This window comes from Pseudoliparis swirei, chromosome 18, assembly GCF_029220125.1.
Source record: "Pseudoliparis swirei isolate HS2019 ecotype Mariana Trench chromosome 18, NWPU_hadal_v1, whole genome shotgun sequence".
In the NCBI taxonomy this organism is placed as follows: domain Eukaryota; kingdom Metazoa; phylum Chordata; class Actinopteri; order Perciformes; family Liparidae; genus Pseudoliparis; species Pseudoliparis swirei.
In genome coordinates, this window is record NC_079405.1 from 16,185,144 (window position 1) to 16,328,661 (window position 143,518).

Here is a 143,518-nt window from a genome sequence, read left to right on the forward strand (position 1 = left end):
TGTGGACTCCCAGGTATTTATACCCGCTCACCCTCTCCACAGTAGTCCGTTAATCCCCAGTGGTGAGTACGTCCTCTGTTGTTGTACCCTCCTAAAGTCCACAATCAGCTCCTTAGTTTTGGTGACATTCATGATGAGGCTGTTGTCCTGGCACCAGAGTGACAGATCAGCAACTTCCTCCAGGTAGGCCTTCTCGTCGTTGTCGGAGATCAGGCCCACCACCACTGTGTCATCCGCAAACTTGATGATGGTGTTGGAGCTGAACCTGGCCACACAGTCATGTGTGTACAGGGAGTACAGTAGGGGGCTGAGGACGCAACCCTGGGGGGATCCTGTGTTCAGGGTGAGGGATTTGGAGGTGTGTCTGCCCACCCTGACCACCTGTGGCCTGGCGGTCAGGAAGTCCAGGATCCAAGCACACAGGGGGGTGTTCAGTCCCAGCTCAATCAGCTTGCCGGCCAGTCTGGAGGGGACTATGGTGTTGAAAGCTGAACTATAATCAATGAACAGCAGTCTCACATAGCCCCCCTTCTGGGTCTCTCTCTGATCTGAGGATGTTTATGTAACCTTGTGCATGCGACCGAGGACACAATGTTCTCCTGTCTATTGGATCAAATTTAAATCCGCCAGTTAAAACCCTCAACCTTAACCCCCGACCTCTTGTACAGCAGATATACTGTATGCATGTTGTGATAGAGTATCAGTAGTCTGTGGGTCGCCAAGAGATCAGAGCAGCTGTTTGCCACAACAACGACCATCTGATTCACAGCAGTGGATGCTGCTCCGACGTCAGAGCTTATAGTCCTGGTCAACAGTGACTAACCAGTGAACGCAAACAATCACCATATCAGAAGAAGAATCAGTCATTCAAGGATTAATAAGAGGAGAGAGATGTCTAGAGGCGGAGAACTCTCAACATGACAGACCAGTGCCGTACAGTGGAAGCAGACAGACAGGAGAAGCGGGATGAGAAAGCTGAGTAGAGTGACTCAATGTGCTCCGTCTCAATGTGATCTCGTGACTCTATACTCGCACTCTTGTTCCACTGTCACCCCATCCCTTACAAGAAACGAATGGACACTCCAGGGAGGTGGCAGAGAACATAATGTTGTCCAGTCACTTTAATGGTCTTTCCAAAGCCGCTGACATCCCCTGTCCCAGTAATCTACCAGCATGTTATTCTGAATTGTGATGTTAACTATCCATGTGTGTGTAAACCAAACACAAACAAAACAGTTCAAACTAGAATGGGCACTCGGTAGAGCGCATACCTTTGCATATCACAACATTGGGCATTGAATTATGAACATTTTGGCATTAGTTGCATGCCAATTGAATATAAATTGACCGTGCTTTGGTAAAAAGAAGATTTTGACCTATCCATGACCTTGACCTTTGACCCGATTGATCCCAAAATCTAATCAAATGGTCCCCGGATAATAACCAATCATCCCAGCAAATTACATGTGATTCAAGAAGATGTTGACCTTTTCATGACCTTGACCTTTGACCCGATCAATCCCAAAATCTAATCAAATGGTCCCCGGATAATAACCAATCATCCCAACAAATTTCATGCGATTCTGTTTAATACTTTTTGAGTTATGCGAATAACACGCATACAAATAAATACACAGCGATCAAAACATAACCTTCCGCATTTTCAATGCGAAGGTAATTAGAGGTGAAAGTGGGCCTTTTTATCTCGCTGATGGGAACAGAGGTAAAGAAGTCAAAGTCTACGCCAGCTGCCAAGTAACGTTTTTATATGTCCATGTGCACACTGGCAACTCAAAACACCTCTAAAGTGCCCTGATCAACACAGTGTATCTTGTTTAATGATTTGGTATTTTTTTTAAACACAACAAACAACAATTGGCTGTTTTTACATGGGGTTATGTAAGTGTCCTCTGGTTGCTAGCAGAGCCAGGCTAGCTGTTTCCCAATGCTTACAGTCATTGTTGTTTGCTGGAGCCTCGTATTTACAGCTAGGACATGAGAGTATTACATTTAATTCAATTTATTTTATATAGTCCAATATCAGAAATTACGAATTTACCTCAGTGGGCTTTACAATCTGTACACATACGACATCTCTGTCCCAGGACCTCACGTCGGTTCAGGAAAGACTCCCAAGAAATAGTATCTATCATTCATCTCAGAAAGTGTGAATTAATCCAGTTATAAATTATGTTTACATTCTTCTGATAAACGAAAGGATTAACTACGCCTTTGCACACAAAACAGCAATTTGCAAATATTATGAATGCACATGTTTAAAGGGTATACTTGTATTCGTTTTAACACTCTAGTGTTTTTGATATTAGTTTCTTTGCCCTAGTCTTGCTTGGTTTTGTTTGTGTATTGCTGCTGTGACATGATATATATATATATATATATATATATATATAGTACCTACAACTACCACCACCACAAACATCTACAGTGGTCAAATATATGCTTATTTATGCAGCAAAATCCAAAAATAGAATAGATTATAGTAAGACTGACACTGACAGCATGATGAGTACTTTTACTTTTGATAATGTAGTTACTGCTGATAAAACTACTTTTTACTTAAGTTTTTGAATACAGGACTTTTACTTGTAGTAGAGTGATTTTATATTGTGGTTTTGCTACTTAAGTAAATGATCTGAATACTCTACTACTGGGCATCAGTGAGTTTCTGGAGCGTTTGCAGATACTAGTACACTGCTCTCAGCACACATGTCCTGCAGTGTAAGAATAGAATGAAGAGTCGGCCTATCGACAGACAAAGCCTGAGCTGCAGCTTCATTTGGGTGGAGGAGCTTCTCTCTTTTCCCTGGTGCCCAAAACACAATGGGAAATCTGAGCTCTTGCTCTACTGTGTGTGCCATCATCCTCTTCAAACTATGTGAGAAATGCTTTGGCAACTTTTTACGACATCCTGTTGACTGATACTCTGTTTACTGCATTTCCCAAAGAAAGAAAGAAAGATAAAATGAGAGGAAGGTACTCCAAGCAAATCTTCAAATCATAACCCCATTTCAGCTAAAGACTAGGGCTCAGAGATGCACTGAGACATCTGTTGGTCATCATGTCATCCTGCTGTCTGCTGCTTCGTCGGCTTGGGCATTTATTTTCATTGTTTCCACCCCTTCATTCCCTTAACAGTCTGGTAGGAGAGAAACTCTGTCTCTGTCCTCACCAACCTGCATTTCCTGAATTCGACCAGAGATCCTCTTCAGGCCACTGCTGCTCTCTGGTGGAGACAAGCAGGTGTTCATGCAGGGAACAACAGTGGTATAGTAAATATAAACTAGAATGGGCACTCGGTAGAGCGCATACCTTCGCATATCACAAGATTGGGCATTGAATTATGAACATTTTGGCATTAGTTGCATGCCAATTGGATAAAAATTGACCGTGCTATAGTAAAAAGAAGATGTTGACCTTTTCATGACCTTGACCTTTGACCCGATCGATCCCAAAATCTAATCAAATGGTCTCCGGATAATAACCAATCATCCCACCAAATTTCATGCGATTCGGTTTAATACTTTTTTAGTTATGCGAGTAACACGCATACAAATAAATAAATACACGGCGATCAAAACATAACCTTCCGCATTTTCAATGCGAAGGTAATAAGTCGTCAGATCCTCCACATACTGTCAGCAAATGTAGGAATAATGTGTAAAAATTATAATACAGTTCCTACATTCAAATTAAAGAAGACTACCAAAAGTATTATTATTGTTAACATGTATTACTATTATTATTCATTATTATTATTAACCAATTAAACTGACTAAGCTACGTGTTCTATAGTCTTCTAAATAAAGAGTAACACGTTTGCAGTCGAGAGGCTGGTTCTTTAAATCGTTGTTCTTCGTGTCTGTAATGGTGACGTGTCTCTTGGATTTCTTCTTCTCCTCCTCCTCCTCCTCCTCCTCCTCCTCCTCCTCCTCCTCCTCTCCTCCTTGTCCTCTTCCTCTTCCTCCTCCCCCCGGTGGCTCAGTCAGTAGTGAGATTCAGTCAGATTTATACAGTAAGGGAGCACGTCGCAGGACAGTTGGGACATCATGGGCAGTGAGTATGACTTTGACACACGACTTGTACCAGACTGATATCTACAGTTTGTGTATTAACACCGTAAATATAGTTCCAACTGTTTAGTTCAACTTAGCTCAGCTAGCTCACGGAGTTAGCGCTGGTAGAAGCTAGCTAGTTTAGCTGTTGTACTATTAAAAGACTTTTTCGAAGGGGAATCGTTGGTGGATTGAGAAAAACAATCGGGTAGTATTTTTGTAAACTGGATTTCCTGCTTTGATTTAGATTTTACAACCGTAACGGTGGCTTTCGTTGGAATCAACATCTCCCAAGCTAACGAGCTAGCCACTCATTCAAAGACATTGACAGTCTAGTGATGACGACGCATAACACAACCGGTGTTTTCTTCAGCCTGCTGGCCCTAAATCATCTGCCCAACGCTAAGAGGAAACGCGCAGCGCTGTTTTTCATGTCCTGGAACATGGCTAGAAACACAGTAATACAAAATCCCTTATTGGACATACATCTGTGTGGTTTACGTTTAGTGGGAGCAAATTCAAGTCTGTGTTGCGTCCGCCCACTTCACTGCCACGTCCCACTGATGACCAGCTACTATCACAGCTCACAATAATGCTCGTGTCTTCTTGTTTCCAGTCAAATTCTTGGAGGTGATAAAGCCATTCTGTGCCGTGCTGCCAGAGATCCAAAAACCCGAAAGAAAGGTATGTTTTATACTTGATCATAGCACCTTGTGCGATTTGCAATAACATCGAGTATTGGTTATAATATTCTCATAATGTCATTGTCTAACAGATCCAGTTCAAGGAGAAGGTATTATGGACTGCCATCACTCTCTTCATCTTCCTGGTTTGTTGCCAGGTAAGTGTGACAATTACCTTACTGTCTTAGTTGTTTCTCAGCGAATAAAACCACACGTGTAAATCCACATGATACTATTTGTAACATTTGGCAAAAATGTTGTACTTTACAAAAGTCCATTTTAATCACTTTATTTTGGAAAATGTGGTCTTCAGACATTTAACATAATCTTGATTGACCTTCATCAAAGGTCTGAGGTCAAAACATCTTCTGAATAGAATAGAGTACACCTGTGTGCACACTTATTTATATATATATATATATATATTATTTTTTGTTCCTAATAACTATTCTGTATAAAAAAAACAAAGACCTTTGACAACTGCCCATCACAACAAATCATATATTTGCGACAAAAGAATGCCTGGTGCTTTTAAATTTACACTTTTTAAAGGTGCTAAATGCAAAATTGAGAGCATAGTCTCTCATAGGCTCTAAACATGGCAACGGCTGAGCCAGTTGCTCGCCGCTAGTAATGCTATCAGTGCTAACAGTGCAAACAACGGCAACAGTGCTGACAGAACTAACGGCGTTTACTTGAGGAGGGAGGGCGCTACGCTATGCTGCCGCAATATTGCCGTCTGTTGAGACAGCATTATCAGTTGTGACTGCAGTAAGTGATTAGTGCAGAGCGGCGGCAATGAGCTAGTCAGTCGGGCACTTTAACATACACTCAAAGGCAAGCGTGGCCGGTCTGGCCATGTTCGCAAAGCACAGAGAAAGTTCACGGAAGCAATTAAACTCATGGATAATTGAACATAATCGAATTCTCTCAACTGTTTTCCTGCAGATCCCCCTCTTTGGCATTATGTCATCAGACTCTGCAGATCCATTCTACTGGATGAGAGTGATACTGGCCTCAAACAGAGGTATTTGTCCTGCTCGTAACTGAGTAATACATAAAATGTGTCTGCTCTTCGCTGGTATATATATATATATATCCTAACTTGAATCTTAACCTCCAGGTACCCTGATGGAGCTGGGTATCTCGCCTATTGTCACCTCAGGCCTGATCATGCAGCTGCTTGCTGGAGCTAAGATCATTGAGGTTGGCGACACACCAAAGGACAGAGCCCTCTTCAATGGAGCTCAGAAATGTAAGTAAACCCTCATCACTTGTGATCTGTAAACATATAGTTTGCATATATAAGTGTGTCAATAAATTGTCTTACCACTCTTAATGTTTTTCAGTATTTGGAATGATCATCACCATTGGCCAGGCCATCGTATACGTTATGACTGGCATGTATGGAGATCCCTCTGAGATGGGTGCAGGAATCTGTCTGATCATCATCATTCAGGTGCGAATGGGAGTTTTCTTAAATTTGTCATAACCATTGTGTACTTGAGATATACTCTATCGTCAAAACTGTCTTTCATTATACTCTTAAACTGAAGATGGTATGATCAAATGTATAATATAATGGAACAAACTAATGTAGATTGTGGTTACATTTTTCTTTTCTAGGGTCTTTAAATAGCAAGTTTGGAAATATTATTCTTTACATATTGTTTATTTATTATCATAAACAAATCCCCAACAATGATGTTGACACTTAAACTAGTCAGTGTCAAGCATATCATTCTCCTTCAACTAAAAGTCATTAAAATCTTACTGAAGTGCAAGACATGCATCAAGGTTATCTTCCAGAAACATATCATTATGTCAAGAAATAGTTCACATACTTTTAGAACAGGTTTGTTTACAAACATTAATGTGAGTTTACTTACAAACACTTTTATTTGGTTCAGTTAAGGACACAAAGGTATAAGTTACATAGTCAGAATAAACAGCTTAGACTCTCCATATAAATGTGAATTAATTGCAACGTAAACCATTTCATGTGACTGCTGTGGTCTTTTTCTAGCTGACTGTATCTGTGTCTGTTCTTTCTCAGCTTTTTGTGGCTGGGCTGATTGTGCTGCTGCTAGACGAGTTGCTCCAGAAGGGTTATGGTCTTGGTTCCGGGATCTCGCTTTTCATCGCTACCAACATCTGTGAGACGATCGTCTGGAAGGCCTTCAGCCCCACGACTGTGAACACTGGAAGAGGTAAGAACCACAAGGTGCTCAGTGAATATGGGATTGTAATTGATGCATGTAAATCCTCTGCACTCTCCAGGATTGTGTCTCATACTGTACTTGTGACTTTATGTTTTTAGGTACAGAGTTTGAGGGAGCAGTCATTGCGCTTTTCCATCTGCTGGCCACTCGTACGGACAAAGTGCGCGCATTGAGAGAAGCTTTCTACAGACAGAACCTGCCCAACCTCCTGAACCTCATTGCCACAGTGTTCGTCTTCGGTGTAGTGATATACTTTCAGGTGAGTTTCTGGTCTTTCTAAACATTTACCTTTTCTTAAAGATCAGAAAAGGAATTCCTAATGGACAAGGTGATGACGTTTGAAAATGAACAATTCATGATTTGATCACACTGTCACCTCCTAACAGGGATTCAGAGTTGATCTGCCCATCAAGTCGGCCCGCTACCGTGGCCAATACAACACCTACCCCATCAAGCTCTTCTACACCTCCAACATCCCCATCATCCTGCAGTCTGCCCTGGTCTCAAACTTGTATGTCATCTCCCAGATGCTTTCCACACGTTTCAGTGGCAACTTCGTGGTTAATCTGCTTGGTACTTGGTCTGTAAGTATACACTTGTTCAACCATTTCTCTTCAATTTGTTGAGCTAGAAGGAGTCTTAAGTCTGTCTTAGAAATGACTGACATTGTAAACTGCAAACTTTTTTTTATTTTCATAATTGAAACAATTTACCAAAGTTGCCAGTGCAAATGTTATTTCAGTCCCCAGCAGGAGGATTCTCTCCGTCTTTGACAATCGCTCTACCGGAATATTAGTACAAATTGTCATTGTGCCGATTAAGAGACAATGTGACGTCACACATGTTGTTTATTTTTTATCGTTGAGGAATTTGCATGCCTTGATTAGATTGTACTTGAGTATTTTTTCATTTGTTGTTAACCCAAGGAGCTTGAAACATTTTTTTAAACTTGTTTTTTCTCTCTCGTGTCTGTAGGATTCAACGTCAAGCGGTCCAGCTCGGGCCTACCCTGTAGGCGGACTCTGTTACTACTTCTCTCCCCCTGAATCATTTGGCTCTGTTCTTGACGACCCGGTCCATGCAGGCATCTACATTGTCTTCATGCTTGGATCATGTGCCTTTTTCTCCAAGACCTGGATTGACGTCTCAGGCTCCTCTGCGAAAGATGTACGTTATCGCCACTTTCCGGCAGGTGGTGTTATAAGTTTATTTCATCGGACTGTGTTTTAAAGTTCTGTTTTTTACTTTCCTCCAGGTGGCAAAACAGCTGAAGGAGCAGCAGATGGTGATGAGAGGACACAGAGAAACCTCAATGGTCCATGAACTGAACAGGTAAAATCCCAAACCTCGTCTTTTACAGATCTCTCTTGCTTTGCATTTCTATACTTAATCAGCAGCACAGACTATACATTTAGAATGAACAAAGTCTTCATCATGAATTTAAATGATCTAATGTTTTTTTCACCAACAAGAAAATAACTCATATTTGAATCGCAGCTTATTGGCATCATATTTCACCATAACTTGTATTTCCTCGTGTGATAACTTCAACAGTGTGACACGCAATAATTTGATCCTCATCATAAAGTGTTTGTCAAACAAAACATGCAACACCTCTAATCTAACTCTTCGCTTCTTTACAGTCATGGTTAATGTCTTTGAATATTTAACATTCTTGTCACTTAGCATTTCTGCTGAAACACTCCGAATATAAATTCTGTGTATTAATATCAATCTCCCTGTTTTGTGTTCTAGGTACATCCCTACTGCTGCGGCCTTCGGTGGACTGTGTATCGGTGGGTTATCAGTAATGGCTGACTTTCTTGGAGCCATTGGCTCGGGCACCGGTATCCTGCTGGCGGTCACCATCATCTATCAGTACTTTGAGATCTTTGTGAAAGAACAAAGTGAAGTCGGCAGCATGGGGGCCCTGCTCTTCTAGAAAAGCCAATATCCTCCCACCCTTTACCAACTTTTATTAGGATCACCAACTTTGCTTTCATTTTACATCTATGAGAAGCTCCTGCAACTCCAGCTCTCCGCTTTCAAGATGACTGAGGAATCTTAAGGAATGTCTGCTTAAATTGGACTGTATGAAGTAGTGGGGCTACACAGCTTGTTGCTCTCACCTTAAATCTTCCAAAGCAACACAAAGACCGACATTTCAGTTGTACATCATCAGATTTTCTAACTGACTCAAGATTATAGTTTCCCAAAATTAGTTTAACGGCTTCCTTTTTTGTATGAGATGAAGTCCTGCGGGAGTTCGGTCCTTTTTTCAGACCGACAATAGAGCGCTTCAGTATGCAGGCATACTCAACACGGATGTCGAGGTCGACTGCCTGCTGTTTGCAGAAGTGCTCTCAATGTTCTGCTTGGTGTTATCTTAGTTTATACTTTTACGTTCAGCTTTATTTTATGTTTCCAACGACCTGCCAATTATTTGAAGGTGTGGAACAGAAACGTAACTGTTAAACGCTGAGTCGAGTACTGTCTTTCTCCTGATTTGTGACCCTGTGTTCTAGCTGTTATCTGAACAGAATCCTTTAAGAGGAGCATGTGGCGCTCACACTGGAGTCCACCTGTTGCTGTGTTAATATATGGCATTCCCAGGGAGCAGCAGTATTAACTCGCATGTCACATTCATTTTTGTCTCCCACTTTCTAAGATTTGTTTTTTGTTTTTTTTAATTGTCTGCTCTCAGCATACTTGCATTAATTGCTCTTTTCATACCTGGAAAAAAACATGATTTTCTGTACATAGGCCATGCATTGAATAACTCTGAATTTGTCTCGTGTAAAATACAATCTTTTGAATATGTAAAAAATAAATGCATTTCAGAACAAACTTAGAGAAAAAAACATTCTCAATAAAACCTTTTTTGTAGGAAAAGGCTTAATATGTTGCCTCTTGTACTGTCTGACGTGTCCCAGGTGAATTTTGATACATTGTACTTTCAGAGGTACAGAAAGTTAAGGTAAAAAGGCAGTGGCGGGCCAGCAAGGCCTTCTCTGCTGGCCTAAACATCATCAGAATATAATTATTTTTAAAATGTATTTTCCCACAAATATGTATAAAATTATTCCCCAGAATAAGAGTTATACTCTTCATTTCATAGCTTTCCTCTTGGTTGCACTGCTTCCAGCCCCAGGTTGAGATTTGGAGGGCTGGTCTTTATGTTAGATCTTTTTTCCAATCATATTCAGCCATCATGTGTTGCCAGGGGGCTAAAATCTGCCCTCAGGCCTTCAGAATCAACATTGCTCGCGCTGGTAGCTTAAAGTGAATGGGAATGCAAATGTTGTGTCAACCAATCAGCCCTAGAGTTGTCTATTGTAGGCCTGCTAGCTGGCTCCAGTGTTACACAGGAGCCAGCTAGCAGGCGTAGTGCGTGCACGTCTTTTGATTGGATTACCAATATTGAGAGGCCGGTCCTATCGGCAGGTAAATGCAGAACCTCAGAACTAGGAAACTGAATTTGATGAAGAAATTAATTTGCGTACTACTAAGCTGTTTTTTCAACCCAGGAGAAGAAGATATCGATTTTGTCGAGGATATAACGCCATTCTCAAGACGAACTTTAAGACCGACGTAGACGCTTACAAAGGCGGGAAAGAGGTAGATAGGTAGATAGGTTCTCTGATACAGACACGTGCACAGACATTTTAGGGGGCAGATGCTCAAACCAAAAAAAAGGGCACCCATTGGCAAAATGATTTTTCTATTGATCACTGTAACTTGAAGTGAGCAAGTAATTGGTTGTTACGAAACACCTGAAACACATTGTGTCGTGAGAGCTGAAGACATGAGCGCCGCGGAGCATGTCGAGGCGAAATTCTCACAAGAACTCAAATAAATGCCCCGACAGATACTGTATCTAAACACATTTGGGGGGAATTGATGACAGAGAGAGTAAGTGTTATTCTTAAATACTGATTAATGAAGAAAAAATGTGTCTACGTCCCTGGGAAATAAATCTTGAGCCGGAGATGTGCCAGTTGTCGATTTACAATATCCTATTTCTGATGTTCAGTTGTGTCTATTCCCCAAGACATGTGGTATAATAGGTTGCCCGAACTCAAAGAAGAAGAACAACTCATGTTGTCATTTAATTTCTGGATATATTTTACTTGTGTGATACTGGGTATTGACTCTGTGCAGGTGTGTCTACATACAGATGTTCCAGATGTATGTGTGTGTGTGTGTGTGTGTGTGTGTGTGTGTGTGTGTGTGTACGTCTGGGTCGGCGAAATGAGGTGACCTCTTTGTATGTATTGTTTATGTATTTAATGTCCTGTACTCTAGTGTATACAGTGGGAGGGGTGGGGGAGTGGGTTTGTTATCTGATATTTCAACAAAAGGATGATAAACAATGGAAATATCAGTTAATGTTTACTGTGTTATGTACCTGTTAATATTTCCAAATAAAAGAATACATTATTTGTTTAAAGAAGAAGAACAAATGGACTGAAGACTTTACGAAAAAGGTAATGCAAAGTAATCATTTGACCTCTCTAACAGTTTCAAGAAGTTGAGAGGGGAAACGTATAGCTGTCAAATAAATGTTAATAAGTATAAATAAATAAAAGTTTAGTCGGAAGACCATACATGTTAGGACTCCGCGGGGAGAGACACAAAAGGAGAACCCGCTATGCAGAAACACTGGGACGGAGACTTTGGGTGGAGTGTAACCAAAAGAGCTGGATTTATTAAGTCCACAAAAACAGGCAGGAGAAAAAACAAAACTCTGAGCTGAGTAGGAAAAACCCGGGAGCAGCAGCTGAGATGGAGGTTGGCTTGGACGTGGCAGGCAGGAGGGAGTGGATGTGGATCTCACGGAGAGTATACGTAGAACTGGCGAAGTCTGATGGTCGAACCGGGGTCTTAAGCAGCTGTAGGTGAGTGGTGTAATCAGTGATGATGAGAAACAGGAGCGGAGGTGAGTTGATGGAAAAACGGAATGTAGGTCAACCACGCCCATCCAGGAAGACAGACAGATAGACAAACAAACAGAAAAAAGGAGGAGGAGATACTGCAATCCTCACAGTACCCCCCCCTCAATGGGAGCCACCTGGCGACCACCAGGCTTGTTCGGATGGGCCCTGTGAAAGGCCCTGACCATGATTGGGTCCATGATACGGGAACGAGGGACCCAACATCGCTCCTCGATGCCATAACCCTCCCAGTCCACCAGGTACTGGAAACCCCTGCCCCGACAGCTGACGTGCACAAGGCGGTGCACCGTGATAGACAGGGTGATTGTCGAGAATCCGGGCGGGAGGAGGGGTAGAGCCGAGGCTCAAGTCACTGGTGTGAACCGGCTTAATCTGGGACACGTGGAAAGTGGGGTGAATTCTCAGAGTTCTAGGAAGCTTCAACCGGACTGCGGAAGGGTTAATGATCCTAACGATGGGAAAAGGACCAATGAAGCGTGGGGAAAGCTTCCGGGACTCTGAGATGAGAGGAATGTTGCGGAGGACAACCAGACTGACTGGCCTGGGGCGTAGGAGGAGCGGCCTTCTGTGACGGTTGGCAGACCGCTGGTTCCGTACAGAAGTCTGGAGGAGGGCAGATCGTGTATCTCTCCAGATCTTCTGACAGCGACGCACATGCTGCTGGACTGAGGGGACAGCTAATTCTCGCTCCTCTTGGGAACAGGGTGGCTGGTAACCCAAAGAAGCCTCAAAGGGGGAGAGACCAGTAGCGGAGCAAGTGAGAGCGTTGTGGGAGTACTCTACCCAGGTGAGATGAGAGCTCCAAGTTGAGGGGTTCTTGTCGGTGATGCAGCGGAGAGCTGACTCCATGTCCTGATTGGCTCTCTCTGTTTGGCCGTTTGATTGGGGGTGATATCCCGAAGTCAGACTGACTGAGGCTCCCAGGGCCTGACAAAACTCCTTCCAGACTCGAGAGGTGAACTGGGGACCACGGTCAGAGACAATGTCAGAAGGGATACCATGCAACCGGAAAACATGATCCGTGAGGAGTTGGGAGGTCTCCAGAGCTGACGGGAGTTTAGGGAGAGCTATGAAGTGAGCCGACTTGGAAAACCGGTCAACCACCGTGAGGATAGTGGTGTTGCCCTGGGAGGGGGGCAGGCCGGTAACAAAATCCAGGGCGATGTGAGACCAAGGACGACTAGGGATTGGAAGGGGCTGGAGCAACCCTGCAGGTAACTGGTGGGAGGACTTACTCCTGGAACACGTGGGACAGGCAGAAACGAACTCCAGAGTGTCCCTGCTGATCGTGGGCCACCAGAAATGTCTTTTCAGGAGAGAAAGAGTACGGTTTCCTCCAGGGTGAATTGAGAACCGGGAATTATGGACCCACTGCAGAACCTTGGAGCGGGCAGCATCAGGAACAAACCGACGGTTCGGAGGACCATTACCCGGGTCTGGTTGTTCTCTCAATGCCTCCAGGATGGTGTTATTAATCTCCCAAGAGAGGGCGCCTACAACACAACTCTTGGGAAGGATTGGAGCCTCTGGAGGCTCGGGAGAGTCAGGGGAGTACAGCCTGGACAGCGCATCGGGCTTGACGTTCTTGGACCCAGGACGGAAAGTGAGGCAAAAGTCGAAACGACAGAAAAACAGAGCCCACCTGGCTTGTCGGGAGTTCAGTCGCTTCGCAGACTGGATGTATGAGAGGTTTTTGTGGTCCGTCCAGGAAGGGCTGCTTGCTGCCTTCGAGCCAGTGTCTCCACTCCTCTAGTGCCAACTTAACGGCAAGAAGCTCCCTGTTACCAACGTCATAGTTGCGCTCCGCTGGAGAGAGGCGACGTGAAAAAAAAGCAACGGGATGAAGGATGTTATCAGGACCAGCCGTCTGAGACAAAACTGCTCCTACTCCCGTATCAGACGCGTCCACCTCCACAACAAACTGTCTCTCTGTGTCTGGCTGAATGAGGATGGGAGCTGAGGTGAACAGGGACTTGAGTTTGATGAAAGCTCTGTTAGCCTCCGGAGTCCAACAGAACGAGATGTTAATTGAGTTGAGTTTGGAAAGAGGTGCAGCAACCTTACTGAAGTTCCGGATGAAGCGACGGTAAAAATTGGCAAAACCCAAAACCTCTGAAGCTCCCTCCTTGTCGTTGGAACCGGCCACTCCACCACGGCGCTGATCTTCCCAGGGTCTGCCTCCACCCTTCCCTGGCTGATGATATAGCCCAGAAAGGTGATCCGGTCTTGGTGGAACTCACATTTCTCCGCCTTGACGTAGAGCTTGTTCTCCAGCAGTCTCTGTAGGACCATACGGACATGGTTCTCGTGTTCCTCCTGACTCCTGGAGAAAATCAGGATGTCGTCTAGGTAGATGAAAACAAAGCGGTTTAAAAAGTCACGTAAGACATCATTTATCATAGCCTGGAAAACGGCTGGGGCGTTAGAGACCAAAAGGCATGACCAGATACTCAAAATGACCTAATGGAGTGTTAAACGCTGTCTTCCATTCATCCCCCTGTCGGATGCGGACCAGATGGTAGGCGTTTCGAAGGTCTAATTTGGAGAACAGGGTCGCCTCCTGGAGAGGTTCAAAAGCCGAGGTGAGGAGAGGTAAAGGATATTTGTTTTTTACCGTGATATTATTTAACCCCCGAAAGTCTATGCAGGGTCGTAGTGACTTGTCCTTCTTGACTACAAAGAAGAACCCGGCACCGACAGGAGAGGAGGAGGGACGAATAATACCAGCAGCCACAGAGTCCGTGATATAACGCTCCATAACCTCCCTCTCAGGACGGGACAGATTGTAGAGGCGGCTGGAGGGTAGAGGAGCTCCAGGAAGCAGATCTATTGGGCAGTCGTAAGGTCGGTGGGGAGGAAGAGAGAGAGCCCTCTCCTTGCTGAAGACCCAACTCAGGTCGTGGTAGATCGCAGGGACACCAGTCAAATCTACAGATGCATCAGAGCAGACAACAGGAACTGGAGAAACTGATGGAGATGGTATAGCAGAACACAGGCAGTTAGCGAGACAGAAATCATCCCACTCAATTATCGGGGCAGGGGACTGTTAGGACTCCGCGGGGAGAGACACAAAAGGAGAACCCGCTATGCAGAAACACTGGGACGGAGACTTTGGGTGGAGTGTAACCAAAAGAGCTGGATTTATTAAGTCCACAAAAACAGGCAGGAGAAAAAACAAAACTCTGAGCTGAGTAGGAAAAACCCGGGAGCAGCAGCTGAGATGGAGGTTGGCTTGGACGTGGCAGGCAGGAGGGAGTGGATGTGGATCTCACGGAGAGTATACGTAGAACTGGCGAAGTCTGATGGTCGAACCGGGGTCTTAAGCAGCTGTAGGTGAGTGGTGTAATCAGTGATGATGAGAAACAGGAGCGGAGGTGAGTTGATGGAAAAACGGAATGTAGGTCAACCACGCCCATCCAGGAAGACAGACAGATAGACAAACAAACAGAAAAAAGGAGGAGGAGATACTGCAATCCTCACAATACACCTGCAAGCCCGCGTCATCTATTTCTCATCCATCTGCCAAGTACAATCTGGTGCAGTGCATCAAATGGTGACATTTGTTTTAACTACATGGTCCTTCTGAAATAATAAGATTATAATATATAATATAATATATTTCATCTAGCATACAGTTTGGCTTTACATCTCATACAGCTACTGAATAGCAACAGATAACTGAGAAATAATAATATTATAATAATAATACTACTACTAATAATACAAATTAAAATAATAATAATAATAACTCGTATGAATCAAATATATATTTAAAAAATATGGGGGAAATAAATAATGCCTCTGTATTGCTCAATCGCACGCACGCACGTCAGTCAATGCCATGGAAACCGGACCGAGGGTATTTAAGGCCGCGGACGTTCTGATTCGGCCCTTTGCACTTTGGACTTTGACGCGAGCGGACCTCACCTGTGAACCCTCCTGTGAACCCAGACCTGTGAAGGAAACTCTGAGACTTTTGCACTGCTTAAGACTTTTTGTTGGAAACCAAACGTGTTGGCGAACAGAACTACACGAGATCCGGACTACGAGAGACCTGAGACCCCGAGGAAGGCCCTCCGACGACCGAGAGCCGAGGACGAGCCCCTGCTGAAGCGACCGGGCTGTGATTTGGACTATAAGGTAAGACCATTTCTACATTTAATTTAGCATTTTTATTATTAACGTATCCCCTTAAATCCATAAAAGTGTTCTCAGTTTATAAATCAGTGAAACCTTTTGAGTTTTAACGTTTAGAATGTTGACAGGAAATGTTGGGAAAACATATTTTGTGAAAAGTGACACTCAGTCGATGATTCGTCGTGTAAAATGAGATTTGAGCTGCAGAATGTCTTGAAAATGTCAGGAGATGTGCGGAATGTGTTGACAATTAGTGCAACTTCTCGAAACCCCTTTTATTTTTGTTTTAAGGCCTCAAAACGTCGAAATTTAACTTTGAAATTACAGAAAAAAGATGGCGCCTGAACCATTTTTATAGAATTCTCAAATATACTCTGTAAAATGCATAAACTCGGCACCATGGTAACCATCGGGAACGCGCGGGCCGCCTGACCTGAGCTGCGCGTGACCCTGAGCTGCTCTGTTGTGACCGTTGAAACGGGCCTTATTGTACACACGTCTGCTCCTTTTACTTTATCATATTAAAGTGATTTATTTAACATTAAAATGCACTGTGCTCGTTGTCGCGGTGCTTTGCTTGTTAAGTAGAGTTAACTGATGGGAGTGCACGAGCGCGCGCTGCCTCCAGCATCTCGTCCTCGCGCTCTGAGATGCACCTCGTGAAGTGGAGAATAATGAGTGATATCTGTAGCCGTATACCATAAAGTTCGCATGGACCTGTTTTTGGGGCCCTTAACTCAGAGCTATCGGTCCAAAACGTTCGAACTTGAACCCTCCGGTTGACCGGAGCTGTGAGGCGAACTCCTCGAGCTGTTGACCGCGAGCTGAAAGCTATCCTTGAATCTCGTTCTAGTTACTGACTTCCTCTTCCGCGGACCTCCGAGAAGCCGGAGAATGGAGGACCACCCGTACGCGCTGCGGGGAGGTAAGTTTTATATTTATATTTAGCATTGTTGTTATTGATTCTTACCTTAAAACCATTTAAAACGTTCTCAGTTGAGAAATCAGTGAGACCTTTTGAGTTTATAGTTGAACAGTTCACAATGTCAAGGGGCCTGTTTGAAAAATACAGATGTGGTGGAGGTTTCTCCGTGTAAAATGATTATTTGAGGACCGGAATGTCTTAAAAGTCGCTGGATATCTGTGGTATGTGTTAACTATTAGTGTAGAAGATTTAAAACAGTGTTATTTTATTTAGAGGCTATCAAATATGACAGATTTTACCTTGACATTTCTGAAAAAAGATATTCTTAATACTGAAATAGAATCATGCGACATAATAATTATTTCATTTATCACATGGAATACTGTGCGTTCATGTTAACTGTGTACAGTATTTAGATTATCTCCTGATTTTAATAAATACATGTACAGCAACATCTAAATATGTCTTTTTATTCCAAACTACTGGGTCAGCAAACACTGTTATGATGTTCATATTGGGTTATAAATCAACTTTAATGGTTGAGACTTATGCACTACAATGTTATAGTTTTTATATTTACTTATTGTGTTGATTCTTAATAATTAATGTCTAATATATTGTTAGTTTACGCCAGTGCTCATTTTTCATCTTCATAACGGATAAACGATTAGACGATTATATTTTTGTTTTGTGTTTTGCCAAACAGCTTAAATGACCACAAAGATATTTTATCGTACAAAAAATCCGACATGGCAAAACGTGTCATGTCAGTTGGCAACCATCGGTAACAAATACCAACATATATCTTCACTCTAAATAATCCAACTAAAGCAATGCATCATTTATATTTACAAGATTTTCATTGACAAAAATAGAAAATAGGAGAGGAAGTAACAGAACCCGGCAGTATATGAAATGATGCTTTTATACCAAACTCCTAACTGGATGGAGAACATTGAAACAAAACCAAAGAACAGACAACATGGAGGAGGACGTCTCCACAGCCGCTGGACCTCAGCAGCATGAATGGACGTCCTCTGGAGTCTGAGGACAGGAGACATGAGCCGGCACCTCGTCCACCAGCTCCTGAAGAGTCTGGAAGCTCCTCGCCTCCCAGCAGCCGGACACAGGGCTCGGCCTTCTGGACTCGCTGAACGTGGCATGTCGGTTCCAACCTGTAGAGTGAATCAAACGGAGACTTTAATCGTAACGTTCATCTTTGGGCTGACGGGCTTTCTGGAAGAACAGCTCCCGTCTCACATCTAAAAAACTGAAAAAATAAACCGGAGCATGACGACCACAATATTGTGTATTTGACATGAATACAGAAAGGGCACTTTTCTCATCCAGGGCAAAGGGGCACGTGCTTGAGCACCATGAGGGCTCTACCTGTGCACGTGCCTATGTATATATATATATATTTATAAATATACATATATATATATATATATATATATATATATATATACAGGCATGTGCACAGACATTTTGGGGGGCAGGTGCTCAAACCCCCCCAAAAGGGCACCCATCGGCAAAATGATTTTTCTATTGATCACTGTAACTTGAAGTTAAGTAATTGGTTGCTAGGAAACACCTGAAACACATCGTGTCGTGAGAAGACATGAGAGCTGAACAAAATGACATATTACAATTTGTTTTTATTTACAAAACATTAGGAGCGAAAAAATGCCATATAATAAACGACTTACTAACCTCGACCGCTCGGATGAAAAGAGTAAATGCAAGAAAAAACAACACTTGTAATAACTACTTCCTAACCCAGAGTGAGGTCATGCCGGGAAATATCAGACTGAGGCATTATAACGTTTTCACGGAAGTCTGATATTTCCTGGCATGACCTCATTCTCAATTAGTAAGTATAGTTATTACAAGTGTTGTTTCTTCATGCGTTTACTGCGCTCTAAGTGGAGGAGGGAGGGCCCCGACAGACATCCATACACATTTGGGGGAACTTGATGACAGAGAGTAACTTTATTTCTTAAATACTGATAATGAAGAAAAAAATGTGGCTCCAGCAGAAAGGGCACTTTTCTCATCCAGGGCAAAAGGGCTGGTGCTTGAGCACCACTAGGGATCTATCTGTGCACGTGCCTGAATGATATATACACATGTACATACATAAATACATGGTGAACTAATCTTACATTAGGTTGTTCAGCTATAGTAAGACGGCATTGAAGGCCTAGGTAGAAAATGCACGGCCCGCCACTGGAAAAAGGTTGTTTGTGAGAAATTCCATGAATCATGTAATGTACTTTGCGTGTCACGTGATGAACCTCTGGGGGCAGCAATGCGCCACAGAGCGTCCGCGCTACCGGAAATGAAGAAGAAGAAGAAGAAGAAGAAGACGACCGGTTATAAAACAAGCTAGCTTGAGCCTTTGCCATCTTCATGTGTTGCGTGTCAGAAAAGAGTGAACATCTATCTTTGAAGCGGTCGCTGCTGTCATTTTGAAAGGGTATTTATTACCGTCGCAGCGTGAAGAAAATGAGCTCCGTCCGAAACGAAGGTAACCACAATGAGCTAGCCGGATACCCCCGAATGAATGAGAACATGATTTCGGTCTTTTACCCTCTTAAAAGTATAACAACAAGCCTCTTGTTCTAATGACAACCAGGACTGTTAAACTCTACCTAGCCCATCACGAGTGAACAGGACTGTTAGCTTTATTACAATGACGCCTTGAGTCCTTTCCTTACACATCGTCCTTCCATCACTATAACCTAGCTGTGACGTCAGTGTGTTCATCTTCAACACATCTAGACTGTCATGGTGTCGCTTCATATCTGGTGCAGTGGAAAGAAATTCAGTACATTTGCTCAAGTACTCCATTTAAAGTACGATGTTAAAGTCCATGCTGCTTTGTACTCTTTATACTGCTTCTACTTTTTACATCTTCACATGCATTTGACAACTTCAGATAATACTTGTGGTTGTGGGTGAATTTATTACGTTAGCTAGCTACATATAATCTGCATACAAAATAGATTGAAACATGTTTTTGGCTGGTGACCCCTCACAGACCCCCATGTCATGTTTAGGGCGCCCGAAACCAAAGTAACTATCATTATGATCATTATAGTGATGTAAGGATGCCTGATACTTCTTTCACCACTGAACTGGTCATATTCACCAGACAATCACACACACAACATGTTCATGTATATCAAGTCTTGTTTTGTGCCATGATATATATATGATAAATAATATGTGTGATACATTGTTTAGTCCTTAATATGTGAGAATAATAGAGTAAAAGCCCATTACAGTTTTCCAGAACCAACAAGGTGAGTCAAATGGCAAAAAAAAACAAATATTTAACATTTAGAAATGAGTTGAAAACGAGAAAAAAGCAGCAAATCCTCACATTTAAAAATGGGTGATCAGTGCATTTCTTTCTGATTAGTAGATTATTTGACTCATAAATTAACAGATTTCAGCATAGGTTCTTGAAGTTGCACCAGCAGATCACCGTTTGAATGAACATCTAAAGCCCGGATGATTTATCCGCCAGGCTCGAGTGAGGAACGTGCGGTACACTGTTCACATAGTGATTGCAACATGTAAACCTCTTTTTACTTTGTTAATCTTAGAATCTAAAGTTGAGGCCATAGCTCTCAGTTAACACGCCTCTTGGATATGGTGCTGCAGTTCTTATCATTTATTTGAGTTGTCCTTCAACATTTTTCACAACAGGTAAAGACCGAATTATCTTTGTCACCAAAGAGGATCATGCAACACCCAGCAGTGCGGAGCTCGTAGAGGAAGACCCTAATGACCCATATGAGGAAGGAGGTAAGGAACAGTAACTACCAATAGGACCCTGTCGTCAGACTTATTTGTAGCCTGGGTTAAGTTTGGAAAAAGACAAAATTACAACCTGTGTATTCATTTGTAACCTCAACTTTTTTATCTTAGGTCTGATTCTTCCCAGTGGGGAGATAAACTGGAACTGCCCGTGTCTGGGCGGGATGGCCAGTGGACCCTGTGGGACGGAATTTAAGGATGCCTTCTCCTGTTTCCATGACAGTAAGGAGGAGGTGAAGGGCTCTGAATGCCTGGAGCAGTTCAGGGCTATGCAGGAGTGTATGCAGCGCTACCCAGAGTTCTATCCACAAGAAGATGAGAAGGTGCAAGAACAATCATCAGAAACGAAGCCGACCTCACAAGACTCTTCATCTGCAGAAACGTCAGGTGCCAAATCAACATCTGCCACCAAGCAAGACTGATACGACACAGCGCAGCACAGAGGGCTCAGTGGAAAGTTAATGATGCGCCTGGTGGCAACGGGAGCCAAGAGGCTTTAAAGGTGCTGACTACCAAATTCAGAGCCTAGATATGATTGAGGGTTGTCTCACACAGCTCTCAACATGACAATGGCTGAGCCGGCGACGAGCCGCTAACGCTGAGGGCCAGTAACTTAATGCTCTGCTCAGGTGGACATTGCTATATATTTACGTTACAAACAGTTGTTTGCTGCTAAAATAATGCTCTAAATTTGGAATTTAGCACCTTTTTTAAAGGCCAACTGAAATCAAAGTTAGTCATCGCTTTATGCGGTCAAAAAATGACATGTTTTACACGTTTACTGTCAATTAGTTTTTTGATTGAGAAATAGTAGAAATGCTCTGTTTGCTTTGTGTCTGGAGAGGTATGTCTGACTGACAGCTGCAGAGTGCAGGCTCAGTGGGTCAGCATGGGAGGCAAAGTCCACTCGGGACCCTCTGATGACGGGGTCACATCAGACGCAACGCCAAATCCGGCCAGGGGCATAAACCTGATCAGACCAAGCCCAGCTTCAAACTTGACTTTGATGTTAGACATTTTTTGTCTTTTATTCACACTTTCCATAAGTACATTTCTGCAGCCAAACTTTGGAGGTTTAAAAAAAGAAAGAAAAGAGGGTGGTTCAGCCTGGGTTACTAAATTTACACAAAAATTTAATAGATTATTTTACAATTACCTTTAATCTCACAAGGCAAGAAGAGCCTGTAGGAAATTAAAATTGGGCAGTAAACAATTTTAAATAAATCCCCACAATTGTTGTGATATGTCGCCGGAGAGCTCTTTCTTGTTTGTATTTAAGAAGAAGAATATACACTTTTATTAATCCCCAAGGGGAAATTAGTTCTTTGCATTTAACCCATCCTTAGTTATTAAGGAGCAGTGGGCTGCGGTGAAGCGCCCGGGAAGCAACTGGGGGTTCAGTGCCTTGCTCAAGGACACTTCGACTTGCAACTAATGGGGAGAGCGGGGATCGAACCCACAACCCTGCGGTTGCAGGACGGCCCTCTTACCCCACTGAGCTAAAGCCACACCATTTAATCCGGATGATGTCAGTTAAATCCCTGAGGCTTCCATGAGTCCTTAAAGCCTTAGTTGGACATTGGGATTGGGCCTTCGATCAACACATCTGTAAAGTTTCTTGACTGAATCGTGTGTGGTTTCAACACTATCCCACAAAATCTGTCCAAAGAAAGAAATAATCAATACCGGCGTTGTGCGTGGTAGCAAACCTGTACTGTAATGTCAAGCCATGTGCTGACAGTGTGTTGCTCGCATTAAGTTAACACCAGCATCTGAACTGACCAAAGGAGATATATATATGATACACACACAGATTTTGGTTTGTGATTTTTACTCGAGGGGGAACTGAGTAGCCAACATGTGATTTTACAGAGTAGATGTGATTCAGCAGACAAAATACATGACAGGGCTCCAGACTGCGACCAAATGGTCGCATTTTGCGCCTAAAATTAGACACAGTCCGAGTAAGTTTTTCATCAACTCGCGCATGCGCGACCAGTAAATTAGCAGATTTCTGTTTTTTGTTATTAAATATTTGTGTTGCTTACAAACTTGTTCTACACTTCAGCCCACTACAGTTAGCGATAATGCCTGAATGACTGGTTTGCTAACCGACATTAACTCCAGAAGAAGAAGAAAGGAGACGAAAACCGAAGAAGAAGGCTGGCCTGTGTGTGAGCGCGGGGGGGGCTAATGTGTGAAAAGAGGCGCACCGCAACGGAGACACAACGAGGGCGAGGGCCGCAGAGTGAGAGGTCCACGAGGGGATCCTCACCACCGAGCGGCGTCCCCGTCCCCCGAGTTGAATCTCTGGGTCAACTCAGCCACATGTCTGAGCCCCTATAGACTGATGCTCACGGTAAACACATTGGATCGGGAGCGCGCGAGGATGTTGATAAAGTTAGCGGAAGGATTTAAGTGACAACATCCGGTTTTGCAAAGTTAGCGGAAAGAACCACGTGAAACAACATCCGTTTATCAAAATAAGATGTCGACAAATCATACACGAACATATAAAAGTAAACAATGAACTGATGTATCTTTATAGATCATTTCTGAGATTTAGCTTAAATTATGCTAACATTAAAACATTTTTACTGGACCAAGGAAGAGTTTATAAAAATTAGTCAGTCTTTTGTATGTTAAGAAAAGTCCTGTAAATAGATTTCCCCAAGAGTTCCAGGAAATGAATAATGCAGATGTGTTCCATACATATCTGAAATCCCCTACAATAGCAATCAAACAATTTTAATGTATCAATTAGGACATTTTTCAAAGTAAAAGTCCTAAATGTTTAAAGAAATCTGTAATTTCTTTAATGTTTGAGTTGCTTTATATATGTATTTCCTCAGTCCTAGGCAATAATGCTACACAATAAATAGAATGCTTCAATCGACTCGGTGATCGGTATTATCGGTGATCGGCAGATACTGATTTCAGTGATCAGTGATCGGCACCAAAAACCTGATCGGTGCATCTCTAATCATAACATCATCAAACCCTAGATGGTATTGAAAAGAGAACGTGCTGCATACCCTGTTATAATGGTAGGGGAAACACTGGAGTTGATAAGCGTGTCTTCTTGTCTGATCAATACACAACTGTGAGGTGCGTGAATGGACAGAGCGGCCAGCTGCTGATCACTCACTCAATAGCTCGACCTGCACGAATAGACGGTGCGCGCGCAGCGCGCCAAATTTTTTTTTGGGGAGCACCGAAGACCCATTTTGACCCAGGAAAAACCCTGTGTGCGCCCCTAAATTTTCTGCTTGCGCCCCTAAAATTTTAAGTTAGGGGCCACTGTGCTCCTAGTAAAAAAAGTTAGTCTGGAGCCCTGCATGACATTCAATTTCAGGTGAACATTAAATCTATTTTATCCATTTATTTATCTACTACTTTTGTAAAACTGATACAATGAAAACAATATATAGAGTTTTTGAATTCAAGTGGGAAAAACGAGATTAAAGAATGTAATTCAATCAAGAGCCTTGAAGACTATGCTTATTATACACTATACACCGTTTATTTCCATTATCTCAAGTCGAGATGATTTTACGTGCCCATGTTGTGGTTAGCTCTTACTCTGAATTCGTAGGATAACAGTAAAAGATGTTTTTGGCTCTTTTCCTTTCTATTTCCGCATATGTGTGCTATTTTCTTGCGATGTGCACTTTTCATGTGTATTTTGTGTTATACAAAATGTATATTTATATTAGACTTTGGCTTAATGTTTATATTGATAAACTCACATTTCCTAATAGATAGCATTGCTAAATTCACAGAGGTGTGAAGTGTGTACTGAAGACCACCGTACATACAGTCTAATGTTCGACAGGACTGCGTTTGTTCTGCTAATCTATAACCAGACTTAAATCTTTTCCCTTAGCTGAACTCAACTGAAATATGTGTGTCCGACACAGGACTGACTAAAGAGACTTAAAGTGAATTTTGTTTCAAGTTTTTTTAAGAATAATTATAAAAAAGGTACCTAACTTTGCAATAATTAACTTTTTCTAAACTTGCCATCATCCAAGCCTACTCTACTCTATCTGGTCATAAAGACCAAATATCTTAACTCATGCAGCGATAACAGACGGTAACTTCATGTTAACCATAAACCAGATACACAAGAAACTCTTTGCTTTAATAGAGTTATTTCCTTTAAGTTATAGTTTCAATGTATTCATTTAGAATAAAGAAAATACTCCAAAGCATCTCCATTAGGTAAATATAATTAACCCCTCTTTTACTGAGTTCGTACTTTTCAAACTCAGGCAAAAAATACTGACAGTTTCAATTTCTTAAACACATTTCTCTTTGTCTTTATAATTATATTATTATGCTAAAACTGAACCTCATCCAAAGTATATTAGTTCACTGTAAATGTGCATTTTTACTTGAGACTTGATCAGTTACAGATGGGTGTATCCTCAGGAAATAACATAATTCTATATCACAGTAGTTGACCTGTCCAAAGGTTCTGAAATGCACTCGAGCGTCAGGGGTCAGAGGCCGGTGACGGTGTTTGTCCGCTGCAGCATGCGCCACTTCAAACTCCCTCAGGGATCAATAACTACAAAACACAGCCTTTTTATCCGTGCTGCACCATTGGTGGATTGCGAAGGGCAAAGACGACCGAAGAGCCAATGAGACACCGCCCTCAAATCTTCTCCTCAAAGTCCACTTTGTCTCCATAGTGGACGGTCCGCAGTGAACGCCGCCTTCAACCTCCAGCGGGAACTCTGTGTTCAGGTTTTTGCTCAAGTCTGTGGCAGAAAGTCTTCGCCAGGATGTGTTCTCTAAAGGAGATGTGCAGCGGTTTACCGCTGGACCCCTTGCCTCTGAATCGGGGAAGAGACCCCAATGTGCCACACGCACCGATGCGGACCCCAAACCTCACAGCAGAGGAAGAACGGGTGAGTCAATAACTTTGGTTTATTTAATAAGGGACGGTGCACATTAATCGAAACATTTCTGTAAATGTGCCAGTTAGCCACGAGGCTATTTTTCATCTGGAGTGTAATATACAAACAAAGTTTGTGAAGAGGACATTTTTTCGGCACCTTTTGTCACTCAATAATTAGTATTTTAACCATGAGTACATTTTATGACATGTATACCCCTTACATTATTAGTTGCAGCTTATTTAAGCTGCAACTAATTTGATCAATAATGGCTGCATTCCATTGTATGCACACCAAAATGAAACTGAGGCAAAATACTTTCTGTGATTAAAACTCTAAAGTATAGATATCATATGTCTAATGGTCTGTTCAACACTGTTGATGGACCAGCTTGGCTGCAGTTAACCCTTGTGTTGCCTTAGGGTCATTTGAGAATCAATACAATGGGTCATTTTGACCCGATTCAATGTTTCACCCTCCTGTTACCTTTATATTTACTAACATATTTTACCCTTTGGGTTCAATTTGACGCCAGCAATTAAAACCTCCAGAAAATTATTAGAATTAATATTGTTTTCCAAGTTTAAGTGTGAGGCACTTTATGTTTGTTTGTTGACCACCGAAAGAACACCGACATTAAACATTGAATGGGGTCAAATTAATCCTAAGGCGGGGGGAGGGTGTAATATTGATTCGGGTCAAAATGACCCTAAGGCAACACAAGGGTTAAAGCTGTCAAACAAACATCACCAGGGAAACGCAGACGAGCCTCAAACATCATGAAGCAACGTGCAGCGAGCTCACGGAGTGTACGACTCACTGTCAGTGGATTGATTATGAATATATCTGTGGGAGCACCTTTTATTTGTGTATGCCTTGCTCTGTACTGACTTATTGCATCACTATTGTTGCCTTCCAAACCGACCCCAAAAAATTGATTATTCTCTAAGGTCCTCTACTGATTGCCCAAACTCAGAGCAGAGGCTTCCGTCAATAATTAAAAGAGTCCTTGATCTTCATCGTGTAACGGAGCCGCTGCTCCTCCATCTGACTGTGCTGGTGCGTTGTTCTGCCGTGTGTGCACTGTGTGTTCACTGTGTGTGCACTGTGTGTGCACTGTGTGTGCACTGTGTGTGCACTGTGTGTGCACTGTGTGTGCACTGTGTGTGCACTGTGTGTTCACTGTGTGTTCACTGTGTGTTCACTGTGTGTTCACTGTGTGTTCACTGTGTGTTCACTGTGTGTTCACTGTGTTCACTGATCTCCTGTAAATGCCTCTTCCCTCTAGCTGGCGCTGAGAAATGCTCTGCGTTATTTCCCTCCATCCCACCACGCAACACTTGCACCCGAATTTGCTCAAGAGCTGCGGCAGTACGGACACATCTACATGTACCGCTTCTGCCCCGCGTTCCACTTGAGGTGGGGCAACCTGACCGGGACCTAATATTCAAGTGCCACGTGAATCTGATGTGTATTTTCTGGTATTCCTTTTCTGTATTGCACCCCTTTGATATAAATATATTGAGAATAATCCTTGAAATTTGGTTAAGACAACATGATATGCTTAGGAAGAATATTTTACACGTGACCAGTAAACTTTATGATCGGGGATGACGGTAACTATAAATGAAAGATGGGTTTAGTAATTTGTTGAATGAAAATGACAAACGACTAAACTGAAATGTCTTTTCACTGTTTATATATCCGTCAGTCGGGTTTCAATAGGAATCCTGCTGCGTCAGCTTTTCTCCAAACCTTTGGCATTCACACACTGGTTTGCTGCTACAGACTTACTGGTCTGGAGTGACCAGGTGGGACATGTGAGCTAGCTTTAGATTGCTCTATAACCAGCCCAGGTGACTGACCTCTGTTCACCTTGTGACTTTAGATAAACGTTTCAATGGATGTCCCTCAAAACAAGAAGGTCAAAAAGTCAATTTGTCTTCCCGAGTGTAAAACGTGAAGCATCCGTTCAGACAAAGTTCGTCTTGCTTGTCGATGGTACCGTCTACTTTTGTTCCTCAACAACAATGACGTGAGTTTCTCTCCGTCTCCTCAGAGCTTACCCGATAGGTCAGTACCCATGCCGCACGCGTCAAGCTGCCTCCATCATGCTCATGATCATGAACAATCTGGACCCAGCAGTTGCTCAGGTGAGCCTCGAACACGGCTCGTATTAACTTAGGAACAAAGTGAGGAAAGTCTTTTGTTGAATTCAATTTCTCGATAACAGCTTCATCTTTCTGTTTCCTTCAGTTCCCCCAGGAGCTTGTCACCTACGGAGGGAATGGACAGGTGTTCAGCAACTGGGCCCAGGTGAGCCTCGAGTTGGCTTGTGTTCAGAAACAACGAAAAGAGCCTCAATGGATACACATGAACCACTTGTGTGTGTCTGGATGCAGTTTTGCCTGGTGATGCATTACCTGAGTGAGATGACCGAGGAACAAACTCTGGTCATGTACAGCGGTCATCCCATGGGCCTGTTCCCCAGCCTGCCTTCATCACCTCGCGCCATCATCACCAACGGCATGGTACACAAACATCGGATTCAACTTCCAGCTCACGGCCATCTCTCTGTACTGATGCACTCTCTTGGTTGTGTACCCCCCAGGTTATTCCGAATTACTCATCGAGAAATCAGTATGAAAAAATGTTTGCTCTTGGTGTATCGATGTAAGTTTTAAAGCTGCTTTTCAGGGAGAACATTATGCTGAATGAAGCCTCATGTGGTGCCAGGTGTCCCAATGTCATCTTTATTCTTTGGTTTCTTGTTTTTAGGTACGGTCAAATGACAGCAGGCAGCTACAGCTACATTGGACCTCAGGGGATTGTTCATGGCACTCTGGTTTGTGCAGTTATTAAGAAAGGATGAGCACATAACACGAGAATGTAAGATTAGTGTCTCCAGATGTAATAAGAAAAAATGATTCACACAAAATGATGCTTGTTTTTAATTATTCTGGAAAACAGGATAGTTTTATCTCTTTAGAGTTAACAATAACATGATTTAAATGAAACTATCTGAAGAGGCAAAACAAAGGTCAAAAAGGTTATGAAGCGCTGCTTGAACCCATATGTTATATTTTGTATTTCTTCCTTTCTGTGTAGCTGACTCTGCTGAATGCCGGCCGGAGGTACTTGGGCTCTGACGACTTGAGGGGGCGTGTCTTTGTAACCTCCGGCCTGGGGGGCATGAGTGGCGCTCAGGCTAAAGCTGCCGTCATTGCCGGTTGTATTGGCGTGATTGCAGAGGTCAGTTGGTGTCCAGTCGATTCCCATGAACACTGCTGGCAGAGCGAGAATGAAGGAAGTCCTTTGTGTCAATGTGTCTGTGAATTTGATTTCTTTGTAGGTGGACGAGGCTCCTCTCAGAAAGCGATATGAGCAGGGCTGGGTGATGGAGGTCACCAGTAGCTTGGAACACTGCATTAAACGCATCAGGTAACAAAGAGAGAAAGTCATTATGCAAATTATCTTTATTTGAAAATTAAGTAGTAACTATGTCTACCAAATTAATGTTGTGGAGTAAAAGTTCAATATTTCCCCTAAAATGTAGAAGTGTAGGTACACAGTTACATGCTATCTAAGTACTCCGGTACAATACAAGAACCTACAGTACTTAAATAAACCTCCCTGTCAGACTATTGTTATGTAGACACCGTGTTAGCGTTTCTGTGCTGCACAGAAAAGACGGTAAGATGTATATCATAATGTGTATTTTGGTTTTTCAGAGAGGCCAAGAGCTCCAAGACCCCTCTCAGTGTTGGTTACCATGGCAACATTGTAGACTTGTGGTGAGTGAGAGGTGAACACGGCCCAGGTCTGCAGCAGCAGTGAAAGAAACGCCGCTTGTTACACACTCTTGACATCGTTGACCACACTGTCTGACCAGGGAGAGGCTGCTTCTGGAGTATGAAAGGACGGGGGACCTGCTGGTGGATCTGGGTTCAGACCAGACCTCCCTTCACAACCCGTATAACGGAGGCTACTACCCAGTCCAGCTCAGCTTCTGCCAGGCGAATCAGCTCATGTCGACTGACTCTAGTCGTTTCCTAACCATGGTCCAAGAAAGGTAATCTAAATCACACAGATGGATTTTCATATGGTAAACTTTCTGCAATATTTGGGTCTATTGAGTTATACTAATGTTTTGTACATGTGATCATAGCCTCTGCAGACAAATTAAGGCCATCAATAAGCTTTCTGATGCTGGTATGTTTTTTTGGGACTATGGCAATGCCTTCCTCCTGGAGGCCAAGAGAGCTGGTTAGTAATGTAACACTTACACAAACTCCCTCAGGACTTATCATGACGATCATTCAGTACATGGCAGACCTAGAGGCAGACTTTTGTTTCTTGTTTTGTTATAGGAGCAGATGTAGAAAAGGCTGGTGGAGGGGCATCAGAGTTTCGTTACCCTTCTTATGTCCAGCACATCATGGGGTGAGATAGTTATTCAATCTAGCATTGAACATGTAATAGACCTGGAGAAAATGTGCAAGTCTCGAGTCTAGTCAAGTCTGTGGATTGTGATTAGACCTTTTCTTCTTGCTACTAGTTTATAATGACTCTCCTTCCACTTTGGCGGCAGGGATATTTTCTCTCTGGGCTTTGGCCCATTTCGCTGGGTGTGCACATCTGGCAACCCCGAAGATCTTGCTACAACGGATGATATCGCTGCTACTATCCTGGAGGAAATCAGTGCCAACGTGACCGATCACATCAGGCAGCAGTACAACGATAACATCCGCTGGATCCGAGAGGCTGGAAAACACAAGATGGTGAGTAACACTCTGGGCAACCAATGCCATCATTCATTGAAAATGTGATGAACAGATATGCATCTGCAATGACAGGATTCCCTCTGTGTATCGTCTTTGTTTAGGTTGTGGGATCTCAAGCCAGAATCCTCTACTCTGACCAGAAAGGAAGAGTCTGCATTGCTTTGGCTTTCAACCAGGCTATTGCTGATGGGCGAGTTTCAGTAAGGATAAACTATCTGCTCAATAAATCATTTCATGTTTACTGCCGTCTGCATAATATAACGTTTTCTCTGGATTCTCAACAATGACTAATGTCCTTTCTGTTGTTCAGGCTCCTGTGGTTATTAGCAGAGACCACCATGATGTCAGTGGCACAGACAGCCCCTTCAGAGAAACCTCCAACGTGTATGACGGATCGGCCTTCTGTGCAGGTGTGTGTTGTTGGAAACCAACGGCTCAGTTACACAGGGCAAAAACACTGTAACGTGTATTTCTACGAGTCAGTTTTATGCTTTGTTCTGTGGCCAATGGAACATGATTTGAAAGTGGACGCACTGCCAACATTGTGACAAATGATCAAACGTGAGAGAGCACCACTACCGTCCACACAGATTGTTCCTAGTTGCCACTAATGTGAAAATGCACTTCCTGTCTCTCTTCATTTATATAAACCAGTAACACTGCAAGAATCGTTTAACCCTTGTGTTGCCTTAGGGTCATTTTGACCCGAATCAATATTACACCCTCCCCCCGCCTTAGGATTAATTTGACCCCATTCAATGTTTAATGTCGGTGTTCTTTCGGTAGTCAACAAACAAACATAAAGTGCCTCACACTTAAACTTGGAAAACAATATTAATTCTAATAATTTTCTGGAGGTTTTAATTGCTGGCGTCAAATTGAACCCAAAGGGTAAAATATGTTAGTAAATATAAAGGTAACAGGAGGGTGAAACATTGAATCGGGTCAAAATGACCCAAAGGCGGGGGGAGGGTGTAATATTGATTCGGGTCAAAATGACCCTAAGGCAACACAAGGGTTAAGGAAGTCAGAGGTCACAATGTCTCCCCCTTACAGACATGGCAGTCCAGAACTTTGTTGGTGATGCATTCAGGGGCGCCACATGGGTATCCCTGCACAACGGTGGTGGTGTTGGCTGGTAAGTCTGGCTGGTCATCCAGTAAGCAGTAATGTGTGAACAAGTATTTTAATCATCAATACTTACATGTCGACAAGTCAGTGTGTTTATCACTTTATCTCTCGTCTCGCCTTAAGGGGCGAGGTAATGAATGGAGGTTTCGGGTTGCTACTGGACGGCTCGGAGGAGGCATCAAAGCGCGCCAGACTGATGCTCAACTGGGACGTCTCCAATGGGGTGGGAGTGCTGAGAGGACAGCAGCATGACAGAGTCCAGCCTCACTTATTGTCCATGTGCTCTAACGGCTCCCCAATCTGTTCCTACGTGCTGCAGGTGGCTCGTCGCTGCTGGTCTGGAAACTCAAAGGCTTATGAGACCATCCAGCACACCATGGAGGAGAATGGGCAGTTGCGTGTCACCATGCCCTTTTCTGTGCAGGATGAGTGCGTGCTGGACCGTGCCCTGCAGGGCTAGACAACCTTTTAGAGCAGGTTAGCAACAGCCAGCGACATACAGACACACACAATCACACAGCAAGGAAACCTGAAACTGTCATCCCTTCAGTTGGCGCTGATCCAGCTGTGGAAATGATACACTGCAGATGGTCAGTTAAGGAATCCCTGGCAATGTTATTCCATACATTGTTTGCCATGAATACGGAAAATAGACGACAACATTGTTCTAGGATGTATATTCTTTATTTGTTGTGCTGAAAATTAAACTACAAGTTTGTGTAAATGATAACGCCTCAAAGAGTCATTTGTATTTCAGTAATCTACTAAATATTTTATCTAAAAATGTAAATGACAAATTAAATAATTTTACGTTGTGAAAAAAGGGAAATAAATCAATCGGAATGTTAAAGCCATTTTTTGTCAAAGCTGCATGGTTTGTTTCTTCCTTAGCCACACATGTTACACTTCAGTGTCCTCTACAACCACGTTTTCTGTGCTGAACAAAGCAATTTACCAAGAAGCAACCAGACCGATCACTGACTCAGCCCCACAGCATTTCCTCTGCTGTCACAACCTGGCTAAATTATTTGAAAGAGGAGTTGTCCTAAGAAATGTAATCGTTTCAATAGATTACATGAAATACAAATTAGGCTTGACTGTAAGTATGTAGTCCAACCATATAAGACGGACAGAAATAGGCCCAACCCAGCGTCATCTAGATTGCCCAGTTAATAACTGTACCTCCCATCTGCGTGATTAATATGGGAATGAGGACACTACTGCCCCTTGGGGGGGATTCCACAAGAACTGTATGAAAGGGACACCGCGATATTCTCTGACGGAGGCGCTTGTACATAATACATTGTTTTTGTTGGTCATAGCTTCGAATCCTCTCTGTCTCACTCGCCGTGCGTCTTTACGCGTGGGTGTTCCTTTAAGAAAAGGCATTTGAGGCGCTGCGCGCTGACGTAAGGGAATTGGAGAGCTTGAGAGAACCCTGCAGGAAGAAGACGCAGATAACCGCGATGAGGACCGATTCGTGAAGCTTTCTTTCTTTCTCTCAGTCATTTAGTGTGCTGTACTATATTGCATCAAATTACATCCAGATATCAGTTGTACTCGTTTAAACTTCTCTAAACTGGCATACCGGCGTGACATCAGACCTCCGCCCTTTTTTGTGACAAGGAGGTTTTCTCGATTCCCTCCGTGCGGTGGTCAAAGTGGGTCGAGATGTTCAGTCGGGCAGCACGAAAGTCCTCTGGACGTACGCGGATGAACTAGGATGACACCGGATACTTTTGGTTGCAGACACTGATGACGTTTTCTCTGCTTCACTGTTGACTTCTAACATAAACAACATGCTCCAGAACCAGGAGGAGCAGTCGGTGAATTCAATCCCCGCGCAGCACGGGACAGGGCACCCCAGTGACACCAGCAGCCCCAGTGACCTCCAGCCCGATGCTTACCACCCACTGGAGTTCAGGAGGCATGCAGTGACGGATGACTATAAACTCACCTCTCTGGTTCTTGGCATGGGCATCAATGGCAAAGTGCTGGAATGTTATTGCAAGAAAACGGGAGAGAAGTGTGCCCTGAAGGTGTGTGTGTGTGTCTGCTTCTTAACCCGATGTGATCTGAGTCCTCTGGATGCTGCTGTTGATAGACAGAGCAGCCATCAGTGATTCATGGTACAGTGTATTGTGCTGGAAATGTGTCCAGCATTTCTACTTATTGTAAGGTTTGATGTCTAGCATTGATATTTAATGTATATGATTATTAATCTGATGGGACGTGGATGAAATATGAATTCAACCATGGATGGATAAAGCGAGTATCTGCAAATCCACTTCCTGAGCTCCCCAGACAGTGATGTGCCGTCTGTGAGGCTCTGACACGGTTCCCACTGTTCTACGATGGTTTTGTGGACAATGATCTGCCCTGTTGATACTTTACATAATCATATGACATTTAACACTTTGTATTACTCCTCTAGGTAACATTTAGTATCCAGCTTATTCATTGTTTACCGTGATTTTTAAAAGCCAATTTAGGAAATATGAGTTGTGAGCAATGCTGTGCTCGTAAGTCAACAAACAGCTGGCTTTAGGATTGCAGCAAAGCTTTAAGAAAACACAAACAGGAAGTGCAGCCCCAAGAGTGGCTCTGCATGGTTTATTTGGAATATTGTTCGTAAACCACAAGCGAAAAGCTACACGGAAATAGGAGATCTGTGGACATAATCGTATGTTCTGTGAGGGGTAAAGCTGTTTATTGTGCTTAGAGGCTTTGGCAGGAAGTCAAACACTCAGTTCTGAGCCCTTTTCCTCCCACAGTGGCCACAATGCATTGTAATGTCCACAAGGCTGGGGTCTGCATGACGAGGAGAATAGGATATCCTCCTCCCCTGGCTGTGACACCACAACAGCAGCACTGTGTCTTTAAAGATGAAGCACATTGCCAAATGCATTCTGACAGTATTCACTCTTAATGTCCTCTCCAGAAAAGGTAGATTAATGGTTATAATAGCGACCAGTAACAGTGCTGTAAGCCAGGAGTGTCTTCACAACAGATCATCTGTTTGTCTCTGTGTGGGTTTATTGATTTCTTGACAAAAATAAATGAGGCTTTTCTACCTTAGAGACTGTGATCTGTAAACATGCAGATGCCTTGAGACAAATGTGAAACAGGCATTTCATGTATTCATGTTTTTGTTATGTGGAGCAGATCCTGTATGATACTCCTAAAGCCAGACGGGAGGTGGAGCTGCACTGGCGAGTTTCCGGAGGTCCCCACATCGTCCGAATACTTAGCCTGTATGAGAACATGCACCAGGGGAAGAAATGTCTCCTCATCATAATGGAGTGGTGAGCATTACCAGCTCTGTGTTATTTATGGTCTGCTGTACTTAGGCCTTTACAGGAAAGCTCAATAGATGTGTCATGTTCTTTCTCTAATTGGTAGAGGGTTGCATTCATTGAGGAAGAGAAAGAGATTGTGTGAAGTCAATCGACCTAAAGCTATGTGAAGAATGGAACAGCCACTATGATGCCCTGTTCAGACTGTCTTGTATCTAGAAATGTTTGGATGGCATCTAGATCCAGCTGAGCTAAATTACAGCACACATGTGGCTTAAGAATGAAAATCAAATACATCTGGGAGCATTTGGGATTGGAATATAGTTTTACACTAGTTGATTTTGGGGAAAACTAAACTCTCCCATACTTTTATTGTTTCTGGTTGCATCATCGATAAAACAACTTAGAGTAAAAGACAAAATTGATAACAGAAGTTAGGCATGCAAAGCAACAGGCGCCATTAAGAGGTAAAAGAGGCTTCAGGGACTGAATGCCACTGTAACGCTATTGTGTGATGGGCTGGGTTCACACACACACACACACACACATACACACATATATATATACAGGACTGTCTCAGAAAATTAGAATATTGTGATAAAGTTCTTTATTTTCTGTAATGCAATTAAAAAAACAAAAATGTCATGCATTCTGGATTCATTACAAATCAACTGAAATATTGCAAGCCTTTTATTTTTTTAATATTTAATACTTTTTTTATTGCATTACAGAAAATAAAGAACTTTATCACAATATTCTAATTTTCTGAGACAGTCCTGTATATATATCCCAAGAGGGGACTCTTAGCAACCAACTACAGTTCTCCACTGTGATTGTGGTTTGACCAAGCAAGTAATTGCGAGTCCAGTCTCCCTTTTCTTTATGCGTTGGTCAAGTCATGTGAGCTCTGAGCATGTTCTATGTGCTTGAATCACAGGAGGACGGTGATATATATATATATATATATATCCTGTGATTTTGTGTGCTGCCCCAATTCTGCTGTCTTTGTTAATCCCGTCACAGTATGGAGGGAGGGGAGCTGTTCAGTCGCATTCAGGCCAGAGGGGACCAGGCTTTTACAGAGAGAGGTGGGTTTGAGTTCACGTGGAGCAGTTTGAATGTCTGGGTCTCTACACTTTGTCCTGTGTGTGTTACCTCTGTCATGTCTGTCCATCAGAGGCGTCAGAGATCATGCATGACATCGGCACGGCCATAGAGTACCTCCACCACATGGACTTCGCTCATAGGGATGTGAAGGTGCGTTTACTGCTGGAGTCAGAAATGATTTTTAACCGAAATACATTGATTTTTTAAATGTATTTATTTATTTGTATTCAATAAACAACACATTGTATTGTCAGGTGTGGTCGGAAAGGTAAAGGGATTGTGAAGTAAGAACCCATTACTCTGAGCTTCATTTGGACCTCTGACTCTATCCCGGTGTCTTTCCATCAAATAAGAAACAAAGTGAGTAAATACATTGATTTTAATTATTTTTTAAATTTTCTTATTCCCACGCACACTACAGCCTGAAAACCTGCTCTATACCACCAAGGAGAGTAATGCCACACTCACGCTGACTGACTTTGGCTTTGCTAAGGAGACGACAGTGATCAACTCCCTCCAAACTCCTTGTTACACTCCGTATTATGTTGGTGAGTGTTTCCTGTTTACTGTCCAGCTGGATGAGTTTTAGTGAAATATGTGGAACAAGGTATTTGTGCCAGTATTATAAATGTGCTTTTAAAGAGATAGATTTTTGGTATGTCCTTCACGCACATGTTGTCCATGTGTGTCTGCATATTTATCTGCTTTTGTGTGAACGTGCCTTTCATGCTCCCCATCATTGCGTTGTTTTTTTCTGTATCTATTTGTCCATTCAGCCCCAGAAGTGCTAGGGCCAGAGAAATATGACAAATCATGTGACATGTGGTCTCTGGGCGTAATCATGTACATTCTGTGAGTATCATGTAATCTGCAACTGTTTCGACTTAAACATACCGGTATACATATGGGTTAAAGAAAACTCTTTTTCTCTGCTAGTTTGTGTGGGTTTCCTCCGTTCTACTCCAACACAGGTCAGGCCATCTCTCCAGGCATGAAGCAGAGGATCAGGTTGGGCCAATACGAGTTCCCCAACCCTGAGTGGGCTGACGTTTCAGATGAAGGTCAGACTTTGGGCAGCAATATTGACATGCTGTTTATTATCCCTTACTTCAAATGTTATATTGGTTTTATGACCTGTAACTCTACTATTATGGTTCAGTCTGATCACTGCACACGACTTGCCCAGCACCAAACCACAGACTGAACACGGTGGTGTATTTAACAGCTGAAGACACACAATTCTCAGGAGTTGGTAGAGTCCCAAAATACAGCTAAGAGAGAATGATAGACTTATATTCATCTTGAGGCCAGAAACACCACAACACATCATTTATAATGCTGCTCTGTAACAGCTATGTTTAAATAGGCAAAAGGCCTTCGCTAATAACTTAAGAGAAAGAGATGTCAGTGTTGTTTACAGCTGGTGTGAACTTTAAATGTTGCCGGATGCACTAACCCAATGTTCTCAAATTCCTGAACAACCTGTGTACCATCTCCAGTCAACACAAAAGAGACAGCATCATTAGAGATTAGATTTTCCTTTATTAGTCCCACAGTGGGGAAATTGCATGATCACAGCAGAAGGTGCACATTAGAGCATTAATAAAAGATCAAAATAAAACAATACTAAATATACAGAGGAAACAAAATAAACACAAGGCAGTGACCAAAGTGCATTTTCAGCAGGTTAAAGTGTCCAGGACAAAGTGCCGAGTGTGCCAAGGTCTCCAGCGTTCTCCTGCAGTTTGTTGTGCAGCCTTTGTTATAGCTCCATATTGCACAAAGACTTATTGGATACAATGCTTGATATTGTTTAACTGTGTTTTGTAGCAAAACAGCTCATCATTCAGTTACTGAAGACGGACCCCAATGAGAGGATGACCATCGGCCAGTTCGTGAACCATCCCTGGATTAGTGTAAATTATCCCTTTGTCACCTTGCCTGTAGAACTAAGTGTTATCCCCTTTTATTTAAAACATGTGTTTTATGTCTATACTGCAGCAATCGATGGTGGTCCCGCCGACCCCCCTCCACACCTCACGTGTTTTGACAGAGGACAAGGAGCTGTGGGACGATGTGAAGGTGCGACACGGTGTTGATCCGTGTTGTTTGACAAAATGACCAGTAGGCGGCAGTAACGCACCAGATTTACAGCACAACGTCTCTCTTCCAACAGGAGGAAATGACCAGCGCCCTGGCGACGATGCGCGTCGACTACGACCAGGTGAAGATCAAGGACCTGGACACGTCCAACAACCCTCTGCTCAACAAGAGGCGGAAGAGGCCCGTGCCTGGAGGAGCCGACAGTGGAGGAGACGAGGTGTATGACAGCCACAAAGAAGTCACCTTTTCTGAAGAGCATGGGGAAATGATTATTGGACAGGAGTAGTATAAAAGCATGAGAGTCAGAGTGAACAGTTCTTTTTCCACCAACATATCACTGATTGTATTTTGCTTACCTTCTTTGTATCACGTCACTCAAGTCTAATCAATGTCACCACTCTTCACATTAAAAACAGTTTTTTTAGGTTTCAACATGTTGTTTCACTTGTGTGTGTGTAGGAAGATGAATATGAAACCAAAAATTATGAAACCTCGTTTGAGACTTGTTGCCGTTTGGTGAAAATAGGAGTCGAGTGCAGATATTTATGAATTAAAGTGATCAATTGGTTCTTCTGGCTGTAAACAAGGAGGACTGCATATGGAAGTCTTAAAAGATATAAGGCAAGATACCATCCAACCAGCTGGTGACTTTTTTTGGGGGGGGGGGGGGGGGGGGTGCAGTTTAAATAGAACTCCACAATGAGAAGAAAAAAGGTTTCGAGTAGAATATTGTGACAAACAAAGCTTTATTTCAAGAAAACAGTGCTCAACACTGTCCAATAACAACTATTAACAAAATGTAACTTTGGGCATGAGAAGTTCAAAGCAGAATGGTTTATAATAATAAAAGAGGTGCCCACACCATCACATGAAAAGTTTAGAGCCGAATAGATTCAGAAAGAGAGACATCACAGAGTAGGCCCCACTACTTGTAAAGAAATTTAGCCCTCCTCTCTTTCAAGTTGGAAAACTTGTCAATGACTCTGTGGTTAAAGTCCATCATGTCTGTGACGAGCCTTTTTTCCATTGAGAGCATGGCTAAGGCATTCAGTCTCTCCTGAGTCACGGTGTTCCTGAGAAAGGTTTTAAGCCTTTTCAGTGTTGAAAAACACCTCTCAGCCTCAGCAGTGGTCATGGGAGTCGTGATGAGGATTTTCAGCAGTGTTTGTGTCTCTGAAAATGCCTCCGAGAGATTATTTTCCATGAACAACTGTAAAAGATCCACAGCGCCACAACAGGGTCGAAATTCCTCCGTGCCATAGATGAGGCTCAGCTCCGTCTTCAGCTTACTTCCTTTGAGCATGGGATAGGCCTTCAATGTGGTGGCCAGAGCAACTTCAGGGAATACATTGACGTAGCTTTCAAACTGGGGGCCCTGCAGTAGGGTGGCACTGATGAGGTGGTCGATGAAGGCAAAGCGTTCCCTGGTGTGTCCGATTATGGTGTCACAAACCTACAGATAAATATATAGAGAGAGAGATAAGTTGTGGGGAAATATCTACTACAAACAGGCTTCATACTACAGACAAAGCCAACAATCATTTGACAAAAAACTATGTTTTGTGCGTCTTGATGGCTCATCGACAAAAGGCCAGGAGCCGCCGCCACACACACACACAGTTCTGCTGTGGGAAAGATAAAACATTAAACTCCAACACAGGCATCTGCTGATTTTGACACTCACCTCTTCAGCAATCCTTCCAAGGTCATCTTCCTTTTTAGCCCGGCGCTTCCTCGGCGCCTCAGAGCCACTGTGTTGCTCCACCATCGCATTGCTTAAATCTCTGTAAATAAAAATAATTTACAAATCATATTTTGTCTTATTACTAAGGTTGATGTAAAAGAAGAATGTTATGACTAAGCTTACAGAATAACAACAATAATGTAATTACCTGATTGTGTTTATGTCCTTTTGGAACTGCTGGATGCATGCATTGATATGGACTGAATCTATGTTTCTCTTCTGGAGCTTGGCATAGAGGAGGTCCACGTGTGGCATTATCCGATTAAACAGGTGAAGGAAGAAGTTGAAATCAGGATCCTCCAGTAGCCTGATGTGGCCTCCTGCTTCTTGGCTGGTCTTGTCATCAAATCCACCTGATGCTCGAATTCTTCCAAAGCATTCAATGAGGTCATATTTATGCACAAACACAGTATTGACGGCACAGCTGTGAAAGTTCCACTTCACATTTCTGGCTGTTGGCAGTCTCCGGGCCAGTGTTTCATCAAGGACATCGGTCCGCTTGGAAGAGCTTGTAAAGAACACATCAAATCCACCCAGGTCGGAAAAAAAGTTTCTGACTTTGACTAGGTGAGAGGTGGCCTGTTGCATTATGAGATCGAGCTGATGGGCATAGCAGTGGATATAGTGGGCATGTGGGTAGTCATCCTGGATTCTCTTCTGAACACCTGAAATGGCACCCCTCATTACACTGGCACCGTCATATGCCTGGCAGATGAGTTTACTTCTCTGCTCACCTGGGAGGATGGCGGCGAGGCGGTCCTTCAATGCCACGGCGATGCTCTCCGCTGTCGCCGACTGCAGAGGGAGGAACTCAAAGAACCGTTCCTCCACATTGGCTCCATTGATGTAGCGGAGCACAAGCACAAGTTGGCTTTGCGTGCCAATGCCCGTGGTCACATCTGCTTGGATCGATAGGAAATCGCTGCTTTTAACTTCACTGATGATCTGTTCCCTCACGACAGACAGCATACAGTCAAGCAGCTCATTCTGGACCGTTTGGGATGTTCCCTTGAACACAGTCGCGCTCTCCAGATGCTCTTTCAGTGCATTCTCAAATGAGGCAACGACGTCCACCAACTCAGATGCTCCACAGAACTTCACACAGTCCATGATTCGTGAGAGAATGAGTCTGTTTTTCCGGACTTCCTCGTTGTGTGTTCGAACGCTGATCCGGTATCCTGCGTCGAGCTGCTCTGCGAGGCTCAGTCTTCCTAACAGGGTTAGCTTCATGCTGTTTGCAAGATGGCTGCGGCTAGACTCGTGTTTCTTACACTTCTCGCTGAAGTGCTTTAGATCCCTCATGCCCGTTGTCTTCCACATTGCTTCAGTCCCAGGACTTTGAAACAACAGGCAGGGGAAACAAAAGAACGCATTACTCACCGAGCATCCAGCTAACCAGCTCCGGTTCGCATATAGGCTCGAGGAGAAGCTCCGGTTGTACGTCCTCCCGCGGTCTTTGGTTTGCTGCTGAATTTTTAAATCCGGACGATCGGGTCCCAAGTCCTTCAGCCGCTTCTGGTCGGCATCTGATCGTCGATGGAAAGGTGTTTCGTGGAGAGATACCACAGAGTTTTCAGCCGCCATACTAACATACTCAAAGTCTCTGCTAGCTCTGTTGCTCGTGTAGAAACGTGGGCGCTATATGGGCCGTGAGGGAACGAGAAAGGGCTCCGATTCGACGAATGGTCCAACACGTTGAAATAAGAAACGATGTGATTGGATTAAAGTTTCATCCGCCAATGAGAAGCCGTCCTTGCCGTGACCACCGTGAAATGTTGCTGCCGGAGACGGATGTGAGGCCGGCGCCCCTACCGGGGGAGGGGCTTCTCTCCGTGACGATCTCAACATTGTAAGAGGGGCGGCGCTGTAGCGCCCTCTATTGAGCACCGCCACTGCATCCAACTATAAATAATGCTCTTGGGGAATAGTTGAGAGTATAGTAACATGTGCATTCAAGGAACATCATAACTTTGAAAGGTCAATAACATGTATGCTCTATCAACTTCACCAGACATTTCTGCATACTTGGGAGAGCCTCTGCTAAACCATTAATCCTCCCACAGTGAATACTCCCTGTCATTGTTCTATTAGTGTATCAGTCGCAATATATTATACACAGTCATAATTTTATTGGATGAAGTTAATAACTACTTTGTTGGGAAATGTTACTGTATTATCTTATTAACTCAATATTTCCTACTGAAATGTAGCAATGTAGAAGTATAAAGTAGCATTAAATGCAAATAACCTCTTGACTGTATTGTTCAGTTAGGGAAGAAAAGCCACAGTGCAGTCACAGCGTACAACAAGTCAAATACATTTGCATGATAACCAGCTGGGGTGGAAATATTTCCATTCAAACCAGTTACAGTCAGGACTTAATGTACTGGCTTCAGAACAACATGAAGGGATAGGTAGTGACGGTGGTGGTGGGTAGAAGGTGAAAACAAGGTTGTGTGATGATCCTGGATGTCATGTGATGAGTGATCTCCTGACTATCCGTAAGAAAAGTGTCCGCTTCACTCGGCTCGAGCGTCAGGTCAGTTCATTACCGTCACTTTCAATTATTCTCCCTGAAATACATTGTACCAATTATGTAACAGAGGGTTTTTATTGTATTTATACAAATTTGAATCAGTGATCAGCCAAATGAAGTCTGTTATATACCTTCCATTGCCATAAATTACCACTTTAAGTATTAATGAAACCTAATAATAATGTTGCTAACAAAAACTGATTGTGGTTTGTAATGTAAAATATTTGAAAAGTAATATTTCATCTGCTGAATATATGTGGCTGGTATTGTATTACTGATGTGTTATCAGTAGCATTAATCAGAGGACGCTTGGTGGATGAATGGCTTTCTATAAGAGCTGATTAGTGCAGCATCCGCTGTGTGGATTGCCTGCACGATAACGTTGGGTTTCAAGAGCAGGTGCTGCACGATGTCAAAAAACAGTTTAAAGTACTTGAATAGACCAAAGACGTAAATAATGAAAACAAATACAGAAAGATGGTGTGTGTGTGTGTGTGTCAACAGCATGTATCAAGCTCCTAGCTGTCACGTACAAGTTTCTCCCCCCAGCACCAAAGGATGAGCACACTCAGTGTATATTCTGTAAGGTCCTTTATTATGCAGCAGACTGTCCTCTGCTCTTGTACCATTCAAGTTCAAATTTACCGACGTGCAATTTACAGTCATCAATTGACCTAAACTGTATGTCTTTGGACTGTGGGAGGTAGCTGGTGAACCCGGAAGAACCCACTCTGACACGGGGAGAACATGCACGATAAACACATTGTCACTGAAAATAATAATAGAGTATAAAAAATTGGCCTAAATGAAAGAAGAGATTGCAGGTCGTTTTATATGCAGCATAAAAAGGTGAGCGTTTAATGTATCAATAATAAAGAAAAGAAGAGACTCTAATCCGGTGACCCAGCAGTTTTGTGTTCTATGATGATGATTTGCAATTGCATCCATGGGGATGGTAGGACCTGAATGAGTGAACTGAGGTAATGTGAGGCCTGAAATATAATGGGTTGAATTAAATGGATCATTTCTGAGTATCATCAGCCTCAAAAAAGAGGTCACACTATCTCCAAGGAGCTCCTCTCTTCTATGTAACACTCTGAAACTAAACCTGTCTCAAAGGTTACTCGAGTCAGAAATAATATATGAGTTGGTTTAAAAAAAGAACAGTTTGGTACTTTCTAAAAGAAGGGTTGAGGCGCAGAGGAAAATAAGGAACAAACCCTGACTGAACCATTTACCTCATCAAGAACGTTTGTGGGGACTTAAAAGTATCTGCTTTGTTATTATTGGATGATGTGTAAAACTCCAGTATTATTTAACAACCACAGCATTCAGTCATCAATATTTTTGAACATCATTTGTATGACTACTGGTGTATTTCAGCTGATCAAAACTACAGTAACACCGATACTAGTGGCCAAAGAGACCAGGCTGAGGGGCCAGGCTGGAGTTATTTGGGTTGTGGATCTCTGTCATTGAGGATAAGTCCATTCACAACCACTTTCTTCATCTCTATGTCATGGGAAGAAAAACGACAAAACTGATTAGCGATACTTCACCGACTCTACTTACATCTATCTTCGTCAAGCTTCCTTTTGTGTGTTGTAGTCATTGCATGTATCGGACAGCTATAGCTTCCTTTGTAACAATTGTCATGCTTGGCGTCTTTACTTTTCCTAATGCAATTACTAAAATAGCTGTTTTTTCTTTCGTTCTTTCAGTTTATACTTCCGTTATCTTTCCTTGAACACAGCGGGCCAAGTTACTGTGGGAGCAGGAGCTGTACATCCCATTCAAGTACACTGCAACTTGCATATTCTTCCATATGTGTCACAGTTCAGCTCCTCGCCTTCCTTGTATTAGTTGTTTTCATCCTGTCTGCCTGTTTCACTAACTATCATGTCTTTCCAGATCCTGCTTCCCGCATCGTCAGTCAACTCCCTTCACCTGCCTCTGATCACTCCCACCTCGCCAATCCCTCATTCCCTTCACCTGTTGCCCATTCCCTAATTAGTCCCTGTCTACTTAGGTCTCACTTGCTCTTGTTCTCGGCCGGATTGTTTTGTGTTTTTCCGACCAAGCCTTCGAGCATTCCACATTGTGTTTATATACTTCTGTCTGTTCTGTTCCTAATGTTATTATAAGTAAATGATCATTATTTGCAGTTCTGTTTCCCGAGTCGTGCTATTGGGTCCATACTAATCGACCCGTGACAATATGTTCCCTGCAAATGTGAGCAATCCTATTTAGAGTATCAGTGTAGGCAACTGAATCAACATGAGTCAGTTCAATGTGGATTTACTTTGTTTGCAGAGCCACCAGGTATGTCTTTTGAAACATTTCAAGAATCTGCTCCATGGGAGCGTGATATAAACTGAAATATTATCTACATTTGTACACATTATCATTTTGACTGCATGACTTGTCTTGGTTGCTGCTTAAGATTATGTGGTGCAAATTATCTAATATTTACAATAAATGAAGTGACCAAAACCCAGTTTGGGGCCCACAGTTGGCCCCATGTGTGTTTATCCGCACTGGTGAGTACTGACTCATGATGGCTCATTTACATAAAGGGGAGGTAAACATATGCACACAGGTGCAGAGGTAAAGGTGCAGTTTCATGAGCACGGATGAACAATAACAAGCCGACGTGCTTGGGCGCGCGCTCATTATCGCGTTCACACGCACGCGCGCCTCTCACAGCGACGCACTCACTTCATTCATTGCTGTGCTGCTGTCTGGACTCGCGCTGCACAGCACGCTGGGAAGAGGCTTCCGACCCGGACCATGAGGGGCTCTGACCGCCCCAGCAGCATGCGGGACAGGGCAGGTAGGGTGCGAACTCCTCCCGGGACCTCACGCGTCTCTTTTTCTGCGGATGTGTATTTGTGCCATTAGTTGTGTGTGCAGTGAGTGCTACAGAGCAGCTGGACGAGCGAGCGGATGAAGTAAACAAGTCCGTGTCACGTAGGCATGCTTCAGAGCGGACAGGGTCTGCTACCGGGGACAAGTGGGGCAGCCTGCGGGACACAGACGGGACGTTTGCCACAGACCGGGTATTTCAGCTTTCACGTAACGAAGAACCAGTTTGCAAATACCTAGGATGCTTTGGTGGACTGGTATGTCCCTGTCTGCAGCTGCTGGTTAGCTAGCCTGTAAGCTAACGTCTCTGTGGACTGGCCGTCAACGAGAGGAAGTAAACACGACTTTGCTTCGAAAAGCTTCCACACATCGCGTCTGGCCGTGTAGTGCTGCGGCAACAAGACCCAACCACATCGGAGAGGTGAAGGTGGTCCTCCAGAATGTTCTAGAAGTGCCGAGACTAGGTGTTGCTTTGAGTTCTGCTCAAACGATGCAACGGAGGTAACGTTACTGTGTGCTCGGACCACAGGGGGACCTCTGGTCAGGTGATCACCTGCACACCCTGACCTCCAGGCAGTCCGTTTGGTTTTCAAAAGATATGTAGACTTGCTTTTAAAATCCTTGTATTGATGGTTTGGTGATTCTTGTAGCCACTAAATGTGTATCACAAAGATTGGTTTCAATACAAGTGTAAGTAGCATTGAATGAGACGGATGGAGATTTCAGTGTAGATTGTGGTCCAGCATCCTGGTCTAATGGGTGCTGGCTTGTGTCAGATGAACCTATTTTTTTATGTTGCTCTAAACATTTCAGTTTGAATTTGTGTGTGCTAACTTTTGCATGCTGTCAATCCCATCCTGCTATACTGTGTCTCTTAGTGAGACTACCTCCCATGCTACAAAGGATTATGAGCATGCCAATGCTAAACCAATGCTAATACTATGGCCTATATAATCCGCTGACTCAGTTATAATAGGAATATGTTATTGCGTAACTCTATTTGTTGTGGCCTGTTTAACATTGTGTTACTGTGCCGTCTTGCCGATAGACGCCCTGCAGAGAGGACACACTCTACCAAGTCTCTGATGGACTTCTTATCTCGAGGGACGGATTCATTGCTGTTCCTTGTACCAATGTGGTCACTGTGGTTTAAATGTTGTGGTAGATGTAAGGGGGAGGAACAGATCTCAGGCTATGTTGGCGAGTTGTCTGCCTGCCAACACACAGAGAGGTGGGGCTAAGCAGAAAATCAAGAAAAACATGCTCCAGTGTACGTGTGGATGCTGATCTAGTTATTTTAAGAACAAATCCAGATTATAACCTTGTATTTTAGCGATTCAGTATGTTTAACTGCACATTAAGCGCCCCCCCCCCCCTTCTATTAATTAATAATGATGTTAAGAAGACACTGGCTGTGAAATCATTGAGTTATCTTGGTCTCTAGAGTGCCCACAGAGCCCTTCTGTGTTTAAACCGGCAGACAGAGAGAAATATGCTTCAGTGGCTGCAGCAGACCCAACTCAGTCAGATGATGTCCCTGTACACTTCACGATGGCTGTAAAGCACAGATGAGATTTACCCCCATGCTGCCAGCTCCAGTACATCTATCTTCTCCCAACCTCTATTTTTATCCTCTCTATTTTACACGGTAATCCTTATTTTCTCTTTCTTTATTTCCGCCAGATCCCTTCTCTGAATAAACACAAAAACATCCCTCTTTCTCATCCTTGTTCATCTATTGCTGGCTGGCTCACTGCACCTCCCCCCCTCCCTCCCTCCCTGTGTCTGCTCTCTATCTGGGGGAAAGTTCACCCACTCACTCAGAATCTCATTAAAGGCTTCAGGCCTGCGTCTGTGTGATGCCTCTGCAGTCATTGTGCGCCTGCTCAGGGCACAGAGCTCGCTAATGTTTGCATCGGGGAGCATTCAAGAGCAGGATTGTTTGTATATTATTGTTTATGTATGTTTATGATTGCAACAATGGTGAAAATAATATAGCTTGTTCAGGCTCATATGAAATGGCCTCTTCTGGCATCCTCCGTCGCAAGCAACACAAAAGGGACCTATAGGCTGATTATGGATTTATAATTGATCAACACAGAATTAATATAGGAATATATTTGATAATCGAGTAATTGTTAAAGCAAAAATGCTAACGATCCTCTGTATGCAGCTTCTCCAGTATGGGGGTTTGCTCTTTTTCTGAGTGATACAAATGTCAAATTAAAATCGTTGTGTTCTGGACTGTTGATTGTCCATAAGACATAACCGTGTTTTGTTATGTTGTCAATCTCAAGTATGGGAACAACCCTGTCCACATACTTTTACTCTGTTTGTTTTTCATGGTTAGTGCTAGATCGACTGGTTCTTGTTAATGGATATAAACATATTACAGTATTGAGGCAATAGTGTGCTGTATTTTTTCTTGCACTGTCATCTTGAAAAACCAAGTGTCTTCTGTCCCAAACTGTTGCCAAAACCAAATGAGGTCATGAATGAATGCTTTTCTAGTTTTGGTGCAGAGGTAGTACATTTCCTCCTCAGAGTCCTGAACTCAACCCTGGCCCACACCTTTAGGGTGAGATCAAATACTGACTGTGAGCCTCAATGCCCAGCGGCAGTATCTGGAAAATCCCTGCAGTCAGCTTACACATAGAGAGACAGTGAAGTTAATTATAGCAGCATCATGGGGGGAGGGGGGGGGGGGGGTAACTGCATCTTAATTCAAAGTTCAATCAAATGTTGGTGTAACGTTGGCCTTGAAGGAAGGAAATCTAAATAAGGTCCCTTTTTAAACTAAACTGGATTTGCTCTAGTCTAGACTAATCACTATTATCAACTTTATGTTTTCTATTTCACAAACACAACATAACACTCTCAGACAGACACGCCTTTTGTAGCAGTGGTTGTTTACATTATTTATTACAAATTGGAACGTCCTTCTTTGTGAAGAGTTTGAGTAATTAAAGTTTTAACAACGATTTGAATTGCAGCTTAAGGAATCTGCTTTGTTACCCTTAAAACTGTGTCTGTTGGCTATTAATATAATGAATGCTTAATACCATATATTTTGTATACTTTTCTTTTTTGCACAACTGTTGTGTGTGTGTGTGTGTGTGTGTGTGGCACTATGCTAGCAGCTCTGAAGTGAGGTGTCTTGCTAACTTTCCCTGACATGTTGTTCTCTGACTTCTGGATGTGTTTACTGTCGCAGAAGATGCTTAGTCGATAACACAGCGGCCCGTAAGATGCATCTTTGTGTCAACTAGATTTGTATTAATTGCCTTTTACACTGCTGGTCCAAACTAATGGCCTTTAGAGGCGAGTTCACAGCGGCACCTGGTGTTACAACTGTGTCATTACATCAAGTTTCAGTGGGCTAAGAACGAGCTACTGTATTGTAGTTTCTCATTTGTTTTCAGACATATTCTAAAAACAAACGGTATATTTCTACAAAAACAATGTCAAAAGGTAAAACTCCACAATTACAATATGTATTCTAAAAATAGTAAATTGAGATCAAATGACACACCCATGCATACAGATGCATAAAATGAATAAACATTTCCAATTACCAATTCCACAATGATGTGCTCAATGTAAAACAATAAAAATATTTAGCTTTTTTAAAACTCAAATAAAAAACGCAAAGTTACTGTATGAACACTGCAACTGTTTAAAAAAAATACTGTAAAAATCCGAACAAACACCAAGTCCGATATATAAAGTGTGCAACATACAGAACAAAATATAGAAAAAGATTAAATTGAGGCTGGATCCTGTTTTCTGTTTGGGCCACAGCACCTCATCAGCATCTCAAGCATCTCTCTCCATGGCCAATACTGTCAATGCATGTAGGCAGGATCGAGTTCCCCATCCAGTACCACGGTCCACCTGTAATACTGGACTACAGTAATCATTGAATACTGTATTGATGTGAAGTAATACATTATTGTAATGAGAGTAGATGTATTACCGTAGCGTGTGAACCTGCTCGGGTATAATGCTTTCCTTGATCTTCCTCCTCCTCCTCCTCCTCTCACTTCTCTGGCTCTGCCTCTCTCTCCTATGTTGCCATGTGTGGCCCTTTTACTGCTTATGCTCTGATTGCTAATTGAGCACTTGTGTAAAGGAGTCAGAAAAAATTGAGGAAATGTAGTATTTGTAAATTGAAGGTCAGTGTGTTCCATGTGATCTTGGTTTTTTTTTCTTTTTCTGAAGATTAGACTAAATGTGTGAAGTGTTTAGAAGAAAGGGTGGTTTACTTGAGCGTAAAACGTGAATGTTCTTGGTATTTAGAAGATCTGGGTCAAGGACTCAGGGGTTTGGTATGAGTTCCAGGTGTGGTCATTGTGTTTCAAGGACCAGTGTTAGTGTGTGAACAATTGAGAAAACTGAAAAGGTACAATACAGCTCCGGATGTTTTATATTTGACATGATTCAGTCATTACTTGGACCAGTTGCCTCTAGTATCTGTAATGTGTGTTGTTCAAGGCGTCTGTACTTCTTTTCTCATCCGATGCACTCTTCTCACAAATTGGCATCTATTATAACTTTTGGTTGGACAATATTACTCACACGTGTGTTGGCTTGAAGAAGACTCAGCTATCAGCAACCCGTTGAAGAACATTAACATTATAAAGTTGAAGTGTCTGTGATATGTGGGACTCGTGACTGGGTCGTGTTATGCTTGTGGCCACGAGCGTTTTCTCGATGCTCCCAGCCGTCAGCACGCCCTCCCTCTCCCCCTCCCGCCTCTCCTATTGGCTGCCGGACCTCTCGTCTCTTCTGTGATTGGTTCAGTTTTCAGCTGCATTCACTGCTCATGTGTGCTGCATGTGACCGCGTTCAGGCTTGTGTTTGGATCATCTGCTCTGTTCTGCGTCTCTTACTTGTGTCATTACGGTAATATTGTTCACGGATTTTTTTAGACATTAGGGAGCTATTCGGGTGTTTTCTTATGTTCTGGAAATATTACTGAAATAATTCAAATATTTGTATTTGTTGCACAACAGAAATTTCAGTAAAAAAATAATATAGATATTTAAAAAAAAACGACAATTCTGTAACAAATGCCTGTAACATGATATTACTAGAATAATTGAAAATGCAATTTGAGGCAGTTAGCTGAGGATAAAATGACACCGCTGAAATGCTCTTTAAGTGCATCCTGCCCGCTTTGTTTTGCGCTCTGCGTTGCGCGTCGTCTCCAGTCGTTACAGTAATGAGAACCTGCTGTTCCTCTGCTGATCCATCCCGCTGCAGTCTGCAGAGTCAGACTACCCGCAGCCCACCGCCTCAGTTACACATAGGCAGGGTAACCCCCGTGATCCACAGGATGTTGGACAACAACGCAGAGTTCATGTTGGAGACTTCTCCTCGGGAACTCACCCAGAACCCGCTCAAGAAGATCTGGATGCCGTGCAAAAACGGCCATATAGCTCAGAGACGGGGTAAGATGCAGCCGGCCGGCAAGAGCCGCTAAGCATGTGGCTGGGAGTCGATGGGCACTTGCTAACGTTATTTCTATTTCAAATCATATTTAATTGTATTAATTTAGTTTCCTGATTCAAGTGCGTTGTGTCTTTTAACTTGCACATATTCCTTTTTGTGACATTTACTCCCTTGTTTTAGATGTTGTGCACAAATAAAGTCCTGGATATTATTGTCTTGTTGTGCTTGTTGCATCAGCGTATCTGTTTCCCCCATCACATGTTTGGAGGCACATTTTAATTGTGTTTGGGAGGGGGGCAATTTTAAGCAGGTGAATTCAATGTTGTCATGACACACACACACACACACAACCCAAATGCATCAATTTACCCCAGATTCATACAAAGACAACATGTCTGATGGGTGTTGATCTCCGTGGATGGGAGGGTGAGCAGCTGTTTTATTACAGCTGGGTTTCAGTCTGGTCTGCACTCTCTGCAGGTCGTCTTGTTTTTTGCTGAGTCAAGCTCTGCTTTCTTCATTGCTGTTTCACTGTGGTTGTTTTAAACAAAATACTCAAACAGGTGAAATAAATAAATTCATAATCGACTAAGACGTGGTTGTGTCGACTAATCGATGAATTGATCTGCAAACTTGAGTTTCTCCACAAAGAATCACACAAGTCGTGTGTTTACCGAGGATGTGGCAAGTCAATCGGCATAACAAAGCATCATGAACACTAGTTGACAAAGAGATCTTAGTTGACAAAGAAAACTCAAGTAAGCATGGCTAAATATTTGAGTATTAATACTAATTAAAAAAAGACACGAACAATTAAATGAAATTACTAGAAAGACATGTTTGCATAATCTAAAAATACTGTGATTGCTTTTGTTTGTGATATTTCTTTATACAATAAACTTGGAGCATTATCATTTTGGTAAGAATAAGACAAACATGTAAAATATAACAGATTGAATGAGTATCCTCAACATTCAGAGATGCAGCTTCCAAAAATCCCCAAACCTACTATAACTACATTACATTTAGCTGACGCTTTTATCCAAAGCGACTTACAATCATACACCGTAGACGCTACAGGGAGCAATTCAGGGTTAAGTGTCTTGCTCAAGGACACATCGACTAGGGCGGGGATTGAACCTCCAACCCCCTGATTGAAAGACGGACCTGCTACCCACTGGTCCCCAGTACAGCCTGACCGTGTCCTTGATGAACCAGCGTGTTCCTCTCCAGCTTTTGAAGACCTCACCCTCTGCTGTCTACATGCCAGTTTCATCCTTGTATTCAGTCGTTTGTTTATTGGTCATCCCGTCATCTCTTCTGACTAAGAGAGTTAACGAGCCCCGGTAGTAAATAAATCCAAAATGCTGCTCAGATGTTTCATGGTCCAGATCAGTCATTCCCAAAGACTGGATCAGGACCCACGTAGAGAGAGAACTATCTCATGTAATTATGAGCAACTTAAATCCATTCACATGTGTTCCCCTCCCTCTCTCACAGTGTGTATGACAAACTGCCCGACCCTCATTGTGACTGTTGGACTTCCAGCTCGAGGGAAGACTTACATCTCGAAGAAGCTCACTCGCTATTTAAACTGGATTGGTGTCCCAACAAAAGGTACCGGCTGCACCCTCGACACATGCACACATATAATATGTAATGCCTAATCTTTCCACATCACCTTTGACTAGAAACCAGCAATACTCCAATAAAAAAAAAAATACAATGTGTTCATGTGTAACAGAGTTCAATGTGGGCCAGTACCGGAGGGAGTGTCTGAAGATCTACAAGTCCTTTGAGTTCTTTCGTCCAGATAATGAAGAGGGGTTAAGAATCAGACGGTAAGTCTTCACTGATTGGCCAAACAAACAAAAGCAACGACGAACATCAGTCTGCAGGTTTCCATGTAATCCGATCGAATGGAAACCTGTAGACTTTCGTCTCTCCCCAATTCAGATCATTAATATAACGGCAAACTACTATTATCTACGTCAAGATGTAGAGGCGAAATGTCTACATGAACAGAGAATGAAGTCTCTCCCTGTTGTTATCCAAGCTTCTCCTTGATTTGACGCCGGCCGCGCATGCTTTTAGTGCGTGTTAGTGCATGTGAATGTGCCCCACTGCTCTCATACAGTGGTGATAGGATGTCTCATATTTCTACCAAAAAACACCATCTCATGTTTGATATTTGAGGTTGACATGTTTACAGTCCGCCTGCCCAAATGAAAAGGCATCAGTCGATGTCGTAAGGTTAGAAGTCTTTGCCCCGCCCCCTGACCCTTCTCTCCTCCAGGCAGTGTGCGCTGGCAGCCCTCAACGATGTCCGGCAGTACCTGAGTGTCGAAGGAGGACAGGTGGCGGTGAGTCCTTGACTCCCTATATTCTACACGTCAAATTATCAAAACATTAACATCAGAGCTAAAGAAGTGTTTTTTCCTGCTTTTTCAGGTGTTTGATGCCACAAATACAACAAGGGAAAGAAGAGGAACGATTGTCAAGTTTGCCGAGCAGAATGGGTTCAAGGTATCTTAACCACGGCACGGTGTTACTTAATTCAGTCATTTTGACTTTGGTTCACTAATTGTCTTGTCAATGCAGGTGTTCTTTGTGGAGTCTGTGTGTGAGGACCCAGATGTCATCGCACAGAATATAGTGGTGAGTCTATCTGAGAGTAGAGATAAAAGAAAATGGATCATGTACATGTGCAGCTCGTAAGAAGGCTTTCTCCGAGTTATGCTGGAGACCAAGAAGACGTGTTCAGATCTATACAAACAAACTCGCTCTGGTTCTACCTGCGCAGCAAGTGAAGTTGGGCAGTCCAGACTACATGCACTGCAACACAGAGGAGGCCATTGAGGACTTTATGAAGAGGATCAAGTGTTACGAGTCCTCCTATCAGCCTCTGGACGAGGTCCTGGACAGGTGAGGAAACACAATGATGGAATGACTTTGATCCGATTGAACGACCTCATCGACATCGCTGGTGGTTGACTGACTCTCTTGCTCCAGGGATCTGTCCTACATAAAGATCATCGACGTGGGCAGTCGTTACCTGGTGAACCGCGTCCTTGACCACATCCAGAGCCGAATCGTCTACTACCTGATGAACATCCACATCACGCCGCGCTCCATCTACCTGTGTCGCCACGGCGAGAGCGACCTCAACATCAAGGGACGGATTGGAGGAGACTCCGGCTTATCCCCCAGAGGAAATGAGGTCTGTGTGTTTGTGTGTGTTTGTGTGTGCCGAGTCCGTATCAAACCCATTGCCATCTGTGAGTTTTTATGTAGTCTAAAACAACATTAATTCTAAAAGTGGAATCCATGCCACAATTTATTATGACATATTTTCATTTAAGGCTTTTAGTCCAATACATTTTTGGGAAGTAAACTATTTGACATTTTAATGTAATTTTTGTTTTACATTGACCGATGACACACAAGTATGCAAAGACATCTGCAAGAATATTCAGTGACGAAGAGTAACAAACAGTTGCCAAGTAAGAAGTATAAACCATTAACACCCATAATAATAATAGTAACTAGAATGGGCACTCGGTAGAGCGCATACCTTCGCATATCACAAGATTTGGCATTGAATTATGAACATGTTGGCATTAGTTGCATGCCAATTGGATACAAATTGACCGTGCTATGGTAAAAAGAAGATTTTGACCTTTTCATGACCTTTGACCCGATTGATCCCAAAATCTAATCAAATGGTCCCCGGATAATAACCAATCATCCCACCAAATTGCATGCGATTTGGTTTAAAACTTTTTGTGTTATGCGAGTAACACGCATACAAATAAATAAATAAATACACGGCGATCAAAACATAACCTTCTGCATTTTCAATGCGACGGTAATAATAATAACAGCAGCAACTACATAAGAGGAAAAAATGAATAAATAAGTATATCTAAATAAATAAAATAAAATACAACAAATAAAGAAGTAAATATACTAAACAAAATAAAAATACTAGAACTAATAAAATAAATAAAAGGGAGATGAGTAAAGTGCACATAGGGCTCATTCGGTCAGACCGCCACAGAAGAGACTGCCCGTGTGGTATTGGTCACTAGAGCCTTAGTCACGATATCGCAACTCGTTGAGTTTTAAGTGTGCCGTTACATCCTTGAACCAACGCGCATGTGATGGTGGAGTTCTGTCTTATGAAGGATTAGACAACGAGCCCGGAGGGAAGCAAATGCTAGAGTGTGATTTGTTATTTATATTATAACTCCAGAGAGCGCCATTCAAGGGTTTGAGAGCAAGACTGACAGGAAAAACCCACATGATATAGGGGAGCAGGGACACCATGACGCTGCCAAAAACCAATAATCCATTTGTCTAATATCTTTCTACTACTTTTCTCTTGTGTTGTACTTTAATATAACTAAGGCCATAGACGTGTACAAAATGTATATTTCCCAAGAGACATGCATGGGGGGTTTCCAGTGTGATCTATTGTAAGGCAGCAGGGAGCCAGCTACAGGACAACCGCTGCTATGAATTCTGCTTTGTCTCGTAATGTCTCTCCACACGAAGAACTCCTTCATAACAGAGACGGTTGTTTCAGCTTTCAGTGAAAAGGCGCTAACTTCCCATTGCTCCTGAAAGTGGTGGTTCTCGCTGTAAACTTTGCACTTCTGTTTACGAAAATGAAAACGAGTGAGAACCTCTGGTATAAAAGATCTGTATCTGTGTGGTTTTGAAGAGAAATTATTGTTCTCATTGGATGGATTTGGTTTTCTTGTATTCCAGTATGCCAAAAGTCTGATGAAATTCATCCAGGACCAGAACATCAACGATCTAAAGGTGTGGACCAGCCAGATGAAGAGAACCATCCAGACGGCGGAGGGCCTGGGGGTACCGTACGAACAGTGGAAGTCCCTCAACGAAATTGATGCTGTATGTCCATTCCTGTATTCATCAAAATAAATAACTAATTATTTTTTTAATGTGTTTGCTCGAGCTAATCACACACACTTCCCTCTCTACAAAGGGTGTGTGTGAGGAAATGAAGTATGAGGAGATTCAGGAGCATTTCCCTCTGGAGTTTGCACTGAGAGACCAAGACAAGTACCGCTACCGCTACCCGAAAGGAGAGGTGAGGATGTGACCTTCTGTTCCTTCGAGGTGAATATGGATTTGTTTCCTTTAAACGGTGTGTTATTGATCGTTGTGTGATTCTCCGGCAGTCTTATGAAGACCTGGTGCAGCGACTGGAGCCAGTGATCATGGAGTTGGAGAGGCAGGAGAATGTTCTGGTGGTTTGCCACCAGGCCGTCATGCGGTGTCTTCTTGCATATTTCCTGGACAAGACTGCAGGTATGAAGGACGTCAGGAGACGGCGCAAACACAACTGAAAAGTGTTTCAGCATCTTCCGATTCAGGTTGTAAATCAGGATCGTTTTTAAATTACAAATATTGCTTTGTAGTTTTATGTCAAGCAGTCAGTTTACACCCATGCGCGTCTAAAATGTCATCACGTCATCATTTTATTCTATATGACATTTTTGTGAAATGGTCATAACCAGCATCGGAATTCTTGAGGTCACAGTGAACTATGGCCACATTTTAAGAAATTCCCCCCAGCTGTTCCTCAGATATGAGGACTGAGACCGACGGACTGATGCACAAACAACCTGTAAACGTAACGCCTCAGGCCATGGCTGTGAGGGACATATTAAGTTATGGAAAAGGCATAAAAAACATCTGAGAAAGCAGCCTGAAATGAAAATATGCCTTCCAGCTCGACCCTGAAACTGGCATCCTGTTATATAACTTTCTATCTCTGCCTCCACAGATGAGTTGCCTTATCTTCAGTGCCCTTTGCACACGGTATTGAAGTTGACTCCCATGGCTTATGGTGAGTTCTGTCATTTTCTTGGCTTGGTTTTTATAAATAGTATTTACTATTATTCTTCGTTCAAACTAACCTAAAAATGCATCGATTTAGTTTGAAACATAACTGCATAACTTATTTACATTTTGTATTATTAAATCCTCTTATTTGGTAATTAACGTAAACTTAGAGATGTATATTATGACCAAAGATGACAAATCATCTGAATAATCTTTGCTTTTTCTCAGGATGCAAAGTGGAGTCTGTCTACTTGGGCGTGGACTCTGTGAACACACACAGAGAGCGACCAGAGGTAGGAGCGCCAGGCGGCACACAGAACGTCTCTCAGCAGACAACATAGACGACTTGAATCTGCCTCACTGCGGTTTCCTCCGGTCCGTCTGACCGGGGGCTCCGTTGGATTTGGGAGAGTCTTTAAACTGTGAACGCTGTGTGTGACTGTCTTTCATGACTTCTAGAGCGACATTTCGTGTTCCGTCGTATTGAGTGTGTGTGTGTGTCCCTCCTGAAGTCGCAGTCGGTGCCGATCTGTCTCATCGCACAGAGAATGTAAATCTCCGTCCACCAGTGATCCCTGACCACAATCAAGACAGCTGTGACTTACCATGTGCACTGCTACCTCTGTCCTGTCAGCGTTTACTTTTTAGGTCCGAGCTGAATTTGTATTAAGTTTTTTTCTACATCGGCCCTGAGAGCTCAATGCACTGTGACTGAAGTTGAAATGAAACACAATTCTGCAAAGTAGGAAAACACAACCAAATACAGGAACTCTGCAGATCACACACACACACACAATTTTTTTTTATATTCAGAAATAAACATGTATTTTGTCTTATTTAAACATTATCATTGCATGAATGTTCTTGGTAAATTAAGATAAATAGAAGATCTCATAAATAATATCTGAATCATGTAAACCCAAAGATGTGCCAAGAAATGCTGCCAACGAGGAAGTGCCCAGTCAGCAGTTCCTCACACGGCCACTTGAGGCGGTGTCTGGAGACCCGGATGCAAACGCTTCCCTTTAGAGCAGAAACAAACATGTTTTGTCTATATGGCTTCTAGTCACATCCATGATGACTATGTTGATGGAGTGAATATTTATATAACTCACCCGTTTCATTCAAATGATTTCTTAAATGTAGGCATAATTGAGGGCGTGGTCGCATTATGTGACAGCTGCTTGCTGTCTGCTCCGAGTTGTGTCGTCACGACAAGATGGCAACGGCTGGAGCCGCCCACTGGGATTCGCTTTTCAGAAACTTATGTGTGACGATACTGAGACTTCATTCATATTCTATGCACCAACTTCGGTTCCCACGAGTTGCAGTGCATTGAAACCTCAGGGCCACTGCACGCCACTCCATGGCACATCTTGGTAGGAACGCTATCACTGGAATCCAGAGACTAATTACTCGTGTGTCTGTGTGTGTACACTTGTGCATCTATATTTGTTTTTGTAAAATTTGACAAACCTTTGGGGTGAGGTCATTTGAGCTGGACCTTCAAAGGGCTTTGTGAGATTAGTTTAGTGTTTATGAATAAATAGTGAATAAAGGAGGGGAACGCCAATAAGCACATGACATTAGTGTTTTAACATTGGGGGTTTTTTCACATAATGAATGTTACCTTAATTATATTATCTTATTAAGTGTTTCTTTTATACATTATGTATATGCGAGTGACAAATACATTTCACCTCCGCATACATGTTTCTGCATATGAATTTAATTCAAATAGTGTTTTGATTATTTTTTACTGAACTTATCTTGATATTAACTCTTTGTTTACTAAATGTTGAGCCGTAATCTGCAAAGGACATCAAAGGTTTGATCACTAAACCTCCACTTGAATCTAAATGTTTGCTGCTTTAATACAAAATCATCCCTCATAGTGTAAACCGGTAGTTGGAGAACACGCATACATCATTTCATCAAGTGTAACTTTTTTGTCTTTGTGAAGGTCATTGTAAATATAAAAATCAAAATTGGAAAAAAAAATCATTCTTTCTCCCGTTAATTTTTTTTATGAACACGTCAACGATCAGTTACTTTGTCTCTCAGACAATTATTATAATGTGTCTAAGAGTGCAGCTCTCTATATGTCACACTTCAGTGTTTGAGCACATTGAAGGATTTGTCTCAGTGAAGCAGGAAGTGATGTCAGAAGAGTAAACTCGAGTAAAATGTTGACGTGTAATAATGTTGTACTGCCAGAAAAACAGGTGTGTGTATAGCTGCATATAACCTGCTCCACAACACTGTCTTCTAGATGCTTCAGTGGCAATCTACCTTTTAAGAAATGTATTTTGACCAAAAAATAAATGACATATCCTCTGTGACTATAACCACAAGTTATATTCATCTATGGTAGGCATACCAGATGAAAGCATGAATTTGATTTCATCAAACTGAGTAATTGAAAGGGTTCAAGGAATTCAAGTGGATATGTAAATGTCGGAGTGTAACCCTTCGCTCTCCTCCCTGTTTCAGAATGTGAAAGTGCAGCGCACCCCTGAAGACGCTCTGCAGACGGTCCCAGCTCACCTCTAATATCCTGCACTTCCTGTTTCTGCTGCGACGTTGTCCGACTTTCTGTTACGACCTCTGAACTGCATTATGGGAGCGGTGCTGTTCAACTGCCCGGACTAAAACTGTAAAGCACTTTCACTAAATGTAATCCATTTTTATATGTCTGTTCTGTCACTCAACTCCTAGTGAAGAAAAGAAGAGAAAAATGCCAATATTTTTGATACGTGTGTCTACTCTTATTGTTGCAATAATAATATTCCCTTTGTTTTCAGCAACTTTTCCATGATTATATTTAATATTTACTGTACATTGTGCACTATGTATACTGCCATATGCTCTGTGTTTCTGAAGAATTTACTCTAAATAAAACAAATATCATAAACCCGAAAAAACTCAAACTACTTCAGTTAAGATGCTCTTTATCAAAGTCCATAATTCGTGACAGTTTCCTTTAGGGAACACAAACAATCATTATATTTTTTTTAACTGTTTCTCTGCTAGATGTTGAATTATGAGCAAACAGATTAATTATAAATCTTAAAACATGATAAAATCCTTTCTCCACATGGAGTAGAAATAGCATTGTAAATGCACTGGTTCACAGATGTAGCTCGTATTAAAAAATCCCGCGAGGGGATCTTTAAATCAAAAAAGATTTTAAGATGGACTTTAACATTTGAAATGTTATGACATCTGCAGTCATAAGTCTGTCTTTAAAAAGGCAGCATGTGATGGACCAATGATTCTCCCTTTCAAATGAATGCCTGCCTGGCGCTGTGCAAACTCCACATGGTTGTGTGACCTACGTTGTGTGTGTGTGTGTGTGTGTGTAAATCAACATGTATTATACTGTATACCGTTCTTTTGAGAACGCTGTACACTTTCTGTAACGGTATACATTTGATATTGTATATTACTGTACTGGAAATATCATTCCAAATGCCTTGTTCGTCTCCAGCTGTCAAAATCTGAATAAACCTTCGGTGTTTGGAGTTGAGACGGAGCTGTTTGTGCTTCAAAGAAAGATATCAAATGTCTAAAACTAAAGGAGGCCATGGGCCCGATCCCAACCTCCACACTTGTGCACTTCGAGGCCCAGTCGTCGAGTGTTGGAGTCTTTTCATTTCACTCTGCAGACTTTGCTCATGGGAATTACCCACAATTCATAGCAATTTGACGTTGAACACATGGTCATCAGTGGAAGCATGGAGACGTGAAAATAGGTAAACAAAGAGGACACCTGTGCTCAGCCTGGTAAAATACATTCACTCCGAAACATTCGGGATGAAAGATGGAACATGAAGTGGAGCTGATACATCACACATTTAATTATCAAACATTTAATGTAGACATTGAAGCTGTATGACGAAAACAAGTCAATTGATTATTTGAAGTGACCACATCTAGTGAGGAAAGAGCCTGGAAGACTTTCAAATTAAGGAGTAAAACGTTAAAATAAATATCCACAATTGTTGGTGATATGTTGAAGCAAAGGGCCGTCCCATTCATATTTACACCATTTCAAGCCCTTAAAGTTACTCACCCTCAACCATTTACCAGATGACATCAGTAAATCTCTCAGGAATCAGCAGTTAAGCTGCATTATTATTTCGGGTTTTGACGGAGAACATTTCCTATGATGTGAAATGCAGTTTACGGAGCTGAAACAGTCTTGGAATATGAGTATTAACACGATGTGAACCCAGGACACAGCTGCTTGTTATTTTGTGAGACAGTTGGTTCATGCATCGGGTATTAAATATATATATATATATATATATATTAGTGCTGTGAAAAATAACGCGTTAACTCAGTTAATTCAATTACAGGTTTAACTAGTTTTTTTTTTTTAACGCATTTAACGCATGCGTAGAATGAGCTTCCAATCCGTCTGTTGTTGGTCGTCGGGACGAAAAAAAAGTCACTTGCAAAATGAGCTTCCAATACACCACTTCAATCTGAACTCTGTCCGCTCTCATGCAGACGGTCTGTTCATCGGTAATGATCCTTCCGCAGGTTCACCTCCGGAAACCTTGTTACGACTTTTACTTCCTGTAGATCAGGGTCTCAACACGTCGATCGCGACCTGCCAGTCGATCGCGGCGTAGTGTTGGTAGATCGCATGACATTAAAAAGATTGGCCCGCCATCCTGACATGTTCTCTATAGCACGTCTTTGTTCTTTTATTAAACTAAACGTCTGTTGTTGATCGTATCTCCACAGCAGCATGTCATTTCTGTCTCTTCGCGTTGCGTTAACACTTATCGATCTCCGTCTCGCGCGCCACAGAGCTCCGTGCGCGCGCATCGGGACCGAGCAAAAAAAGTCACTTGTCAATCTGTCCACCTGTCCGGGCCGGTGAGGTTTCAGCTTTGCAGCGGTGTCCCCGCCGTCCCTTTCATCACGGCCCAGTTCATGAAGAAAACCCACACAGTCAGTTTGCCTCAGCAGCTGCTAGAGGAAGACTAGAGGCCTTTAGATTGTATCATGGTGGAGTTAATGGTTGACAAACAAGAGAACAATGTTCTGTTTAACCCTCCTGTTACCTTTACATTTACGAACATATTTTCCCCTCGGGGTCAATTTGACCCCAGCAATTAAAACCTCAGAAAATTATTAGAATTAATATTGCTTCCCAAGTTTAAGTGTGAGGTACTTTATGTTTGTTTGTTGACTACCTAAATAGCCCTTTAAATAAATAAAAAAGTTGATATTTCTTATATGTTTGACACAGTGAAAAACAGCCTGGGGTCAAATTGACCCCAAAGAACACTGACATTAAACATTGAATGGGGTCAAATTGACCCGAAAGGTAACAGGAGGGTTAAACATTCTGTTTAGGATGAAGATGTATTAATGTTCCATATGGAAGAAAACTGCTAAATAACTGCTGAGTTGCAGCACCATTGTATAGAAGAATGTATAAATGTATATATCCGTCTTTTGTCATAAATCTCTATGTTCTCACAAAATATACCGAGAATATCGGTAATATGTGATTAATCATGATTAATCCACAAAAACCTGTGATTAACCCGATTAAAAATTTTAATCGTTTCACAGCCCTAATATATATATATATTTTCACACAATGCATCTTTTGATGTATGTGTAGCAAACATACATCAACAGGATTTTGCAAAGGTCTTGCAGCCATCATAATAATGCTTTGTTTTTTATAATAATTCTAAATATATAGAGCTTTTCTAGACACTCAAAGCCTCTTTACATATGGCATAAACAAACAGAACATAAGTCAATAGAAAGACAAGGAGCAAATAAAACAAACAGAACATTTCAGGTAAGAAAGTGTGTGTGGGGGGGGGACTCCACCACCCATGATGTCATGATCAGAACTGTTTATTGTTGGACTGCTGTTCAACTTCAACTTTAAAAGCACAACAGTTGTGCATATTTTCAGCTCGACATAATTTAAACATTTATGTGTTGACAAAACCTTCAACATTTACTAATTTAGTTGAAGAGAGCGCGCCATCATAGCGTCAGTCTTTTTTAAGGTTACCATAGATTGTAAATATGAGACAATATTCTAGCCATTTTTTGTAATTGTTAATGTTTTGATGGATATATTTCTATAACTTTAATCTTTTTACACAGGCGACAAGTGGTGTCAACCTAAAGAGCGTCCTCTTGGCATCCCACCTGAGGAAGGTGACGGACATCTCATTTGGAAGTAAATGGTAAGTCAGTGTAATTACATTTACCGGCCACATGTACTGTCTTGTATTACAGAAATAATTTAAGATCATAATGTCACGAATAGTTACAAGTTCCCAGCTGTAGAAAATGTCTAGTTCTGCACATCGAACGTGTCGCACATGTCCACGTAGTGAGGGGATTCATGGCTGTGCAGGAAAGCATATGTAAATATGAAATGTCATAAAGTCATAAAATAGTAAGTTGAAAGTAACATCTAAAAATGTATGCATGTGACAAATGGTCATAGTTGGATATCAAAAATGATTAAAGATTTATAGTAGATTATTTCATAATAGCCATAGTAGAGTATGTTATAAGAATAACAATATGAAAATATGAATGTGTGTATTTATATAATTCATAAATAATTAGTCATGACATTTACCAAAATGTTATAATATAGTGTATGTCATACATTTATTAGAAATGTGATTAAAATAAATAAATAGTCATACAACTTTAATAGAAAAAAGTATATTTTTTCCTAAAAGTGTATTTGTAGTCTCAAAAAAGTAATATTATGTAATAACAAAGAATATTTTTTTAACGTAATGTATACATGACGTTGTAGACACTGTTCTGAAAATATAATTCTAAATGCCTCGTTTGTCTCCAGCTGTCTAACCTCAATACATCTTCAGTGTCTGGGGTAAAGACCGAGCTGCTGGTGGTGCTTCAAAAAACAAACAAAACACAAAAATACAAAGAATAATGTTTTTTATTTATCTTAACTTTAAGCAAGTATATTTATTTTTATTATTTCCATCTACAATAGGATGTATTCTGTGGACTTTTGGACTAATACAAGAAACATGCACCAATTGATTGCCCTCGTTGTTTAAAGTCAGTCATAACAAAACATAGCTAAATTAAATTGATGTTCATATATATATATATAAATAAACATTTTTTTAAATGAAATCCATTTTACCCTGTGCTCGTAAATATTGATAACAAATAGTTTTTTACGGACTTGCCCTGACTTCTAATGTTCTAAATGATGAAAATCTGATTATGTACAAAAATCTATGTTTTTGAGCAAAAGGGCATTTTTACATTTAATCCCATTTGTGTCTTATGTTTCTCGACTCGGCTGACCGGTTTCCTCCTCTCTGGGATGTGGAAGCTCCATGGTGACGGCCAACCTTGCAAACGAAATGTATTCCCCGGTGTTCTCTCTCTTTCAGAACTGCAAGAGTAGAAAAAAAGGAAAAAAACATTTTAACTAAATGGTACATGCTGAATATTTATTGAAATAATAACTTTGTGTGACTCCTGTGACTCTGCTTTTTCAAATAATAGAATGAAGAAAATTGCAATCACTTTCAATTAAACCAGATTACTCCATCAGACAAGAACAAGTGCATCACTGTGAGAACAATGCAAATAAAGTTGTGCAAAAAATAACTAATATTTGGCAAATAGCTTACTGTGGCTGCAATTAACATGTTTGGCATTTGATATCGTTTCAAGATAATAACAATAAGTGCAACCTGTGAAAATCTAAACAAAACGAGTTCAAATATTTGGCAATAAAGAGTTTTATACGAAATATCCTTTCAAAACAATAAGCTGCAACCGGTGGAAAACTAAAGGAGTGCAGATGTGTGTGAGCCATCAAGTTGTATCAGTATTAGTTCAAATTCACTCAGATTCTCAAAGGGATCAATATTCCCTTGATCGAGAGCCTGCAAATTAATCATTATAATTGAATAAATATATCACTCCAAAAAGATTTAAAAAGTTAAAATAAATGATGAACCGAGTCCACCTCCTCTTTGCAGAATACTACGTGTATAATTCCAGGTGTCCCGTCCTGTACGACATGTGTCATATGACGGATGTTTGGTGTCAACACGTTTCCTCGTGAGCCCCGAGTTTCATGTGAAGCGGCTGAAGGCTCCGTCTCCAAAACAGTGAAAACGGTGTTTTTTATGAAAGTGACCACGCTGATAGCATCGGTCAAAACCGTGTGTAGTTCAAGGCACATGTGTGTGTGTGACACTATTTGGAGACGCTCCTAATCAGCGCCTGCACCATCTGCAGAAAGCCACACAACTCTCTCATGTCAGCCAACTGGTCAGCGGATCACACTTTCACAAAGTGTTTTCCATGCATCACCAAGTTTCCTCTGAAAGAACTCTTGTGGATTATTTAAATGTCGCCAAGTGTCTTTTTAATTTGTCGGGCTTCATACTGTCCGCTGATTTTTCAGACATAAAACTCAGACTGGTCTCTCCTCATCTGCCGTAGATTTTTATTTTCCCTCCTGCCAAGTGTCTCTCCGTTGTCACACTACTGAGCGACACTACTGAGCTACACACTACTGAGCTCCACGAGAGTCGCTATCACGCATGCGCATGCGTAACCTGTTAACGGCGTAAAGGTCACGTAAACATTTACACAGACTTTTTAAATATGTGAAGAAAAACTACCACTTACATTTTTGAGGAACTCCTCAGCAACAATACGAGCCCTGGCGTTGACGGACAGCTTCATCTCACTGATCTCTTTGTCAATTTCCTCCATGAAATGAATGACATAGTCCACCAGTTTGTGTTTGTACATCTGCTCTGTGTGAAAGTTGGTGATGAGGAAGCTGATGTCATAGCCCTGCGGAATGAAAATGGATGAAAAAAAAGATTCTTTTAAACATCAATAACTGAAGCAACAACGCACTTTCCAGGACAGTTTCGGAAACATTTGTGAATAAAATGGAAATGGTGTAATAAAGCACATTGTTTTGTTTCTGCTCTTTTCTCCAAGAACTGATGCATAGCTCTAACCATTCACGGTCATTTAGGACACTATATCAACTAAAGCACATGTTTTATATCTTTTATATTTCCAACAGTCAATATTAAACATATATTTGTCCCACATTATCTTTTACATGGCAATGCATTGATTATCAGGCTTCTTTGAGCAATTCCCCATCACCACTACGTGGGGATCCTGTAAATGTGAAACACTTTCAACGCACGCTCACCTCCACTGGTTTCCTCCTCAGGATGAAGAAATTCTCAGCTCTCATCATCATGAAACGCATGAATTTATGGCACAGAATCTTCTCGATCTCATCTGCCTGCAGCAGCACAATATTTCAAATTAGTCAGGATTACAGACACAATGTTTAAATCAATCATATTCATCATCGATTGCTTAGCAACCATCCCTTTTGTACTAGGGACGAAACACAACCATTGGCACCCAGGCAGCAGCCGGACCGACCTGCTTGACAGCGATGCTGACTCGGACCGAGTTGACGGAGCCCTCGATCAGAACTTTCTCCTTGTCGTTGCGGCTGATGATCACAGGCTGGAGGAGCAACTCTTTACTACTTCTACAAGTGGGAGAAACACACAGTTCCTTCGGTTACACGATCAGTCGACTTGCAGGTAGAGGTGAAGCTCAGATTTCATCCACTGTGTTGTTCATTTGTGCGTCCACACACTCACCGCACTTCCACCTCTGGCTTGTTGTGTCTCTCCACCACTTGCGAGGAGAAGTTCTCCAGGCATAGTGCGGCCTGCAAGGTGGCACGAACTGCATTGAGATACGGACGCAAGGTAGCCGTCTGAGGGAGGAAAGAGAGGAAGAAAAGATGAGAAACATCCCGAAAGACGAATGTCTGAATCTAGAGGTAAGATTGCGGCATCAACCTGATCACAGTCTACAGTATGAGGGCATTGACCGTCTTCAATCTCAACCCAGAGGGTGCTTGTGGTTGTTTTTGTTGAGACTTCACATGAAACCCAAACAGCAATTCATCTTAATTCTATGGGGCCAGAAAAATGCTCTAGACATGAGACCATATTGAGATATCTCTCTCGCTCCACTGAATAATACATTCAGAAAACAGAGATGTTATGATGATGATGAGCACGTTAAACCCCGTCTGGTAAAGCCGGGTTCACACTGGACATCGAAGTGCCTCACTGTGGCACACAGCAGTAGCCTGGCTGTTCGGCCAATCACGATGAAGGAAGAGATTCTGTGCACATTTTGATCGTTTGTTTATCAGATCAAATTCAAAGTGGCGGAAATTAGAAAATAACTTTTGTGTGTCATCCTCCCCACCATCAGGAGACTTTGCTATGAGACAAACTCCAGTTGTAGCAACTCACATTCAGCCACACGTAAAAAATACTATAAATAACATGAATTAAAAATCTTTGCTGAAAGCCTTTTGGACATGACTAATTTTAGAAGCGTCTAACTCCATATACCGCATCTCACACAACTTGGACCGTCCTGACAGGAGAAGAATATATGTGAAGTATGTGTGTAACTAAAATGGGTCTGTGCATGTATGTCTGCTTTTTTTATTCTGTAAACCGTGGAGGCACATGTGTGAGAGCAATGTTCATCCCTGGACAGAGAACTCACTCAACCATCTTTCCATCTTGTTTTAAACATAATTATTTGTAATGTACTTGACCTGATGCGTTTTGTCATGTTCATCCAGAATGAACACATGCAAGATAATAGTTTGAAATAAAATAAATGTATGTACAAAAAAAGTGAAATATTATCCCACAACAATCTGCAAAATGTCACTAAAAAGAAACACATCCTCAAAAACAAACACAGCTCATGTTCATGTGGGTCCAGAGTTAGAGACGTACACAGATGTGTCCATCATGCTACATTCCTTAGAAACTAAATATGAGTAAGGAGCTACTGTTCGCACACGTCTTCGTCATAGCATCGGAATGCAGTGACGCAGGAGGATTCGATGATCTCGGACGGGTTTTGATTCTGCTTGGAAACAGACCAGCTAACGTTAGCCTGCTAGCGAGCTAACTACCTGCTTAGCTCGTCCAAATGAGCCGAAATGAAAAGCGAGCGGCGGCTTCCGGCATGCAGCGTCACCGAGAAGCCGTTCATATCAGCAAGGTGATACATGTCAAACGTTTCAACTGTGTCGGTTTATCAGCACATCGCGACTAATGTCTCTTACCATTTCTCTGTGTGATGAGACGCGGCTGAAGGCGGAAGTAGCTGCACTTGTCGGTCAGAGTGCGAACAGACCGGAACTCAACTCCGCCTCCGGGATTTCTGGCACAATTAGCAAGAGGAAAAATAAAACACCAATATTTCGAAAATAAAAATGATGCTTGAACTATTAGGAATCAGCAATACATGTTATCACAATTTGAGTTGTACAGTTATACGATAATGAAAACAAAACTAATATTTGTTTTTCTTTCCACAGAATAACATTGGAGACAAAACGTGCAATACCAGTCTAGCTGCTTATTACTTTAATCAAATATTTGTTGAACAAGCTATTTGGTTTTTCAGTTTCAGTTGTTTGAGTACTTTAAAAAAGTACCTAAAATTAACAATTGAATGATGTTGAGATGGAAGTAAGATTTCTATTTTAGATATACCAGAATTACTTTTCTCTACTATTAAGCGGTTCGGATAATGGAAAGCAATGGAAAGTATAATCATGCCACCGATGATGCAAACAGAAATGTAGCTCTCTGCAATCCTGGCCAAACGTCCTTTAAATTGTCAGAAATATCTCAAGTAGATGAAGTTGTGAGAGGGCAATGTGAACCTCAGTATTTCTAAAACCCCGACTTCAGCCCTGGCAATGTGAATGTTCAATTCTATAGTTAGGCAAAGTGCAGGATAGCAGATTTAGCTTAAACATCCATGGGAATAGACCTTTTTCATGGAATATATTTTACAAATCGTATTAGCAGGAAACACAATCAACATTAATGACTCATTTCCATCAAGTGTCCCAGTAAGCCACAACAGTGAGCCAGCATACACCCAGGGCCTTGGAACGAGCTCCTCTCAGTGGAGTGCAGCCGGTTATCAATGAGGTCCCTGCTGTGACAATCAGGAATGTTTGCTGAGAAAAGGGGCTTTAGGCCTTTGACACAGAATATATCAGAATCAGCTTCATCAGCCATATAAAGATATCTCACAGCAGTAACAGCACAAGTGGAAATAATGAAATTAATTGGTAGTGTGCATACTTTCTCACTGTCATAATGTTCTTGTTATTAGTTTAACCTTTGCTCGTCCTACTATGGCACAAACACATTGGGTGCAACGGTGTATTACTCAAAGCCATGCAGACCCTTGAAGGTTTTCCATTATTCTAGACGATTTGACTTCTTTTGACATTAAAGTTTGGTAGACCTATTGTTTGGTAGTGTGACATTTAAATGTACTACTCATTAAAAAGTGGACTAATGAGTGAAGGAGTGAGTTGAAGTTAGTCTTCCAATACCATATAATTAGAAGAATCACAAAAAGGTGTACAGGTGGCATGCAGATACACTTACAGGTTGGTCACCTCGTGCACACACCCTCAGTCTGACGAAATAAGGGTGAGCAACTGTGCCTTTTTATCAACAACGGTTTTTAAACGCTGCAGTTTTATCATACAGATCGGCCTCACAGCAGACGCTCTGCCTCGTCACAGAAGGAGACGCGAAGGTGTAAATAATGAAAATAACCACACGGTCAAACAAAACACACAATGCTACACCACTGATATATTCAAGAGTTTTATTATTTGAAGTCCCAATTTTCTTTGACAACATCATTGGCATTGCAGTGATTTTATTCGATAAGGAGAAAGAGTAATACCAGGGCAAAATGTTGGATCTTTACTTTGAATGGAAGCGAGAACATCCATTTCAGTTGAATCTATCTGCCATTTACCATCTATACACCGTAATGCACAATCCGTTAAAAATATGAAGTACTTAGCTACAAGCAGATAGAGAGAACAGCAATAACAAAGACATGACAGAAGACAGGTATATGCTGTGTTGGTGACACGTATAGTAATTCCATAGCGTTGAAAGGTATCTGATGAAGGATATAACACATACAGCAGTAATAGTAGCAGTACAAGTAATGTTACATAAAAGGCAAATATTATTTTATCAAGGAATGAATCCATGTTTTACACCGTGACTGCGTTATCAGCTTTTACTTAATGTCTACTTAGGAACATTTCTTCTGCAGTGTGAGGCAGTTATAAGCCCATTAACGCACACTGGGAAAAGTTCAACAGATTCTCAGGACACATAATTGACACGAAAAGTGAGGAGTTATCATTCGAAGCTTACCAAAATGCATGTGGTAGCAGACGTTGTCCAAAATCAGTCATCCCTCTATAATATATAAAGACAAAAACATCAAAAGAAAGTGCAAAAAACAAGTTTGTTTTTCAGGCTTGAGAAATAACATCAGCCACTTAAAATATATATATATATCTATATATATATAGTTCAACTTGATTAGTTTTTGACAGACAGGCAATAGAAAGCCAAAAGAAAACAGAAAGACAGAATAAGATACTTGGGATGCTGATATTAGCAAACATCATCTCACATTACAGCGCTTCAGCCAGTCTATCGAGAGTTTCCAATTGCACTCTTTGAACATGGCTTTGAACATGGCTCCATCTTTCCCCCCCCAGTGTGAGAGTCAGGGGCCAGTCAGAAAAATGTGTGGTCTGGACAGGAGATCACTCACTATCAAGTCGGGGAGACTCTGGTCAGAAGGGGTGTCAATCTTCTCTTGTGTGATCTTTGGGAACTGGACTTGTCAGCGTGTGTATAAATGTGTTTACTGCGGGGGGGGTGGGGGGGGGTCACATCCATGTGCAGTGTACTGCGTGAGGGTTGGTGTCGATGGACTAAACAGTGGCGTGAAGGAGGACGTCCTCTTCTAGGGAGGTGCAGGTGGTGTAACCGGTGACGGGGTGTTTCAGAGAGAAGATGGTCCAAGTTGTCCTTAGCAGCTGCAGCTTTCTGCCGAAGGTTTAGCTCTGTCGTTCCTGTCCAGTTTTATAGGCTCTGGGAATTCATTGTACAACTCCACCTCTGTTTCCTGGAGAGGCAGCAAAAGAAAGAGAAAATAAAATCAGAACGGGAGAAAATGTAACTGACTATAAGTCAGTAAGACTGGGTTTTTAATCATTTAGCCATCATTGCATTAAAATAACAGAGCACACATCTGCAATGTTTTTAATTACAAGCAACTTTAACTCACTTGTTTGAGGGCGTTGCGTGCAATTGTCTGGAATGCCTGTTCTACATTGATGGCTTCTTTGGCGCTGGTCTCAAAGTAGGGGATGTTGTTCTTACTCTGACACCAAGCCTGAGCCCTTTTGGTGGTTACCTGCGTGAATGACGAGGAAGAGATTCATGAATACAGTGAGCGGGAATATACAAGGATAGGATTATGGTTCCTTCTATGAAAAAGGAAAAAAATCAGAGATGTTCAATTAAATTCAATTCAGTTTATTTAGTGTAGCCCAATAATACTAATTTGCTTTCGAGGGCTTTACAATCTTTGCACAAAGACATCCCTGTCCCTGGACCTCACATCGGAGCAGGAAAAACTCCCAAAAAATAGAAAAAACTCTTTCACGGGGAAAAAAGGGAAGAAACTAAGTTAACTAAATTAAGTTGCAATGTCCATCCTTATGGACTCTGAGGGGCCATCGAGTCAGACATGTCTGTGCTCCATTATGTCTATATGACTTCTAAGTTGGAGCTGTTGTTAGGTAAAATAACTTCTGGCAAGTAAAAAATGTTTTGTAAAAGATGTTTGATGGCATCTCTGAAACCCTTTTCCACAACTCTGCAACCTTGGGCACTCCAACACCATATGAAGATAAGTACCCAGGATGCAGTTTGGTGATGGTAAAGATTTCATTTGATGTAACGTGAGGAGAGTGACGCATGTCCTGTGATTAAAATATGAATTAAGGATGTAGGTTGTCGCTATGAAAAACAGAAGAGTGAAGATTCCAGTAAGACAAACTATTGTAATGCTTTTTGGCAAGACACTCTTTGACAGGTGGAGATTAATTCATAAATTAGTTTCTTTCTTGATTATTTGAGTGAAATGTTGGAATAGATCAGATCCTGTATTCGGTAAGGGTGCTCCATGTTATCTTCCTCCGCTCTGACTAAGTCAGTGCCCACAAACCCTTTTGAGAAGAATATAATAGATGTATATATATATTTCTAATAGAATTGTTACAACATCTTGAAAGATGATGGTGAACCCGGTAAATTGGCCGCCACACCTTGAAATATTCAGTAATATGTATTTTGCATGGGCCCAGGTGTGAATAGGAGCGAGGCCCATTCAGGGAAATCTCTACGTCCCACTTGAGCGACAATCACACAGGTTAACAAGTCCCACGTTACACTATTTTACAAATCAAGTAACTTCCTGAATTTTTTTAGCTGATTCATAGATTTGCAAGGAATCCCCCTACCCCTTCTGAGAATAGAAGGGGTACTGCAGCCTGACTAGGTCAGTGATCAGGCCCTATAATGATAGTATTAACAAATATGCGTTGTCATTATATATCATATGGTTAAAGTCATTCATGAACCAACTTCCCTTTCTTTGGCCTGAACACGTCTTCAAGGACTCGTGAGCTCTGCTGAGCCATGACTCTGTTCCTGAGTCTGTTCTGCCTCTACCTGGCTGTCACTAACATTATAACTTCTATACGATACCTGCCATAAATATCATGATACCAGAATTCGATACAATACCATAAAAACAATATGATACCATAAATACGATACTGGTATATTTATCTATAATAGTAATAAATAAAACATCTGTATGGTATAACTTTTTCAACACTTAACAAATGGCAGTTTTATTAGTATTAATACAGCCAGATATTAATGAAACTACAATATGCCATTATTGAGCCAAAGGAGTAATTTACACTGATCTTTACTGACCTACATGACTATGAGCCTTGGACTTTACAAATTACAAAAGTTGCTGAAGATAAAGTGTCAGTCGTGTTTTCACTAAGTGCTCTGCCATTCCTCAGCAGATTGAGGCTGCTTACACTTACAGTCGCTTTAATCTGTGATGTCGACATAAGTCTTGAGGGCTCAGATCTCGCTCCTTCTGAAACCAGCCCGCTGTTGCGCTCCGATTGATTTCAACATCTCTCTGAATAGCCAATAATGATGGGCATTTGAAATGGGCTCTTTTCCAAAAATGATGAAACGCAGCATAGTGGGATTTAAAATGAGGTCATCATGGAGTCATTGTCCACCAATACCAACCTGTCTGTTCTCCAAGTCAATCTTGTTGCCGAGCACCACGAAGGGGAAGTTTTCAGGATCTCGAGGGCTGGCCTGGATCAGGAACTCATCCCTCCAGCTGTCGAGTGTCTTGAAGGTGTTGGGTGCAGTCACATCGAACACCAGCACACAGCAGTCGGCTCCACGATAGAACGCAACACCCAAAGACTGGAACCTCTCCTGACCAGCCGTGTCCCAGATCTAGACCACCACGGACAACAGAAGCAGAAGCAGTTGAGAGGACTGCGACTAAGAACTGGAAACAATGCAAATGACTGATGCTGTGGTATGTGTCTCGTAAGAGGAAAGAAGAAGAAAAGTTGAATTCTCCAAGATGAAACCTTGCCGGCTGAAATCGTACGGTACCTGCATTGTAACGAGCCGGTCGTCCACCATCACCTCCTTGGTCAGGAAGTCTGCTCCTATTGTAGCTTTGTACTGGTTACTAAACTTCTTGTTCACATACTGGTTCATTAGGGAGGTCTTTCCAACACTGAGAAGACAAGAGACAGCAGGATAACAGATATTGTCGATGTTAGACAAGTGCACAAATAAAAAGGTGCTGGAGGTTGACTGATAATAATTTAGAGCTGGAGGATATATGGATGTAATCAAGAGTCCATTTACACTTTTTAATCATTTCATGCACCTTAAGGGAATTGGATCTCCATGTTATCTCAAAGAAGTGTAAATGAAACCTAGAGACATTCCAGACAAATTGAACATTGGATTTCTCTCGCCACCTTCCAACAACTTCAAATCCACAGAAATTATAATAAGATTAATAGTTTTCCGTGTCACCTAGAAAGCAATAGTTTGGAACCGGCTCCAGCTAATCAGAGCAATAACTGAATGATCTGTGTGGGTGGAAGAGCACTGATCAGTATATGCAGCAGGCGTACATTTATCAATTACCGACATTGGTTGCACTGGTGTGCTTAACTTGACTCACAGTAACACATTTGAAAAAAAAACTATTGCGTCAGCTCCCATACACATTGGATATTTCGGAGCGTATATGTAAACAGGAATAAAGAAGAAGATACATTTTTCTGAGTCAGAGGCTGCCATCTCCGCTGAAGATGTTGGGTCTGAAGGGCACCGAAAGCAAGGGGCTAAAAGGGACCATAAATGAAGTTGAACCTTGGACTTTGTAAATATCTTGTATTGCACTGTTGCTGCATTGTAGAGGTCCAATCTTGTGAGAGACACCGTCTGGCATCTTGGTTTGTAATTTCAGAATATACTGTGGCTTAATCTCCCGTTCTCTTGTCAAATTATGCAATGTCCTTACTTTTAGAACAGTAAATGTTTTCACTCTCTTGGCCCTCATTTTCACATTGTTGTTGGCATTGTCTTTTAATATGTTGCCAAGTTATAGTTTAATTAAAATGTAGGTCACAAACAAAATGTTGTCACGTAGTCAGGAGAGGAAACAATTCAAAATCAACAAGGAAGTAACACCAATCAGAACATTCGTCAATGATTTGCGTTTTTTAGAACAAACCAAACTGATCATTCATACCCTGAATTGCTGATTTGTACATGTAGGAGAGAGAAATCTTGTGTTGTGACTCACCCGGAATCTCCCAGGATGATGACTTTCAAGAGCACTTTCTTCCTGGATGTCATTTTTCCACAGCTGCAGAAAGACCAACAACAAAAGGTTTAGCATACCAGGGTTTTTCCTGCATAGAGAAAATTTGGGCGCACGCCTATGACAAATCCCGAGCGCCTAAGGCAAAAAAAAGTCCGCAATGAAAAAAACAAAAATGTGTTCATCAGGTGCATGTCAGCGAATATGTTCTCAATAGTATGTTTCAAGTCGGCTACAGCCGAACCCTCGTTCTGTTTTGATCAATAGTAATCAAGTTCAGTGTTTTCCCTAAGTTTAGAGCTTCAGGGGGGCGGGACTAGTGCCGCTAGCCATGTTGGTGCCCTAAGCTTAATTTAAAGTAACATTATGTAATAATTGTACCTTAAAATAACAGCTTGAAAAAAATTGTGCCGATACAATGACTTTTAATATGGCGATTTGCGTCTCCGCCATTGTCATCGGGGGTCTGTGGGGAAATAACTCCGCAATGTAAGATTCTGGAGCCGCCCGCTCCGGGCGGATGTACTTCGACCTGCTTTCTGGCAGTGATTACGCAATGTCATAAAGTGCCACTCCACGCTCGCAGCTACAGTATAAGGGTAGCTTTTTTATGTAGCTTTTTGGTGTTGTCAACAATATTGTATTCGATCACACGTACTCCACATTCAAACATTTAGAAAACTACGTATATAGGCTGAAAACGCGATCGGTATTTCATCTAAACTAAATGTTGTCATTCTTTTGGTTATGTTGTAACAATTCGCCCTTAGCAACTCAATCAAGGGGAAAAAGTACAATACGCAAAAAAAAAGGGGAATGGGCGGATCTGCGAATTCTGGTGTTAACTCTCTCTGCTCAAATGGTCGTAAAAGAAAAACACACAGTCGATATGCGGAAACCCAAATGTTATTATATTAAATCAAATTCAATGCATCTGCAAGCCCCCAAAATGAACACATACACGACAAACAATCAAACCCACTCAAAACGAAGTATAATCCCCGGATCCTGACAGTCCCAAGTCTTTGCAGTCCCCCAAAACAAAAGTAAATGACTGCACGCGCGCACCCCCCCCCCCCCCATCCCCCCAAAAGCCGGCAAACAGCTGACCGACCAGGCGGAAACGTGGCGAGGCGCCGCGTTCAATCCCCGCGCTACTTCACCCTAGTCCGGTCGGTGCTGGGCCCAGTTCACAGTGTTCCTGCGCAGTCTTCTATTAGTGATCCCGCCCGTTGGTATGAATCCAAAATAGAAACAGTCGCCGGATTGCTGCCGTTCTGAGTCCGCCGCCTGTCAGCGCGCTCCAAACAAAAAAAAACTCGCGTCACCTCCCCCTCGTCACCTTTTATAACCCGTGACACGTACAAATAATAACAATAATAATAATGACCCAGGAAAAACCTTGAATACCGACGGCACTAAACAATGCCTTCTTAGCACCTGCATTGCAAGTCAAACTAAAGTTTCTTATTGTTCAGGGACAATAAAATTGATACAAAAGGTAAATCTGTTTGATGCCTCTGGACCAATCAGGTTTGAATACCACTCATTCCAGTCATGTGCTTTCTAAGCTGTTGGACAAATCACGAGGAACACGTCAGTCTTTCTCTTGCATGCACGACAGGAAGTTCCCCTTTCGACGTCTGCCTGCTGCCCGGTACGACAACTCCAACCCAAGTGGCTAGTCCAGCAGCTTTGGTGATATCACAACACGAATACAACCTACTTCATGTGTTGATGTTAGTACACTCTCAATCATCCTATATTTAGATATCAGTCAGATAGTTTTATGTCAAATGAAAAATAGCAAATACAACATAGATTTACTTTAAAAATTCGGAGCTCTCCAATGCAGTGGATTATCACTTCTTCCATATCACATTGAAATTAGAGAAGCAATATCTGACATTTTAGAGGAGTGGAAAAAGCATGCATCACCCCCTTTAGCTGATGTGATTCATTTAAAAAAATGTCTAAATTGCAGTTGGGAAATGATTCATCCAACTGCTTTTTCACAAAAGTGAGGAAGTTACTTGTGCAATTGTAGAACAGCAGAACAAAGCCATGAGGCCTTATATATATATATATATATATATATATCACTCTTTGAGGTTCTGTGAAAATGAAATTGTTCTTTTTTCCCTCCTGCTATTATTTATTCTGACGTCCACCTACCTACAGTATTCTCCCTAACTTCATCATGGTGAAGAAAATATAGTGACTTATCTTTTCATGGAGTGAACTCGTATGACAAAACGAACTGTGTAACAGTTAAAAAGATTATCGTATTGAGGTTGCGTTTTTCATGAAATTGTCATTATCAGCATATCATTTCTTGTTTTGTGAGGTCAGTGACCTTCGACCACCAAAATCTATTAAATTCATAATTTATTCCAAATGGAGGTGTGTGCCAAATTTAAAGAAAATACCTCGAGTTGCTCCTGAAGCTGCTTTATCTTTTTTTCACACTTTTGTCTCAACTATGGCAGTTAAATAGTCCATCCTGCATATTATAATAATAATAATTACTGCTTAGGGAGCAAAGAGGGGTTCAGTGTCTTGCTCAAGGACACTTCGACAACTATCAGGAGAGTGGGGGCCGAACCGGTTACCTTGTGTTTACGGGACGACCACTCTCTCCATGAGCTACAGTCACCCCAAATAATATTGCTTCTGACGAGAACAAACACTTAGAACGCTGCTGAAGTTGTGCATCATATGAAGGTAGATCAATGTCAGAATCCAGGAACACAAATGATCTCGACACATGCACGTGTGATGATTATCTTAACTGTCACTTGGGCCATAATAATACATGGTGGGTATTTACGGTACATATACATATACATATATAAACATGTATATATATATATATATATACACACACACACACACACATACATACATATACACATATATAAGCAAATGTATTTGAGAGTCAATTATTGTTTCCGATTAAAAATCCCTGATTTGGTGGAATACAAATTATTACTGTCATCCTTTTTGGGCAGTGAAGAACGATAACCTGTTTTAACAGTTTAACAAAAAACATGACCACTTCCTCTCAGCTCTTCACGTAAGTCAACTTCATGCACAAAGCACAAAAGATATTTCAGATATGCCAATCTCTCAGCTCAAACAGGTTTTTTGTAACCCAAGTCCTTACAATTAATTTCTATTCTGAAACTTAGTCTTTAAAAACACAAACGCTACAAACACAAGCACTCAGGAGCTGGAAAGTACACTTGCATCCTTTGAGAGGACCGAGCACAGCTCTCCAGTGGCTGCCCCACTGTGAGGCACGGGGAACAGGACGGTCGTGCCTTTAGTCGTGCTGTTGTTCATGCTTCAGACATCAGCTGACTGAAGCATGAACAACAGCACATCTAGAAACTGGAAACTCAACTCAGGTATTTACCCTTTGACAAACAGCAGAGCATTAGACATGGACTATCACTGAAGAGGTTCAGAAATCAGGTGCTTCTCGCTTAACCCAGTTATTTAGGAACATCATTGGCAGATTTCACTGATACAACTATCAAGAGTGCTTTTCTCCAAACTGAGTGAATCTCAATAAAGATAACATCTGCATGTCTGTGGACATACCTGAAGATATAGCACTACTGGTTAATTGTCCTGAAAAGATTAAAGAAGTCATTATTTTGCATCTGAAAATATGCATTTGAAAAAAGAAAAAAAAAATCTGTTTCGTTATGAGCAGTTTAGTCAATGTTTTAATGCTGTTTGCATTAGCTCAAACAATTGAGCAAAAAATGTTTCTGACTTGAAATTGCATTGAACATGCAAAAGGTTAGATAGTTTAGAGAAGTGTTGCAGCAAGTCTGATAGGTTGTTTTATTTTCCTTGAGAATAACATATTTGATCCATCTCTTCAGGTAGTATTTCATTTCCTGTCCACTATTATGAGTTTAATGTATACCACTCTGCCTGATCCCTAAAAATAAACCAAATATAAATAATTGCAGCTGCACAGAAAGTGAAACAATTGTTTTACTTTACCGTGACACACTTATGATTCAAACGATGTTAAAAGCCACATTCTTTTATTTGGTTTCACTATGTACATTATACAAGTAAGCAAAAGACACTTCAGTTTTACAGTGTTTTAACAATTGTAAGTGTTAATGTTTGATTTGTCACTATGAAATATGGAGACTGATTTTCTAGAAGCGACTGTCAGGTGTGCAGTGCTGTTTGTTTAAGTAATGGAGCACACCAATGACAACCATCCATGGTCAGTGGCTCGTTTTGGAGGTTATGTATCGGGTATCGTTCACTTACAAAATAAAGATAAAACCACAGCCTCTGAGAAGTCGGACATTTGGTTTGTTTGCCTTCATTAAATCCCCTTAAAACGACCGCATGCTGATCCAGTACAACATGGACCTCTACACACATAAAGCTGCTCGGTCAGAACTAGATTTTCAGTTTAGTGAATAGTTTTAGTCTCTTTTCCTTTCTTTTTAGCAAAAGTACCGTTTTTTTTCTTGAAGCACAAAGCGGGGCAAAGCCATGAATCCCTTCATGGACACTCGCCATCTAACTGCATAACCATAAGACACGCTAAGCAACTATACAAAACAAATAATCATACATTTAAAGTCAAAACATTGGATTTGAGTAAATCTCAAAACTATCACGCAGGTGTAGAGTTCACATCAATTATGGTTACCAGTTGCAAAGTACTACAATGAATCATTACAAACTAAATCACAGAGCAATAGCATGTCACAGTCATCATAGCCCAGCTACATGTTATGTAATATGTATGACTTTGAAAGCCAATGAAAGCGAAGTAAGGGGAAGTTACAACTCGAATAAGGAAAGCAAGAGACGTCGAATATCTTTTAAAGAAGTCTAATGGGCGTTGTGGCGACAACAAAGTACAACAAATAATCTGACGGACATGTACCTGCGTGATCTGTGAGTCACGACCAAAACGGTTTCACGCAGAACAACATGGTGTCATGAAGTCTCGTCTGCCTGACACACAATGGAGAGACACGGGATGTTTCTCTCAGACTGTCTGCTGACAGGAGTCCAGTCGGTACTTGCGACACCTCGAGATCAATAACACCGGGCAGAAAGTGGGAGCTGCATGTCCCACGCGCCCTACTTCGCTGGAGTGTTGAGAGAAAACAATATGCAGTCTGTCAACAGTTGACACGTTGTTTACGACGGCTTACTCGACCGACCGACGTCTTCCCAAGCCGACCCGGAGGAGCCCCAGGCCGGCCTTGTTTGCGTCAACCGGCTCCTCGAACAACATTGCACCATTCGCCCTGAACGTCATAACGTCGGCGTTAACGTGACACTGGCCGAATTGATGAGTGAGCAAAAAATGATGCATATAGTCAGAGTTTTCGTGTCGAGAACTTACCTTCGACTTGTAACACACCGAAACGACGACTTCTCGACGGGAATCGATCCGGCGGCGAGCTGACGAGCTGCTCTCCTTCAGGGCACTCGACGTTATTGGCTCACTAGGCGTTGCGTTAGCTAGCTAGCTCTCTGTCACTGAACTCGTTAGCTAGCGTTAATTTGGCAATACCACGTTTCAGATTCCGAGGAAAAGATGCTGCCCTTTGCGTGGACACTAACAACACCCGTGTCGTAAATTGACGAAGCAGATTATCAACAGCTGGTGTGTAAATTTGGCACTTTTCTTCAAGGCTTGTCTCCCAGCGAGCTAACTATGTGCTACCCCCAGCGTCTCTTCCCCTTTCACTTCCTCCTCCAAAACAACGCCTGCGTCCTGCGTCAGACGCAGCTCGTCGGCTGACTCAGCCCACTTGTTTTTTTGAGATGTAGCATAGATTTCACTTTCTGTTTTATTTGTTTGTCATCGATAAACAGTTAAAGGAAAATGTATGTTTAGAGATAGAGACCTCTAGTATATCATGATTAGTATAGGTTCAGCTTTATCTGGTCGATCCATGTGGTATATTGTATAGCCATTAATAATGGAGGTTTAAAAAAAGACAGATTAAAAATAAAAGATAGGTCACGATCAAAGCATGATGTTTAGATATCCAAACAGTAGCCACAATTACCACACCTGCTTTCTAAATGGCAACTTTTCAAACCTCACACACATTTTAAAACACGTATGTTACAATGTTATGCCATGAGCCCAAGCTGAGATAACCCTGATAACATCATCACGATTACACACGTAGACTTCAGCTGAGTAGCTTTCCACATGAACACGAGACAACACTTAAAACCAGAGGATGACATTTTATTCTAGATTCTGGAAACAGCAGTTTAAAACAGTGTCAAGGTACATTTAGTTGCTTTTCCGGAGATTTTGTGCATATTCCATGATTTTCCCTGAGTAAATATCTGTGTGCACACACTACTTCACCGCTCTCAGGGGCCCTTTTACTTTAATAAAACATCACTGGGGGGCAGTGATGCTTTTTCAACTTCATCTGATCAACACAACAAGTGAGAGACAAGATGATTTTGTGTGATTAATTGCAGTGAATCAAAGCCAAAGGAGAGAGCTCTGATGATCCACCACTAGAGGACAGAATCAACCCACTTTGAAAGAATGAATCCAATGAACTGCCAGTCCACAAAAGGGGAGATGAGCTGCTTCTGATACACATCCTCTAAGCACAAAAACAGTGTTACAGAAACATGTAAAGATTAGGATGCAGGCCATCGTTTACAGCCATGAAAGAGAGAGACAAAGATAGTGTGTGTCTGTTTGTGTATACGTGTGTGCGTGTGTTTGTTTGTGTGTGTGTGTGTGTGTGTGTGTGTGTGCATGTGACAGACAGGTTAAGGTTATAAACATGTAAGGATACTATGACATGTTCACAGCCCTCCCCCGTCTCCTCCACACATCACACCTCCCAAACACCTCCCCCTCTGTCCCCCCTGTTGAGCTGCACATTCACCAAGCCCTCAACATCAATGGGCTCCTCCACCCTCCCCCCTCTCTGTGACTACTGACCAGGTGAGAAGACAGCAGGAGAAACTACACCAGCGCAAGGCGGAAGGTCCTGAGGGCATCAGCCCCAGGGTCCTAAAGACCTGCGCCACCCAGCTGTCTGGTGTCCTGCAGCGCCTCTTCAACCTCAGCCTGAGGCTGGGGGAAGTCCCGGTGCTGTGGAAGACGTCGTGCCTGGTCCCTGTCCCAAAGAAGTCAACACCATCTGGCCTCAATGACTACCGACCGGTCGCCCTCACCTCCCATGTGATGAAGGTGCTGGAGAGGCTGGTCTTGGCCCACCTCCGGCCGCAGGTGAAATCATCGCTGGACCCTCTGCAATTTGCTTACCAGCCTCATGTGGGAGTGGACGACGCCATCATCTACCTGCTGCAACGAGCTCAGTCGCACCTGGATGGAACCGGTGTCTCTGTGAGAGTCACTTTCTTTGACTTCTCCAGTGCATTTAACACCATCCAGCCACTGCTGCTGAGTGAGAAGCTGCAGGTGGTCGGTGTGGATGTGTCCACCATCTCCTGGATCACTGTCTATCTCACAGGCAGACCACAGTTTGTCAGAATGGGCGTGTGCTGTCTGGAACGGTGGTCAGTGATGCTGGAGCCCCACAGGAACTGTTCTGTCTCCTTCCTCTTCACCCTGTACACCAGTGACTTCCAGTACAACACGGAGTCATGCCATCTGCAGAAGTACTCTGATGATTCTGCAGTGGTCGGGTGTATTAGGGATGGACGGGAGGAGGAGTACAGGGCAGTGGTGAGTGACTTTGTAAAGTGGGCCGATGAGAACCACCTGCGGCTGAACGTGGCCAAGACCAGAGAGATGGTGGTGGACTTCAGGAGGAAGGCGACAGCTCCTCCACCTCTGAGTGTCCTGGGAGTGGACGTGGACATGGTGGAGGAGTACAAGTACCTGGGCGTCTCCATCGACAGCCGACTGAACTGGAAGGCCAACATCAACGCTGTGTACAAGAAGGGGATGAGTCGACTCCATCGCATTGCTAGCATTTTTTTTTGCGGCAATCATGCCAGTTAATAAGGTGCGTTTTTGTGTTTGTGATAAGTCCAGTGCGCAGAAATCATTTAAAAGCAGCACAGCAGGAGCGCAAGGAATTACACAATCCAATATCTAGTCTGCAGGTGATGTGATCCCAGCGGATCATTCCATGGTACCCCGTGTGCTTTAAGTGATGCTCTTAGTTGTAAGTATAGGAAAAAGGATGAGCCAATTAAAAATTGGGGTGTCGAGGTGCCATTTAAGATTTGTTATGGTCTCTTTTTCAGCCATACGCCATGTTAATAGTGCAAAAGATATAATTGGGCCAAGTGAGAGTTCAATTTGTCTGGGCGGCATATTAGAATAAACCAGGTCCTCTAACTTATGTGGTGAGGCAAGATTTTCCTCAATTGGTTTCCAAGAGACCGATGCCTCTGTTCAAACAAATTGAGATTGGTCTCAAAACAAAAGACCAAAAATAATATTTAAAGTTTGGTACTGAGAGGCCACCTTTATTTGTATGTCTTTGTAGTGTGGACATCTTAACTCATGTTTGTTTTCACCTAATTTTTTGCGATCAAATGTTTTTATTTAGCATAATCACACAGGATGTTGTTTTCCACCTATATGAACTTGGAGATTAAGGAGTGAAGTTTATTCCAGTAATTAGGTGGTGGAGATAAGGGTAACATAGATGCAAAAACATTAACTCTAGGTAATATATTCATCTTCACAATTTAAATCCGAGTTTGTCGCGATTTTGAACTCTGAGTCCATCTGTTACGGTATCAACACATTTATAAATGTCCATGTAGCTTTTTGAGATGATTGTATTTAGAGATTTGCATATTTCGATTCCGAGGTATTTGAAATGTTTAACTATGGGAATATTAGAAGGTAGGGAATTTAGTATTACATATTGATTTATTTAATGGTAAAAAAGCTGATTTGGTCCAATTAATTTAAGAAATATACAATTCTTGACTCGTTTGAGTTTTCTTCAACATCAACATTTAAACTCACAGACATTTTTTTTAAAGAATACAACGCTGCTTCTGGCTCCTCAGAACAACCATTTCACATTCTGAGGTTATTTTTCCTCATTACGCCTAACAGAGACCTCATCTTGATGTTGCCCTGCTCCATGTTCATGTGTAAGTGTGTCTTCATATATGTGTTTGCGGTCCTTGTTAGTAGGAGTGTGCCTCCGCAGATTCCTGATGACTCGTGTTTATAGAGGAATTCCTGCCTTCTCGCTCCTATTGAATGTAGAGTCTTTATGGCCTCTTTGGACCTCCGTTTGTCAACACAAACACTGCAACACAAAAGGACGTGAGTGAGAAACTGGTGGACAGGATGGAAGGAACCACATACTTTAGGCATCTGCTGCATTTTTATCTTTACAAACATTGCTGCGTATGCACCTCAAGGGGTAAGACGAAGAGTAGGTGCACATCTGTTGAACATGGGCATGGGATTCTTCAGAGGAATACAACAGTTATTCTTCATGCATGAACATACAGCATGTAAAGCAGGTGAAGAGCTAATTCACAACATCAAATAAAGTCCACTAATCTTTGAAATACTGATTTACATTTACTTAATGTTCCACTACATGTGGGTGTGTGAGGTTGTCAACACGCACCTGTTTGTGTCTGTGTGGGAGTCGAGGAGAGAGCATGAGATGAGTTAATGAGATGGACAGATTGTGCGTGTGTGTGTGTGTGTATGTGTGTGTGTTGTGTGTGTGTGTGTGCGTGTGTGTGTATGGATGTGTATGTGTGTGCAACAGGGGGTGGGTGCATTAGTCTGTGTCAGACAGCAAAGAGTGCCGCCGCAGTTATCTAGGAATCGGAGCCAAAGCAACCTCACTACCAGACAGAGAGCGGAGGAAAGAGGAGGACTGGGAGTGAGATGAACGGAGGGGAAAAAGAAAGAAGAAAAGGATGAATGAAGCACAAATAGTAGGAAACAAAACCGAGGAGGACGACAATAGCAAGATCTAAACAAAAAGGACAGGTCAGCGCTCTCCACCTGATGAAGCAGTTGTTGAATAAAGGAAAGTGAAGTGAAAGTTATCTAAGAATCATCAGAAACGAAAGGACAAACGAAAGAAGGATTTCCTTCTGGACCACTGCTCAAGAGTTAAAGACAAAGGTCAAGGGGAGCCTGCATTTCTGTATTTTCCTATGGTTCCACTCGGTTCTCTCAGTTTGCTCCCTCTGCTGTCACTGTATGTGGCACTGCTGTCCTCGGATGCGTCTCCGGACTGCACGCACCCTCCCTGCAGAGACATGCTGGTGGCTGCACCCATCCAGCCCAGGACGGGAGCAGGAGTGGGTAGTGGGGCCTGTGAGGGTCAAACTGGCACGGCCGCCTGCAAGATGAGGGTTTCACTTCCAGCCATCTCAGACGTTCCTCGGATAGTGGAGAACAGGCACGAGGTTCCCCAGGTTCAGCCTAAGGTGAGTGACACCACCTACAGTGTAGTGGCAGTCCCATTGAGACGTATTGTTTACTAATCTTAAAATGCTATTCTAAGAAAAGCCAGATAATGCAACTTATAAACTTGGACATGTAACAGTGAGATGATTCAGAAACACGGATAGGCGAGCTGAAGCAGAGCGGAGCCCCTGACTACAGGGAGACCGAACAGCAAACTATCTGGCACAGGTCAGCAGGTCTTTTCTCACGGGACAGTCGGCACACTAAACTTGGCACCACTTAACAGACATAGAGCAATGACCGTCAGCAATCAAAGGAGGGATCAAATTAGATCTGCTTTAGAAATGTCCTCATCATATGGTTGTGCTGAGCTCATGCAGCAACAGGTGTGTGTGTGAGGGACATGACTACGATGCCTGATGTAAGTGTAAGAGACAAATTGAGTGTGACACATAACATGCTACTGAGCTGTGAGCTTTCCTTTCAAACTGTAGGATGCATGATAATGCACATGCACAGCTGAGTTTCGTGATTTAAAATCTCAGCATTATTTCACTCAACAGACATGAATCTTCCTTTGTGAATAAAGAGGAGTTGGCGTCTAATCAAGAATCACCTGTGAGCTCTGTCTTTGCAGACTGGAGGTGTCAAAGAGCGTCTTGTTCAGCTGCAGCGCTGCATGCGCTCCCTTCAGGATACAGGAGGCCCCTGGAGTCACGGGGGCCAGGAGAACAACTCTCTGGGAGCCATCCTGGCACTAATGGCAGCTGTGCTGACAGAGTGTGACCTCCACTGTCACAGCCAGGCCCTTGGGGTGATGGCCAAACGACTCGGTGAGTAGTACACATTTATATCCTCTGCCTCTGCAAAACACAGAAAAACAAATACACACACACACACACACACACACACACAAAGAAATGCCAGCAAAGTCACTCCCCCACTCATGGTAAACACAACCATAATGAGGCCTGCTAAGTGTCGGTCATAGGTGAGTGCATGGGAATTTAACTGCACTGAGAAGGATGAGAAAAACTGAATTGACAAGCAGACAGACACACACACACACACACAGACACACACACACACACACCTACTGTATGGCTCACAATGTGACAAAGATTCATCATATAAAATGTCGCCCCTCTGTGTAGTATATAGAGGCAAATCTTTTATTTCCAACCCTTGTGTCTGACTGAAAACTCAATCTGGGTTGACAGAGAGTGCGGCCGTGGGAAGAGAGGGGGAGAGAGACCTGCTGCTTTTCCTGAAGAGCATCACACAATATCCACCCACGGGTAAGGGCATCAGGAGGGACCGCATGAAAAGTCGTTGCTTATTAAGTTGAATACAAATATACTGTGTGTGGTTCCCAGTTGCCCCCTTGGAGAGGTTGCATCCTCAGGATTGTGCAGAGATTTACAGGCTCGGGATAAAAGAGAATGGAATCTACACCATCCAGCCTGACCTGCACAGGCCGGCATTGGAGGTATTTCAGATTCACCGCACTCATAAAACACAAAGACGAACCCCCAACCTATTCCTCTTCTTTTAGAGATGTGTGTGCTATCTGTGTATCCCTCAAATCCAGGCTTTATAATATCAAAGACTTTGTTTCTGCTCAGGCTAAATGTGACATGGAGACGACGGGTGGTGGGTGGACGGTGATCCAGAATCGTCGGGACGGCTCACTGGACTTCAACAGGACGTGGCAGGAATACCGCGAGGGCTTTGGCAGTCCTCAGGGAGAGCACTGGCTCGGGAACACAGCGCTGCACGCCCTCACCGCCGCTGGCCAACACCACCTTCGCATCGAGCTGGAGGACTGGCACCAGCAGAAACGCCACGCTACCTACAACAACTTCAAAGTGGCCTCAGAGGCACAGAGGTGAGACACACTGCAGAAGCACAAACACACACTTTCTGCAACAATTAGACGGGTGGGATTATCTTCAAGCCCCTGAAATTGGGCAACAATCAAAGTTTAGAAGAAACGTCTCGGTTATCATCATCACTGGGCCACACTCAGAATTCGCTTCATTAGGATTATTTGGTTGTAGTTTGATCAGGTTTTATTGACAGTGCTGGCAAGATAAGGAAACAACATCTACATTTATTGACGTGTATCCACTTGGTTCCCCAGTACACAAAAAAAGGGTTTGGATGCTGCTCATAAATGTGCTATATGCTGTTTCTCTTTCTTCCAGGTACCGTCTGACAGCACGGGAGTTCTCTGGCGATGCAGGCAATGCGTTGAGCTACAGCAAACGTTACAACCACGACAGCAGATCCTTCAGCACGGCTGACCGAGACCACGACCGGTATGCAGCTGGAAACTGTGGTCAGTACTACGGTGCAGGCTGGTGGTTCGATGCCTGCCTGGCAGCTAACCTCAATGGACGGTATTACCGTGGGCGCTACAGTGGGGTGACCAACGGGATCTACTGGGGGACATGGTACATCCTGACAGATGGACGAACTGGAGAACGCTACTCCTTCAAAAAGGTGGAGATGAAGACGAGACCCAGAAACTTTGTCAGAACATCCTAAGTAATGGCGACAATTCTCACAGATAATCACATCAGTTTTCTTTAGGTCACTGTGTGGACAGAGCAGCTTTCATGTCACTTATCAGTTACATCCAGGTGGCAGCTAGATGAAAAAGAAATACAATAGATATTGTCTAAACATTCACTTTCAGACTCTTTGAATCTACACTTAAGTTACATATATCAACATTTGTTGTTTGGGGTTTCTCTTTTGCAAAACCACATTTATAGCGTTTCTCCATAGGAGTAATAGAAAGAAATAGATAGTGAAATTACTGCTTGTACTTTAATTAACCACTAGGACGCTGTGTCTCGATGAAATCATTGTTTACACGTAAAGGGTGATTCTATAGTGATGCCAGACGTTCATGTACAACATTATTAGAACAGAAACTGTTCATAAAAGGGATCCTATATGCATGGGCCCCTACCTTCCTAAGCTCCATGATCCATTAAAATAGGCTCCTGTCTGCAACAGCTCACATGTGTTTTAGGTCAGATGATGCCATGGGAGAAAATGTCTCCCTCTATGAGGCAAAGAGGTCATTGTGACCCTGCAGGGGGCTCTCACAGTTTGTGTTACACAGCTTTTTAATTCAAACTTCATCACCATGTTATTTAAAGAGCTGATATGGATTTTTAAACCTGTCTCTGTCTACTCACAGGTGTCAGGATCTGGAGTTGTTGTGTCTTGCGTCCTATTTTATTTTGAAGTCCCCGTCTCTCGTGTCCTCTGTTTCCCTGCACTTCCTGTCCCTGTGATTGTCTGCCCTGTCCCTGATTGTTTCCACCTGTGTCCAATCACCTGCACCTTCCTTGTGTATTTAAACTTTGTTTGTCTCATTCCCGTGTTGGATTGTACTGTTTAGTTTGTGTGTGTTTCACCTGTTATTTTGAGTAAGATGATTAAAGTTTCTGTGGAACGTTGTTGGTGTTTGGGTCCTCTCTCTCTGGCTACAACCGTCGTGACAACAGGCCACTGTGTTCTGTCTCCAACTGTATTAACATCGAGCCAACAAAAAGCTTATGGTTTGACCCTAATAAGAGAGAAGCCTAGTTTTGAAGAGGCCATTTTTCTCCCATTGCCTTGCTCACACTTTCCCCAGTCTAAACCTGACAAACTGATGCTGGTTGTGAGGAGCTTTACTCTGTCGCCATACCACAAACCTGCCCTGCAGCCACCATATCAACTCAAACACTCACCTGCTTTTTGGAGTTGGCGACAGGCTCCCTCTGGCTGTGCTTCACAAAGGCTTCTCCAGGAGTTTAGACTTGGTGTGTGAGCGCTGACTTTTGCTGTGCATGTGTGATGCTTGTGTCTTTGTGTGGAGGTGGTTAGCAGGGTTCACGGTGATCCGTCAGTCTCTCCGACAAACATGGTGCCTAATATTAACCAGAGAGGAGGCTCAGCAGGCTCTGATCTAGACAGACTCACCGCGGGTAGACTCCAGACCAGCCACGGTATTTCACAAACACTACTTTTACACAGACTGGGACATGCCCGTAATCATGTACACACACGCACACACACACACACACACACACACACACACACACACACACACACACACACACACACACACACACACACACACACACACACACACACACACAGGAGACTCATTTGTTCTCTCAGAAGATAAGGAGGTTCATGATGTGCTTGACTTCATAAAAACAAGTGCACATTAGAAATAAAATGGCTTCCATTGAGGACGGTTTGATCATGCTGCCTTAATTATTGTTTTGCAGCCACAAGCTCCTTGTACCCTTATCTTTGTCTTCTACATTTACTTGCACACACATGCAAACACACAGACAGCAGACGGTTAATCATAAGTAATCAAGACCAATCATCCATATAAGCCATTATACATATCACCTTTCTCATTTGATTGTGTGTGTGTGTGTGTGTGTGTGTGTGTGTGTGTGTGTGTGTGCGTGCACTGTAATACTGGAGAAAACAATGCAGAGTTGCAAGGCGAAAGGCTCCATGTTGTGCCCCCTGGTGGCTCCTGATCATAATGGAGTCAGAGATGTGAAAATAAATCACTTATTCCAACTCCTTGTCCTTTTCTACTCATCGTCACCCTCTTTCTTTCTTGCATTACATTCCTCATTCTTAAATGATCCCCCCAATAAATAAATATATACATTCATACATTTGATACATTTCATACTTACTCTAAGCTGCAGTCACGTTTTAGATCAATGTGCCCTCTTCTTTTCTCCTCTCCTCCTCTCTGCATCCATCAGTCTTGTTGACAAGGGAGGAACAGAGACCCAGGGTTGTGTCACCACAGTATCCTGGCACAGTGTCTGGAGTGGGGTGATAGTGGTGGTGCTGCAGGGTGTCTGGGCACAAGCAGGCTTAGCTGCCCCAGGGCCGGAAGCCCAGCCTGGGCAGCGGTTAGCCAGCACATCCCTCTGAGAAACATTGCGCTCCTCTGAGGGAAGTTCCCCTGAGACCTGTGTCATTCATTACAGTGTGCCACAAGAAGACATTAGATTAAAAACATACGTCTAACTCATCTTTGAACCTCTTTTGTTGGCCCTCACAGAGTGTGCTGAGAGCACTCCGATCACTCCTAGAGGCAGACACTCACAAGATGTCTTATCTGTTGCATATCTGCTGCAGTTGATGCACAGGCCGATCTGTGAATGATTGTCATAGAAACTTTGAAGACAATGAACAAAATCCCCAAATGGGCATTGCAAAATATATATAGATTTTTTTATCTCGTCCTTTATTAATCCAAGCAATATCCATCCATAAATACCCGAAAGCTGATCATCTAGTAATCAGCCTCACTCTGTGTAAATAGTAACAATAACATGCAGCTTAGTTTGACTTCAGTTTATAGACTTTGCAATTTCACTTGAGTAAAAATATATACAAGTTCCAGTCGTTCCTCAGACTTAGTTCAGTTACAGAGAGGACCTGCATATATCTAAGGCTGACCAACAAGATGTTTAGGTATTTCAAATAGAGCATGAATATGTCCAGCTTTCACAGATAAACAGTTCAAAACCCATCGGCCTTCATCTTCACTGCTTTTAGAGTGAGACGTAAGAAAGCCAGTCCGTCTCTGATTAACAGCAGGTGGCAATGTTGCTCAGGAAAGGGGAGGTCTGGGATAGATGTTCCCTCTGTCTTGCTGGCACTTTCACAAGAGAAACGGCAACTCCATCACAAAGACAAAGAGGCGGAAACATTCTGCACATATAAACTAAAGGGCGATAGATATTTTGTAAAGCATATTGTGCTTTACATGAAAATAACCAATTGAAAACAATAACTGGGCAAAGTGTATGTGAAAACTACTGCATGAGGAGGTAAATGTACATGTATCAAAGCTATATGTTTCAGTAAGACCTGATTTGTGTGTGTGTGTGTGTGTGTGTGTGTGTGTGTGTGTGTGTGTGTGTGTGTGTGTGTGTGTGTGTGTGTGTGTGTGTGTGTGTGTGTGTTTGATACATCAGGCCGATGAGTGTACTTGAACGAGAGCAAAAATAGACAGCTTTGATTTACAAAATGTTAAAATACAGTTTTAGGGGGTTTTGAGATTCATCCCAAAAACTATTTGCAGTTCTTTTGTTTCAACACTAGGGTAACCTAATCAAGGTTAGAGGTCAAAAGACAAAAAAAACATAATTTAAAGAAATTGACATTGTTTTCATAACTTCAAAATACAGTTATAATATGGAATATCTAGAATATTTTCCATACAGGTTCAAAACCGATGTCTAAAGTAGCAAAGGAAACAGGGATGTGATGGCGTGAAAGAGGCAGAAGGAGGTGGTGACCTCTGCGTCCTGTGGAAGGAACTTTTCGTTCTTTAATCTGCTCTCATGGTGATGAGGGTGCGCACGTGGTCTTTCGAGGATGAGTATGGGAGGAAGGCCCAGGGGGAGGAAGCAGGAGTGTGTGAGGTTTCAAAGGGGTGTGAGTACAACAGGCCGTTGGAGGCTCCCCCTCCCAGACCACAGGGCCACCGAGAGACAGCTTGTGCCTGTTTTTAACACTGGTCCTGCAGAAAACCAGCGCAAAGCAGCGTTCCGTTTGAAACCGGAATTCACCAGAACAAGTGTATCCTGATGTGGTGAGGAGCTGGGGTGAGGAGGGGGGAGTAGGGAGGACACAGAGGGCGCCATGTGGCAGGCCTCACTCCATCTCGTGTCATTTTTAGATCTGCACAAGTAAAAAAAAAAAAAAAATCTTTTTCAGGGATGTGTAAAGACACTAGGGGTTGTTTTGTGTGTGAAGATGTGTACCACTAAGTAACATGTCAATGAAACTATTTGAATATAATTCACTATTGTTGTCTGCTTGATGCTAATATACTCCTTTCCCCACGTGGTGGTAAATGGTGGCTGTTACACACTCGTGACGCTGCAGAGACGAAGCTAGAATACTGATCAGGATTTGGATGCCTGTAAAATAATAAGATTACAGCAGAGATCTATGAGTCCTCACTCATAGCTGTGACCGACAGCAAATCAGAAAGTGCGAGTGTCATAAAACGCCGGTGTCTTTGTCCCTCAACATACGTTGTATACACTGATGCCCTAGGAAACCTAATAATGTTGTCATGGTTTAAAAAGTCAAGATAACAAAGTTTTAAACTATCTATATTAAAACCTGTCTCTGGAGCACAGAGACCCAAGAAACTGTTGAGGCTTTTAGTGCAACAGCATTTCATCTTTTTGGGCATTTCTTCGCAAATTTCCTCCGCACCATCATTATCAATATGATCAATCCAACTTTGTAGGTGATGATGATTTAAATGTTGTGTCTGCAAAAAACCAAGCTTTAAAATTACATTTGTGCCGGTTCTAAAATATAACTCAAACATTATCTTGAGAGAGATTTCAAATTGTTTTAACTTCGAGTCATATCACTGAATACTACAGTAAAAAGAAAGAAAGTTGGAATAAATATTTTATAATAAATGAATGAAGGGTACTGTGTCTATTAGGCACAAAGGATCGGAATCAGAACCACATAATATAATTATTAAGCGTATTTGTGTATTCAGAAAAGCGTTATATAAGTTTGAATTATTATTATTATGATTAAAAGTAAAATAAAAAATATATATCGACCAAAATACTAAATAAAAGCTTCAAATAATCATCAGTTGCCCGCTTTTGTTCCTGTTTGAGTCCCTGGTGTTGACTGTTTCATTATAATCCACCAAACTGTCGCTCTGATACGGAGGGGAGAAGGAGAAAATACTGTAGCGTGAGGAAAGGTGACGAGATTGAGAATGCTGATCAGGCAAACTCCAGTTCTGAAATCAAAGGATTATCTAATCGGATAATGCAGACTGACATAAACACAGATGAAAGGAAACCACCAGGTCAGAAGCTGCTCATCGTAATCCATAAATACCAGGAACACATTTGACAATTAATAAACCAACACACATGCAAACTGTGTCTGTGAAGAAATTGTGAAACATGAACAGTGTTTGTGTGTGTGTGTGTGTGTGTGTGTGTGGTTGTGTGTACGTGTGTGTGAGTGTGTTAGTGTGTGAGTGTATGTGTGGTTTTTTTACTCTGTCTCAACTCTATGCAGGTGCAAGAGAGAAGAAGAGAAACGGAGCTGACCAGTAGGCTGCTTTACCACATCCTTCATACTGTACTTCACTTCTTCCCCATCACACACACACACACACACACACACACACACACACACACATTCATTTTGCAATCTTATGACTTGAACAGAGCGAGAGACAGAGCGGAACAAAGGGCAGAGATGGATTAGATCCTGTTTATTCATCGTCGTCTCTCACTCTCTCTCTCTCTCACACACACACACAGTGTATGTGTGTGTGTGTGTGTGTGTGTGTCTGTGTGTGTGTGTTAGAAAGACAACCAAAGAGGTAAACATTCCTTCACAGGAGAAAGAGGTAAGTCGGGGGATTTATAGAGTCGCAATCACTGAGGATCAAACACAGAATGAACACAGGGATGCGCGCACACACACACACACACACACACACACACACACACACAAACTAAGCCTTTCGACAATACAAAGCACACGGATGCTCGTACATATTGCAGTAAGTTAAGATGTGGACACCTCTAAATATATTCAAGCTCTTGCTGGCGACCAATCAATGTCACCCAGTTTTCCATATGTGAATATTATGAACGACTAAAAGAAAACATGAGGACAAGCAAGCAACGATGTTGGTCTATTTGAGCTCTGTGATGGCTGCATGGCTCTCTGGACGTGAGCGTCGGTACTCGGTACGTCAGTCAGTCAGTCGGCCGGTCGATTTAAACCATGGTTTCCAGATTATTAAACATATTGACTTTTGCGATCCCTTGACATTTTATTTGGTGCTATAAGGATTTTATTCATCCTGTGAACTATCTCAATATCTACTCAATGAATCAGCACACACATTTGCCTAAAACATTTGAATTCAAGTGACTGTATGCAGCTTTTCTAGTTCTCTGGCCAGTTAGCACATATTTTAACGACCAGTCACTGCTTTTCTAATCCTTATTACACACACTATGAAACATTAAACACATTTGAACATGCTCACTGGCTCATCAGCACACACACACACACACACACACACACACACACACACACACTCCTGCTCTCACAGGAACTGGATTCACATAAAGACAAAATAAAAGCACGATGTCTGAAATTGAGGTGTTTTGAATTCTACAACTCCCTGGACAGCTCTGGTGAAAAAGAGTTTGACTGACAGGTTGTTAGTGACAAGGTGTTGTAAACTTTCACTTCCTGCTGCTCTCTGGGTAGGAAGTGAAGTAGTGGACCTCTCTGACCTCTAATGACTTTGTAAAGTTTCTGCTAAAGACTACAAATAGTGAAGTAAGGGATCCAAGAGACATTCAGAAGATACTGGAAACTTTCAGCGAGACGTGTGTAAACCAACAGTAACAGGAGAATGATGTATGCACCAGTTTGAGACCAGTGTGGAAAAAACTATGAATACCATAAAATGTAATCCTTATAATATTAAGCTTGTTGTTAATGAAAGGAATGATGGATTGCACTTTCAGGATAAACGCTATCATGGCCAACCCGTCCGCAAGAGTAAATGTGTCATTTCTAACTCAGTGTTTGGTGGACAGGTCTCTCTCTTGGGTTGGACTCTACCCATCTTCATTCAGGCAGAAGAACTTTGACTTGAGTAGAAGTAATGTCGCCCCTCCCCCAGGGATAATACACCCATCTTCATGAAAGTAGGTCCTTTACCTCTCTACTAGCTGGACGCCTCATACTTCTTAAATGGAAATATGTCGCCACCTACCCACATATGGATCACGGATGGATTATATCACATCAAGCTAGAGAAGATTTGATTTTCCTTCAAAGCTTCACTGAGACTCATTTTGCGGACTATGTAAAGACCAACAGTTGTTCTCGTGGATGGGGATGACTAAAGCCAGAGAAGGAGAGACAGAATGTTCTGCATTGCTACACACAAGTGTTATTTTTTACATCGGATTAGCTGCAGTATTTAATCAGAAGCTCCCTGCCTTCCATTGGGCCCAGTACTTCGTGGTGACCAGGGCTCAGGTCGTGTCTTGTTGTGGCTTAACAGACTTATTTGCCATCAAATTCAGTCTGGGGTCCGATGGTTTTGAAGTTCTGCACACATCCTTTTTACACAATGTCAATGTTGTCTTTGATCTGATTATGCAATAAGCCAGTGTGCAACAAGTGTATTTGTATATTGTTGTATACTGTTTCCTTACTGTGGGGATGGGAATGAGGGAGAGGATGCTTGATTGTCTGTGTTATGTTGAATAATTGTGAAATTGAAAAAAATACTCCATTCCCATTTCAGAAAACTGTATATTATGTTATATACTGTAATTTGAAAATAGAGCAGCATGGTGGTGCAGGGCCTGCTCACAGCAGGAAGGTCGTGGGTTCCATCCCCAGTTCCGGCAGGTTTTTCTGTCTGGAGTTTATCCTCCCTGAGTTTAAGTGGCTTCCTATTAGTTCTCCAGTTTCCTGACACTAACAAAGCAAATAGGCTAATTTGAATGACTTCATATAATTCTGATTAGCTTGTTCCCCCCTTGCAATAAATATTATCTTGTAATGTGTTTGTTGATTATGTTTCATATTAACTAGTAAGTAGAGTCACCAAATTAATGTTATGGAGTAAAATAAAATGCTACAATGCTTCAGAATTGTAAAGTGTAAATGGCAAACAAACGGCATTTATTTGTACTTTTCTAGTCTGAGCGACCATTCAAAGCGCTTTACAACACAAACCAGCATTCAGCCATTCACACACATTCATACACCGGTGGCAAAGGCGACCATATAAGGTGCCAGCTGCTCATCAGGAGCAGTAAACATCCACACGCACGGAGTATCTTCCCAAGGACACATGGACAAGTCGACTGCTGCGGCCTTCAGACTAGCGGATCAGCGCCTCACCTCTTGAGCCACAGCTGCAACTGAAATGGAGAAGAGGACAAAGTAGCGGAAAATAGAAATACTGAAGCAAAGTACGAGTACCTCAAAACTGTACTTAAACAATACTTGAGTAAAGCTATACTTAATACATTTATTTGTATAAGGCGCCTTTCAAGGCACTCAAGGTCACCGTACAACACATTAACATTAACTTAGTTATACTTCACACAAGTTCAAACTGTCCTTGTTTGGACCTGCTGCCTCAACACTGCCTCCTGTGGATGACATCATGTTCCTGAATGATTTCACTCATTGCTGCTGCAGTGCCCTTTCAGATCATGCCTGTCTAGAACAGGCTGGATGCTGAGCTGTGGTGTTGCTGCTTGCATATTAACGGCTCACACAAACATTGTCATAATCAACACTGCGCTTCCTTCAGTTCTTAGCAATACATGCCATGACATAGTTTCATCACATAGTCATAGAGTATAGTGGCTACACGATTTACTGGCCGGAGAACGTTACTGGTTACGTTGTAGACACAGATTTGACTCACAAAATACAACAATTCAAACAGTGTTCATTATTATTCATTAAAGTATCCAGCATTATATTAGAATTGAAGGTTCTACCTTGAACAGACGTTAAGTCCCATAGGTACATTATGGCCATAATGTCTGTTTTCACTATTCACTTGAAGTAAACATTAAAATGTGTGACTTTTACTGTACTGTATTAATAATTAAAAATAAATAGTAATAGTTATAATTTTTTACGATTAGGAATTAGTAGTTTTACTTTGGAAAAAAGAAGGCCTATAATTCTTATAGTCAGTCAGTAAATGTTAAATAACGTTTAAAAAACGTATACAACAGATTCAAAGAAAAAAATAACTGAATCAAGTCAAACAAATATGTTTTATAAAATTTAACAAATAATTGTATTAAAGAGAGTTAAAAGAAATACAATATTATACACTAATTGATTTAATTGTTGTTGTTTGATGTATTAATTCACTTTTAAATCTAGTTTTAATTCATTATTAGTTAGATGTAATAATCTAATCGACACAAAATCAACTTTACTCATTTATTTGATCTGGTGAGTATTTTGAATGTGAAATGAATTGTCAGGCAGATGTCAAACTTGAATACATTTGAGTTGCAAGCACAATTCTCGAAATATTTCAAGTTCATCTGCAAACACATTTTTTTCTGTGAGATGAGGAAACTGTCATCTCTGGTGTTATTGGATTGTTTTCTTTTGTTAATAAGTTGATTTGAACTATACCGCAATCAGAATATGCCTTTAAAGGCTTTTAGACTGACCGATGAGGCACATTCGCTTCAGCTAATGACTCCGTAAGGAGGCCAGGAGTCTCAGACTGCCTGCACTTTGTGAATTACTCTTGAAGTTAGGACTGACTCGCCCTTTATTTTGAGGTCTTCCTTCAAACTCTGCCGGTTAGATGTATTGTGATTGATTATGACCTTTGGACTACCCCAGAAATCCTCAAATATTTTGATCTGCATGATAAGGGATTAAGGTACTGCACGATCATATCATGAAGAGGTATTATAAAATCCCATTTCTGTGGCCGCCTCTTGAAAAAAAAGAGGAAGCAAAGAAAGAAATTAGGGTTTTAATAAGAGAAAAGTGCAACATAAAAATATAATGCAGTGATAACCAAAGGAAATCACTGTTAACCACAAACACATGAGTCCTTAAGGTATAAGGGGAATGTGTTTTCTCCTGGGAGGTTTTTCATCTAAGCATGTCAGCAAAGGTCATCGCACTCCTTTAACTAAATAATATTTTAAAAATGGTAAATGCTCTGTCACTGTAGGTGAAGGAGGAGGAGCACTCCTGTTTGGCTTGACTTTACGTTTGACCTTTTCAGGAAGGAGAACTAATCCTTGAATATAATAGACTGTAAGATATGGAAAATGACTGCGCTGTTATCTTCGTTACCCTGGAGACCATCAGCAGCACCCAGGGCTTCTGCAGCTGCCAAGTTATTAAGCATCCAGTTTGTATATAATGGAAAAATACCTTTTCTGCCATAACTGGTCAATCGCCACAAACTCATACACAATGCTTGAACAATAAGGTCCCTCTCCATTCTTTCTGCATATTTGTGTACAACTACAGCTTTTGTGTTGGAAAAAACAAGATTCATTTTTTTACATCAACATGTTTCCTTTAAATAAAGAAATATTTTAAATAAATAAATTGTGAATTTATGTATGTATCTTCATGTGAGACAAACTAGAAATTGGACATTCAGTATTCTTATTTTTATTCATTAGAATTTGGTCTATAGATATGTTATGGAAAGTATGACACATTTATTTAAAATAAGAGATGTTGATATAATGCGATCTAGATCAAATTAGACTTTGGTCAATGGCCTAATTTAATCTTCACTATGATCATTATTTAAAGTAACACAATGCTCCAGGATTGCAAACAAACATATAGAGAATGATATTTAAAAAATAAAAATAAAATAAATCCCACACTAATTCGGTCCTCTAGGTTTCATATATCATGTAACATGGACTCTTTGTAACATGCAGGTTTAATACCTCTGCATTTGATGTTCTCTATTTTTGGTGAAAAATTACCAACACTTGAAAACATTATTCAAATGTATTTTATTCTTGTATATGCAAGCGGCTGAATCTGTTTAACTCTTATCCCATGAAATCCATAATGAAAGAAATAAGATATACCACAACAAAGAACCGGAACCGCAGATGGCTCCTGCAGATAGCTTAAAAATAATGGAAAAGTGAGCCGTATTTATGCTGTCTAAATACACTGAATAAAGACTTTGCACATGCAGAACATTAAACTTGTAAATAATGGCTAACACCATGCCTCCCCCCCCCTCAACGCAGACCCCTTCCTCTAATCTATCTATCTATCATTTACACAGATCTGCTCCAGTAAATGATGCATTCGCTGCATTAGATGTATTTGTTGAGCGTGTTTGAAAAGGCGGCGATAATCTGGGAGAGAGAGATAAGAAATGTCATTTATTCCGCGGCACTTTGGAGCCTATTTCCCGGGCCGATCAGCCCCCATTCTCCCCGACACCTCCAGCAGCTCGCTGATAACGATTAGGCTATTTATTATCTTCACAAAGAACAAAGATTAGCCAGCACCGATGAAAAATTACCCCGGGATGGGTTATAATCAGTGGGACCCAAGGATCCTACCAGCATTGGATTTCTCTTTCAATCTGGGGGAGCTACTCAACACACACACACGCACACATACGCACGCACGCACGCACACATGCACACGCACACACACATTCAAGCACGCGTCAATGTAAGAAGCTCTTTGTGCAGAAAATTATTATTTTTATACACAATGAAAAAAAAACTATACACAAAATGTAAAACAAAATAACATCGACGTAACAATACAACCACGAGCCTAAACAATAAGTACCAATCATACATTAATTTAGCTTCAATAAAAAGGAATACTAATAATACACGTCTATATTAGCCTACTTATCTATTGTGATTTTGTACTTGTGACATTTCATTTTTATCTTTATTAGGAGGTAAAACCACTTTCTTTCAATAGCTGTCCTATAATGAGATTCTCAGAGCTGAAACGGGCTGTGACCTCACTCTTTCTGCTGCGCTCGTGTGAGAAAAAGACCTGTAAAAAAAGAAGGGCGGATTGAATTAATGTCAAATCCTAAAATGGAAGTGGATGTTCGCTGCCGATAAGGTTTTATCGCCACGCCAGATCAAAAGGGCTCACACTCAAAGCATGTGTATTTCCACATTATCATGCTGATGAGCTCTAATGCTGCCGCACTTGTCCCCCCGGTATGTTCTGCATGCTTTCTTCAGTCTGTACGGCGGATTTATTCCTAATACTGCTAGAAAGGAATCGCTGTCTGTGTAAAGGATGCATTTTAGTTCTTTACATTGCAGTCTGATTAAAAAACAAACAGATTTGTCTAAATATAGGCCTCTTAATCATTAAAGGAAGTTGTTATGAAATACAGGCTTTAAGTGTTACTGCGTTAAAAAAGTTTAAAAAATAACAAAACAGCAAAAGAGAGAGAGATAGCTATAGATAGATATACTTCATTTTTGTCGTTTTCTTGGCCATCCAAGTGGGGGCTGCACTCAAAGCTTAAAAGGAGCTCTAATAACTCGATGTGCGTTGTGATAGTTGCACATTGTCACGTAAACATGTTAAATTCCATTCAGATTAATTGTGTGTACTGCAAATGTGTTGGGTTTTCGCATTTCGAAAATTGCGGATTGTTGACCGTAGGCCAATTGTTTTCATACGGTTGGTAGTGTTAATGTTAATTGCTTCATAGAGGTTTTGGCAATGCATCTCTGCCTAGAAAACTGAATTGCATCCACATGCATGAGCAATATACAAACTCCAACTAAACAGTTTCACACAAACAGCGGATAGCAAGCATATTTTCTTCAGCAAACTGCATCAAAGAGAACCGATATGCTTTACGGCAAAAAAACAATTCTTGATCATAGAAATGTTTCTGCACAATGCATCATTAAAAACATTAGAGTTTTCTAATCTAATCTAATGTTTATAGTCCACCTTGGCAGTAGTTTGAAATCACTACATTCAGGATGATGTACTTGATGTATTATTAATGCTGCACTGTAAATATCAGTTGCAGTGTCCTTCCTCCAGATCATCCGCTATACTGCAGCAGATACGGGCAACCCCCATACCCCCCCCCCCTCTCTCTCTCGCTCCCTCTCTCTCTCTCTAGAAAAAGTTAATGTCCTGATTCTGTTTTTTTTTCTTCACTCAGAAGCATGACGTCAGGAGACGGCGTCAAGCAGGCGGCGGTGTCTGCCGGTTGGGGCTGCACGCGCTCCCTCTTCAATTATTGTCTGTCAATCATGCGCGAGGGTAGAGAGAGAAAGAGAGAGAGAGAGCACAATATCGTTTCTTCACTTAAATATATAGTAATGGGTGAATAATTAACCCATTAACAAGTTTACTTAAAGCCTGAGAGTGTGGATATTTGTTCATAAGGGCACACCGTGACCATCACAGCCAAATGATTACACAAATAATTATATGGTGACATTGACTTTAAATATAATGGTCACTGACACGTGTAAACACATGTCAGTCCACTTCTTTTAGTCTTGGCGTCAGCATATGTTTGGTGTTTATAGACAATATGAGACAATGCTCCATTAAAGGGACAGCTCACCATTTAAAAATACACATTTTTCCTCTTATCAAGATTGTTTTGGTAACTCTCAACCAAAGTCCGAATACATGAACTGCAACAATTAGTGTGCACTATATTAAGTATAAGCAGGTCATTATAGACATTGGGGTTTTCAAATGGGCTTTGAGCACCACAAGTCGAACGCTATTGTCCCATTATATTTGAGACCTACGGCCAATATTTGCAAAACTCAAAACAATATAGATTTATATAGCTTACAGGTATAGGAAAATGTGGATTTTTGATTTGAGGGCGAACTGTTGCTTTTCTTAACAATTGTCTCCATTTATACATCAAAATATGTAAGAATAAAAGAAATAGATTACAATTCAATATTATCAGATATAAATATTGATAGAATAATTTGTCTGTGGTTGCTATGTTGTGCCCTTTTGAAGAAGAAAAATATTCACACGGTAAACTAACAGGCTGGGGAAATCACGCAGCCAATAATAAATGGATAATATATTATGTTTTCGGGAATATTACACTGATGAATACTGAAACATTACATGATATAAAGTACAGTGGCCCTGAGCAGCCACGTCTCTCCATGCCAGTATTATAGAAGCATATTTTACTGGTGTGGGGGAACCGCCTCTGAGGTTTTGCAGAGGTGGTGTTCAATTGGCGGAGTCAAAGCATTAATGGAGACTCCGCCCACGAGTTTGACAAGCCTGGCCCCGCGCTGTCAGCCACAGTCTACGTGTTGCTTTAAGTCCCACTGGACGGAGTTGACTCTGACAAACAGCAGCCGAAGACTGGAGAGGACCTGCAGCAGCTACAAGAGGACCGGTTTTCAAAGACGCGCGAACTTACCGGACGCGGCGGATAAAAAAGCCCCGGCAGAGGTACGGCAGGTTCACGTTAGTGTGGAGGGAAAAACACCTTGTTGGGGGTTTTAAGTGAGAAGGCGCATTCGGTTGTGGAATGACGAGAGTGGTGTATTAGTAACTAGTTTGGGTGGAGATGATTGTCTCAGAGGCATCAATACTCGCACCACGAGTTATGTTCTGATGCACACCACCCATGACTTCAACGTATTTACATCTGATGTTTGCTTGTTGCAGGTTTTCAGTGCCATATTCGCCTCGGTGTTCAGGAGAAGAGAGGGAATTTAAGTCAGATGAGCCACAACAAAGCATTCGTCAGCCACTGCAGATGGACACATTGAAGATATAAAGGACACACGTGTTAGACCATCCTCTCCCTGGATATTCGTGAGCTCCAAAGCGCGCGATACACAGAAGCCACAACGATGGATGTGGCGGCTGATCAGCCCCGCTGGATGCATCACCACGCCATGCTGAACGGGCAGCACCCGGACTCTCATCACCACGGCCTGGGACACAACTACATGGAGCCCACGGCGCAGCTCCTGCCTCCGGATGAAGTGGATGTTTTCTTTAACCACCTGGACTCACAGGGAAACCCGTACTACCACAACTCTGCGAGGGCCAGAGTGTCCTACAGCCAAGCGCATGGTGAGCTACACGGGGGAAACTTCATATAGGCCTGCACAAAAGCTACACACACGTAGTTGGCTTTGTAGTATAACAAGTATTAACTTAGTAAAAGTATATATTAATTTCTGCAGACAATTGCTTATGTGTTTTATTTGTTTATGATAATTGTCAGATCATTGTGTCGATTTAAAACAATCAGAGTCATCATCTGTCCGTTTTCTGCCGGTTGAAACGTTAATTAAAAATAATGTTTGGCCTTGGGAATAATTGCTGGCCCACGAGTCTCATAAACTGGGTAGTAACATTCACATTTTAAGACATTAACGGTTAACCGATACATTTTGGATAACATTTTTTTTAACAAAACATTTATATTAAAGAAACAATATATATTAAGATGACGTGCGATGAGGAACATTGCATGGTTTAATTGTGGTCTATTTTGTGAATATATGTCAGGCTACCTTATTTGCAGGTTTAAATCAGGCCAATGTGTCCGCTGAATCAACAAGTCTACTTTATTTTGCATTGAAACTCGCATGCGACAGAAAACCTCACACTGTCTCTCTAAATGCTGAATCAGTCCTCATCTGTGTCATTAACAGTGTTTGTCTTTTGTATTATTCCTCAGCTCGACTGACGGGGACTCATCTCATCCACAGCCCGGGGATTTCATGGCTGGACGGAGGGAAAGCCGCGCTGTCTGCTCACCACCACAACGCCTGGTCCGTCAGCCCCTTCAGCAAGCCCAGCCTCCACCACCCCGGCTCCGCGTCCCCCGGCGGCCTCTCTGCAGTCTACCCGTGCAGCAGCAACTCAAACACGGTCTCTGCTTCCTCGTTAACGCCGCCGTCCCACTCCAGCCCGCATCTGTACACTTTCCCCCCGACACCACCCAAGGACGTATCACCGGACCCGGGGGCCGCGTCTCCCTCCGCCTCCAGAATGGACGAGAAGGAATCAATCAAATACCATGTGTCGTTATCCGAGGGGATGAAGCTGGAGGACTCCTGTCCGCTGAGGAGCAGTCTGGCCTCCATGAGCGCGCAGACCCCCTCCACCCATCATCCCATACCGACGTACCCCTACTCTCTCCCGGCCGCACACGAGTACGGCGGCAGTCTGTTCCACCCCGGCAGCCTGCTCGGGGCTTCATCCAGCTTCAGCTGCAGGAACAAAGGCAAGACACGGTCCTGCATCGGTGAGTCCACTGCAGACTCTCCAGAGATTATAGTCCAAAAATACAATTAATGAAATGTAAATAAAGCCAGAAAATATTTGGACTTGTTGTGAGTTTATTTAACAATCTTATCGTTTTTTTTGTTTTATAGCGAATCAGTAGCATATTGGTCTCAGGCAAATACTAAATAACTTAATGCATTTTTAATTATCTCATGGCATGTGTATCTGTGGTGCAAGGACGAGTTGATGGTACACGTATAAGTGCAGCTTGGCATCCTTTTGTTGGTATATGTCACATTTTACTAAATATTCCGAACTGGATCATTTCACAATATTGTTATACACAATAAAATTGCATATTAATATTGAAGATGTTTATGAATCTTAGCCAATATAAAGAAAATATTTAATAGTCTTATCACACAACTCTTTATGTGGCTATAACATTATAAAAAATGTTAATTATTGATTACTTTCCTGCTATCTAATATAATGTACTATTTTAAATTAAAACATCCTGTAAAAGTCAGTAAATATATTTCATATGGTACAGGATTAATTAATTTAGATTTGTTATGAATGCTTTTAAACACAGCCAACATATAATGTGCTTCCTTATAATGTTATTATAATAATACTAATATCCTAATAAATAATATTGATAATAACATGTTGTGAATGAATGATCAGTGGCCTAAGCCTGCTCGGCAGTCCTCTGACACAGAGCGACTTTGATAATCCTCTTTGTGCCACCGTGACTCTGTAATTACTCCTGGCTGCAGCAGAACAGTGAACTGGAACCAGTCCAGAGGTGTGAAAGGAAGATCTGCAGGTGCACCGAGCCAAACCCCTCAGTATTTAGGCTCGGAGTCACTTCTCTGTTACATAAGACACTAGGACAGTATCCTGAAGATTTGATTACAGACCAAGAGATTACCAGTTTGAACCTGCGTTTAACCCATGTGTTAGCAAAGTGCAGGGTAACATAAACTCACTTTGAATAACTTGTTTTGATCTAATAAGAGCTATATCAACTGGCTGCAAATGTAGTTTCACAAATGTCTTATAATTATAGGTTCTATGACTAAATGATTGATGTTTATTTAAGTTTAAGTTTGTATTTCCTCAAATTAGTGCTCTTCATTTTTTGTCTTTAATGGTTGTAGTTTGCCTCAGGAGCTTGGAGGGTAAAAAGGCTTTTCGCAGACTCATTTATTTTGTTGAGTGGAATTAATTGGATATGCTTTTATCAAATACAGAAAGTGTACTTTTCTCCATGCTCCAGGTTGTTAGATGATACATTTTATGGACCTCAAGAATTGGTGTTGATGTTTAAGAGACAACCGCTTGACAGCACAGAGGGAATATATTACTGATTGTTCTTAACCTTTCCGTTGTTTTGTGCTTCTGCTAATGCTTACCCCTTTATATTCCAGTAGAAAAAAATATCATCATAGAATCATCATATTTAATATATGAGAGAGCAAAGAGCATGAGAAAATTGTATTCCAGCCAGGTATTACATTGTATATCACAAAGTCCCTTTGTTCTTCTTCAGAGGGCCGTGAGTGTGTAAACTGCGGAGCCACCTCTACACCTCTGTGGAGACGTGACAGCACCGGACACTACCTGTGCAACGCCTGTGGGCTGTACCACAAGATGAACGGCCAGAACAGACCACTCATCAAACCCAAACGCAGGCTGGTGAGTCCCTAGACGAGAGAGGGGCAGTGAATGTGTATGTGTGTATGTGTGTGTGTGTGTGTGTGTGTGTGTGTGTGTGTGTGTGTGTGTGTGTGTGTGTGTGTGTGTGTGTGTGTGTGTGTGTGTGTGTGTGTGTGTGTGTGTGTGTGTGTGTGTGTGTGTGTGTGTGTGGCAGTAAATTAAAAGAGTGTAAGGAGAAGGGAGAAGGTACAATTACAGAAAATATTATATTTTTCCAATTAGTTTCCAGGAATTGTGCTTTTTGCTCCTGTCTTGCTCCTTCATGCTCAGCAGTGGGACTATATGAGCTGTTTCTCTTATCCTTATCACTTATATTGCTGTCATTGATATCAGCAGCATGCAGCAGCAGCCCCCCCCCCCCCCCCCCATGCCTTAAAAAACAAACTGACAGTGTATGTCTCATAAAAGCTATAGCTTATTTATTGTTTATTTGTATGGCAAGGTGTTAAGACATTTATAAGAAATGTGTCCAGTGAAAATCACGTGATTTTGAATACATCAAATAATCAGGATTAGGAATAAATTATCATGTGTGGGTCAGTGTCTCAGTGTAAAGGGACAGCGCAGCTTTGGAATTAAAGAGACTGATTCAAACGTCCTTGATGCTGCAGGAGGCCAGACAGACCTTCACTCATCCAAATAACGTGAAGCTGTTTCACACACAAGCCAATGCCACTTCGATATGCCATAAGACATGACATAAGCATTGATTATTCTCTCAGTGATTTTAAAGTGAAGCTATTGGCAGCCTCAATGTTTCATGTAACCCTGCATGTGCACAAGTTGTGTCGTAATGCAGCCGGAGCAACAGACGCTCATTAAATCAGTACAGACTCGTGGACGCACCGCGGTGGGCCACCAGACGTCTGAACCAGGACTGGTGCAGTTTTATTTTGGAATCCTGGAGGGATGTATATGCGGAAAGCGAGACAACAGAAACAAAAGCTGTTTGTCTGTTTGTCTGTTTCATATAATATGCTCACGCGCGATAAAAATACGCATCAAATCCATCGAGGAAAGGCGGTGAGCAAGAAATGAAGACTCGTCGGCAAAATACTTTATTCTTCACATATTGTGGTTATCATTTAGAGTCAATCTTAAAGATTAGTTTCAGATCTTCAGTCTGTTTGTTGCCGCATGCGATCTGTTGATTTCTGCGTCGCTGCGACAGACGAGTCTGAATCTCGCTCCCGACCCGCAGACGACGCAAACAGCTGCGTTTCACACGCAGTAAACACGTGTTTGGTCCAGCTCAGCCTGCTCGCGGTAACAGCTTATACAACCGCCGTATATCAGGCCTGGTTTCCGGATGGCTCCAGAGCGCCTTGTTCAGCTTTCCAGTTGTTTCCTATCCGGATATCTGACCGGTCCAGATAAACGAGCCCGTTTCCTCCTGCGGCCTCCTCACATCGGCTCAGACCTCATTCAGTGGCGAGCTCTCTCCGGTGGTGAACCTAAACAAATACATTTTAAAAAATGGGATTGGGAAAGTTATGGAAGCCGTTTTACAGTATTTATAAATAATAAAAACGTTGGGATGATGACTCTTTTAAGATTGCGTTTATTTCAAGTGTAGCCTACTTAAATTGATTGGACCATTTTCACTGAAGGTGTGGATTAATTTCTTGGAAATTAGACTCAGTTCAAAACATGAAGTAAAGGTGTTAAGAATCCACTGGCTGAAGGGCTCCTCACTCCTAATCTTCAACTGCAGCTTTGTGCATTTGAATTAAGCATTTGTAAAAACAAATAAAACCTACTGTATTAAATGTTTATACATTTTTATTTGAAATATTTGGGCAAAATATTGAAGATTTCACTCCCAAAAATGTATGCCTGCTGCAAATATGTCAGAGCTGCAAGGTTTAGTTGAATAATCAATGTGTCATGCAGAAACCAATGTGATCATGAATGAATAATTTCAGGAATTCTTTAAGAAATTCCAGAATCTATATTTTCTGTTTTCTTATTTGACAATAAACTGAATATATTTGGCAATGTCACCATGGCCTCGAAATCATTTTTGATGGCCTTTTTTATTTCAGGTTTCATGTGTGAAACTATTCTTAAATCAAAGAAAAATATTGATTTCAATAATAATCATGTGTTGCCCTAATGTCATGGCACATATAAATCAATAGAAAGTTCAACTATCATTTTACACACAGAATATTCCCAAATGTTTTCTTAATCTGACTCATGTCTGCTTGTGCTGTCGAGCTCTAATCAAAGCTTCGTATCTTTCCAGTCTGCTGCCAGACGAGCAGGCACCTGTTGTGCTAACTGTCAGACGACAACCACCACACTCTGGCGGCGCAATGCAAATGGAGACCCAGTGTGCAACGCCTGCGGACTCTACTATAAACTGCATAACGTAAGTCTTTGACTGCAAATCGCCAAGTTGGGCACGACAGGGTCAAGTAGACAGGAAGTAGGCCGGTAGGTCACACTGATTGTTGAGGGATAAGAGAGGCAGAAAAGAGAGGGAGAGGGAGAGGGAGAGGGAGGGGGAGAGAGAGAAAGAGGAGGAGAGAGAGAGAGAGAGAGAGAGAGAGCTGTTTAGCTCAGACACTGTCAGACTCGTTGGTGTTTTCTTTCTTTGTGCTTTATTGTTTCCATGGTAGGCGTAATCCCCTTGAGAGTCACAATGGTGAGACTGTTGCTGAGTGGGACAGCCACAAGGCTCTACATGAATAGCATTAAGACTGGCGGCATCAAGGTTGATAAATAGGTGCTTGGGATGCATACTTATAAAGGACGGATCTGATATTTTATATATTTGTTGCTGTCAACAAATCCTATACTAATACACTTCTCTGTGTAGCCATAGCTTGATATAGCTTATTTCTTTCTGCCATTGATCTTCATTGTTGTCAAAAAAAACTAATACAAACTACAGTGTCCAGCTGCTTTAGGGAATTATTCAGCCGTTTAAAATAAATATATCCCGGTAAACCAATTTATTTTAAAGATTAGTATGGTTCATGTAGGTCTTTTCATCAAATTTAATATTTGTTACCCTTTAAGGACTTATTAAACTCAACAAAAGAACTCAGAAATCTAATGTTTAAAAATGTATTTGATGACATTTTCATACAATTTATAATATCTAGATTTTAATTTCACTCAAAACTTTAACCAGATCACTCACATCCTCACTTCTTTCTCTCTGCACAGGTGAACCGGCCTATGACCATGAAAAAGGAGGGAATACAGACCCGCAACCGAAAAATGTCCAGCAAATCCAAGAAGAACAGGCGGGGCTGCGACAGCTACGAGGAGTTTTCCAAAAGCCTGCACGAGAAGAGCTCTCCTTTTTGCTCTCTGGCCGGACACATGTCCATGGGCCACTTGCCGCCTTTCGGCCACACTGGACACATGCTTCCAACGCCCACCCCGATACACCCCTCCTTTGGTCACCCGCACCATTCTAACATGGTGACGGCCATGGGCTGAGATGGCGAGGAGAGGAGTTAAAATAACGCTGGCTGAACCTGAGAGAGTTGAGTGAATGGGGATGAGGGTCTCATAGAGGACAGTGTGTGCAATGTTACAGACATGCAGTTTGCGTGTCTTCATCTTGATTATCTCTTGATTGATTATGCCGTTGGTATGTTGGAGAACAGATGTATCATGGGAGAAAATGATGTTTGTACTCCTTATCTATAGGTACCTATTTTGATGTAGGAAGTCAGAGAGGGATATTCTGCTTCCCGCCGGCCAGGCACCAACATGTAAACACAAAAAACGTCATTGCACCTCATCGTTTTGTCCCAGCTGGCAGCCTGACGGACTGCAGTGTGGCTCAGTGTGTGCCGAACAGGTTTATAGTAACTGTGAATATTGTAAATGTGTGAGACCGAAGGGGACGTCCCCGGCAAAGGAGATCACCTTCGCAACATCAAATGAAAATATGCTGGATCTTTTTGCTTATGGACAATTTTAAAGGAATTTTCACAAAAGAAAGAAACCAAACAAAAAAGGTTTATGATTCCTAATTTGACACTGTTTATTATAATTATTGTTATTATAATTATTATTGTTATTCAGATAATTTATTTTCACTGCCTTTTTTCTTTTACCATATCACCTGAATCATAATATGGATACTGTTTACCCATTTATGAATATATTTTTAGCTGAAGCGCTATCTTTGAGCTGGTCAACATTTATACTCGTAAGAAATAAAGATATCAAGTTCATTACCCCACTGCTCCTTCTATTCAATACTCACAATAATTGAGTCTTCATAATAAGAACACATTTATTTAGCTAATTGTGCTGTCCTCCGTGCCATAATTAATACAATTAAAAGCGACAATGTCAGTTCCAGCTATTTATTTCTTTGTACCATTATAATAACTATCTTCGGGGTTATCTTCTGTGCATCACTGCTCTGTAGCTTTCGACGCATCTTTGTTTACATATCGATACATTTTCAGAAATATGCTTTCTTGCAAGAGGAGAAGATTGGATTTCACTCTCATTTTTGTATTGTAAATATGTCGGCAGCCGGTGTAGCTGAGCATAAAGAATTATAACAGCAACCTGAGCTGACCAAAGGTAACAATGCAACAGCCAACACATTTAACCTCTTTGACTAATTACTTGGAGCCCCAGAAGTTACTGCGCCAGGCCATAAACAAACCTCCATAAACTACAAGGCATCGTGTTTACACTTTGTTATCTGAGTGGAGGAACCAGACGAGCTCTGGAGGTGATGATAGGCGGATGCTGTTATCGTTGGAAAGCTCCTTGCGAGCAGTTTCCAGCCTTTATGCTAAATTAAGCTGACTACCTGCTGGCTTATTTACCATACAAACATGAGAGTGGTATCAATCTTTTCATCGCCATCTTGGTATTAAAGCATAGTCCACAAAATGTCAGACTATTTCTTTAACAGTGTTAGGGTATATACGTTACTTTACATTCAGGCATTGCTAATGTCACCATGTGAGGAACATCTTCGGAGCTGGGGAAACACTATGTATATGTACAACTTTCTATTAGCCTCTATATCATAACTTCCTACCATCCTACCAGATTCAGACAATCCATGCTTATATGACCTGCTACCTGTCACAAAAAGCTGAACATCTGGAGACAATTGTATACTGTTGATAATAAAGAAACCATATAAAACTACCAGTCATGACTGAGAACATTTATTTCCTTAAATACAGCAACATCTACTCATTAACAAAAGTTGCCATGGTAGTTACATTTACCAAAGTGACCTGCACATGGAGGGGCATTTATAACACAACACCTGCTTGGCTGCATAATAGGTCATACACAAACATGTTTTTAGTGATGCTCTACAGTACAGTATCAATGCTGTTTTCTAGTATTTAACCCTTGTTGACATGAACCACCACTTTCTAATTAACAGGTTACTTTACTGAGCACTGGAGATTAGTGCTGCTTACAGGAATTGAGCAGGTTGAGCCATATGTTCCCACAATTACTTAACCAGTTGCATCTGCTCACTGGGTAATACTCTTATGAAATGGATCTTCTCGTTATGCGTTACATGATGCTATTACTACAGTGATATAAGTCTGTGGCAGCTGTGTCTGATTTGGCCTCGGCTGCTGGTGATTGGCAATCAGTCAGCAGCCGAGGCCGCCCTTATAAAAGCTCCCACTTGAGAGTGGAGGGGGGGGGGGGGGGGTGAGCAGAGGAGCGTGTTTTGCGGTCTGCTCGGTGTCGTGTGTGTGCAAATAAATATGTCCTTGAACAAAACGTCTTGCTGTCTGGCGGATCCTTGGTGCGGGTGGGGGAAACCCACGGGTGGCGGCCTCAGGCCTGCTACAAAGTCATGTCCTTTTACTCTATAAATCACTGCTAGCCATGTTCTTTTATACTTTTGAATGTGATATCCCTCCTTTAAAAGTAGTTACCATCATTGCTTCCACTTATAAAAACTAACCCATAAACCTAAAATAAGCAATTAATCCCAGTGAACATCACATCTGCTAGAGGGTCAAAGTCACATCATCGTTGTGTGGTTCAACCCCTTTTAAATCATATGACATGTTAAACTGCATTACCACACACCAATAACTCAAACTCAAACTCAATAATAAAAATAAAAATACATCCACTGTTAGATATACCTATCTCAAGCCGATTAAAAGCCTGTGGATGTTGATTTTAATAGGATAAAAATGCATGGAGACCAGTGGAAGCCTGCATAAATCAAATCTTTGAAATGTTCACTCTTGTCATTGCCCCGAGGCTGCGGCAGTAAGACTTGTGACAACATACATTTAAAGGTCAACCCAAGAGCAGCATGCAGCCTCCTCACAAGATATCCCTGACCTCTCACCCCTGGAAGCACTTACTCTGTCATTCTTTCAGGCCCTCCCACGCCACACTCAGACTTATTCATAGACACTTTTAAAATGTCATGTCCTCACAGAAAATATAAGCAAAAGAACGTGATTTTCCAATAAAAAAGGAGATAGAAAGCAGCCAAGTATCTTTTCAAGGTGAACCTCTCCCAGGACCTTTGTGGAGGAGAATTTTGGGGACTGGGTGGCCACCCTAAATCACCAGTGCGATTTATGGCTCCCACCTTTGCACGATTTGTTTTTCTACCAAACTCAATTAAAGGAATCGAGAACAAGGCCAAAAGGGACTCCAGGGGAGTGAGTTAGCAGAGAGATGGAGATAACGGAGATGAAAGGGGGAAGGAGCATAGTTTTATCCATTTCAGAGCCCTAATAATGATGAAGGGAGCAGGCGTCGACCAAATGTGGGAGAAAATAACACATCTACATTATGTCTGGATCCTCGGGAGTTAAGCTTGGTGCGTCAAAGAGCATCGACTGAACTTAAAGACAGGAAGTGGTGAAAACAGGATCAAACACACGTTAAGAAATTATATTTATTCATCAGATCCCAGATCGGTAAAACTTGAAAGAAAGAAATAATCTTTGCTGCACATATTTCATATTTCCGAGATCCTTGCTTCGCTTGTAAATAGCAGCAGATTATGTCAGACCACCAAATACACATGTACAAGTGTTGTTATCGCTATGTTTTGATAACATAATTATTTCCTGATGATGGTTTTGTAATTAAAGTCTTACAAGAGGTGAACATGTCATAAATCAGTGTTATATTAATCCTCATTTTAAAATCACTGATTGACTGATGTGAATACATTATCTGGGTCATTATGAGTGAAACATGGAAATGTACATTACGAGGGAGTTGAAACATTTTAATACAAATGAATAAAATATTCTTAAATAACAGTGACCATACATTTCTGAGTAACTTGACCAAAATCTATCTTTAAAATGTAATATATGTTATACACTAGCTGCTGTCGCGCATAAAGGTGACCGTTTTCATTTTAAAAGTGTGATGACATTAGATCAATAATTGCACGAAAAAGGTTTTCTACTGGGGACTGTTGAACAAAACTGTAGGTTTGTGAATTTTAGCGATTTTCTTATTTTCAAGAAATCTTCTAAGAAAGAGTAATAAAGAATATTAGTGATAACTGGGAAATACATTCATTTTTGTATCAATAGTATTTTCTGCAAAGCTTTTATTAATTCCTCATGGAGTTTCTTATCTGTTATGGGTGGTCGAGCACAATTCAAGCTCTACTGCCAATAACAAGAAAAGTATGAGTACTTAAAAAGAAAAATTGCTGATACAACCAATGAGACAATTGTCCCCGACTTAATTCTACAACAATGTTTTTGATGATGTAGGTTCAAGTAAACTGTGCCATTTTTATATCAAACTGAAGTGCCTATTCGAAACCCAGAACTTCCACGTAGCTAATCATACTACAACTTTTAATAAGTCCTTGATTTCATCGTGATCAGGGATGCATATTTGGTATTATTATTCAGTACTGGTGCCGTGCATGCTGAAGTTTAGGATATTGCAAGTCTAAGGATGAATATATATATATATATATATATATATATATATATATATATGTGAGTGTATATATAAACTCTCGGTGAGGTAGTAACTATACATTTTATTTATTTCATTAGCAAAGTAAATGACCTATTTTTTACCTCTGAAGACATGATGCAGTGTTGTTGATGGGTCAAGGAGCAATGCACCTCCTCGAAGACTGCATGACTCCAATTACTAAAACCAAATGCATGGTGTCTCCACTGATGTCCCTGGGTAACCGAGAGACAAGACACCTGTGATGAAGTCAATTTATTTTCAACAACATGGTCCCGCACAGTGCTCTTAGAGGACTCTGGGATGCGAGATGTGTCCAGTCTGAACCAACGGGACTCTGCAGCAATCTGCTGTGAGCTTCAGAGAGATCTGGTCTTGATGCACAACAACTGTTTTACAAAACAGAAAAAGGGAAGAGAAAGAGAAAGCTATCAGTGATGCGCAGAAGATGTGATAGAAGATGCTGTCCCAGAGGACAAATGAACAAAACATTGCTGAATTAAAACTTTCATGTCCGCAGAGACACAGTGGCATGCTCTCGCTAAGTCTCATCATGAGTGTTGACATGTTCCAAGGTACAGATATTCCTTAGAAAATAGGCGATATCATAACGTAGACACTACAAAGTCAGATAAAGCTCCCTCTAAACAGGAAAAGGAAGACTTACAGGAAACAGCTGTGAGGATACATTCTGACAGAAAGGAGTAATGTGGGCGTATGTATCTTCATGTAACTATGCTGGAGCAGCGATGCACACACACAGTTGTGCACACTAAGACACTCAGGCACACACTGTACAGGCACACACACTGACTGTATACCTGGCTCTGCAGAAAAGGTAGAACATGCTGACACACAGTGCATTCTCTCGGAAAAGTGGGACACCCTCCAACCATCCGATCCACAACCACTGACAAGTCCCTTTCAAACGGCCTTTCTTCTCCTGTCTGAGGCAGACAAATTCATCCCTCTTGTCTCCAAACAATCACCTCTTTTCTTCTGCAGTTTGCACCAATGAAAGAAGGAGGGAGGGTCAAGGAGAGAAGGAGGGAGAAATACATCTGCCCCACAGAGCTACACTGTAGGCACTAGGCTAGTGTCCTGTGTGTTAGGGCCCCTGGGACTGGGCGTCTGGGCCCCACTATCTTATGACAGAGTTGACAAAAAGCTCAAGGCTCAGCCCTCAGGAAATCTGAGAGGCGGGGTATCTAGGCCGGGAGAGCAGGAAAGAGGGTAGGAGGGACAAAACACCTGAGGTACGTTGCACCTTCATTGGCCCATACATGCCTAAACGCAGAGATTTGTTTGAAACAAACATTGCACGATATGTCATAAGAACACGACGGAAAGCAAAAGTGCACCAGATGGCTACATTTTGAGGTGGAGCAATGATGTCATTCGTCACTTCTAGTCCAAAGTCGAAATAAAAATTGGCCCCATTGAGAACAACCTGGTGGTGGTAATTCTCTAATGAGGAGCCAACAACTCCCTTCATCAGCCCACAGATATGGTGTTTTCCTCTGCAGCAATTTTAGTTTTTTGTCTGACCCTGACTAAACTTTCTATTTGAGGATGTCACTTTATTTTTCAAACATTTTACGCACAAAACAATTAATCGATCAATTAAGAATTATTAATTTGTGTGGGAAAATATTCATAAATTGCAGTCCTACAATGATTGTTATCACGAAAATACAAAAGTGACAACCTAACGGTGGTGCTGTAGATGAAAGGTAAGGAGAAAGTTGTCCATTTGGGAAAGTTACATGAATAGTCAGTGATAGTGCTTCTCAAATAAACTGTGTGAAACCCCTTTTCCACTTTGTTGACGTATACTGATGTCATAAGATTCTCTTGTAACTTACACATGTCTCAGCTGATGACATGTATTGTTCGTAAATCCAATTGACACACACACACACGGACCACAATGTGACATTAGGTGCACACACTCATACTCAGTTTACTTCTAACAAATCACAGCATCCTGGGACGGCCATGAGCAGGAATGCTTGAGAGAGTAGAGATGATCATTATTAGGGTTTTATACTGGAGATGAATCATCTCTGCTGTAAATTTGCCTCTCAGCTGACCTTCCAGTGACCTGCAGAGCAACAACAGCTTAGAACAGAGGCCCCTTCTCTGGCTGGGGAGCAAATGACTGGAGAGAAACAAATGCAAAAAGGGGGAACAAGACGAGAAGAGAAACATGTTCTACCAGGAGAGTTGCGGTTTGAAACAACAACAACAAAAGCCAGAAAAAGGAAGAGTTGATGACAGAAGCTGTGGGAGGAATAACATCAAATTTGTAAAAGAAGGAAGAGTGCAGTGGGGCTTGTGTTTGTTGGTTTAAGTGATCAAGTTGTCTTAAGCAGAGCTAAACAGCTCGAGGCTCAGTATTGAACTCATACCACAGCAAACGGCTCGTATGTAGCAACTCCAGATTTGTGACAGCGCTCTCCCCCGGGCAGATCCCAGCCCTGATATCTCACTCAGTGCATTGGAAATGTAAAAGTGATCATGAGCTAAATATGCAAAACCGGACACACATGCACACCGACACTGACACAGGACTACACACACCAACCCATAAAGCTTTGATTCTTCCTCATAAGACTTTGATCCCGACGTGACATGTGTTCTGCAGTCTCATTCTTGTCCCTCACATCTTTCTTTCTTCTTACTTCTCTTCTTCACTTTTGTATTATTTGAGCAGATTGCCTTTTTGACGAGTGCACCTCCTATCACCCTCCACCATCAAGCTGCTTTTCATTTCCTCTCCTTTTTATTGCTTTTCTCTTTTTTATCATTGGCGCGGTGTGCCTGTTTAACTCTCTCCCCACCTCCTGCTTATTCTTTACTCTTTTCATAAAAGTTGTTATATTTTCTCACTCGTTATATCATCAAAAACATACACGCAATCTCAAGTGTTCTGTGAAGAGGAGATGCAGCCAACAACACGACTTTCACACACTTAGGTGGGGCAAGGGGTGGAAATCGGGCCAAGAGAAACTGGAGACATGGATATGAGCGCTGAGAGAATAAGGAGCAGTGAAAAAAAAGAGACAGTGATAGACATAGATCCGCCTCACCTGCAGACTCTGCTGCTGTTTGAGTGCCGTCTAACCCAGCAGACCCCCCTGCTCCCACCACAACCCTCTGGAACTATTTCCATACGGCCTCCAACAGCTTCTTCACATCTTTAATTTCACTGCTATTGTCGCGGCGGCCACAACACCCTGTTGTATTCTCCTTTATACAGCCCCAATATAATTAGGCGGTTGTGTCACCTGTAGAAGAGCAATTTCACGGACAGAGAAATCACTGCAGGCATTTGCAGCTGCTTCAACTCAATGAGCCTGTAGTAGATAGTTTAACCCCATTAACCAGTGACTCGCTCATAGACACCTACATGCATCGACATCTAAACATCTGAGATCTAATGATGGATCACGCACTGCAACAAATCTTTAACATGTAATTTTATGTGTTATTGAGGCTAATTTCGTAAAACAAATGAAAATGTTATATTTGATGGCACAACTTGACATGTATATGTTGTCCAGCATTCTATCATCAAACAAAGAGTCATTTAATTTGAGCAAACAAACATTCTGTCTTCTCACTGAATTTATTTTTGAGTCAAGAATCTTAAAAGGGCAACTTGTTTTGAAACAAGTGAACTTGCTTCATCGCCTTGATAGTTTTGAATGAACTATGTTCTTTCATATGAGGAGTGTGCTACTTTTGTATGAATAGAGGGTGTACAAAGCGTAAGACTTTAACATAGTCGACACACACAATGTTTCTCTAATGTTAACAAAGTTCTGTCAGGGCCTAAACATGCCCATCCAAGATAAGAGCAGATATTGTAGGAAAACCTTGAACATTTCGTAGAAGCATTTGCAAAAGAATATCATTTCCTCATAATGTTGATCAAAGTTGACGTTGTAATTCTTCTAAAATTATAGATGACTTTCGTTGCACATTAGTGGCGATGAACGGAATTTCTCTGAGACGGTGGAAGAAAAAAGAGCGAGATTTGCAGGACATCAGCTACTGAAACATACATTGTTTGAAAAACTACTCTTTCTTCCAACTAGCTGACTATTTACAAGCTCTCAGTGCAACTGAAGCCTTTTCACATTCCTCTCCATTCAAGTTGGGGTTTGTTCTCCTGACCTGCTGATGAGCGAGTTAGATAGCATCCAAGCGGCCTCCCTCCACGCCGCACTAGGCCCAGAGATGGGTGGGGGTTAGGAGACTGGTTTTAGGACAATGTTTTAACTGTGTAGCGGGCCGACCATTATGAGGGTCCCAGAGTCAATGTGGGCCCAAGCTTAGCCAGTTACATACGTCTGGGCTTGAGACTTTGACCTTTGACAATCACACACACACAGCATCCAATGTCCAACACTGGTAGAACCAATCAGGTATAATATACCCATAAGAAATCTTTCAACTATCGTGCATTAATAGAAAGAAATGCTCACAAAGAACAGAGGCACTCATGTGAACGACAGCCACACGTCACATCATGTGAACACAAATGTTCATTCAAAATGTTTCACACAGTCATCCTGCCCGTACTCAAGTGCACAGAGTGTAAGGAAATCTGTCTGTCTCCTCTCAACTGGATCTTTTGTGAAATAAACTTGATCAAACCGCTCGCTTACGCCCTCATATTGTGCTTTTTATTGTCATTTAAGAAAATACTTCCTTCGTGAACCACTGCCCCAGGCCACGTATGAGGACAATGCCGCTCAGATTGCCGTGACAACGCAGCCAAGGAGCTCCAGTACAATCACTGTGGATTGAGTGACGCTGTTGGGATATTAGTCCATTTTTTCTCCGCCTATACATTACACCTTACTGTGCTGTCCGTTCCAAGTAGTCTAGATGTACAATAGTCTGTCACAGTGATACGTTTCCTGCTTTTCAAGAAATAATATAACATGTACACAATGTAATAATATTTAAAGCATCCGTAATTGACTTTTTGACCCCATTACGGCTTTGCAACAAGCTTTAAACAACACCTGACTGCTTATCAACCAGTGTAGTTTACATTTTCAGAATTTCTTCCATAGTCTATTTGACATTTACGTATATCTGCAGTTCACTTTTGAGTCAAACGAGGGAGTCTAAATGTTCCGATTGTTTGGATAATTGCATAACATTGAATCGAATAAGAAAGGCTACTGAACAATTGTTTGTTTTACTGACGAGACAAAACAAACAGCCTGTTAACGCCGCCAAAATGGAATTATTAGGTCTCATTTATAAGTGTGTATATGTATGTGTGTATAATCAATCAAGATAATATAAGTTCACGTGGAAATTTCAGTAAACATTTTCAGGAACGTTCATTCAAGTGGGTCTCCAGAAAAGAAATGAAGAAACATTGAACTACACCAACTGTTTACCTTTCATACTACATTTGGGCCGCGCTTGTTCTTGTTCTGACTCTATTGTGTGAGCAATCAGCACACATACAGTATCCCCCCCCCCCCTCCCCCCCCCCACAGATGGCTGCAGGGCTGCTGTGTGCTTGCCTCTGTGCATGTCTGTGTGTGTGGGGAACATGGTTCCGTGAATTTCTATAACAGGAAGCCGAGCTGGAGTCAGCCCACACACCGAGGATGCTGGGAGGCTGGAGGCCCCGGGCCCCAACCGTGGGAGAGACGGGAGAGCTAAGAGGAAGTCAGCTTCGCTCTGCTAACAGTATAACAACCTATATCAGCCGTCAGGGAAATAACTATTTGAAAAACAAAATTCTGCAGAAGGTTTTGATTCCAGTCACGGGAAATGATGAAGTGACATGAGTGACAGGAGGCACACGTCCTCTATTAGCACAAACCCAGCAGCACCTCAGGCCACCTCATCCATCTCATCCATCTATCACCCCACTAATCCCTTAATGACAAACAAGTGAACTGGAAAGTCAGCAGACACGAGGGAAGAGAAAAGACAACAAAACACAAAGAGGCCAAAGAGTGCACGTATATTAAAAAAACAAAAATAGTTGCAAGCAACCAGATATCAAGAGACCTGCCTCTGCGTTCAGAGATTAGAGCCAAACCAGCCGTGGAGGAATACATGGAGAGGATACATGATGATGATTATAGAAAACGGCATGTCAAACATTTATGAGTCTCCATATTCATAACACACTGCACTTGGAGACAAAGAAAGTGTGTGTTTTGTGTGTGTGTGTGAAAAGTACATGTGACCTTTTCTTATAGATGCGTGTGTGTGCTGTTCAGATTAATACTCCATTGTGAATTGAGAGGGAGGGCAGCAGGGGATCATGTGACAAGTCAGACTGAACCCGGCGCCTACACGCTTTTCAGGGGTCACGCAGGGGTCGTCACATGGCTACTGTGCTCGCTGCCAAATATACAAACACACACACACACACAGACACATAAAGCATAATTGTGCACAGACAACAACAAAAAGCATTTAAGCACATTATACATATTATGTAACAGACGGACAGTAGTACACAAATCAACAACATAAATGTGATAGAAGAACATCCTTCGGCTATTTTTCACATGATGGTGAGCATAATTCATACATGAAACAAATGTTCTTTTCTTATCATCTCTATTGTCTCCACTAGTCCGATTCACTAATTATCTTAATTTCTCCCTATACCTACAACACGTGTACACTTCCTTTTCTCTCACGTCCATGTCTTCTTCGACTTACCCTCCTGTCCTCTTTTCCCTAGTCATGTAACCAGAGAATCCCACGTTCTATCCTTTCTGCATATTATACCAAGACATCAGGGACACCAGCTCAGTTCAGACAGAGGAACGAGCCGATCAGACCAAGGAGACATTTGGGAAATGATGGCAAATAATCTATTGGCAGAAGAAGAAATATGTTCTACGGAGTAAACAGAGACATTATTAAGACCGAAAGGAGGGAGCCGGAGAGAGACGGTAGATCATGTTTCAGTGTGTTTTCATGGTTTCCCCTATTACAGTAATGTGCCGGGGCCACTGAACTAATGCATGAAAGCACTGTGATGAACACAATAAACAACATTACACAATAACTTAGAGTATGAGAGGTGGACAGAGTCACTGAGAAATGTAGACCGTGCGTACCCCCTCCTCTCTTCCTCTCTCTCTAAACACACACAGTTAGATGACTAACTTCATTACCCCCTCCATTCCTCTTAGTGAGTGGAGCGAATTGAAACCTAATTACCACACCAGAGCCAAATTAAAAGCTTTTCCTCTCAATGGCTGCAATCCATCTCCTGACAAATGAACATCGCCACTTCCACTGTGTTAATGCTCACTTTCTCCCTCCCTGCATTCAGACATCTTCATTCATGCCAGCACGCTTCCTTTTAAACAACACTGAAGCAACAGCTTTGATACCAGCAGCACATTATCTCACTTACACTGGGTATCAATCACATTTCAAATACATAATATGGGGAATAAAAAACAAATCTGCCAGATCACATTTGTTCTTCAATACACTTGGTGTGTTACTGAGTCAAGCTTACCCCCAAAACCTCAATGAGAGATTACATCCCTGTCCATGATGAAGTCAGCTGTCATGTTGACGTTTTGATTTTTCCTCACAACTTTTATTTTGATGAATCATCTCCTGCAGTGTGTTTGTCCTCTGTCACTGCCCGTCTCCAGTCCTGCATACATCTGGCCCTCACACAGCGGGCTCATTTCTTTGTATAAACTGACAGCCACAATATAAAAGATAATGAGCAATCCTGCAGATATGTATTTCCTGTATGCAAAAAAGAGTTCATATTTAGGATGCTTTTCATATTAGTGCTAATATCAGAAAAGTAGGATTAGATCCAGAATTGCATAGATCTAAATAATGTCTTGATCATTCTTTCATATTACTATCACATTTTTTATTGGACTTATTTTTGTTATGTTTGTTTACAGGGGAAGCAGGACAGTGGACGATGCAGCAGCACTTCTCCAACACCGTGACTCTGCAGGGACGTACGGCGCTACAAACACACCAAGCTCACTGGGCCAGATGGTTACAACCAGAAGTTCAGCACAGGGAACTCAAAATCTATGTGCACTCACATGGGCAACAACCACTTCATACCCTTTACTCCTTGTGCAGGAGAGTTGTTTTTTATGCCAAAAAATAGTTCCATATGTCTTGAATATATTGGTTGACTCGACAGACAACACTCAGCAGGATAAATAAGTATTAACAAAACAAATAAACTCATAACGTATGCAATGAATAACTGGCACATCCATCGGATCATTCACGAATGTCCATCACAGCAGTCAGATTAAAATGGCCGTGTTAAAACCCACAGCCATGTCCATCCTTTACAAAGCATAAGAGTATCTAAAATAAAGTAAAGAAGTGCAGGTTACTGTAAGACTTTAAAATGTGTCTGGGATAAAGTCTAATGTGCCATCTGTCGAGCTGGAACTGTGCTCAGTAATTCATAATGGCATGTATCAGTTAGAGATCAGATGTTTTGGGTTGTGGGAGGGTTTGCTTAATCCAATGATGCCTTCTTCAAACAGATGCAGACTCCCAGACAGCAAGGTTATCAGACTGGCTCTCGGCTCACTGCCACTTAATGTAGATCTCAGTAGATTTGGGCTGACAAATTCACTATTACTGTTACATTAAGTGTATTTGTGTATTTAGAAAAGCGCTATTAAAGTTTGAATTATTATTGAATTATTATTACATTCTGTTATCTTTTCTCGTGTCTGGTATTTCTTCTGATTTATTGGAAACAGCCACCACCACAGATTATTCTGGGAACAGAGCACACTCCTCGCTAAACACATTCCAGTCCGTCAGTCACTTCTCATTGTGCTTCTCAAAACCAGGATGGTCAATGGAAAGCTGGTTTACGATGAGATTATATGATCTGATTGATTTAAACAGACCCAAAGCATTAAAAGCAACCGATGCTAATACATGTAAAGTGTACTCTGTTGGCTGGATTGTGAATGCTCCAGGTTAAAATGTATGGTTATCACATGGAGGGCAAAGTGCTCTTCATTTTAAAGTCTTTATCACTAGTCAATCATGGTCGAGTGGGTTTGAATTGACGACGGATCATTAGGGCTCAGTCTGCAGGTACTAATGCCATTATTTCCCTGCTGGTTCCATCTCTGTCTGTCCATCCTAATTCAGTTAGACACAATGAAACAGACCCAGAAGGGCACGACAGAGGACCCATCCATAACACATTACTTCAGCTTCCCTCGTCAATGTCATCATAATCTTGCCATTCCTATATGGTATGTTCTATTTGAGCATTGTAATGTTGAAAAAAAAAATCTGAGTGTGCCAACAAGTCATCCATTCTGCATGGCTCGTGGTTGATTGACACAGAAATCGTACCGTCCACTAACCCTGTGCATCCCATTACTCCCCCTTCCTACTGATTGCTGCTCTGTTATCTGTTCTCTCCCCTGGGACTTGCTTGTAACGGCACTCTGTAGCATCTGTCACATCGTGAATGAGCGATGGTGGCTGCATTTAAATTACTCCGACGCCCTTTAACAGTCCCTGAGACAATGTTTGTGAACACATTTTAACAAACAATACATCACACTCTATCTCATTCTAACAAATGGGATTGAATACTACACAGTAACTTGGGTAATACGAATGAACAGAAAAAAAGATGCACATCAAACAGTGCCAAGCACATCGAGATGAAGATTATTCCATATAAATTACGAAAACAATGAGATACAGAAGAAATACATGCAGCACAGCAGGGAAGATGATGGTCTTCTCAGTATTTGGAGGAAAGGAGTTGAGAAAGATAGTGGTGCAAGTAATGAGGAAAATGAGCAGAACAGCCCACCCGGTACAAAGAGAAAGATATGGTGGGCATGTGTCATGACTGTGTTAGTGCTTGTATATGGTGGGTGTTTTATGCAACTCCATAGTTTGTCATTTGAGTGCTCGCTCCACTCTTTCTCATGCCAACAAAGCTACTGGGGGGTAGTGGGTACTCATAGACGGGGCTGGTTGTTACACTGAGTACAAATGGGGAGTAATGGGGAACAGGAGTAATTTAACGCTTTTCAGTCGGATGGAATGTGACAAAATTATTTCAGACTTACAGCTGTGAACACTGACAGATTCCTAATAGTTATATTTGATTACAGTCATAATGTACAGCTGCACCAACTGCATTAAACGATCTTCAACAGCTGATTGAGTTTGCTTAGTTGTCACGGAGATGGATTGTTCACATGCAAGCTCAGTAGTTTTTTTTAATGATTTTATTCTTTGCACTTGTACACTTTAGATTTGTTCATCTAAAAAGACAAATATGAAAGTTCATTCTTGGCCCTGAAATGTAAAGTGTTCCTATACAATAACAATTAACTTGCTCTCTATATAAAGTTTGCAGTTCAACAAACTCCATATTTTGCTGATGAAGACTTTGTGACATGGCTGAAAGCCTCAGAAAAAGTGAAGAACTTGAGCTGTGTCATATCCACATTCAGTGTTCAGTGTTAAAGTGCCAGACTATTTCTTCTGCACCGTTTGACTAGCGAGCTCACAGTGACGGAAAGATTCTTGATGCATATTTTTTATATCAATCTTCTTATCTAACTCTTGGTAAAAACCCACTAACATTGATCAGTTCAAGTGAGCCAGTACGCACAATACCAGGACCCTTAATTAAAAATATTTACACTCCTGCTTTTCCTATTGTAAAATACCAAAATGTAAAAAAAAGTAAACAAAAAACCTTCAGGAATGTGCATCATGTCCCTCTCATAAACGCCACTAGTGCCGTTACAAACAACCACCGATCTAGGATTGAAGAGATGGCGGAGGAGAGAAAGAGTGATGGGGAGAGATGAAAGGCATTTTGTTCATCTTCATGCCGCATCACCGCACAGGGCGATCAGACAGCAGCAGTGGTCCAGGTCTTATATGGAGCTGCAGTCACCGTCTCCACTGCACTTACCAAATGGCCCACAACACTAAATGGGCCTTCATCCCTCTTCTTCTCGCCTCTCGTCACCGTAACCTTCTTTCACTTTGAGATAAGCACTGAGAGTAATCTGCTTTCCTTTCTCCTATTGCCCCCTCTCATTTTCAGCTTGCAGTCTCTCCATTTCTACTTTTATCACAGTCCTTCTCTTGCTCCATCCATCCTGCTCCCCCACTGAGACCGGCACAGCTCCGTCCCCAACAGCTTTAAGCCCTCCAGCCTTTACTGCAGCAGCAAAGATGGCTGAGTGAGAGGCCGACCTCGGTGCGGAGTGAAAATAAACAGTAAACACTCAAAGTGAGGGCAGCGTGTATGGAGGGTGTGTGAATCAGTTCTTTGTCCCCGGCTATAGACAGAGGTGTAAAAGGAGGAGGGATCTGCATGGCTTTGTCCTGGCAACATGATACAGCCAGCAGAGTAAAAAAGAAAGAGGTCTCAATTCAGAAATGTATACCATTCTGCATGTATGTTTTGTGGCCATGATGGAGGATTTTAAGAAAGAAATCATTTCATCTGAAACTTTCCAAGATTGTTGTTGTGGCTGTTTAAGTGGAAGCAGAAGCACAGTGCTGAGAGGAAAACGGGAGACTGCTTTTGTGTTTACAAGAGAGCCTCGCTGATCAGCTGATGTTGAAAGCCCAGGTGGAGGGCTTGAGGTTCATAAACACCAGATACACCTGACAGCAGCTTTCACACTGCAACATTATTTTAAACTAAAAAGTACCTAATTATTTTGGTTATTTCAATCATTTAAATGCGAACGCCTGTTTTCTCCATAGAATGACATTGACAAACATAAAGACGTGGATATAAATATATATATAATTGAAATAATTGACGAGGTTTGCCTAAATGTTGACTGGAAATAAACATTTCTGGGACATTTCCCCAAAACTAGTAATCATATGTAGGGCTTTGGGGATAGAAATGAAAGGCTTGTAAATGTAGACAACAGAATCATCTGCATACATCTTCATCTCCCCGCATGTGTCTCATCTGACACCTTCATGTAAAGACCTAATATCAAAAAGGATACGAAGGGCATCCATGTCTGGTATCTCGCTGGAGAGCAAAGTAATCAGAAATAACTTTGTTTACAAAAATACATTTCATGTGAATTAAATCTTAATGTCATTATATTTGCGTACAGTATAACATGATCTTGTTCCTTCTAGATAATTATTCTTGCAAAAAACACAGAAGTTATAATAAGTGGAAGTACATCATAAATAGTTTGTCATTTAAAATAAATTAACCTTAATGTAAACCCCAATTTGCTATTTGTAATTTTCAAAACAGATACATTAATAATAATGGTTAGATGACATAAAGTGTTGCAATTTAACAGTTCAGTTGTCAGCTGATAAGCTAATCATTGTAAAACCTCTAATATGCTGATTTATAAGGCTACAAACATTAATCAGATTAGATTTATTTTTGTTTTGTGTAACTCACTGCAGACTTTCTCTTTAACGATCATCAGCTGGATATGTTGTGCTCATGAGTTTGGCTCATTTTTAACAGTGCACCTCGTCTCGGTTAACCACACACGATCTGGAACGCATCCTCGCGGCACACGCAACACTTAACACTTGACCTCTAACTCAGCGAGCAATGCCACACAATGTTGTCGTAGTCTGTGAAGAGAGGGATATGGGCAAAAGGCAAAAGGGGAAGAAGGAAGACACGAGAGGAGTGTAAATGTCTCTCCTCTCACATTCAATCAGAGCCCTCTCTCCAATATCACACTGTGGTAATTATGAGTGTTATTATCTGTCACAGATTGTACCTGTCTTTGTATTCTCCATTCACATGTGCCGACTGTGTGCTCGTCACCATTTACAGACGCTCTGAATCACATCATAAATTGGCATTAGTGCCTAAGGAGCCGAGAGAAAAGATTAAAGCCTCTTACACTCTTACTTGTCCTCTCATTTGTGCTCTGTCTTTGTCAAGTGACAGACCGACTCTATTCATAGAGCTACGACCTTTCTGCTCCCTGCTGTGTGACAGAGGACTAACAAGTTGTCAATACAAATGAACTGAGAGAAAGAGAAAAAGCAATTACAATCTCCTTTTAATCCCTAGCAGTTCCAAAAGTCAAAGATTTAGCCTGTCTTTGCTCACCGCACCTGTGAGTGTGAGTGTGTGTGAGTGTGAGTGTGAGTGTGTGTGTGTGTGTGCGTGTGTAGGTCCTAATCAGGATATAGTGAACATGGATAAAGTCTCTCTTTCACTGATCAGGATAACATGTCTAATTAATCCAATCTCTGGCTCTTAAATCACCATTCAAACTGAAGGTGAGAAAGATGAACCTTTGAAAAGCTCTGATTCTTTAAAAAAGGGACAAAACAGGTGGAAAGTGATTCAGCTGGTGTGAGACGGAGTTAGGGAGTGGATATGGGGAGTGACAGGATGGGAAGGTGGTGGTGAAGTGGTGGTGGTGGTGGGGAGGGCAGGTCTGGATTAGTTTCTACCTATTCCCCGCCTTCAGTCAGAGGAATTAGACAGGGGGGACGGGAAAGAAGGCTGATAGTTTTAACAGTCTGAAAGGAGCCCAGATAAGGAGCAGAGAGAGGCTAGGCGTGGAGGGGATCGAGATGGGAGGGAGAAGTTAATTACCTGAGCAGAGGGCATGGAGGGAGAGGTGATTGGAACGAGGGAGAGAGAGATATCTCACATGGCTACCCTCCAGAGTCCCTGATGCATACTGAAACAGATTTAAGGGGGAGGAGAGGGAAGAGGGGCTTTTTTAAGTGCCCTCATGCTCCTTCCAAGACCACATACAACATTGGAATATTAAACAGGAATCAAAGGGAAACACTGTATCCCACAGCGCCACAGACCTGCAGCAATAAAAACCATGAAGTGTTTCAAGTAAATATTGTTGAGGCGTGCTGTGAGGTGCTAATGCAAAATAAATGCACATGAATAGACTTTTTTAAACCTTGAAATATAGAAAATATGTCTGAGACATTTCTTAAGGAACCTCGATACAAATAGTGTGATCACTTAAATAGTGTGGCTGGAAGAGAAAGAGAGATTCACCAGACATAAAGAGGAATGCGGGGGCATGGAGAATTAAAGGATATGAGAGGTAAAAGGAAACGCAGAGTACCATTATTAGAGGGAAACTTCAGAGCGAAATCACTGAGGCGCCGCAGAGATAGTGATCAGAACGCAGCGTGCACCCTGGGTCTGTTAACGCAGCACTCAGTGCATTTACATCACCATCATTACCATCCTTATCATTAACATCATTCAAAGCTGCACATGAAGCCCATATAAAAGCTGTAATGGAGTACATTAGTTCACATTGGGAGAGGTGAGCTATTTGGTCTGGTCCAAAGTTGTCTCAAAGAAAGGGGGGGGGGATATAAAAAACACCAGCATTTTGGAGTCCCCCTTTCTCCTTTCAAAGAAGGAAGTGGTTGAGCCGAGGGCCTCTGTGATTGGTCCTTGCAGACCAGCCCCGCGGCTCATTCGCTGGCTGGACCGTAATTTTGTTAAGGGCACGGGTTGCTTCCTGTGCTGGCTAAACATATCTGTGTAAATGAGGTTTGGGATGCCTGAGGGGACCTGGGGTGAAGAGGGGGGGGGGGGGTCCCAGTTATGGAGCCAGTTGAACAGAGCACCGAGGCAGAGTTACTGGTGGTTAAATGAAGTGGAGATAGAGGAAGAAATACAACTGCATCAAACTTGCATAGCTTTGATTAACAGGCCTGGTTTGAGTTACCCGTCTAACATTTCCAGATGCCAAACAAAGTTGCCCCAACGAGCTGAGAGCTGTGTTCTTGCTGACCTCACAGGTCACTACATGCCTAATGTCTCTCACAAAGCAGAACAAAAACAAACACGCTGCGGCCTACAACTGCTCTTATTCAAAAGGGGTGTTATATCTCCTTAGCCTCAATAAAACCTTCAATCATTATTAGCATTTTTGTTCAACAAATCTTCTTTCATTCTTAAATGAAAATATGTGGGGATGTTCAGGAAGTGCTAATGGGAAACTTGGAATAATTGTAACAGTTTAAGAGAGACAGAAGAAGACTCATTTTGAGATAGACAGTGAATAAGAGATGCCCTGATCTGAGCAGCTGTTTATGTTTGCTAATAAATACTGATCAGATCACATCTCCTGCCTAAGTCTGGCTGGCAGGGGCAACTCTACCCCATGGTCCACTCCAAATGCAATTACAGACAAACAGTGACAGTTAGCGGCCCAGGAGCCAGGTACCCTTCACTCCCCCGTCCCCTGAGGCCGACACGCCCCTCTCTCCATACCATCCGTCCCTCCCCGGGCTCCATTGAGCCCCATGCAGGCCTATAATTGGATTGGTCAGCAGTTAACTCTATTACGGGCCGAGCAGACAGGCACTTGATATTTCCAAGTTGTTGGCAGTAATTTGCTCCTATTAGCAGCTTTTACTGAGAATAAGAGTCATCGTGTATACAATCAACTAAGTAGGGTTTCAATGTCCAGTTCATGTGTGTTTGTGTGTATGCTCATGTGCATAACAGGGTGTTTGTTTCAGAGGGAGATTCAATTTGCGGAGTCAAATCTAATCAGAGGACACCAAAGTCTAACAGGACAAAGTGTGTTGAAGAGGGTGTCAGAGGGGCCTGAATGGCTCTGGTTACCCCAGAGGTGATGCAGTAATGGGGCAGGGAAGCTGATGGGGTTCACCCCACAGTAGTCAGGGGACGGAGAAGAGGATGTAGACATGACATTTTGTAATACTGTGTGCTTTTAACAATTTGTAGGAATTAAAATGGTGTTGTAAATATCTTTAGAGGTTGTTTTCAAGCAAAGGTTTCATGCCAGTGTCTCTGTCAGCGCAATATAGCAATATAATAAATATGTATGTTTATGTTGAAATCAAAGAAATGTGAAACATGCAAATGGAAATCTGGCATCATTTTCATATACACTGTTTTTAATATGGTTTGATTTTATGTTCATGTTTTTTAATCTTTAACCCAGGCTGTCGTAGTTATACAGCGTGTAACAATAGTTGAAACTCCAATAGAATTCACAGACATACAACTGTAACTGTCACCGAAGTCCCAAAAGTTAGTGCAACATATGAAGGCACAGAAGTAAACTTCTCAAAGTTGCTAAAGTCCATCTACGTTTAAGTGTCTTTGAGTTTTATCTTTATCTATTTTTTCTCGGAAGTTATTGCCTTTTATTCTCTAAAATCATCAAACCTTCAAAAACTTAATTTCAAAGTTAAAACAAATTTCTAAAATGCTATCTCAATTGATCACTATTATAAAATACAAAATATGTTTGTGAAAGTGCACAAGACGCACCTAAAGTATCCCAGAGTGCAGCCTGTTAGATTTAAGTCTGTATCAATGCAAAACATTCACCATGAAAACAAAGGAACACTCCAAGCAACTTCGTGGAAAGGTCATTGAAAAGCACAAGTCAGGGGATAGATACAAAACAATTGTCCAAGTGTCCGTTGCCACTTTGACATGAAAGGGTTAATCTACTTTGATTCAATAAATCATGAATACTTTCACGGGTATACAATTTATTGTACTCCATACATTGTTAAAATAGTGTCTAGTTAATATAAGGTGAATTGGAAATCCCAATAAAAAATCCTCTTGTAATGGAGACACGGCCAAACCACAATACAACTTTGAAGTAGGACCACACATACAACAAAAGTAAAACTGCAGAAGTGGAGAGAATAGGACACAAATTAAGGAACAACATATTCAACATACACTAAGACATATATTCTAGAAACATCTCATTGCGTGTGGATAGTAATTTGACCTTACGCTTTATTCAGGAACATGAGGAACATAAAACTGAGAGCAGAGGCAGCTCCAGGTCTCTACAGGAAGCAATAATCTAACTGACGATAACAATCTGAGAGAAGGAAAGAGGGTGGTGGGTGGATGGGGGATGAGGGAAGCTGACAGTAGAAGTTTTTCTTACTCAGTTTTACCCAGGTCTACTTTAGGCAGGTTATTTCTCCAGTTTAAATACCTGTCTAACTTCTTGCTGAGGTAAACTGAATGAATCTCCTGACAGTCCATCTGCAGAGGAATGGCAATATCTCACTCTATGTGGTGACCACTGAATGGTGTCCAAACCAAATCAATTAGACGTAGGAGGAAAGGGAAACAAAATAAAGGGAAATGCCTGGATTCTTGTTCCCATGTTAAATCAACCTTTCCACTCAAGTATGTCTACCTCCCTTTCTCTTCTGCTCACCATGTGCAGAGAGAAAAGAGAAGAGCGGCTTCCTGACATTCATTCTTCAGAAACAGAGCGAGGGGAAACTTGAAAGAGAGGGACCAGCAGGGTGAAGTGTGGAGGCAGAAAGGCTTGAGGGGGGGAAGAGGTGGGAAGGGAATTTGGGGTTGTGTTTTGGTGTCTGTCTCTGAGAAGGACGTCTCCACCTGTCGGAGCCCACATTCCCGCACATTCCAGGGATCCCTCAGACAAAGCGTGGTGAGAGGGCCAGGAACTGACCTTGGCTCTGCCTGTCAACGGCAGATCTCTCTGAAAGAAATTGCAAGGGACCCATACTCACATGTGCATGATACAAGAAGACACAAGAAACACACATGCATGACCAGTATGTACACACATACACACACACCAGCACATACAGAAAAATACTCATTACACTTTAGGAAACGGAAGTTGTCAATTTTCTTCTTAACCCTCCTGTTACCTTTCAGGTCAATTTGACCCCATTCAATGTTTAATGTCGGTGTTCCTTGGGGTCAATTTGACCCCAGGCTGTTTTTCACTGTGTCAAACATATAAGAAATATCAACTTTTTTATATATTTAAAGGGCTATTTAGGTAGTCAACAAACAAACATAAAGTACCTCACACTTAAACTTGGGAAACAATATTCATTCTAATAATTTTCTGGAGGTTTTAATTGCTGGGGTCAAATTGACCCCGAGGGTAAAATATGTTAGTCAATGTAAAGGTAACAGGAGTTAAAAGAAATAGTAGACATCTTGACTCCTGGCAGTCCATGGGGAGCTGGCTTGGGAACCGGAGGGTCTCTGCATGCAATGACTAAGTAGGAACTGTATCGTCGCTGCACACTGCTCCTAACACTATAGGATAGGTTCAATGCGGAGGAAAGTTTTCCATGTGTGCTGTGCTATTTGACAATAAAAATGGATTTACATTTAAAATACACTTAGTTTCTTTTCTTTGTCATTGTTCAGTAAGAATGGAGCTACAGCTCACAGCTGGCTAGCTTATCTTAGCATAAATAATGAAAACAGGCACACAGCTAGCTTGACTGAGTCCGAAGGTAAACTATATGTTTGTTAGATGTGGACAGAACTCGGCGAGTGTTTTCCTCCTGTCCCATTCATTATGCTAAGCTAAGCTAAATATTGATAACCAACCATTTTTTCAGAAACAAATTCTAAAATGTTTACTAGTTCCAGCTTTTCAAATGTGAGGACTCTTCACTATTCTTTGTCTTACATCATGGTAAACTCAATAGCGTTGGGTTGTTGAAAAGCTATTTAAAGATGTTCTGTTTGGCTAAAATTGTGACGTGCAAACAAGACTACTGTCCAATGTTTTTAACAAACCAAGATTTTTTGAGATTGATTGAAAAAGTTATCAGCTTTTTTAAAAACTATATATATATATATATATATATATATATATATATATATTCAAATAAGAGAAGCAGACAACTAAATCCACAACTGGCTGCAGTTCCACACAGATGGACAATATCCTGAGGCTATCTATCATATTGCTTTCTGTCCACCTCAGTTTCATACCACTATGAGCTTTGAGTCGTGTAGCCTTTCAGCTGTTAACAGAGTGGAGGGATAGCAGCGAGAGGTGGGGCCGGGAGTGTGGAGGGTGCAGCGGCTTATGAATGAAGTTCATTCTCCCCTGAGAGGACTTCAAACGGGAGCGCATCAATCAGCCAGGTGGAGCACCGGCGGCTGAGCTATGCCCGCCGGCCGTCAGCCCAGAGGTTTCAGATGCACCGAGCATGCCCTCTCACACGGCAGACTGAATGACACACTGACCAGGAGTGAGCCAACTGGACCGCAGTCACACACATACACCTCCACTCCTTTGGGATGCTGGCACCAAGCACTGGCTTGAAAGTGCCATGGATGGCTCAATGTCAACTCTGCTGCAAGGGACATATACACAAAACTCACCGTCACTTCAAGTTGGTCTACCCGTGTTTGTTTTTCCCAACCCTACTAACGGATGTGGATATATGAAGATTCATTGTACTTTCTTGCTTTTAACAACATCTGCACATAGTAGCTACAAAGTGTGGGTAATGTTAAAGGCCAATTATAGGTATGCCAAATAGAATATGGGTACGGTATGGTTTAACTTTGGGAAGGTAACTTTATAAAACGTATTTTTTTATATCCAGACTGCACTACACCAGACAGATAATCTATGAAAAAAATCAGATCAGATCACCGCATCCGAATGAGGGAAACCAGTCAGAACCAGAAGGGGTCTGGAACACAGTGTCAAACACTGCTCGTCAGACGGACGGCTAGCTAGGTAGGTAGCTTGTCCGTTAACATCCCACGGAACATAAATCATGACGTGCAGAATTGTCCAATATGGAAAAATGTTTTGGGATGGGACCAGGCTGTTTGTCACTAGAACCATCACTTGGTCATTAAAGGTGTGTTCAGGACGAGGGGTGAAGCAGTGGTTATAATGATGATACATCGGGGGTCGCCTGTAGCTCATAGGGGATGAGTGGTCGTCATGGTACACGGTTCGATCCCCGCTCTCCACATAGTTGTTGAAGTGTCCTTGAGAAAGACACTGAACCCCCAGAGGCTTCCCGGCCGCTTCACTGCAGCCCACTGCAGTTATGCTCCGAATAACTAAGGATGCACAGAAGAATTTCCTCACGGGGATCAATGAAAGTGTACATGTCTTTCTATCAATATAGGATATTGAACACAATTAAGATTGATATCATGTTATGATATAAAACACATGTTAATATGTAAAATGACCAACATGCATTCCTCTTGTCAACCTGCCTTGTCTCTCCATCCCCTCGCAGCAGAGAGAGCAGGGTTATTCTATTCTGCCTGACTCATTGATCGGTTATCTGACAGAGGTTTGTGTAAGTTAACAGCCCGTCGTAGCCGCGCAGCGCTGAGACAACAGAGAGTGGATCGGAGCCACTCTTCACAATGCTTGTGATTCCAATAGACACAACGTGCTGTGTATTGATGAATCTCTGAGGCTGTCCATGTGAGCAACCTTTCCCTTCTGGGGTTAAAAGAATCCCCTCCTGATAATATTGTGTAAATAATCCAGTGACTCTTAAACATGAATTTGACTGATAGCGCTATTATTATAATGATATAGTTATCCTGAATTCTTTTGGCCATGATAATTGTGTTGTGAATTCTGATAATGTGCCACAGCTCTGGCTAATTAAAGGAAATATACAGTATATATATATATTATATGAACTGAAACATATTAAATAGACACACATACCCACAAGTAAATACAATAAGCTTAAAGGATAGGTATTCACTTTTCCCAGGTTTATTTCATAACTGTCCATTAGTAGGTTGAAAGGGCTACTAGTTACTGCAATTTACAATTTAAAATTGTAAAATAAATATCCCTCTTCAATATGAGTGTTGGCAATCCTTTCTACCCATCACATCCTGATTATCTTCTCCTCTCTTCAGCGGTGCCTGCATGAACCATGATCTTTAGTCTCTTATCTGAGCTGTTGTCGCAAGCGGAAATATTTTCTTGCTAACAAAAAGATTAAAACCCTTTGAATGAGCACTAAAACCTCGTCCACAATAGTTCAGAACACAGTCAACACACCTCCATTTCAACAGGTGTCTGTGCTGCCTTCTTCTTTCTATGGAATTAAATGCTCCAACTGTCTTTGTGTCCTGGTTTAATCCAGTCATCAAACAGACGTCGTGGACGGGCACTACTGTACGGCTTCTCAAAAGTCATACTGGCCCAACGGCTGGGCCTCTCAGTGGGCTCGTCTTTGTGTTTGTGCTGTAATTATGCGCTCTCTCTCATCCACCCAGCTCCCCTTATGACCTCTGGGTAAGGGTCAACATCCAAGACGTCCCTTCCAACATACACAATGGACCTCCATTCACAAGTCAGGGGAGGACAGAGAGAAGGAAGAGAAGAAAGTTCTCTCAGACATCAGACTCCATATCGCTCCATCTCTTCATCATTTCCCCTTCTCTGTCTGAGCAGAGCAGACTCTGCCCACATCCTCCTCCAGCTACTCGACCCCCTTGTCTGCAACCCTTCTCTTTAAAAAAAAACCCAATCAGCCCATATCCCCCTGCTCTACAGGACCAGGCTGTACACAGTGAGTGAAACCATGCCAAAGCACACTGGGAACAGCCTGCAGCGCAGGGCATGTCGAACAAACTCCACCATGCAAGCTCACATTGTAAAAACACACAATCCATTTTTCCTGAATAGCAGCTGATTCCAAAGCATCCATGCATCACCTGCTGCCCTGTGTGAATTCAGCCTGATGCCAGCGTCACAGTCCGACTGGGGGGGTGTTGGAGGGGTGAGGGAGGAGAGAGAGGACACTCAGGGCTGGGGGCCGAGAAAGGGGGAGTGGAGGACGGCAGTGGAGGGTGTATGGGGCTGGTGTTGATGGGTGGGCGGGGAGGCAGCAAGGATTTAAATGGAGATTGACGCCCAAGGGGTAACCTGGCAACAGGCAGGAGCTGCTGTCAGATTAGGATCTGTAAGAGAGAGATAACCACTTTACTGCCCCCTGGACTGAGGAGAACTGGAGGGCTGCAGCGTGTCTGTGTGTGTGTGTGTGTGTGTGTGTGTGTGTCTTGTGTGTGTGTGTGTGTTTCTGTATGTGTGGGTGTACTTAACCCACAGTGCCATGTAGCAAGAGGCAGCTGCAGAGTTGTTTCTAAAGACCTGGTTAAAATGCCACACAGCAAAGCCCATCCATCCATCACTGACTTCTATCTCTGACACATAATATTTGAAGAAGAGAACCACACAGTATAAACACATGGACATATCTAATGTGGACAATTGTAATACTTCACATGCATAATTTAAACTTTTAAGAACATTTACTGAAATAAATCTCTGTCTATAATGTGACATTATGACAAACAAGACAATAGACCACCAGCAGCCTGTATTTACATGACAATAGTCCATCAGTGTGGTTTTATAACGTCCTAACAACAGCAAAGACAAACAGCAACCTCTTTACATAGTGTGATATGGCAAAGGTCATGCATGATATCCAGTTATATTATTCATGAAAATAATTCTTCAGGATTTGGATGCCTTGTTGTCAGAGCAACAGACCAACATTGGCTTCTGTTCGTCAGCACGTTTAGACGTAGTGTTCCAGATTGAAATATTTCAATAATGATTCAATAGGATTTGTATGACAGAGATATTCTTGGTCTCCAGACGAAGAATCGTCCTGACTCTGGTGGTCCTCTAACCTTTCCTCAAGCTGTGATATTCACATTTGTGGTTTTGAAATATCTCAACAATTACCAGCTGGATTGCCATGAAGTATGGTTCAGACATTCATCCTCCCCTCAGACTTTTCTTGTAGTTTCAGTTTTTATTTCAATTTTATTTTGAATCTGACCCACCAGATGGTTTGTTACACAGAACCATCTGAGAAGCCGTTGTTGGAAGAAGCTGTTTGAAAAACGGCAGACACTTTCAAAATAATACTTGGCAGGTAATCGGAAGAATCAAACTCTACCAATAGCTCCTGCAGGAAGTGGACGGGTCTGTGCTCTGGTTTACCGAACAAAAACACAATTACTTGAAGCCTGATGAGGGATTTGTGTGTGATATGATGCTGGGATTATCAGTGATCTTTTAGCATTGTGAGAATCCAGCTTTGGTTTATGACTACATACCTGCAAAAATAATGACGTTCTCTTCATTCTGACCTGTACTAAGTCCTAAATAGCAAATATTAGCATGCTAACACACTGAGATGGTGAACATGGTAAACATTGTATATACCTGCTACACATCAGCAGGTAGGCAATGTCATTATGAGTATGTTAGCATGCTAACGTTAGCTTTTAGCTCCAAGTCCTGCTCTACCTATAAATACAACCTCACAGAGACAACATCACTGCAGACTCGCTTTCTATTTAAGTTAGCAATAAATGCTGCAGCGTATTGGGTTTTACAAACCTAATTTACTAAGTAGTTACTATAGCCTTAGGTGAAACTTATTTTAACCCCAAAAAAGCGATAAGATAGATGTATAGGAAGACTGGTCCAGCAGATAGACATATTGATTGATGAAGATTGACACGCTGATCAAACAGAGGATTGATGAATGCAACAAGCTGACTCAAAAGCAACTTGTATCTGATGGCCAATACACTGACTGTCACTCCAAGTCAATCAATTGAGTGTGTGACTCTCTTTTTAAAAGCAGCTATCAATTAATTCTCCTCTTGATCCAGAGGACAAACAGCATTAAAATAATCATAATTATTGATGAAGCTATGAAGAGACAGAACATTCGTGACAGATCCACGTACACACAGATGCAAAGCCCGTAAAATAAACTGCTGCACACTCCAAAACTGAAGACCATTTCAAAGACACACACTAGCCCACTTGGGGCCTGCTGGCTGGCGGATTGAGAGGGATTTGTTGGACGGCACGCGACTGTGTCATGGCAGCGCCTCCACCTCCTGTCAGCTGTGTTTGTGCAGTTACCGGGTGGGGGGTGGGGAGTGGGTCTACAGAGTTGGACAGTCTCCGCATAAAAGAGCCAGAAAAATAGAGCATGTAAATCTTCTCGACAAGGATGAGGGCTGGAGAGAGAGAAAGAGGGGGCACGGGTGAACGTTGAAACAATCACTTTTTTCTTTTGTGCAGGTGTTTTCGTGTGTGCACGAGTGTAAAAGAGAGAGAAAAGACGACTGTGTTGAGGGTGAATGACACAGACAGACTTAATCGCATTATCCAAATAAGCTGAGTTCAGATCGCTTTCTCCTTTGGTTGAACTTTCTGATCATTTGCATTTGCCCTTTAGCGACTGCAAACAATGAATGTGTGTGTGTGTGTGTATGTGTGTGTGTGTTTGTGTATGTGTGTGTGTGTGTGTTTTGGTATGAGTAAAGTATCGGAGATGAGAAGAGTGGTTTGGTTCAGTCTATTGAGTGCAAAAATTCCCAAAAAGCCCTTATTCTTATCACGTCATATTATTTCATGTAACAAACAACAGTTATGTTTGATTGCTTGCATTTAATACATAGCATGACCCATGTCACGAAACAACTGTTTCATCAAATAAGGCAGGAATTAATGCCATGTTCATAAAACAGTCACACAAACCCCTCATGACCACCAACAATCAAATAAAGACCAATAAACTAGCACAGGATCGTCAGTACAACTTAATTTATGTTTTGACTATAAACCTAAGCCCCCATCAGAACCATGAGTGTGGTCTGAGAATCTTCAAAGTACATTTAAGAGAATATAAAAAAATTGTTTTCTTTTGTGTGACGCTTGCTATGTAATATTGGAACCATTCAAGCTATAAATTACAATATGTGTTCAAATCTGTATTACACAACAGAAAGTTCAATCAAGACAATAAAAAAAGTCAACTAAGAATCTACTCCAGTCTAAAAAGACGGAGCAAACTCCTCCTAATTAGCTGCTAGGTTGCTAAATATTGAAATTCTACTTGTTTTGCTCTTTCTTGAGTTGTGTTATGTCAATCATAGTTATAAAAAATAAGCCCTTAAACTGATTTGCAGATGTAGTCCTGACAACTCTATTGTTTCAACTTGACTATGTTTTTCAGTGCAGATAAATGGACACAAAGAAAATACTAAAACATATGAATACAAAATGAGATGCCTTCAAAACATCTTAATAATAATACTGTACTTAAGCACAACTCTGATGTTATTTTACTTTACTTGAATATCTAAATAGTATGCTGCTTTATACTTCTAGTCAACTATACAATTTAGAAGTAAATATTGTACCCTTTACTCCACTTCAGTGATCCAACAGCTACAATTACTACTTTGCCAAATAAGATTTCAATCTGTCATGAGCATGTTAATTGCAGTTTATTTTAAAGTAAATTAATCAAAAGTATACACAATTGGTAAACGAAATACACTGCAGCCAACAAAAAACTTAGAGGATAATGTAACAGTGATAATAATCCAACAGTAAAATATATAATAATAATATAACACTGATAGCTGACAGGAGCCATGTTGCTGCATAATAAGTACGAAAGTTTAATTATGTACCCATATAGAAGGCAATATGTTTACTTGTTTACTGTGGTCATGCTAATTTAACTTAAGTAAAGGATTTAAATATTTTTTCACCTGCAATATTATTTCCCTCTGACATTGTAGAAACAATCTGCTGTAAACAGTAATCATAAGCCAAAAAGCTCAACCAGCAACCTTTTCGTTATGAACAGTTAAGAAGTTGGCTCATGAATATATCACCGGAATCAACCAATCGCAAACAGCGGCTACAGTAAAGGCAGGCCAACTAAAATAAACTTGTAATGTCACGTACAACTCTTCTGCAGCTCCTCTGCACAGCGCCCAACTACTTAGAAGAAAGCAGAAAGGATTTTAGAAACAAAGTTGTCACAAATACAGCAAATAGTACGTCATTTGATTATCAATATTCACCAGAGAGCAGAGATGGGAAGTAGAGAGCCGTAAAGATGAGGGGATAAAAGAAAGAGAGGCCACTCTGGTTCTCATTTCCAGTCTGTGGACATTACCGCTTCATTAGCAAGCAGCATGTGCTAAATATTATTTTGACTCTGATGGCTATCACACTCCTATGTAATGAGATACAGGCCCACTGAACACACACATCTTAGACGTTTTCTCTTCCCCTCCAACACCTCCTGACCCTCTTTTTACCTCTTAGCAAGTGTGTATGTTAATATGTCTGGAGTAGGTGAATATTCAGTGCACTTGTGACGGCCGCAGTGCAAACTCCAGAGAAACAAACGGGTGAAGGAGAAGAAGAGAAAAGGAGTGGAAAAAGGGGAGAAGAGAAGAATACAGATCCCTAAACTCTAATCCATATCATAGGCTACTACGTCTCCCTCCCTACGATACCCAGATCTCATTTCAGCTCCAGGACTTTAGGACCTCGCTCTTTACTCTCATATCTCCCTCTGGCCGATTTAGGAGAATTATTCAAATGAAGGAGAAACTTTGTCCGATAAAGAACCTCAGATGTTCTTTTAAGGACCTTTGAAGGTTGCAGATGGAAAAGGGATTCCTCTAGAGTCGTTCTCTCATTAAGAATGATAATTGAGATCGGGATGTGTTTGATATACACCATTAAACTATTAGGTCTGAGCCGGTTACTGTGAAAGAGAATAGTTCAGGCAAAAGGAAATGTTCGACTGTGGAAAACCTCATGAGCATTATAAATGATTTGTCATACACTTCCGTTCAACTCTGTGTTATTTAATGAAAGGTTCTTTAAAAAGAAAATATATATTTTAAATGCAAATTACAAAACAGGAGGGATTGGTCTGGTGTGCAATCACATATTACTGAATTCATTATAATGTACAGCTGAGTAAGGTTGTGTAGCTCTAGTAAATTTACATATACTGCATTTCTTCTCATTAAATCCGACAGTCCACTAAACACAAGGACATTTCGGGGTCCAGCGTTCCTCATTGAAGAAGAAAATGTGTGAATATACACTCTATTTGAAGTAAAGCCAATATTGCTTTTGCTCCTGCTGCTATGAAGTGATAGTATGTGTAACAAGTAGCCTTATGTTGGAATTTCAGGATTTATAGCAATTGAAAAGTGTTTTTCACAGATTTTGAGCGCTACTCTCTGCACACATCATGCTATGCATTCATCTTTGCATCAGACAGCAGATTTATAGGATCACAGTTTGGGGAAAGGGAGAAAGAAGATAACAATGAAGAGAACATTATTAAACAGCGGAGTGATTTTTTATTTTTTATTTTGTTTAGCATATACATCCACTTTGTTGACAATAAACTTCAAGGATTTATTTATTTATAAAGGATTTATAGATTCATAGTTATTTGAATAACCAGTAAACAGGAACTACAATTGTAAAAAACTAAATAACTGAAAATGAATCTGCCTGAGCTCCCTGATAGTAAAAACAAAAACCTTAAGAGAAGCATTTGGAGAATAAGAGTGCCAGTGAATACATGGGATACTCGAAAAGATTATACTTGTTTTTGTTTTCCTAATTTCCATCTTCTCTTTCTAATTTTTCTATTTTCACACACACACACACACACACACACACACACACACACACACACACACACACACACACACGATACTCATCCACTGTGTAACCGTTCTTGATTACTACTCCCCCCTAGAGGTACATATTTCAGTACAGGAATATCTTGAAGGTAGAACTACTGAAGTTAGCTTTTTGTGATGACAAATAACAACATAATACAGAGTAAGTAAACAAAATGTGGATTCTAAAAAACATCTGAGAGAGTAAAATGGATTGATATCAGAAAAAAGTCTGGGTGGGATTTAGTTCTAAATCTGTGTTCAGTTTGGTTATAATACAATGAGGCAAACTAATTTAACCATATCAATTCTGAAAAGACGGCAAATGGAAATGTTTATCTTATCATCAAATAATTCCTTTAATTTTGTATAACTCTCTCATAAAAGTATATCAGCTGGAAAATCTATAGTGTGTTTTACTTGGCTCAACCAAAAATCCACTGATGTATAAATCCTGTATTGAAAATGTCGCTAATAAATAGAAATTGTATTAAGTAAAAGTACTCATAATTCAGAGATATGGCCCCATCCCGTGTTTGACTATTATTTTATATAATATTGAATTGATATTACTGATGCATTCATGTGTGAGCAGCATTTAACTGTTATAGTTGCTTGTGATGGAGATTATTTTGTAAGTTTTATATTGGATAAATATGCATCATATTCAATAAGCATATCATCTGGTTTTATGTCAAATTCCCTCAAGCTGGCAAATACATTTAGTGGCATAAAAATACGTCGTAATGAGCTGGAGTAGAAGTATAAAGTACCTAAAATGTGTAACGAAGTTTACTACTTACATGTCTACAGCCTTGTTTCCTGAGGAAACAAAAACTGCATTTCACTTTATTAAAAGTTTAGTTTGTACTCTTAACTCATTAAATGAAAAGAATGTGGAGGATACAGCATGAGGATCAGGATATAATGTTGAGTATTATCAGGCTATTTATGCTCCACTGCAGTGAGGTGCTATGACCTCAGAATCAGAGCAGGGCTCAGAGATAAAGGCCAATCAGATCAGAGCTAAGAGGGTGATAAAAGCCAATCAGTGAGGTACAAAGTAATAAGGAAGCAGACCTGGCCTGACAGATGTTGAGCTCCGGCCTCCGAGCCACACACACACACACACACACATACAAAAAATGTTAGGTTTTGTGAATTAATGTCAACGACAGAGACGTCAAGCAGCATACAACATAATCTAATTATTATCAACACATATTCACTGTTTGGCTGATGATTTATTATTAGTGATGTTTACATCACACATAGTTGCCACACAGACTTGGCGACGTAGTTAGTGTTCTTTCATCATTGAACCTGATTTTCTTTTTGATGGAAGAGTTTAAGGAGGACAACAGGGTGGAGGAGAACATTTGAAAGACCTTAAAAAAATGAAAGCTGGGCCAGAAAGAGATCAGAGGCTGCAATTACAACAGCGTGCCGCAGTGATGGAGATGATAACAAATGCTCTGGGGCGCACAGAAAGCAGGCCCTATGAACCTCAACTCCCCCCGTCTTCCTCCGCTCCGAGCCCAAAGCGTCCGAGCAGAAGTCCTTGACTTCTTTCAAAGTGGTCTACCAGAGGTCAGGCAAAGGTTGCATACAGGAAGGAGCTGGGAGTGCATGACACAATCAGAACTTATCATCTCATGAATAGTAAGCCTGCTTCATTTCTATTTATTTTGGTCTTTTCCAGTTTGGTTGATTTTGCTGTATTTTATTGTTGAGACTTTTTAGCAACGGTTTTTCATGCAGGCTTTACTGCATGGGAAGTCACCCGAGTGTGTATGTATGTGTGTGTGTGTGTGTGTGTGTGTGTGTGTGTGTGTGTGTGTGTCTAAGATGATGAAAAGATGCAGGCGGTATGCTCTGCTGCCATGGTAACATCCTTTATGGTTCCTCTGCTCAAAATGCACAACATTACATAAACATTAACATTTTACGGATAAAAGAGAATTTTTTAATGAAACAAAGATTTGTTTAGTGTCAGTGTTACTCCTTGTACTCTTTATGTGTATCCTTGAGGCCTGATTTAAATATGTATATCCGTACATATACTGTATTGACATGCATGTTGACGAGCTAGTAATCTTTTTTTACTGTTTTTAATAAGGCCATCTCTCTTTGCGTGTTACCACCACTAACTGTAGAACTTGCAGAAAAAGGAGAAAGCAGCAACGGGATAGTTTATCATATTGTACACACACACATTATGCAAAACGGGGATGCACTCATAAGAATGTTTGTGTGTAGTACTACCAGTAGTACTGCTTCTCACCCAGTACATAGCATACTGTATATACTGTATGCCTGCATGTGCACACACACACACACACACACACAAACACACACAAACATTCACATCCAAGTGCATGTATTGTATTCACAATTCACCTCCCTCTCACCCCTCTTCCCTGGGTGGGAGTCCATTTCCGTCTCCTGATACATAAATAAATAAAGGGTTATATAGTGCCCCAGGACGAGGATAGAAGAGACAGAGTGTTAACGCAAGAGAAAGAAAGAAAAGAATAGTGGCGGACAGGCGGAGGAGAAAGGAAGAGGAGGAGATGAGGAGGGTGG

At 41.7% G+C, this 143,518-nt stretch overlaps 9 protein-coding genes across 14 annotated transcripts; 6 read left to right on the forward strand and 3 right to left on the reverse strand.

The window, feature by feature from the left end:
* Positions 1-3,968: 3,968 nt before the first annotated feature.
* On the forward strand, positions 3,969-9,883 carry sec61a1a (SEC61 translocon subunit alpha 1a). The gene is made up of 12 exons (XM_056437935.1): positions 3,969-4,074; positions 4,690-4,757; positions 4,849-4,914; positions 5,705-5,783; positions 5,880-6,011; positions 6,106-6,215; positions 6,813-6,966; positions 7,077-7,237; positions 7,365-7,562; positions 7,954-8,145; positions 8,234-8,310; positions 8,734-9,883. The coding sequence occupies exons 1-12, from the start codon at positions 4,068-4,070 to the stop codon at positions 8,918-8,920; spliced, it is 1,431 nt and encodes a 476-aa protein (XP_056293910.1). The 5' UTR covers positions 3,969-4,067; the 3' UTR covers positions 8,921-9,883.
* An 11,161-nt stretch (positions 9,884-21,044) lies between these two features.
* uroc1 (urocanate hydratase 1) lies at positions 21,045-32,372 on the forward strand. 2 transcript variants are annotated; one of them, XM_056437946.1, is made up of 20 exons: positions 21,045-21,210; positions 25,521-25,739; positions 27,016-27,146; positions 27,787-27,880; positions 27,984-28,043; positions 28,130-28,258; positions 28,339-28,400; positions 28,506-28,572; positions 28,836-28,979; positions 29,080-29,168; positions 29,459-29,521; positions 29,620-29,799; positions 29,896-29,993; positions 30,098-30,170; positions 30,319-30,508; positions 30,613-30,711; positions 30,822-30,921; positions 31,568-31,649; positions 31,766-31,865; positions 31,962-32,372. In XM_056437946.1, the coding sequence occupies exons 1-20, from the start codon at positions 21,139-21,141 to the stop codon at positions 32,100-32,102; spliced, it is 2,193 nt and encodes a 730-aa protein (XP_056293921.1). In that variant the 5' UTR covers positions 21,045-21,138; the 3' UTR covers positions 32,103-32,372. The 2 variants fall into 2 exon arrangements, with proteins under 2 accessions (XP_056293921.1, XP_056293922.1); XM_056437947.1 differs by lacking the exon at positions 21,045-21,210 and adding an exon at positions 26,678-26,786 and having other exon boundaries at positions 25,602-25,739.
* A 562-nt stretch (positions 32,373-32,934) lies between these two features.
* On the forward strand, positions 32,935-38,580 carry LOC130208716 (MAP kinase-activated protein kinase 2-like). The gene is made up of 10 exons (XM_056437994.1): positions 32,935-33,681; positions 34,808-34,947; positions 35,962-36,026; positions 36,116-36,195; positions 36,467-36,593; positions 36,822-36,897; positions 36,982-37,106; positions 37,876-37,961; positions 38,047-38,127; positions 38,222-38,580. Exons 1-10 carry the CDS (start codon positions 33,442-33,444, stop codon positions 38,432-38,434), a joined length of 1,233 nt encoding a protein of 410 aa, XP_056293969.1. The 5' UTR covers positions 32,935-33,441; the 3' UTR covers positions 38,435-38,580.
* A 295-nt stretch (positions 38,581-38,875) lies between these two features.
* On the reverse strand, positions 38,876-41,684 carry LOC130208715 (zinc finger MYM-type protein 1-like). Its single transcript, XM_056437993.1, has 3 exons — positions 40,041-41,684; positions 39,833-39,932; positions 38,876-39,601 (listed from the first exon to the last, which is right to left on the reverse strand). Exons 1-3 carry the CDS (start codon positions 41,474-41,476, stop codon positions 39,074-39,076), a joined length of 2,064 nt encoding a protein of 687 aa, XP_056293968.1. The 5' UTR covers positions 41,477-41,684; the 3' UTR covers positions 38,876-39,073.
* A 3,423-nt stretch (positions 41,685-45,107) lies between these two features.
* pfkfb4b (6-phosphofructo-2-kinase/fructose-2,6-biphosphatase 4b) lies at positions 45,108-60,153 on the forward strand. Of its 5 annotated transcripts, none has more exons than XM_056437310.1 (14): positions 45,108-45,261; positions 52,248-52,364; positions 52,492-52,588; positions 53,044-53,110; positions 53,199-53,273; positions 53,349-53,405; positions 53,551-53,672; positions 53,760-53,967; positions 55,521-55,667; positions 55,762-55,866; positions 55,958-56,087; positions 56,566-56,628; positions 56,853-56,917; positions 59,118-60,153. In XM_056437310.1, exons 1-14 carry the CDS (start codon positions 45,219-45,221, stop codon positions 59,175-59,177), a joined length of 1,356 nt encoding a protein of 451 aa, XP_056293285.1. In that variant the 5' UTR covers positions 45,108-45,218; the 3' UTR covers positions 59,178-60,153. The 5 variants fall into 5 exon arrangements, with proteins under 5 accessions (XP_056293285.1, XP_056293287.1, XP_056293288.1 ...); XM_056437312.1 differs by lacking the exon at positions 45,108-45,261 and adding an exon at positions 45,496-45,714; XM_056437313.1 differs by lacking the exon at positions 45,108-45,261 and adding an exon at positions 45,975-45,983.
* A 3,423-nt stretch (positions 60,154-63,576) lies between these two features.
* On the reverse strand, positions 63,577-67,926 carry arpc4 (actin related protein 2/3 complex, subunit 4). Its single transcript, XM_056437457.1, has 6 exons — positions 67,840-67,926; positions 66,335-66,453; positions 66,108-66,219; positions 65,866-65,961; positions 65,319-65,489; positions 63,577-64,065 (listed from the first exon to the last, which is right to left on the reverse strand). The coding sequence occupies exons 1-6, from the start codon at positions 67,840-67,842 to the stop codon at positions 64,060-64,062; spliced, it is 507 nt and encodes a 168-aa protein (XP_056293432.1). The 5' UTR covers positions 67,843-67,926; the 3' UTR covers positions 63,577-64,059.
* A 1,473-nt stretch (positions 67,927-69,399) lies between these two features.
* LOC130208737 (ras-related protein rab7-like) lies at positions 69,400-80,320 on the reverse strand. Its single transcript, XM_056438024.1, has 6 exons — positions 79,987-80,320; positions 74,568-74,630; positions 73,355-73,481; positions 72,971-73,189; positions 70,911-71,039; positions 69,400-70,748 (listed from the first exon to the last, which is right to left on the reverse strand). Exons 2-6 carry the CDS (start codon positions 74,618-74,620, stop codon positions 70,653-70,655), a joined length of 624 nt encoding a protein of 207 aa, XP_056293999.1. The 5' UTR covers positions 74,621-74,630; positions 79,987-80,320; the 3' UTR covers positions 69,400-70,652.
* A 4,429-nt stretch (positions 80,321-84,749) lies between these two features.
* Positions 84,750-87,555, forward strand: si:ch211-157b11.8 (fibroleukin). The gene is made up of 6 exons (XM_056436726.1): positions 84,750-85,025; positions 85,643-85,838; positions 86,226-86,303; positions 86,382-86,494; positions 86,631-86,893; positions 87,213-87,555. The coding sequence occupies exons 1-6, from the start codon at positions 84,750-84,752 to the stop codon at positions 87,553-87,555; spliced, it is 1,269 nt and encodes a 422-aa protein (XP_056292701.1).
* A 14,461-nt stretch (positions 87,556-102,016) lies between these two features.
* On the forward strand, positions 102,017-109,823 carry gata2b (GATA binding protein 2b). The gene is made up of 6 exons (XM_056437435.1): positions 102,017-102,096; positions 102,316-102,729; positions 103,343-103,912; positions 105,452-105,597; positions 107,867-107,992; positions 108,796-109,823. Exons 2-6 carry the CDS (start codon positions 102,504-102,506, stop codon positions 109,072-109,074), a joined length of 1,347 nt encoding a protein of 448 aa, XP_056293410.1. The 5' UTR covers positions 102,017-102,096; positions 102,316-102,503; the 3' UTR covers positions 109,075-109,823.
* Positions 109,824-143,518: the final 33,695 nt, after the last annotated feature.

Excerpts from the sequence above, each read along its gene's own strand:
- LOC130208737 (XM_056438024.1), bottom strand. The coding sequence starts at position 74,620 with ATGACATCCAGGAAGAAAGTGCTCTTGAAAGTCATCATCCTGGGAGAT. Across the intron at positions 73,190-73,354 it reads ACCGGCTCGTTACAATGCAG|ATCTGGGACACGGCTGGTCA; the intron begins GTACCGTACGAT and ends GTGGTGGTCTAG. Across the intron at positions 71,040-72,970 it reads TTGACTTGGAGAACAGACAG|GTAACCACCAAAAGGGCTCA; the intron begins GTTGGTATTGGT and ends TCATTCACGCAG.
- si:ch211-157b11.8 (XM_056436726.1), top strand. The coding sequence starts at position 84,750 with ATGGTTCCACTCGGTTCTCTCAGTTTGCTCCCTCTGCTGTCACTGTAT. Across the intron at positions 85,026-85,642 it reads TTCCCCAGGTTCAGCCTAAG|ACTGGAGGTGTCAAAGAGCG; the intron begins GTGAGTGACACC and ends CTGTCTTTGCAG. Across the intron at positions 86,304-86,381 it reads CACACAATATCCACCCACGG|TTGCCCCCTTGGAGAGGTTG; the intron begins GTAAGGGCATCA and ends TGTGGTTCCCAG.
- arpc4 (XM_056437457.1), bottom strand. Across the intron at positions 66,220-66,334 it reads AAGCCAGAGGTGGAAGTGCG|AAGTAGTAAAGAGTTGCTCC; the intron begins GTGAGTGTGTGG and ends TCCCACTTGTAG. Across the intron at positions 65,962-66,107 it reads TCAGCATCGCTGTCAAGCAG|GCAGATGAGATCGAGAAGAT; the intron begins GTCGGTCCGGCT and ends GTGCTGCTGCAG.
- LOC130208716 (XM_056437994.1), top strand. The coding sequence starts at position 33,442 with ATGCTCCAGAACCAGGAGGAGCAGTCGGTGAATTCAATCCCCGCGCAG. Across the intron at positions 36,594-36,821 it reads TTACACTCCGTATTATGTTG|CCCCAGAAGTGCTAGGGCCA; the intron begins GTGAGTGTTTCC and ends TTGTCCATTCAG. Across the intron at positions 36,898-36,981 it reads GGCGTAATCATGTACATTCT|TTTGTGTGGGTTTCCTCCGT; the intron begins GTGAGTATCATG and ends TTTCTCTGCTAG.
- sec61a1a (XM_056437935.1), top strand. Across the intron at positions 4,758-4,848 it reads TCCAAAAACCCGAAAGAAAG|ATCCAGTTCAAGGAGAAGGT; the intron begins GTATGTTTTATA and ends ATTGTCTAACAG. Across the intron at positions 6,967-7,076 it reads GACTGTGAACACTGGAAGAG|GTACAGAGTTTGAGGGAGCA; the intron begins GTAAGAACCACA and ends TTATGTTTTTAG.
- pfkfb4b (XM_056437309.1), top strand. The coding sequence starts at position 50,446 with ATGCTCTTTAAGTGCATCCTGCCCGCTTTGTTTTGCGCTCTGCGTTGC. Across the intron at positions 53,406-53,550 it reads TCATCGCACAGAATATAGTG|CAAGTGAAGTTGGGCAGTCC; the intron begins GTGAGTCTATCT and ends CTACCTGCGCAG. Across the intron at positions 56,629-56,852 it reads GTTGACTCCCATGGCTTATG|GATGCAAAGTGGAGTCTGTC; the intron begins GTGAGTTCTGTC and ends GCTTTTTCTCAG.
- LOC130208715 (XM_056437993.1), bottom strand. The coding sequence starts at position 41,476 with ATGGCGGCTGAAAACTCTGTGGTATCTCTCCACGAAACACCTTTCCAT. Across the intron at positions 39,933-40,040 it reads AAGGACATAAACACAATCAG|AGATTTAAGCAATGCGATGG; the intron begins GTAATTACATTA and ends TTTTATTTACAG. Across the intron at positions 39,602-39,832 it reads TTGGAAGGATTGCTGAAGAG|GTTTGTGACACCATAATCGG; the intron begins GTGAGTGTCAAA and ends ATTTATCTGTAG.
- gata2b (XM_056437435.1), top strand. The coding sequence starts at position 102,504 with ATGGATGTGGCGGCTGATCAGCCCCGCTGGATGCATCACCACGCCATG. Across the intron at positions 102,730-103,342 it reads GTCCTACAGCCAAGCGCATG|CTCGACTGACGGGGACTCAT; the intron begins GTGAGCTACACG and ends ATTATTCCTCAG. Across the intron at positions 107,993-108,795 it reads TCTACTATAAACTGCATAAC|GTGAACCGGCCTATGACCAT; the intron begins GTAAGTCTTTGA and ends CTCTCTGCACAG.
- uroc1 (XM_056437946.1), top strand. The coding sequence starts at position 21,139 with ATGAGAAGGTGCAAGAACAATCATCAGAAACGAAGCCGACCTCACAAG. Across the intron at positions 28,044-28,129 it reads TGTTCAGCAACTGGGCCCAG|TTTTGCCTGGTGATGCATTA; the intron begins GTGAGCCTCGAG and ends GTCTGGATGCAG. Across the intron at positions 29,800-29,895 it reads CTAACCATGGTCCAAGAAAG|CCTCTGCAGACAAATTAAGG; the intron begins GTAATCTAAATC and ends ATGTGATCATAG.